This window comes from Heteronotia binoei, chromosome 19, assembly GCF_032191835.1.
Source record: "Heteronotia binoei isolate CCM8104 ecotype False Entrance Well chromosome 19, APGP_CSIRO_Hbin_v1, whole genome shotgun sequence".
Lineage (NCBI taxonomy): Eukaryota > Metazoa > Chordata > Lepidosauria > Squamata > Gekkonidae > Heteronotia > Heteronotia binoei.
The window spans coordinates 10,020,120-10,164,298 of record NC_083241.1 but is presented as its reverse complement, the minus strand read 5'-3'; positions in this window follow the sequence as shown (position 1 = coordinate 10,164,298).

Below are 144,179 nucleotides of genomic sequence, written 5' to 3'. Positions count from 1 at the left end.
TACCTGATCCCCTCGTCTGATGAAGCGTGCTTAGAGAGGACACGAAAGCTGACGTTCTGAATAAAGCTTGGTTGGTTTTAAAGGTGCCACTTGACTCCTGCTTTGTTCTACTGCTTCAGGCCAACGCGGCTGCCTACTTCGATCTATTTTCGTTGGGCTGGTCTTTGTCGGATATTAATATTGATTGACTAGCTTTACTTGAAATCCCCAAAATGTCCACAGGTGTGACATGTTTAGGGTGCCTTACCTGTTTGGCGCACTTAGAGAGACAAACATTTATGTTTGTATTAGGAGAAGAAAACAGCGGCTATTCAATCTCTTCGGGCTGCATGTGATTTTAGCTGTCTGGGTGTTGTGTGTTTTAACTAGGGTTGAGAAGAAGAAGAAGAAGAAGATATTGGATTTATATCCCGCCCTCCGAAGAGTCTCAGAGCGGCTCACAATCTCCTTTACCTTCCTCCCCCACAACAAACACCCTGTGAGGTGGGTGGGGCTGGAGAGGGCTCTCACAGCAGCTGCCCTTTCAAGGACAACTTCTGCCAGAGCTATGGCTGACCCAAGGCCATTCCAGCAGGTGCAAGTGGAGGAGTGGGGAATCAAACCCGGTTCTCCCAGATAAGAGTCCGCACACTTAACCACTACACCAAACTGGCTGGATTGAGCTTCAGCCACTTGCCTTGAAGCTGACACTGAAACGAGTCCACCTCTCAAACAGCCATTTTGTCCAAGGGCTCAATCCAAGAGAGCTGATCTCTGTAGTCTGGAAAGCACATGTGATTGTGGGAGATCTCCAGGCCCTGCCTGGAGGTTGGCAACTTCACACCAGACCCCTGCTGGTTTTTCCCGTGACACAGCTAGCCCTCTGTGCTTGGTTTCCTGGTGCCAATTTCCATTCTTTTCATTCCTTCCAACGGTTGCATCGCAACGCTATACTGATAGCTCAGATCCGTGCAAAGAAAATGGTGTCAGTTGCCACTGTCAGTCGGATTAAATGGCAGTGGGGGCAAGTGAGGTCAAGGACAGTGAGGGCAAAAGGGCAGAAAGGCAAATGTTGTCAGGGAGAAGCAGCGTTCAGGGAAACAAAAGGGCACAGAACGACTCCAGCAATGGAAACATTCGCTGTGCCAAACGCCTTATGTTTTGGAGCAAACTTGGAATGTCATGAATATTCCACAGCCCTCTTCTTGACTTCAGCGTCATCCACACCAAGAATCTGTTTCTTCATTATAAGGCATAATGTTTTGAATCCGTCAAGATCGCCAGGGGGTGGGGTCAATCCTCCCCCTCCCTCCCTCCCCCTCATGTATAGAGAATAGGGGTGGCAAAGCTGTGGCTTGGGAGCCACATGTGACTCTTTCACATATATCGTGTGGCTCTCGAAGCCCCCCCCCCCACTGCCCTGTCAGCTGGCTTGGAGAAGGCATGTGTCTCTCTAAATCACTTCTCCGAGGAGAATGCATTTAAAGTTAAAGTCGCTTTCTTTCTGCCTCTCCCTCCTTCCTCTAATTGATTTTCCTTCCTTCCTTCCTTCCCTGCTGCTTTCAAACATCTACTTTTTACGATTCTCCAATGATACTGACTATTCTATGCGGCGCTTACATAGTACACCCCCGGTGCAGAACAAATGTTTGCCCGAGGTCCTTGCTCTCTGGGAGAACGCAGAGAGTGGCAGTTAGAAGTTTAACATACTTTGTTAATTAGCAATTCTTACCAAACCGAGTGTCTCTTTCCTTCTCGGGGCTCAGCCTGGTCTCGTTTAGACATATTTACGGGAAAAGTCAATGGATGAGACATTAGAGGCCAGCCTCAATAGTCAGAATAAAGCAACCATAGACCTTAGAGGAGTACTTTATTAGCCAAGGCCTAGTTGGTTATCGATCTGGGTCTCTTTGCCTTTGGTCACAAACAGCACTTACCCTCATTTTTTTTTTTTCCTGAGTGTAAATATAAGTAAATTTGAATGGGTGTTGCTGAAAACAATCTGTAAATCTCCATTTTGTGGTTAATGTTGTAATTGCTGTTACGGGAAGGTTCAATATCTGGGGCAGGCGAAAGGAGACAGGGCTGTGGCGAAGCAACCTCAGCTCCGCAAATAGGTCCAGATGCAGTTTCTCGGAGGTCATTAAAGCGACTCGGAGACATTGCTCTGCTCAGAAGCAGCAAAACCGCACGGGCACTCTTCAGAGGAGGAACCAGGAAGGGGGCGGGGGTGGGGAAACAGCCCTGCGGAAAGGATCTTTCTGCATCGCTCCCCCCCCCACCACACACACACACAGACGCACACACTGAGGGGGGAGGATGATTTTTTAAAACTTTTCTGCAGACAAAACTTTATAAATTACCAGGGCTTAAATTTGAGAAGAGGCCAGTCACCCCACAGTCCAGGAGCGTTATTTCAAATCTCAATGGAAGGGCAAGATCTGGGCAGGAAGAGGAGATCCGTTTTCAGAGGCAGGCAATACTCCCTCTAAGCTAGGGGTGGCCAAACTGTGGCTCAGGAGCCACGTGTGGCTCTTTTGCACATATTGTGTGGCTCTCAAAGTTCCCACCGCCCCATCAGCCAACTTGGAGAAGGTGTTTCTTTCTTTAAATCACTTCTTCAAGCCTAGTCAGCCGGTGGCTTGGAAAATGTCTTTAAAGTTAAAGTTGCTTTCTTTCCACCTCTTCTTCCCTCCAACATCTCTTTGCTTTTCCTTCCTTCCTTCCTTCCTTCCTTCCTTCCTTCCTTCCTTCCTTCCTTCCTTCCTTCCTTCCTTCCTTCCTTCCTTCCTTCCTTCCTTCCTTCCTTGTGGCTCTCAAACATCTGACATTCATGCCTCGTGGCTCTCAAACATCTGACGTTTATTCTGTGTGGCCCTTATTTTAAACAAGTTTGCCCACCCCTGCTCTAAGCAATGGAGTCTTGTGAGAAAAATTCTACTTTGTGAGCTATTGGCATTAAAGTTGTGAGCTAGTGCATAAGTTAGTGTGCTCAGAGGCTATTTATCCTGACAAAAATGTGTGAGCTGGAGGCTAAAACACTGTGAGATAGCTCACTCTAACCCAGCTTAGAGGGAACACTGGAGCCGGAGTGGAATTCTAGCAGGAGCTCCTTTGCATATTAGGCCACACACCCCTGCTGTAGCCAATCCTCCAGGAGCTTACAAAAAATAGCCTTGTGAGCTCTTAGAGGATTGGCTACATCAAGGGTGTGTGGCCTAATATGCAAAGGAGCTCCTGCTAGAATTCCACCCCTGGCTAAAAGGACTGGGACAAATTTTGCAACTGCTAGAGAGTTCTCCCTCAGTGATAAGGATCCTGAACAAAGAGCCGGGGTTTCTGGAGTAGGGCAAAGTGACCCAGTAAGCTTTCATGATAATTTAATGACAATTCACAGCTGGGTCTCTCAGACCCTACTATACCATCCCCAAAAACATGCTCTGGCAGCAGAACAGGTTTAACAAAAATGACACCAGAAAGTCATTGTAATCTCTCTCTCTCCCTCTCTCTCCATACGTTTATCTGAAGGCTGCCAAATTAAAGCTCTCTTTCAGCTTCCCTAGTGACTACTCAGAGACTGCAGAATGGGAATCATTGCCATACCTGGATGGGGATAATAAAAACCAATCGTGTTCAAACACTGAAACAAAGCCAATCCCCAGAAGGGCAGTGAACTCCCGAACGATTCAAGTATCTCCGCTGAAGCTTTTGATTTTCACCTTGACGCTGAAATGAAAGAGAGAAAAAGGCAGACCAAATTTCACTGAGTGGAGCAACGTAGGAAATGGAAGCAAAGCATCAGGGTTTGGGGGCAGATAGCCCCTGAAAACCCAAATCTTCTGCCGCTCCTCAACTTTTTGAAAATCAATCACTTTGTGGAAACTAGATAGATTAAAACGAAACTTATTTTAACCCCACTTGGCGTTCCCTATCTTGATAACAATGTAAAATAAAAAAAAACAGTTTGATGTTTTGATAAAAGTCATTGGATCAAGGTGTCTGTGGTCAATCATAATTAGTGGATTAATTAGTCAACTGAAACTTACTCTGAGTAATCAGTGAAGCCAAAATCATTGATAAGGTCAATTGAAGTTGGAAAAGTGGAATGGTTAAGAGCATACTTCACATGGGTGGGAAGTGAGAAAGTGAAGCTATTTTGTTTGTGGTAGGTTACTGAGGAACAAGAAAATATTTAAAAAGAATTTTCTTTTCTAACAATGGGTGGTTGCTCAAAAATAATCGAGTCCCAATCCAATGTAGACATTAGAAGAACAGAAGAGAAGCCATGTTGGATCAGGCCAGTGGCCCATCCAGTCCAACACTCTGTGTCACATAAGAACATAAGAGAAGCCATGTTGGATCAGGCCAATGGCCCATCCAGTCCAACACTCTGTGTCACATAAGAACATAAGAGAAGCCACGTTGGATCAGGCCAATGGCCCATCCAGTCCAACACTCTGTGTCACAGAAGAACATAAGAGAAGCCATGCTGGATCAGGCCAATGGCCCATCCAGTCCAACACTCTGTGTCACATAAGAACATAAGAGAAGCCATGTTGGATCAGGCCAATGGCCCATCCAGTCCAACACTCTGTGTCACATAAGAACATAAGAGAAGCCATGTTGGATCAGGCCAGTGGCCCATCCAGTCCAACACTGTGTTACATCATGGCCAAAACCCAGGTGCCATCAGGAAGTCCACCAGAGGGGCCAGAAATTCAGAAGTCCCCCCACTGCTGCCCCTCAATCACCAAGAATACAGGGCATCACTGCCCCAGACAGAGTGTTTTATCGATACCTTGTGACTAATAGCCACGGATGTACTTCTGCTCCATATGTTTATCCAAGAAGAAAGTATTTTAGATGCTATATCTGCAAGAGCCAACTAGTCAAGCCAGTGTTCCCCCTAAACTGAGTTAGCGTGAACTAGTGCAGTTTTTTAGCCTCCGGCTCACACATTTTTGTCTCAGCTCAGGAAAAATAGCCCCAGAGCAAGCTCATTTATGCTGTAGCTCACAACTTTAATGCCAGTAACTCTCAAAGTAGAATTTTTGCTCACAAGACTCCACAGCTTAGAGGGAACATTGGTCAGGATTTCTTGATGAAGGCACAGACCAGAATAGTATCGCTGGCTTTTCCTTGTATATGGTTGGTAACCACAAATGTGCACAGTGATTAACTCATGACTATTCAAGCAGTAATTGAAATATGGTGTTGGAGAAGAGTTTTGTGGAGTACCAAAAAGAGAAATAAGTGGGATTGAGATCAAATTAAGCCCGAACTCTCCCCGGAGCTGGTAGGGAAGGCACAAACTGGCGAAAAATGGTGGTTCCTTTCATTTCATGATTTGTTTGATTTCTGACCCAGTTTGTGTTTCATTGGTTCATTTGGTTCAGGAGGTGTAAAACTCACTGCAAGTCTTCAGCAGCCTCTCCTCCACACACCCTCCAAGTTTGGTGAAGATTAGATTTGGAATGTTCGCGTTATAGCCTGCGATAGCATGTGCCTCCAGAAAAACTCAGCTTCAACTCTCACAACAACTCTTCATGCTGCAGAATGGGAGCTCTGTGATTGGCTCCTGGAGCTGCCAATCAAGCTGTTATGGGTGTTTCTGGGGCTCCCAGAAGTCCACCCCCAATGTGGCTTGGAATTGAATAAATCAGTGCCAGGCTGTATGGGAAAACGTACTGTACCAAGGTCCAGACCGGTTCGTAATGAACCACAAATCAACCCAATTCATTCACGAATCATGATTCGTGGTTTGGTTCATGCCCGTGTCTAAACCCTAGTTCTCTCCGAGCCTCATTTGGAGGCCATCAGCCCAACACTGGGGAAGACTTTAGCCTGTATGCCCCATTTGTTGAACCATCTAGGGTGACCGAATGGCTGCTGGGAGAAACAAGATGCTGGACAAGATGCAACCTGAAGTTCTCCCAGAATTAGAATTCATCTCCAGTTGATAGAGATCAATTCCCCTGGACAAAATGGCTGCTTTGGATGGTGCTATGGAATTATACCCCACTGAAGTCCCAGCCCTTCTCAAACCCCTTTGCTCCACCCCTCCAATCTCCACGGATGGCAACCATATGGATCATTGGTCTGATCCGTCTAGAGTTGCCAGCCTCCATCTTTGAGCATTTACCGCAAGCGATAGACTACAGTGGAGACGATGGGCCCCTATTAGTGTTGTTTAAGTATTTAATATTCATTATTTCTAATCTATGGAATATCCCCAGTTGAACAAGGATTGGAAACAGTTGGGGCAGAAGTCGACGACCTGTCCGGGGAAATCCAAGTTGGACGCTGATTTCACCGAAGGAAACATTTACAATGTGAAGACTTCCTGCATTTGGACTTTCTGAACACGTGAACTATTCTTCCTTTGGGACTTTATTAGGGACTTATGTCTCTTTATTGCTTGTTTTTGTTATAAATCATTAGTTATTTGTCACTATAACCTTTTGGTTGTGTTGTTGATAGCCTCCAGGTGGGGCCTGGAGATCTCCCACTTTGGCAACTGATCTCCAGCTGGCAGAGATCAGCTCCACTGGAGAAAAGGGCTGCTTTGGAGGGGGAACTACATGGCATTGTCCCAGGCTGAGGCCCCTCCCCTCCCCAAACCCCGCCCTTTCCCGGATCTACCCCCAAAGTCTCCAGGTATTTTCCAACACAGACCTGGTGGCAACCGTAATCAAGTCTCATCTAATGTTATCTTGTTTGAAACCTCAATAACATTACAGATTATTTATTTATTAAAAAACCTTCGCTTCTGGGGTTTTGTTTTTGCAGGCAACGGAATGTGAAAAGCCCAAGTCACTCCCTGCTAGGGTTGCCAATCCCCAGGTAGGGGCAGGGGATCCCCTGGTTTGGAGGTCCTCCCCCTACTTCAGGGTCATCAGAAAGCGGTGGGGGGGAGGGAAATGTCTGCTGGGCACTCTATTATTCCCTATGGAGACCGATCCCCATAGAGTATAATAGAGAATTGATCTGCGGGTATCTGGGGCTCTCGGGGGGCTGTTTTTTGTGGCAGAGAAACCAAATTTGAAGCATAATATCCAGTGCCTCTCTGCAAAACACCCTCCAAGTTTCAAAAAGATTGGACTAGGAGGTCCAATTCTATGAGCCCCCAAAGAAGGTGCCCCTATCCTTCATTAGTTCCAATGGAGGAAAGGCATTTAAAAGGTGTGTAAGTCCCTTTCAATGTGATGGCCAGAACACCCTTTGGAGTTCAATCCTGCTTGCCACACCCTTGCTCCAGGCTCCAGTCCCAAAGTCTCCAGGCTCCAGCCCCAAAGTCTCCAGGCTCCACCCCAAAGTCCCCAGATATTTCTTAAGCTGCACCTGGCAACCCTACTCCCTGCATTGTGACACTCAGGGCTTTGTAGCAGGAACTCCTTTGCATATTAGGCTGCACCCCCTTGATGTAACCAATCCTCCTGGAGCTTACAGTAGGCCCTTTACGAAGACCCCTTTAAGCTCTTGGATGATTGGCTACATCAGAGGTCTGTGGCCTAATATGCAAAGGAGTTCCTGCTAAAAAAAAAAAAAGCCCTGGTGATACTGAGTGTTCACATCCCAGTTCGTGAGTAACATCTAGCGCTCATACAAGAGGATGGAGTCAGAGTTTCTGCCCGGGGGGGTGTGGCTCGTGATGAAATGGAAATGAGCTGCACTTAAGCCAGCTGGTGGGAAGACTTGGACTCTGAGACATTTTGACTCCAGATCTATCTGCAATACTTTTAAGTGACACTTGCTGAAAGTCTAAAAAAACCCACCATATCCTGATTTTTGCATGTTTTCAGAGCATCAATACAAAGGGTGTTTTGCGAGCGTCAGAGAGCACTCGACAAACAGATCTCTGAGGAGGAAGTTGGACGGGAAGTCCATTTCCTCCTATAATTGGTGTGTGTTTTTAAAAAACAAATTGGTTTTGTGGCCAAGCAATTCTTTGAAAAAAAACCTCCCCCCTACCCCAAACTCCAGGTTGCATTTGCTTCTTTATTTTGTCTGTACCCTGCCTTTCTTCCCAGTGGAGACCCAAAGCGGCATAAATCGTTCTTTTCTTCGTTTTATTCTCACAACAACCCCATGAGGTTGGTTAGGGTGAGACTGTGTGACTGGCCAAGGACACCCAGCAGCTTCCATGGCACAAGAGGGGACTCGAACCTGACTCTCCCAGATTCTAGTCCAACGCTCTTAACTACTACACCACACTGGCTGTCTATACCACACTGGCTTTCATTTGGAGCGATGTTGCTTTTAGAATTTAAGACTGCCATCAGGAGGTCCATCAGTGTGGCCAGGACACTAGAAGCCCTCCCACTGCTGCCCCCCCCCCAAAGCACCAAGAATACAGAGCATTACTTCCCCAGACCAAGAGTTCCATCTATACCCCGTGACTAATAGCCACTGATGGACCTCTACTCCATACTTTTATCCAATCCCCTCTTGAAGCCGTCTATGCTTGTAGCTGCCACCACCTCCTATGGCAGTGGATTCCATGCACTAATCGCTGTTTGTGGTGGGTCTGGATGTCCTCTTAGCTCTTTTGTCATTTGGATTCACACTAACCATCTCTCTCAGCCTGCTCTGGTCTGGCTTAGTGGCCCCATGGTGCAGAGTGGTCAGCTGTAGCATTGCAGTCTGAGCTCTCTGCTTAGGACCTGAGTTCGATCCCGGTGGAAGCTGGGTTCAGGTAGCCAGCTCGAGGTTGACTCTGCCTTCCATCCTTCCGAGGTCAGTCAAATGAGTACCCAGATTGCTGGGGGGGAAGTGGCGATGTCTGGGGAAGGCCATGGCAAACCACCCCGTGAAAAGTTTGCTGTGAAAACTGTGTGATGTGATGTCACCCCAGAGTCAGAAACAACTGGTGTTAGCACTAGTGGAGTCCCCCTCCCCCAGAAATCCAGTTCTTTCAGATATAGCCATTGATCCCTCTTGCTCCTTTTTTCTCTTTCGAAAGAAGAATTTCTCTTTGATTTCTCTTTGTAGTTCACTGTTACACCTCTATGCACCCTTTTGTAATGTCAGTCCTTGCGGAGATCTTTTGTTATTATTATTTTACACACCGAAAGGTAGTGCTCTACCAGGAGGGTAGGAAGGTCTGGGGGAGACATTGCCTGCCTCTGACCAGGTGCAAAGTGAAATTCTGTAGAATCTCCCTTCTTGTTCCTGCTGTCTTTACAGTTCTGTTTTGATCGGAAGGGAGTTGATTTGAAGCAGACTCCAAATCCAAATATTGGGCTAGATAACCCCGGAGGTCCCTTCCAACTCGATGATTCTATGAAATCCAGAAACGAGGAAAAGAAACAGATTGTTGCATTTCAGGAAGAAATTGGATGAAGAGCAATTAAGAAAATCCCCCTTAACAACCATAGTCTGTCCATGGGAGGGGGGGGGGCTTTGGATCTCTTGGGGCTACTTCTGTCAGTGTATTCACCAGGGCTTTGGGGGGGGGGGCAGAAAAAGCCCAGCAGGAATTCATTTGCATATTAGGCCGTACCTCCTGATGTCACTGTGATGGAACCGGCTCGATTCTGCCTTCAGACCTGGTCCCGTCAACTCCCTATTGAGTCGCCAACTCCTGGAGGGAGCTATTTCTCCTCCGGCCACTTGGGCTCGCTGCCACCACCTGCTCAGTCTAGGGGTTCGGATTGAGAGGGACAGGACTCCCAATCCCCCTCTCCAGCTCTGAGGCCAGGCCTCAAGGTCCTCTGCCGCCCTGTACTTGGGTATCACAGAGACCACAGCACTTCTTCGGGGAACCCCTGGAGGTTTGGCACCTTATCCAACTGCATGCCTTCCCCCTTCCCCGGGGCCGCCTTCATAAAGCAGTGTGGTCTAAGCGGTCGGGATCTATGTGGTACAGAGTTTGACTGCCAGCATTCAAAACAGAAAAAATGTTTAATAAGAAGAGAAAGAAAATAAAAAAAACAAACAAAAACAAAAACAGTTACATGTAAAAGTTTAGCACAGCACCTGATCAGCAACAAGAAGGGCAAATAAAAGGTGGGTTTAAACGCATCCTCTTGTCCCTGGTGTAAACTTGGTCTACCTTGTGAATTACTTACTCGGTCTGACTGCCTGGGGTCCTCCTCCTCTTGAGTAGGCCTCTCCCACAGTCAGGAGCCCACAGACTCACAACCTCTTTCTTTGAGGGCCAGCTGCGAACTGGCCTTTTCCCGCCTAACTCAAATAACAGAACAAAAGAACTTCCTGCCCCTCTAGGAGGCTTTCCCCCTAGAGTTGCTGGTTTAACTCCAGAAGGGAGGAGGGAATGAGGGGAAGGCTAAAGAACTTCCTGCCCCTCTAGGAGGCTTTCCCCCTAGAGCTGATGGTTTAACTCTGGAAGGGAGGAGGGGATGGAGGGAGGCTAGGCCAAAGCCTACTTTAGTAGTTTAATGTTCCCTTCCAATGAAGCACCAACATTGACTAAGATGGCGTTTCTCCACAGTCACCATTGTTTTACATTGGGATTTTTTGTAGAAAAAGCCCAGCAGGAGCTCATTTGCATATTAGGCCACACCCCTGACACCAAGCCAGCTAGAACTGCGTTCTTGTGCGATCCTGCTAACCCCCCCTAGTGTTCACTTCTAAACTAACTCTCTCTCTCTCCCTCTCTCTCTCTCAGAGCTCTTTTCTCATGTGGAAGTCAGTTTGGTGTGGTGGTTAAGTGTGTGGACACTTATCTGGGAGAACCAGACTTGATTCCCCACTCCTTCACTTGCAGTTGTTGGAATGGCCTTGGGTCAGCCATGGCGCTTGTAGGAGTTGTCCTTGAAAGGGCAGCTTCTGGGAAAGTTCTCTCAGGCCCCTTACCTCAAAGGGTGTTTGTTGTGGGGAAGGAAGGTAAAAGAGATTGTGACAGCTCTGAGACTCTGAGACTGTGATCACACACACTAAATAATGCACATTCAATCCACTTTACAACTGGATTTTGCCAGTTCACACAGGAAAGTACATTTGGAAAGTGCATTGAAAGTAGATTGAAAGTGCATTATTTAATGTGTGTGATTGCGGCCTGAGATTCAGAGTAAAGGGCAGGATATAAATCCAATTTCTTCTTCTTCTTCTCTCTCTCTCTCTCTCACACAAACATATACACACATACATTACCCCCCTTCCCTTTTCTTGTTGGCTGGCCCACCATGCGGGTTACATGGTGATAAAAAGGAAGCTTGCAGCCACTGGAGGGGAAAAAAGAGAGAGAGAGAGAGGAGACGCAATATGTTAAGACACAATAGCCTGCGGGGCATCCAGAGCTGAATTTGCTGTCAAAATGAGTCTAAGCTTCCATAACTATCCGCGTTTTGTGTGGATCTGAAACATAAAATCAGATTCATCTTAATCTTCCCATATAGCAATCTCCCTCTGAAGGCAAGAGCATATGAAAATTGCAAAGAGAGAGAGAGCTGGAGAGTCAAGGCAGGAGAGCGAAAACAGAAATGAACAAAATGAGGCATTAGAAACCTGTACTTAAACGGAACCGGAGCTGAGACTTTGGCTGAGCCGCCGCTCAATGATGCTTATCAACGACACCGCTTCTTAATGGCCGAAGCTGGTTTTTCTGAGGTAGCGTCATCTCTAAAACCAGATATTATGTTATTTGAGGCGTTTCCAACGCCGCCCACCAACCGGCAGGTTCCCGAGATGGTAGACGACGACTAAGCAAGCTGCCGACAGAAGCAAATGCTCTAAACAGATAACACAAACGACGATACGGCATAATCCATTAAAAAGACACAACAGCGTGTTCAAGCCAGTCAGGGGAAGTAAAGTTAAAACTCCTCGCGTAAGAGGGAGAAGAGAAGGATGGAGGCGAAGTCTAGGCTGACCTCACACATGCTAAATAATGCACTTTCAATCCACTTTCAATCCACTTCCCAGCTGGGTTTTGACCATTCACTCAGTTAAATCCAATTGGAAAGTGCACTGAAAGTGGATTGAAAGTACATTATTTAGTGCAGGGGTGTCAAACATGAGGCCCGAGGGCTGAATCAGGCCCCTGGAGGGCACCTATCAGGCCCGCGAGCAACTGGCTGTCATCTGCTTCCTTCTCCCTCTTTTGCTTCCTTCTGCATCGCAACTTGCTTTGCCAGGCTTGCTCAATCGCACAAGAGCTACAGAGCAAAGCTCCTCCCTTGGGGAAGAAGTGGGGGAAGGAGAGCTAGCTTTGCCAGGCTCTCTCAATTGCACAGCAGAGCTATTGAGCCAAGCCTCTCTTCCTTCTGTTGGCTGAGGATCAACAAGCCAGTGAGGTGGATCAGGCTGAGTGTGTGTGTTTGTCTGTGTCCTTTATAAAGTTTATATCTCCCCTACCTGGCATTACATTTTATGACACCCATGGCCCAACCAAACAAGGTGAAGATCCGGCCCTCATAACAAATGACTTCAACACCCCTGATTTAGTGGGTGTGATCACAGCCCAGAATGTGACAAACAAACAGAATCAAAACTAGCAGGGAAATCAATCTGATTGAACCCAGGATGAAAAATACAGACAACAAGAAGATAAGTAGCCTGGCGGCAGGGCTTTTTTGTAGCAGGAACTCCTTTACATGTTAGGCCACACTCCCCTGAGGTAGCCAACCCTCCTGGTGCTTCTAGTAGGCCCTGTACTAGGAGCCCTGTAAGCTCTTGGAGGATTGGCTACATCAGGGGGGCATGTCCTAATATGCAAAGGAGTTCCTGCTACCAAAAAAGCCCTGCCTGCCAATACTTTGATGGAGACCCCTGAAAAGTGCCTGTAATTCCAGATGGGTCTCATTCTTCTTGAATGGCTGCTTGAATGCTCAGCGGCTTTGGATGAACACTCCCATTCATCTGATGAAGTGACCACTGACTCACAAGAACTTATGCAAGTCTCTTACCCCAAGGGCCTCAAATAAAGTTGCCAATTCCAGGTTGAGGGAATTTCGGGAGATTTGGAGTGAGGAGCCTTCGGAGGACAGGGTACGGGGAGGAGAAGGACCTCAGCAGGGTATAGCACCAGAGAGTCCATCTTCCAAAGCAGCCATTTTCTCCAGGGGAACTGATCTCTGTTGCCTGGAGGTCAGTTTTAATTCTGGGAGATCTCTAGAGTTGTCAAGTCCCCCGCAGCCTCCGACAATATATACCATAGAGTTTTCCTTCCCAAATTGCTAGAGTGTCTAGGAAAACCATAAAGTTTTCCTGGAAGCTCCTAGAGTGGCCGGTGCACAACATCGCCAGTGCGATGATGTCACTGTGATGACCTCAATGCAGGCTGGCGGTTTGGGAACCTCTGGGGTGGGGGAAACCCCGCCCAGCCTGGGAACTTGGCAGCCCTAGAGATCTCTAGGTTGAAACGTGTAGATGTAGCTTCAGTCATGTGCGGCGGGGTACTTGCATTACCAAGTTGACAGTGCGCACAATCAATTATGCCCAGCCGCACCCACCATGTCACTTTTTAAAAAAAAGCTAGGTGCAAGGCCAGTCCCACCTGACAAATCAGTCAGAGATTGATACCCACTCCACCAATGAAAATCATTCTCACAAGCCCTGCTCCCTGCGACCCCTCCTGTAGAGATGAGGAAGATGGTTTCAAGAAACGGTGCCTTTTTAGTGGTAGAACCTCATCTGAAAATGCCCTCCCCCTTGAGTATCGCCTGACACCTCCCTTACTTTCCTTTCAGCACCAGGCTTTTAACAAAGAGGCCTGGTCTTTTAAAATTCTTTTTCATAGTCTGTTTCTAGCCGGAGGGCCATTTTACAAGGTTGCCCAATCCTTCACACTGCTTTTATGCTATGATTTTTAAGGGTGGGATGGATGAGTCATGGTTTGTTAATTTTACTGGTTTTATGCTACCTTTACGATGTCTTTGTCATACTTCCTTAGGCAGGTGTTCAGGGAGGCAGTAGACACATTTTCTAAACAGGCAAAATCCCAAATCAATCTGGAACCCAAGGAGCATGTGATGGAGACCCCTGAAAAGTGCCTGTGATTCCAGATGGGTCTCCTCTGAGATGCTCTGTATTCTTGATACTTGGGAGGGACAACAGTGTGAGGGCTTCTCTTACATTCTTATGTTTTCTCTCCTCCTAGTATAGGGATGAGCACAGGGCTTTTTTCTGTTTCTTTCTTTTTTTTTTTTTTGTAGCAGGTTGGGTTCATAAATGAGTAGTTTGGTTTGTGATTTAGTTCATGGCTGAACCACGAACCAAACCTCAATTTCTGAGTTTGTGCCCATAAGCTCTTGGAGGATTGGCTGCATCAGGGGTGTGTGGCCTAAAACGCAGTGGGGTTCCTGCTACAAAAAACAAACAAACAAAAAAAAAGCCCTGGATACCATCTTTTTCTTAGCTGTGATGTTCTTCTCTGCCAGACCGGAGGAGTACATTCCAAAATACCATCCTGAGCCATTGCATTACAATTACAATCAGTATTCTGCGATTTCAAATATGAAATGCACTAAAATAAAGAGGATGTCTAGCCCTATATGGTGGGGATACAGATGTAAGGACAGAATGAGTTTAGTATTTGTAGTGAGATTAAAAAAACCCAGTATCACTGTTGAACCCTGGAGAGGTATTAATAATAATAATAATAATAATAATAATAATAATAATAATAATAATAATAATAATAATAATAATAATAATAATAATAATAATAATAATATTTAATTTGTATCCCTCCCTCCCTGCCAAAGCAGGCTCAGGGCAACTCACAGCACAGGCACTTCAACAATTAAAACAATACATATTATACGTACATCCATATTCTAAATCAAACATTTATAAAATTAATCATCATTGTAATTAAAAGCCGTCTAAGATTAGATTAATATTAAAATCTTGATGTTATACATCGTACAGGTGTCATAATAATTTGTAATTCAGCCATTTCCCTTTCCAGTCTGATCTTGAAGTTCCTTTGCAGTAAAACTTCACAGCCTGAATATAACTTTGTTGCTCTCAAAGGTGCTGCTGGACTCTAACTTTGTACCATGGCTTCAGACCAACACGGCTGCCCACCTGGAACTAAATTATACAGAGACTGCTCAGAGTTTTCTGATGCCCCCCTGCCTTCAGCGGTTCCCTTACTTATTTAGCTTGTTTTTATTTATATCCCACATTTCTTGGGAAGCCTCAAGGCAAATTGCACAGTAGTGCAAAATAAAATACAGTAGGAGTGAGATCATGCATACATTTAACAGTGGACTAGACTACAGTCCTGTTCCCTTTATAAAAGTATTTTCTTCAAACAGGGTTATATTATTATTAATATGAATTGTCACCATCAGACATTTGACTGGTAGACGGTGTTCTGCAGTTTGAGATCGAGCCAAGTTCTTGGAAATTGTCAATCTCTCTCTCTCCCCCCTCCCTCTCTTTTCCCCTCCCCGTATCCATCCATCCATCCATCCATCCATCTATCTATCTATCTATCTATCTATCTATCTATCTATCTATCTATCTATCTATCTATCTATCTATCTATCTATCTATCTATCTATCTATCTATCTATCATCTATCTATCTATCTATCTATCATCTGTCTGTCTCTGTCTGTCTGTCTATCTATCTGTCTGTCTATCATCGTCTGTCTGTCTGTCTGTCTGTCTGTCTGTCTGCCTCTCTATCTATCTATCTATCTATCTATCTATCTATCTATCTATCTATCTATCTATCTATCTATCTATCTATCTATCATCTATCTATCTATCATCTATCTATCATCTATCTATCTATCTATTTTATTGCATTTATATTCTGCGCTCCCCTAATAGGTTCAGGGCTGCTAACTATAGTTAAAATAACAGAGTGTTAAAATCAAAGAACAATAAAATAATTAAAAACATTTTAACAGTTCGCACAGTTTATAATACGTAGTGCAATTCCAGGTTCACTCGCCAGGATCCAGATGGCAGGTTTTAATTCTTATTGAGTGCTGCATGTAATGATAACAACAACAACAACAAATTTTATTTGTATCCCGCCCTCCCCGCCGGAGCAGGCTCAGGGCGGCTAACAACATGGTTCAGAGTTAAATTATACAAGTAAATAAAACTACATTAAACATTATCAGCATTTAATTAAAATCTGGTTAAGCTTTAAAATTATGAGATGTTATTTGGCACTCTGGATTTGTACTGGAATGGTTCAGGTGTCAATGCTGTGGGATGGTGGAATAGTGGTCGCCTAGTTTAAACAATTGTTTAAATGCTAGTTTAAACAATTCTGTCTTACAGACCCTGAGGAAATGTGATAAGTCCTACAGGGCTCTGATGTTTTTGCGGAGGGCATTCCACATAGGATCCTCCTCCTCTTCTATATTACTCTTAGCAGGCCGAATAACCCTTACTAGACCAATCTCATAAGAGATTGAAAAAGCCAGTTTGGTGTAGTGGACTCTTATCTGGGAGAACCAGGTTTGATCCTCCACTCCTCCACTTGCAGCTGCTGGGATGGCCTTGGGTCAGCCAGAGCTCTCTTATCTGGGAGAACCGGGTTTGATTCCCCACTCCTCCACTTGCAGCTGCTGGGATGGCCTTGGGTCAGCCAGAGCTCTCTTATCTGGGAGAACCAGGTTTGATTCCCCACTCCTCCACTTGCAGCTGCTGGAATGGCCTTGGGTCAGCCATAGCTCTCTTATCTGGGAGAACCGGGTTTGATTCCCCCTCCTCCACTTGCAGCTGCTGGAATGGCCTTGGGTCAGCCAGAGCTCTCTTATCTGGGAGAACCGGGTTTGATTCCCCCTCCTCCACTTGCAGCTGCTGGGATGGCCTTGGGTCAGCCATAGCTCTCTTATCTGGGAGAACCAGGTTTGATTCCCCCTCCTCCACTTGCAGCTGCTGGGATGGCCTTGGGTCAGCCATAGCTCTCTTATCTGGGAGAACCGGGTTTGATTCCCCCTCCTCCACTTGCAGCTGCTGGGATGGCCTTGGGTCAGCCAGAGCTCTCTTATCTGGGAGAACCGGGTTTGATTCCCCCTCCTCCACTTGCAGCTGCTGGAATGGCCTTGGGTCAGCCAAAGCTCTTTTATCTGGGAGAACCGGGTGTGATTCCCCACTCCTCCACTTGCAGCTGCTGGAATGGCCTTGGGTCAGCCAGAGCTCTCTTATCTGGGAGAACCGGGTGTGATTCCCCACTCCTCCACTTGCAGCTGCTGGAATGGCCTTGGGTCAGCCATAGCTCTGGCAGTGGTTGTCCTTGAAAGGTTGTCTCTCAGCCCCACCCACCTCACAGGGTGTCTGTTGTGGCGGGAGAAGATGTAGGAGATTGTAAGCTGCAATTCTTCTTCTTCTAAACAGGGTTGGGCCTGGTCAACAGAGCCAGCTTAGCAATTAGGCCAAGTAGGCACTCCCCGCTGGTTTCCCCTCCTTCTTGCAGCCCTCCCAGCCTGCATGCGCAGCCAGCAACTGAGCCACTCTTTGCCCGACTTGCCTGGTGCAGCTGCTGCTGGCGTCATCGCCAAGTTTGCCTCTCTCTGCCTCTTCCCCACAGCTTTGTCAAAGGGGCTTTCGAGAAGGTGCCTGCAGGCTGCAGCAGGGCTCCGACTCTGAGATAATTTGTGAAGGGGCCCCCGAGATGCTGACTGCCTAGGGCCCTCCACAGGGTTTAATCCGGCACTGCTGGTCAGTACTTGGGTGGGAGACCAAGTAAGCCCGGGGTTGTTATGCAAAGGTGTTGTTGTTCAATGGCACAGTTGAGCCCAACTCTTTGCGACCCCATGGACTCCTGTCTTCCACCATCCTCCGAAGTCTGCTCAAATTCATGTTTGTTACATCAGTAACCCTGTCCAGCCATCGCATCTTTTGCCGTCCCCTTCTTCTTTTGCCTTCGGTCTTTCCCAGCATCAGGATCTTCTCCAGGGAGTGCTCCCTTCTCATTGGGTGGCCAACGTATTTGAGCTTCAGCTTCAGCATCTGACCTTCCAGGGAACAGTCTGGGTTGATTTCCCTTAGGACTGACTGATTGGATTTTCTTGCAATCCAAGGAACTCTCAAGATTCTTCTCCAGCACCACAGCTCTAAAGCATCTGTTCTTCTGCTCTCGGCGTTCCTTATGGTCCAGCTCTTGCAGCCATACATTACTAGCCATACATTACAGCCATAAATTACTACGCAGAGGTAGGCAATGACAAAACCACCCAGGGGTGGAATTCTAGCAGGTGCCCCTTTGCATATTAGGCCACACACCCCTGATGTAGTCAATCCTCCAAGAACTTACAGGGCTCTTTTTTGTAAGCTCTTGGGAGATTGGCTACATCAGTGGGGTGTGGCCTAATATGCAAAGGAGCTCCTGCTAGAATTCCACCCCTGAAACTACCTCTCCTCATATCTTGCCTTGAAAACCCTACAGGGTCACCATGAGTCTGTTATGATTGAATGGCACACCATTATGGTTACTAATACTATCCTACAGTATTGCACAATCCTCTTTATTTAAAACAACCACAATTCTGGATACGGTTTGTGAAACGACAGAAGAGTTTAGAGACAAAATCAACAAACATATTAAATAAAGGCATAAGATAAGAACTGGAAATCAATCCATTTGCACTACAGATGAACCAAAATATTTCAAATTGGCTCCGGATTTCTATTTACACCACTTACGTTTCGAATTGAATATTCTGCATTCCATATCCAGACTGGCATTTCCACTGAGGCATTTTGAAACTTGGAGGGCGGCATCCCTGTCAACAGCTCCCTTTTTTTTTGGCAGGAACTCCGTGTGAAATCTCAGCAGCTGTCAGATACTAAATGCCATTGCATGCCTTCCACCTGATGACATCATGTGCTAAATACCATTGCATGCCAGCTCTAAAATGCAGCCATGTGCAAAATACGCCGGCATGCCAACCATCCAATACTTGCCACATGCTCAGGGCTTGTTTTGTAGAAAAAAGCCCAGCAGGAACTCCTTTGCATATTAGGCCACACCCTCCAATGTCACCATTGTTTTGCACAGGTGTTTTGCAACAGCTTTTATGTACAAAAGCCCAGCAAGGACTCATTTGCATATTAGATCACACTAGGGTTGCCAAATCCTCTTCAAGTACCTATTGTACCATAGAGTTTTACCTCCCAAATGGCTACAGCGTCCGGGAAACCCATAGAGTTTCCCCAGAAATGCCTAGAGCTGCCCATGTGCGTGCCGCCATTTTGATGACATCACTTCCTGGTGACGTTATCATGCCAGCTACACAGGGGGAGGTTCCCCCCTGCCAGCCCAATGTGGTCCAGCGGGTTGGGAACCTCCCAGGTGGGGTAATCCCGGACCGGACCGGGAACTTGGCAGCCTTAGACCACACCGGTGACATACCTGTGTGTTCCTGCTCAAAAAAAGCCCTGTGAATACCAAATATCCATCTCAAATGCCACGAAATATCAAATACAGTGGAAGAATCAGGGCTTCTTTGTGTGTACGTGTAGCAGGAACTCCTTTGCATATTAGGTCACACCCCTCTGATGTAGCCAATCCTCCTGGAGCTTACAGTAGGCCCCGTAAGAAAAGCTCTGTAAGCTTTTGGAGGGTTGAGTACATCAGGGGGGTGTAGCCTTATATGCAAAGGAGTTCCTGCTCAAAAAAAAAAAAAGCCTTGGGAAGAATAATCTGTGTTTTGCCACTCAGGATAGAGCTGGAGTTGGCTTGTGGGCAATATAAGCCGTTCCTATCAAGGTTATCTGGGCCGCTGTGAGATTTAGTCCTAGATAGAGAGAACTATTGTTAGCACAAAAGTTCACGACCTTCAAGGATTTATCGTAACAGCTGATTTATGGCTGTTCCTCCACTCACCTAGCCAGGGATAAGGAGCACCAGCCAAAGAGTATCAGAGTTCAACGCAATAAATCTTCCATTTCTTTGGCTAGCCTGGAGTTCCTTGCCCCAGTTTTTTTTTCCCTTTGCACCGAAGGGCTCTGCAGACAAACCTGTTTCAATATGATGTTTTCTCTCCAACTTCGCTTCTTCAGACTTCCTATACGCCTTTGCTCCAAATGGGCTTTTATTCAGTGGGGTTCGTTCATCCATCTTCCTTTCTCTTTGCTTGCAGCACTAGATGTGAGAGCGGAGCATTTTTGGTCTAGGACACTCCCCTCCCCCTGGTTTGCCAATCCCAAGGTGGGGGCAGTTTGGAGGCCCTTGCCTCGCTTCAGGGTTATCAAAAAACGGGGGGGGGGAGATGTCTGCTGGGCACTCCATTATTCCCTATGGAGACCGCTTCCTATAGGGTATAATGGAGAATTGATCAGCAGGTATGTGGGGCTCTGGGGGGGGGCTGTTTTTTGAGATAGAAGCACCACATTTGCCGCATAGCATCCAGTGCCTCTCCTCAAAATACTCCCCAAGTTTCAAAAAAATTGAAACAGGGAGCCAATTTGGTGTAGTGGTTAAGTGTGCGGACTCTTATCTGGAAGAACCGGGTTTGATTCCCCACTCCACTTGCACCTGCTGGAATGGCCTTAGGTCAGCCATAGCTCTGGCAGAGTTGTCCTTGAAAGGGCAGCTTCTGTGAGAGTTCTCTCAGCCCCACCTACCCCACAGAGCATCTGTTGTGGGGGGAGGGGGAAGGTAAAGGAGATTGTGACCACTTTGAGACTCTGAGATTCAGAGTATAGGGTGGGATATAAATCCATTATCATCGTCGTCGTCTTCTTCTTCTTCTAGCCCGCAAAAAAGGTGCCTCTATCTTCCATTACTTCCTATGGAAGAAAGGCATTTAAAAGAAGCACGGACCTTCTAAATGTGATTGCCAGAACTCCTTTTGGAGCTCACTCATGCTTGTCGAACTCTTGCTCCTGGCCGCACCCTCAATGTCTCCTGAGTCCACCCCCCAAAGTCCCCAGATATTTCTTGAATTGGACCTGGCAAACCTAGTGAGGTTTGTCCATCTTCCTTTCTCTTTGCTTGTAGCGTGGGGTGTGAGAGGGGAATATTTTTGGTCTGGGACATTCTATTCCCCCAGAGAATCATTGAAAGGAGAACACAATACACAAATAGCTGGGGAAGGTGAAGGCTGTTTGGGGTCTGCCCTGCTGTGACATGTTTTCATGGGAAAGCAGGATAGAAATATTACAAGCAGCAACCAATTCTGTAATTTTGTACAGCCTTTGCATGGTTTTGTACATGCTGTTTTCCAAACCATGTTCTGGAGAATCCTGAAGTTCCTCAGAAACCTACTTAGGGTTCCTTAGTGAGACTATCAACTGAAAATGAAGGTTGCCTACGAAGAAAGGCAGTATAGTACAGCCCAATCTTGTTAGATCTTGGAAGCTAAGCAGGCTTAGTGCTTGGATGGGAGACCACCAAGGAAAATTCTGCAGAAGAAGGCAATGGAAAGACGCCTCTTCTCACTTGCCTTGAAAGTCCCTTGCTGGGATGGCCAATTGGCCATGATGGCTGTGATTTGTTGGTTGGTTGTAACCAAAGCTTTTTTAATAGCTGGAACTAAATTAGGACACATATCCCTGATGTAGCCAATCCTCCTGGAGCTTACAGTAAGCCCTGTCCTAAGAGCTCTGTAAGCTCTTGGAGGATTGGCTACATTGTGTGTGTGGGGGGGGTGGCCTAATAAGCAAAGGAGTTCCTGACACAAAAAAGCCCTGGTTGTAACTTGACAGATGTATGTAAGAACATAAGAACATAAGAGAAGCCATGTTGGATCAGGCCAAAGGCGCATGCAGTCCAACACTCTGTGTCACATAAGAACATAAGAGAAGCCATGTTGGATCAGGCCAGTGGCCCATCCAGTCCAACACTCTGTGTCACATAAGAACATAAGAGAAGCCATGTTGGATCAGGCCAGTGGCCCATCCAGTGCAACACTCTGTGTCACATAAGAACATAAGAGAAGCCATGTTGGATCAGGCCAGTGGCCCATCCAGTCCAACACTCTGTGTCACATAAGAACATAAGAGAAGCCATGTTGGATCAGGCCAGTGGCCCATCCAGTCCAACACTCTGTGTCACATAAGAACATAAGAGAAGCCATGTTGGATCAGGCCAGTGGCCCATCCAGTCCAACACTCTGAGTCACATTTGAACATAAGAGAAGCCATGTTGGATCAGGCCAGTGGCCCATCCAGTCCAACACTCTGTGTCACATAAGAACATAAGAGAAGCCACGTTGGATCAGGCCAGTGGCCCATCCAGTCCAACACTCTGTGTCACATAAGAACATAAGAGAAGCCATGTTGGATCAGGCCAAAGGCCCATCCAGTCCAACACTCTGTGTCACAGAAGAACATAAGAGAAGCCATGTTGGATCAGGCCAGTGGCCCATCCAGTCCAACACTCTGTGTCACATAAGAACATAAGAGAAGCCACGTTGGATCAGGCCAGTGGCCCATCCAGTCCAACACTCTGTGTCACATAAGAACATAAGAGAAGCCACGTTGGATCAGGCCAGTGGCCCATCCAGTCCAACACTCTGTGTCACATAAGAACATAAGAGAAGCCATGTTGGATCAGGCCAGTGGCCCATCCAGTCCAACACTCTGTGTCACATAAGAACATAAGAGAAGCCATGTTGGATCAGGCCAAAGGCGCATGCAGTCCAACACTCTGTGTCACAGAAGAACATAAGAGAAGCCATGTTGGATCAGGCCAAAGGCCCATCCAGTCCAACACTCTGTGTCACAGAAGAACATAAGAGAAGCCATGTTGGATCAGGCCAAAGGCCCATCCAGTCCAACACTCTGTGTCACAGAAGAACATAAGAGAAGCCACGTTGGATCAGGCCAGTGGCCCATCCAGTCCAACACTCTGTGTCACATAAGAACATAAGAGAAGCCACGTTGGATCAGGCCAGTGGCCCATCCAGTCCAACACTCTGTGTCACATAAGAACATAAGAGAAGCCATGTTGGATCAGGCCAGTGGCCCATCCAGTCCAACACTCTGTGTCACATAAGAACATAAGAGAAGCCATGTTGGATCAGGCCAAAGGCGCATGCAGTCCAACACTCTGTGTCACACAGTGGCCAAAAAAACCCAGGTGTCATCAGGAGGTCCATCAGTGGGGCCAGGACACTAGAAGCCCTCCCACTGTTGCCCCCCCAAGCACCAAGAATACAGAGCATCACTGCCCAAGACAGAGAGTTCTAACAATATGCTGTGGCTAATAGCCACTGATGGACCTCTGCTTCATATGCTTATCCAATCCCCTCTTGAAGCTGTCTATGCTTGTAGCTGCCGCCACCTCTTGTGGTAGTGAATTCCATGTGTTAATCACCCTTCGGGTGAAGAAGTACTTCCTTTTATCCATTCTAACCCGACTGCTCAACAATTTCATCGAATGTCCATGAGTTCTAATATTGTGAGAAAGGGAGAAAAGTCCTTCTTTCTCTACCTTCTCTATCCCACGCATAATCTTGTAAACCTCTATCATGTCACCCCGCAGTCGACGTTTCTCCAAGCTAAAGAGTCCCAAGTGTTTTAACCTTTCTTCATAGGGAAATTGTTCCAACCCTTTAATCATTCCAGTTGCCCTTTTCTGGACTTCTTCTAATGCTATAATATCTTTTTTGAGGTGTAGTGACCAGAATTGTACACGGTACTCCAAATGAAGTTTGCCCGGTAGCTCAAACTAGCCCGATCTCATTGGAGCCCAATGGTTGGTTTGGTATTTGGATGGGATACCATCAATGAAGACCCAACTCTGCTATGCAGAGGAAGGCAATATCAAACAACCTCTGCTCATCTCTTGCCTTGAAAACCCCATGAGGTGAAACTTTGTGGAGCTTCTGGGAGTCTTTTGGTTCTTTAGCTTGGAGAAATGTTGACTGAGAGGTGACATGATAGAGGTTTACAGGATTATGGTGATTTCTGGGAGGGGGGGGGGTCCATTGAGCATGCGCCCAACTGCTTGGAGCTGGGAAATCAAACATTGCTTCAGCGGCAGGGGGAGAAGGGGGAAAGTCTCCGGAATTAACGTTGCTGATCCAAACCAAGGCACTGGCAGGAATTATTTTCCTAGAAATTGGCAGTGACAATGATATCTTGAAATCCTCACATTGAAAAGAAAGGTTTTTTTTCCTGTTCTGAAAAGTGGGATAACGTTCCCCCCCCCCTCCGATCCTGTGTTGATTGGAGAAGCAGAAGCGTCATCTCAGATTCCCGGATGATCTGGCAATGCGCATGTCTGCTGGGTGGGAGGCAGTATTGCGTGTGAGCTGTCCAAACAACAAAAAGCCGATCTTGTGTCGCTGTTTTGAAAAAGGGACGGACTTTATGTACTGTCAAATTAATGCGCCATTCATGCGGAGCAAGTCGGGATGATAACGACTCCACATTGTTTGACAGATGTGAATGTCTGGACGTCCACTTTAACTCCGCATGGGGGGCGTGGGTGAGTCGCAGTTAATGTTCCGTCTGACCACACCCTCAGTGAAATTGCTAAGCAGTCGGGTTAGAATGGATAAAAAGTACTTCTTGGCCCAAAGGGTGATTAACACGTGGAATTCACTGCCACAGGAAGATCAAGCCCGGCTCCACGTTTCTATCTGTCCTTAGCTTCTCTTGACGGGCAAGAGAACAGATCTCTAAGAACAGATAGAAATGATCCTTGGAGATATGCAGAGCAGTGTCAAAATTGGAATTGTATCCCTTGCTGAGCTGCCTGAAGAAGGTTTATCTGAAAGTGGATGGAACACAGCAGTCCAGTTGCAGCCACACCAGTTTGGGAACTACAATCACACCTGCATTTGACTTCAGGAAGTCCTACAAATGAAAAAAAAAAAGAAATTGCATATTGGAAAATGGACAGTAAAACGATTCTAAATTAATGTGAAACATATTGTGGTTGAAATTGTTGTTTTCAATATATGTATTAGTTAAAGCTCTCGCGGAGTGTTCTAAGTTATAAACCTTACTCATGCCCATGAGCTTTCTGGTTTTCCAACTGGGGGTTGGCAACCCTAGCTTTAAGGCAACAATAGGGAAATATCCCATAGTGTGTGGATGCCCCCTTCCTAAGTTTTCCTGGCCATTAGTCAGCCCGCATTGGGAAAGAGTGAGGCCTAAGAGTCACAGCCAGCATTCCTAAGGCACCAAGCAGACACCTACAAATAGAACCTACTCTTAGAAAGGAAACTGACAAAACTATTGTATGCTTGCACGTTCCTTCAAGAATAACCTCGGCAAGACGCAGAGTTCCTTCAGCAGGCAAATTGTCACGGGAAGGAAGTTTTCTTTTTAAAAGAATTGTGTTCGAGATACAAAAGTCTTTTGATTTCAGGAAGTGATGGCATTAACCTTCGCCAAGTCCCATTCCTAACGTAGCCTCGAGGTGCTACCCTGCCGTTACGCAGTAGCCCGCAAAGCTCGGCTAGGCTCCTGCAAGGTGCTTTCTACCTGCCAATCCCGTCTTGACGTTCCGGAGGAACGGTGTCCTATGCATTTTAAATAGACCTGGATCACATTACCTCTCAATCAGCAGTACAGGTGAGCCAGCCTGCTCTTGGCACGAAATCTAGGCGAATACACAGGAGACGTGGGGTTGAATCTGGGTTACGCCTAAGAAGGAAGGGAAAAACTCCCCTAGAATGAGCAAGTTCTTCCTGGTTTGAATGGCTTTAGAAAGGCTTTTACAATGGCAGATCCTATTAAAGGCAGGAGAAAGCTGGTTTACAGACATTTCGTGATTTGGCGTTTTTTTTTTTGTTTGTTTGTTTGTTTTGATGGCACTAGGGTTGCCAAGTCCAATTCAAGAAATATCTGGGGACTTTGGGGATGGAGCCAGGAGACATTAGGGGTGGAGCCAAGATCAAGGCTGTGACAAGCATAATTGAACTCCATAGGGAGTTCTGGCCATCACATTTAAAGGGACGGCACACTTTTTCATTTCCTTCCTTCCATAGGAAATCATGAAGGATAGGGGCACCTTCTTTTGGGGCTCATAGAATTGGACCTCCTAGTCCAAACTTTTTGAAACTTGGGGGGTATCTTGGGGAGAGGCACTAGATGCTATACTGAAAATTTGGTGCCTCTATCCCAAAAAACACCCCCCCCAGAGTCTCCATGATTTTCTATGGGAATAAATCTCTATAGGGAATAACAGAGTTCCCAGCAGACATTTCCCCCCCTCCCCCCACTTTCTGACAACCCTGAAGCGGGGGGAGGGCCTCCAAACCGGGGGATCCCCTGCCCCCACCTGGGGATTGGCAACCCTAGATGGCACTCCACCTTTTCCCCAAATGGCGACTCAAAAGCAGCTGACGTCATTCTCCTTGCTTCCGTTTTAGCCTCAGAACAGCAGCCCTGTGAGGTAGGTTAGGGGACTGGTCTGAGGGCACCCCACAAGCTTCCGTGGTGGAGCGAGGACTTCGGAGGGCCTGAAGGCAACCCCAAATCCTTCCTCATGTTGCCATCCATAGCACTTCGGAAAGATGGAATCGAAGGTAGCTAAATAACCGGGAAGTCCTCCCCTCTCCAACTTTGTTGTAACACTTTTCAAACCTTTCTAACTGGGAACTCTTGTTTGAGAACCAAAGGGAAGAAGGAAGGGAGGGAGAGAGAGAGGAAAATAGATGGGGGAGGGAGGGGGAGGTCAAAAGAAAGCAACTTTAACTTTAAATGCATTCTCCAAACCACCAGCTGGCTTGGAGAAGTGGTTTAAAGAGACAAATGCCTTCTCCAAGCCAGTGACAGGGGCTTTGAGGGCCACACAATATGTGTGAAAGAGCCACATGTGACTCCCGAGCCTCAGTTTGTCCACCCCTGGTCTACAAACATGGAGTCTCAGGTCTCCTTACATTGTTGCTTCCTTGGAACTGGTATGCCTAGTGTCTTGGAAAACTGATGTTCCATTTAGTCACCCCCCCCCCCCCATGAAGTTGTCTCCTTTTATAAACATTCATGCCAATGTCCATTAATACCTCCTGCAAGTTTCCCGGGATAATTATGCACCATGTCACAAATAGATTTGCCAGCTCTCTTGCTTTAGCTATACCAGGGAACCAATACTCCCTCTAAGCTTTGGAGTCTTGTGAGCAAAAATTTTGCTTTGTGAGCTCATGGCATTAAAGTTGTGAGCTACTGCATAAATTAGGTTGCGCTGGGGCCATTTTTCCTGAGCGAAGACAAAAATGTGCGAACCTGAGGCTAAAGAACTGTGAGTTGCTCACACTAGCTCAGCTTAGGGGGAGCACTGCAGGAAACTTCCTGACATTGGCCCTCTTCCCCCAGCTGCTGCTCAGTACACCGGTGGGAGTGGGAATGCAGAAAAAAAAATCCCATCATTTTGATGGTGTGACCTCATTTCCAGGGTAAACCTGGAAGTGATGTTTACACCACTCCAGGATTCAGTGAAAACTCTATGGTACAACACATCCTCCCGTTTCCACGGAGTTTCTCCTGAATCCTAGACAATCCTAGGTGTGACAATCACTTCGGGGTTCAACCTGGAAATCATGTCATGCCATAGATGCAATGGTGCCCGCCCCCTATGTCTCTCCAGTTTGGTGTAGTGGTTAAGCGTGCGGACTCTTATCTGGGAGAACCGGGTTTGATTCCCCACGCCTCCACCTGCAGCTGTGGAATGGTCTTGGGTCAGCCAGAGCTCTCTTATCTGGGAGAACCGGGTTTGATTCCCCACTCCTCCACTTGCAGCTCCTGGAATGGCCTTGGGTCAGCCATGGCTCTCTTATCTGGGAGAACCGGGTTTGATTCCCCACTCCTCCACTTGCAGCTCCTGGAAAGGCCTTGGGTCAGCCATGGCTCTCTTATCTGGGAGAACCGGGTTTGATTCCCCACTCCTCCACTTGCACCTGCTGGAACGGCCTTGGGTCAGCCATGGCTCTCTTATCTGGGAGAACGGGGTTTGATTCCCCACTCCTCCACTTGCAGCTGCTGGCATGGCCTTGGGTCAGCCATGGCTCTCTTATCTGGGAGAACGGGGTTTGATTCCCCACTCCTCCACTTGCACCTGCTGGAACGGCCTTGGGTCAGCCATAGCTATTGCAGGAGTTGTCCTTGAAAGGGCAGCTGCTGTGAGAGCCCTCTCAGCCCCACCTACCTCACAGGGTGTCTGTTGCTGGGGGAGAAGTTACAGGAGATTGTGAGCCGCTCTGAGTCTGATTCAAAGAGAAGGGCGGGGTATATATCTGCAGTCTTCTTCTTCTCTTTGGCCACTAGTTAACAGTCCTAGTGAAGAAGCACTCTCTTTGGTTTGTGCTGGAGCTAATAACTGCTTCAGTCATTCCTCTAGTTTGACTAGTATTTAGGGAGAGGAAGAAAAAAGTTATCTCTTCTTTCTTTGCACCGTGCATGATTTCATCAACTTCTATCATGTGCTCCCTTAGGAATTCCCTAGTACACAATTGAGCTGGCCACAGTGGAATAATTCTTGGTAGCAACAACTATTCTAACAACCAGAACAGTATAACGTTTATAATTCCCTATACCGTAACTGAGTTGCACACAGACCGGTTTTCAGAACAGATTGACTGTACTCCGTCAGCCCGAAAGGTAGTCTCCTCATTAGGGAAGCGCCTTTGATTAGGAATGTGTTTGATGCAGTGAGAAAACGTGATCTATTAAGTAGGATCAATTGGAGGGTCTGGACTCTTTGAATGAACTTCTCTGTGCTGAAAAAAAAGCCGAAGGCTGCCGAAGCCATAACAATTTAATGCTTCAGAAATACCAGGATGATATTTCAAAAAGACCAGACGGCATTTTAATATCAGTCAGCGTCTCTAACTGCATCCATGCCCGCGCATACACACACACCTACATCACCCCACACAGTTCTCACTAGTCCCTTCATTTCTTGCTTTCTGTAAAGCAAATGGGCCTTCTAAGCAGCCGGACTCTTTATGGCCTTCTAGAGCTTTAGAAATGAAACCCTGGAAAAGAAGCTCATGATCGCTAGAAAGGTGAACATTTACTTACTGATCAATGCCATACTTATCACCAGGGGTCATTTTGTCGAGAAATAGGTGGCTGAGTTCATTAGCATAACTAATTAGCATATGCCACCACCACCCCCAGCCAAAAGCAACCCGATGCAAGCAAGGAGAGCCCCGGGCAAATGAGGCCTGCTTGGGCTGGCTAGAGATCCAGCAGCCCAAGCAGGTCTCGCTCACCTGGGACTCTCCTTGGCCACTCCCCCCAGTCAAAAGGCCAGCAAGCCACCCGCTGCCCAGAATCACATAAGAAGTGGGAAAATGGTGGTGTGGGCTTCTCCAGGGGTTAATGAGGGCTGCTGGGGGTGTGGCAAAGCCCCTGGTGGCTGGCTGGCTGCCCGCTGTCCTAATCTAGGGATTGTTATGCAGTTGCACCTACTATTCAATGGACAAGGTAGGTGAGGAGGAAGAGGGGGAACCCTCAGAAAGGTTCAGGAGCTGTGCTCCTGTGAGCTCCTGCTGAATCTGAGGCCTGCTTATTACTTCTAAATGTCTGCCTTGGTACCATAGAGTTTTCACTGAATCCTAGAGCGGTGTAAGCATCACTTCCAGGTTCACCCTGGAAATGAGGTCACACCATCAAAACGATGTGTTTTTTTTTTTCCTGCATTCCCACTGCCACTGGTGTACTGAGCATTATATTACTTCTAAATGTTTGCTTTTCTCGCTGAGACCTGAGGTGGATTCCGACAAAACAGCAACAACAAAAACACCGTAAGAATGGAACAATGCATAGCCACCAACAAAACTGGAGAATGTCTTTCTCTCTCTCTCTCTCTCTCTCTCTCACACACACACACACCGGGGGGGGGGGGGGGGGGGCAAAAAAACCAAACCACAGTATGACATTGACAGGAAAGCATAAATTACAAACACTGAAGAATAATGCACCAAAACATGATATTATATACAATTTATTTATTTTATTTATTCACTTTTATTTACTTTAAACTTCTATCCTGCCCTCTCCGCAAATGGACTGACGGCGACTAACAACAAGAATTACATATTAAATCAATAAAACAATATAACGCTAAAAATATAAAATTATAAATATTACATAAGTGTGCTATTTACACCTTCTTATGGCAGTTCATGATTTCTTCAGTGGGCCAATTCAGTTTCTGTTAATTTCTTCGATGGCCTGTCCATCAACAGAATAATAAAGCTGGAATACAAAGTTAGAGAAGCTGTTCTCATTCTGGGCAAGAGCTCACAGGAGCGGCGCTCCAGAACCTCTAAATTTTATTGTGCTCTTTCTTTCTTATCTCCCCCCCCCCAAAAAAAAATGCTTCTGGGCTCCATTGTTCAAACAACCTTTCTAATATTTTTTCCCCCACAAATAAAATAGGGGAATATCCAAAACATATAAAGCAAACAGATGGAAATTTTCTTCATGTTGCTGTAGCCACGTAGGAGAAAGTAATTTAAAAGTCTGACGGGAGTTTTTATGATGACAATTCTAATTCCAGAAGCATTTGAAGGTAGATGCTGAGCTGATAGAATTGAGTACCCCTTCTGGTGCTGTCAGGGGTGTGCGGCAGATGCAAATGAGTTGTGCTCATGAGCCCCGGCACCTCTTTTTTCTACAAAATGACCCCTGAGGAGACCAATGGTTGGGTGTGTGTGTGTGGAAACCAGCCTCATATTCACAAGGAGGAATCATAAATGCCACAGGATTGTAAATGCTTTACTGTACTACCGCACTATTCTACTCTACAATTCTGCTGTACCGTCCTGCTGCACCATTTTGTTATACCGTCTTGCTGGACCATCCTGTTGTACTTTTGCTAAATATTGTACTTTTGCTAAATATTTTGCTAAATATTGTATCCTAAGGATGAGAGGAGGGGAGACAGGGAGGGGGAGACGAACCATCGCTTTAGCGTGGGGGCCCCCCTACAACGAAGCCATCATGTGAGGCGAATTGTAACTGGTTTTTATTGTAACTGCTTTTTATTGTGATGTTACTGTGATTTTATTGTGGTCTTATTACTTCTTATGATATGCTCCCCTCTGACCCCCATGGGCGGAATAACAACAACAACAACATTGTAATCTGGTTGACCTCCCCTATCGGCGCCGTCACCTGTGCTGTAAAATGGATTCTCCTCTGCCATCTCTATGAGATATCATGACGGGAGACGGCCAGGCTGGGTAACTTCTCGGAGTGCTGTTGAGCTGTCTGTTTTTTTTTTTAAAAATGTTTTATTGTATTTTATTGTTTTATCATATGTTGTACTCCGCCCTGAGCCCGAACGGGGAATGGGCGGAAGAGAAATTTACTAAAATAAATAAATAAATAAAATAACAACAACAATAATAAATCGATTACGGAAACAGTAGACAGGAAACGTGCTAAAATGGACCCCTCAGCCAATGTTTCCTTCCCACTTACCGTCCACAACAATTAACTATAGGAATATATATCGCTGCCAAATATATACATTTGCCAGTATTTATACACCTATCTGCCAAACGGTCTTGATGACTCCATATTCCGCGTCCGCGGCCCAATGACCCGCAAATCTCCTTTGATAATTCCAAGCATCAGAGAAAGCCAAGCTGAACGGATGAGAGGAGGGGAGACAGGGAGAGGGAGACGAACCATCGCTTTAGCGTGGGAGCCCCCACAATGAAGCCATCATGTGAGGCGAATCCTAAGAACCTGCTGTGAAAAAGACAGAGCAGAAGGAGGAGGAGGAGGGTGGCGGCGGGGGAGGGAGACGGAGAGAGGGCATTGTGGTGGCAGAAGCTGATAGAGACGTCAGAGCCGCTTCAGTAATCTTACGAAGCCCGGGCCCAGGGTGGGGGCAAGCCAGGCCTGTCTCCCGGCTGCCTTGACGGGGAGGACCACCCCGAGAAACCGGTGAGGGGGCAGGCGGCCGGACAAATCAAAGCAGAAGAAAGTAATTTTCGATAAATTAAAGAAATCTCCATGGAAATTAGCATGAAACATTTTCTAATCTCCGGCTTTTCATTGCTGACAAGGGTCACCGGTTTAACTTCTCTCTCTTATTTTATTATTCCCAAGCTGCATTCCTCTGCCTCTTTTTTTTTTTTTTTTAAGAAAGGAGAAAAATATCCTTCAATTTTTTTTATCATCTATTCCCTCTCCTCTTCCTCCTCCTCTTCTTCTTCCAGTCCATTCTTTAAAGCGGTGCTTGCAACCCCTTGTTAACTATTTTAGCGCTTCTTTCTAGCAATTCTTCCAGATACTGAGCTGCTACAGTGCATTTTATAAGACCTGTTCTGGAATCAGCTTCTATACAGCAGCCCTTCCCTTGAACGGGCCACTGTTTCATCTATTTACTTGTTTATTTATTAGATTTATATCTCACCCTCCCCGCCGAAGCAGGCTCAGGGCGGCTCACAGGCCAACAGCAATTTAAAACACAGGGACATTATAAAAACAGTAAAACATAGTGAGTGCTATATAATACCTATACCACAGAATTAGTAAGAACATAAAAGAAGCCATGTTGGATCAGACCAGTGACCCACCCAGTCCAACATTCTGTGTCACACAGTGGCAAAAAACAAAACAGAAACAAAATAGGTGCCATTGGGTGGTCCATCAGTGGGGCCAGGGCACTAGAAGCCCTCCCACTGTTGCCCTCCCCAGCACCAAGAATACAGAGCATCACTGCCCCAGAGAGAGTTCCAACAATACGTTGTGGCTAATAGCCACTGATGGACCTCTGCTCCATATGTTGATCCAATCCCCTCTTGAAGCTGTCTATGCTTGCATCTGCCACCACCTCCTGTGTTAGTGTATTATATTAGTATATTAGAGTAACGAGGCAACTTTTCTTGGTCTTCTGCATCATCACAAGTTATATCCAAGTGGTCCGGATGTAGGGTTGCCAATCCCCAGGTGGGGGCAGGGGATCCCCCGGTTTGGAGGCCCTCCCCCCGCTTCAGGGTAGTCAGAAAGCAGGAGGAGGGGAGGGAAATGTCTGCTGGGAACTCTATTATTCCCTATGGAGATTTATTCCCATAGAAAATAATGGAGAATTGATCTGTGGGTATCTGGGGCTCTGGGGGAGCTGTTTTTTTTTTTTTTTTGAGGTAGAGGCACCAAATTTTCAGTACAGCATCTAGTGCCTCTCCCCAAAATATCCCCCAAGTTTCAAAACGATTGGATCAGGGGGTTCAATTCTATGAGCCCCAAAAGAAGGTGCCCCTATCCATTATTTCCTATGAAAGAAAGGCATTGAAAAGGTGTGCCATCCCTTTAAATGTGATGGCCAGAACTCCCTTTGGAGTTCAATTATGCTTGTTACAGCCTTGATCTTGGCTCCACTCCTAATGCTCCTGGCTCCACCCCCCAAAGTCCCCAGATATTTCTTAAATTGGACTTGGCAACCCTATCCGGATGGCATTAAAGCGCAGGTGCAGGCCTCAGGTGGTCAGCTCCTTGGCATTCATGCAGGCTTCTCCAATCTCAACAGTCCAATGCTTGGTTGAAGGAGCTTGGTCTTAGAGGCCCTGCAGAACTGAGAAAGATTCCATAGGACCCTGATGTCCTCCAGGAGCTCATTCCACCAATGTGGTGCTGCAACTGAGAAGGCCTTGGCCCTAGTTATATTCAGCCTAGCTTTCTTCGGCCTGGGGATCGATAGAAGGTTCTGAGTTCCTGAACGGAGTACTCTGCGGGGAACATACGATCTAAGTACATAAGAGAAGCCAGGTTGGATCAGGCCAATGGCCCATCCAGTCCAACACTCTGTGTCACATAAGAACATAAGAGAAGCCCTGTTGGATCAGGCCAGTGGCCCATCCAGTCCAACACTCTGTGTCACATAAGAACATAAGAGAAGCCCTGTTGGATCAGGCTAATGGCCCATCCAGTCCAACACTCTGTGTCACATAAGAACATAAGAGAAGCCATGTTGGATCAGGCCAGTGGCCCATCCAGTCCAACACTCTGTGTCACACAGTGGCCAAAAAAATTATATATATACATACCTACATATATATATACACGCTGTGGCTAATAGCCACTGATGGACCTCTGCACCATATTTTTATCTAACCCTCTCTTGAAGCTGGCTATGCTTGTAGTCGCCACCACCTCCTGTGGCAGTGAATTCCATGTGTTAATCACCCTTTAGGTGAAGAAGTACCTTCTTTTATCCGTTCTAATGTTTATCTAAGCTGAGGGTTATAAATCTCCTCGCAGTGCCTGGAGATCTCCCAGAATTACAGTTAATCTCCAGATGACAGAAAGCAGTTGGAGAAAATGCCTGCTTTGGATCTGATGGCTTTATACCCCACTGAGGTACACAGAGTCAGTTTGGTGTAGTGTTTAAGAGCGGCAGACTCTAATCTGGGAGAACTGGGTTTGATCCCCCACGCCTCCTCCACATGCAGCCTGCTGGGAGACCTTGGCTCGCTCACAGTTCTCACAGAGCAGTTGTCTCAAGAGCTTTCTCGGCCCCACCTGCCTCACTGTTGTGGGAAGGAGATTGTGAACTGCTCTGAGACTCCAAGTGAAGGGTGGGGTATAAACCAAACCTTTCTTCATATCTATATTTGGAAAGTAGACTCGAGGTTTTATTCACCACCAAAGTATATATATTTGCAGACCTCATTATGGGCAGGAGCTCACAGGAGCAGAGCTCCGGAACATCTAAATTGTATTGTGCTCTTTCTTTCTTAGCCCCTCTCAAAAACAAAACAAAAAACCTTGCTTCTGGGCTCCAACCCCCCCTGTGAGAATGTTGTTGAACTCTTAAGATTTGACAAACTTTCTAATATTTTTCCCCACAAAAAAAAGGGGAAATAACCAAAGCATATAAAGCGGACAGATGGAAATCATCATGCCACTGGGGCCACATATGAGAAAGTAATTTAAAAAGCAGGATGGGAGTAAGGTTTTCTCATGACAATTATAATAGAAGAAGATGATGACGACATTGGATTTATATTTCACCCTCCACTTTGAATCTCAGAGTCTCAGAGCTGCTCACAATCTCCTTTATCTTTTTCCCCGACAACAAACATCCTGGGAGGTGGGTGAGGCTGAGAGAACTCTCCCAGCAGCTGCCCTTTCAAGGACAACTCCTACAAGAGCTGTGGCTGGTCCAAGGCATTCCAGCAGCTGCAAGTGGAGGAGCAGGGAATAAAACCCAGTTCTCACAGATAAGAGTCCGCACACTTAACCACTACATCAAACTGACTCTCCCTCCTTCTTTCTATGCTAAAGTAGATGCTGAGCTGATCTAATTTAGTACACCTTCCGGTGATGTCAGAGGATTGTGGCATAGGCAAATGAGTTGTGCTAATGAGCTCTGGCACCTCTTTTTCTACGAAATGACCCCTATAAGGCAGGGGTGGCCAACGGTAGCTCTCCAGATGTTTTTTTTGCCTACAACTCCCATCAGCCCCAGCCAGCATGGCCAATGGCTGGGGCTGATGGTAGTTGTAGGCAAAAAACATCTGGAGAGCTACCGTTGGCCACCCCTGCTGTAAGGCATCTCACAAACTCTGAAAGGGAAGCTTCTTCAGTGACCTGAGGCGAGGTGCATAAATCACAGCCTGATCTACCTCACAGAGCTGATGTGAAGGCAAAATGGAAGAAAGGGGTACTTGGGTACCTGTTGTGGGGAAAGGCCAGGTATAAATGAAGCAGGTAAATCAATCACAGTGCTTCACTCCTTTGTCAGGAGGTAACCTGGTCTCTCATCATCCATGACCAGGCCTTTTTTTTTTTTGAAGCAAGAACTTCTTTGCATATTAGGCCACACCCCCTGAGGTAGCCGATCCTCCTGGAGCTTACAGTAGGCCCTGTAAGAAGAGCCCTGTAAGCTCTTGGAGGATTGGCTACATCAGGGGGTGTGGCCTAATATACAAAGGCGTTCCTGCTACAAAAAAAAAAAAAACACCTTTTCCATGACTGTGGACTTTCTCACTTTGATACCGGCACGTCCTGCAAAGTCATGAGACGGCCCGAAAGTCCTTACACTAGCTAAGAAATGGTCCCAATCTGCCATCTGCTATTGCCAAAGGGGAGAACAACATCAACAAAAAAGCAATACCAATTTAGAGAAATCACAGGGATAGTTCTTCATGCTCAAGCAGTGGGCGTTCACATCTCTCTTTCTCCGGAGGAAGACATATGCCCCTGGTGTGAGAAAATACAGATGTTGCGGGATACAGCAGACAACTGTGGTTTATCAAAAATCCACTACTGGCACTGACTGATGTCAGACTTAATCATTCAGGGTTAGAAGGGGAGCGAGGGAATTATTGGGCCCGAGTCATGTGTGGTTTATGTTTTAAAAAGTAATACGTCACCTCCTTTCTTCGTTAGAGGGATCGGGGACCGTAGAGCGGCAGACAGCGATGCCAGAGGCGATTGGTAAAAAATCTGAGCAGAACCTAGCAAGTGAAGGTACGTGATGGGGGAGGTACAGACAGAGACAAGTTATCGTGGACGTTGGGAAGAAATGTCAACAGGGGAAGAAAAGAAAAAGGAATTGCTCTCTGACAAAAATTGTACGGAGAGTGAGGATGGAAAATGTTTGGAGAAAGGGAGACTTCTGTGTGCACTTGGGATGTTCCCCGTCTTGTTTTCGTTCTCTCGGACAATGTAACTGCGATGCATTTGTTGACAGCAAGAATGTATTCTTTGCACTCATTTAGCACAACTGAGAAATGCTTCCTTCTGCTAGGATTTGTGTGGGATATGTGGATTAGATCTCCAGTCCACCACGTTGAATAATATTACGACACTGCTCCGGCCACTACCGAAATTTTGACTCTCCAGTGCATTTTGGGACTTCCTTCTTAGCTGGCACATCTAGGGGAAGTCCAGAATCATCTGGAGAAAACGAGTAACATTTCTCAAGGCTGCTGTCTGCTCAGCTTGCACTACCTACTATGGTAGGAAAGGAAAACTGCTGCTTGCCCAAAAGATTTATCAAGAATATAGGTTGTCCCCCAAATCTCACTTTAGAACTTTTAACTTCAACTGTAAATATTAATAATACCTTGGAGTTATACAATGGGTTGGAGTGTTTCCGAAGCATTTTCTTTACAATGCTTACAAGAAAACAGAGTACGTTTGGCACTCTGAACACGCACACAAAAAATGCCACAACAATGCTAAACAACAAGGGCCAGGGCCTTTTTGGTCCAGGCCCCTACTTGGTGGAATGAGCTCCTCTTGGGCCAGTTTGGTGTAGTGGCTAAGTGTGCAGACTCTTATCTGGGGGAACCGAGTTTGATTCCCCACTCCTCCACCTGCAGCTGCAGGATTGGCCCTGGGTTCGCCATAGCTATTTCAGGAGTTGTCCTTGAAAGGGCAGCTGCTGTGAGAGCCTTCTCAGCCCCACCCACCTCACAGGGTGTGTGTTGTGGGGGGAGAAGATATAGGAGATGGTAAGCTGCTCTGAGTCTCTGATTCAGAGAGAAGGGCGGGCTATAAATCTGCAGTCTTCTTCTTCTTGAAGATTCGAGCCCTGCAAGACTTGTCAAAGTTCCACAGGGCTTGCAAGACAGAGCTCTTCCACCAGGCATTTAATTGATCTGGCGAGCGCCCCTTTGAACGTCATCACTTCCCCACACCATTTTACACTCATGGTGCTTATACGGAGCTGACAGTCATTGGTAGGGTTGCCAAGTCCAATTTAAGAAATATCTGGGGACTTTGGGGGTGGAGCCAGGAGTCTTTGGGGGTGGAGCCAGGAGACATTGGGGGTGGAGCCAAGAGCAAGGGTGTGACAAGCATAATTGAACTTCAAGGGAGTTCTGGACATCAAATTTAAAGGGACTGCACAAATTTTTAAATGCCTTCCTTCCATAGGAAATAATGAAAGATAGGGGCTCATAGAATTGGACCTCCTTGGCCAATATTTTTGAAACTTGGGAGGTATTTTGGGGAGAGGCACTAGATGCTATACTGAAAATTTGGTGCCTCTATCTCAAAAAACAGCCCCCCCAGAGCCCCCGATACCTGCGGATCAATTCCCCATCATTCCCTATGGGAATCGTTCATGGAGGTGCATGATGGTTGTGGGGGCGGGGCTTCCCTCGCTGGCCAGCTGCCTGGGGGAGGGGGGAAGCCTGTAAAACTGGGGGATCCCCCGTTGGGACCTGGGGATTGGGAAGCCTAGTCATTGGCCATACGTGCTGTTATATGTTTGCCACTTATGCCTGAAATAATGTCTGTCTTTTCTGAATATGCTGTTTTGACTATTGAAACTGTTTTATGCTGTTTTAATTCTAATGTTTGCTTTTACTGCTGTAAGCTGCCCTGAGCCTGTTTGCGGGATAGGGCGAGGTATAAAAATAAAATAAAATAAAAATAAATTAAAATTAAATTAAAAGTTAGACTGGGACTTCTTGATTCACAGGTTGGTCTCTTCACCTGCGCATTCTCTCAGCCAGAGCTGTGCTCAGACGTTTCGTGTTCGATCGAGTGAGCATGAACAGAGGGTTGTAGGATTGTGCCAAATAGCTTCAGCCGCCAATGCATCCAGCGGATGATCGGAGAAGAGCTCTCTGCATGTACAAGTGCAAGCACATAGACGTTGAACATGCAAAGTACAGTGTCTGGTTTGTGCATATAGACAGCATGTGTATGCATGAGAGTAGGCCTCTGCTCAGATTTTAACCATAGAATTTCTGATGATTCCTAGAGCTACCCAGGAGTAACAAGGTGATGGCAGAAATACGACACACAGCCCATCCCTGCCCATGAATCCTCCAGCTGGTTGCCAGGCTGGGTCTGAAAGCCCCATCGCCTTTTCCTGCTTCCTTCTCCCCTTCCCATCCGACAGCCAACTCACATTTATCCACACCCCCTTTCTCCTGCTCTCCCTCCCACCTTCAGCTCTGTGTATTTACTTCATTCATATCCTATGATTTACTTCTTTTATAGCCCATGATTCTCCACAGTGAGGACCAAAGCTGCTTACATTGTCCTCTTCTACTCCTTTTTATCCTCACATCAACCCTGGGAGGTAGCCTAGGCCGAAAGCATGTGACAGACACACCATCACCTAGTGACCTTCCATGGCAAATCGGTGAATTAAAGCCAGTTATCCCAGATCCTACACTGAATCTCTAGCCACTACACCGCACCGGCTTTTGTAGGGTGGCTGTGGTTGAACAACAGCAAACAACCAAGCCTAGGTGTGTCATGCAGTTGGATGGTGTTATCCAGTGGTTGCCACCAGGTCTGGCCCTGGGAACTTTTCCTTCAAAGGCCAAAAAAAAACCTTGGAAAGGGCCCTGCCTAAGGCTCCCAAGATCCCACCAGGCAGGGAGGAGGCCGCCGGGGGGGGGGGGATCCCCACCCTCCAAAGAGCCCATCGCCATGCAGCATGATGACATCACCCAATAGTGACATATCGTGCCAGGCACATCGTGCGGGACACTCCAGAAATTTGCTTGAAACTCTATGTTTTTGCGCAGGGATGCTCTAGGGAAAACACGATGAGTTCCCCCCCAAATTGCTAGAGCATCCCCAAGCAAAATCATAGAGTTGCAAGTTAATTCCGAGAGTGTCCTGCGTGACATGCCCAGTGTGATCTGTCACTTCTGGGTGACTTCATCTCACTGCACACGTGTGAGAAAAACTTCCCCACCAGGAGCCAAAGGGGATATGGCAACCCTAACCCTGCCCATTCCTCTGCTCATTTTACTGACAAAAACCAGGCCTAGAATCCTGTGGTTGCTTAGCAACTGCCACTGAGGGCTTCCATTTTTTTTTTTAAAGCTACAGGTGTTCCTTTTATCATTTGGGGCTTTTTAAAAACCCCAAATGTATTCCCCCCCCCCCCGACTTTTCTAAAATCTGGGGCATTTTTCAGGTCTGTAGAAAGATCTTTCTTGCCTGTTCACAGCACCAGTAACCAGATAAGTATCGGCAAATTTCGCCTACTCGACTATTAGAATATAGATGTACTAGCATATAGATATCTTAGAATATAGAACCACTAGACGTACTCATAAAATACGTCGCAGTTTCACCTTGAAGATAGAGGCTGATAAACCTCTTTGCGTCCTCTCTGCTAGGATCTAAATTGGCACCCTTAGATCGCTAAAGCATTTTTCCTCTCTCTTTTGGTACTACTGGACCCACTTATGCAAATATCTGTCTTAATTAGCCCATACTTAGAGAAACCTGTCACAGTACTAGTCACTGACTCTTTAGGATTTTTTTTTTTTTAAGAGACAGGGTAATTTCACCACTGGAAGAGGAGAGATGAGAATAATGATTGGCTAGATTAATATATATATTAATATATATATATATATATAAAGGTTTTCCTCCTCCCCAAGAGACTCGTTATGCAATGATTGAAAATGGGGAGTCTCGCCACCGGATGGGCTTTGGAGGCCTGCAGGTGACTTCTTTCTCCTGGGGCAGAAATTTGTATTAGAGGCAGAATAAAGATGTCTTCGGTGGTATGAAAGAGATCTCTGCTCACATCTTCAGAGATAGCAGCTGTCCCTGCAGCCATACACGTCGGCCGGGCTTTGTCATTGATCTGGCGTGCAAAACACGGCCACGCTTCCCCTCTCTCTCTCTCTCTCTTCTTGCCACTAGCAGCACCAAAGCGTCACGCTTCCAAGAGCAGGGTTGCAGCGGAAGAGGCCAAGTTGCCCGCCTGTCAGGTGGAACGCAACCCGTGGTCTCTCGAAGAAAATCTCTCCCAGGTGCCCGTCTGGTTTGGGATTAGCGGTGTTGTGCCTTTCAGAGCAGATTGGTGCACGGACACGGAAAAGTGATTTTCAAAAGATCTCCTTGCAGCTGATGTCTGTACTTTTTAATAAAAAGCCAAGAGACCAGTCCAAGGTCATCTGGCAAACGGAGATGGTTTGGGTCTTTATTTCCCTCTTCCTTCTTAACACCTGGTTTCAAACACTTATTTATATCCTTCTTTTCGCCCTGATTAGGACTCAAAGAGGCTTTTCCACGTTGTTCTTCCCCTGGCCTTCTATATCCTTGGGATGTCTGCAAATCTCCTTTATTTTCCTCCCTCACAACAGACACCCTGTGAAGTGAGTGGGGCTGAGAGGGCTCTCACAGCGGCTGCCCTTTCAAGGACAACTCTGTGAGAACTATGGCTGACCCAAGGCCATTCCAGCAGCTGCAAGTGGAGGAGTGGAGAATCAAACCCGGTTCTCCCAGATAAGAGTCCGTGCACTTAACCACTCCACCAAACTGGGATTCAAACCTGGTCGGCCCAGATTCAAGCCCAATGCTCCCACCACCACATCACATAGGGTTGCCAACTTTGTATTGGGAAAAAACTGAAGATTTTGGGAGGTGAATTCTGTGGAAGGCAGGATTTGGGGAGGAGAGGAACCTCAGCAGGACACAATGCCAGAAATTCCGCTTTCCAAAGCAGCCATGTTCTCCAGGGACGCAGGCAGAGGTCCTTTCCATCACCTCCTACCTGGTCCTCTCAACTGGAAATGCCAGGGTTGGAACCTGGGACCTTCTGCATTCCAAGTTGATGCTCTGCGACTGAACCACAGACCCTTCCTCCATGGGCCAGTCACTCTTTCTCAGGGCTTTTTTTGTAGCAGGAACGCCTTTGCATATTAGGCCACACACCCCTGATGTAGCCAGTCCTCCTGGAGCTTACAGGGCTGTTAGTACAGGGCCTATTGTAAGCTCCAGGAGGACTGGCTACATCAGGGGTGTGTGGCCTAATATGCAAAGGCGTTCCTGCTACAAAAAAAGCCCTGCTCTTTCTTCATCTAACCTACCTCACAGGTAGGTTGTTGTAAATGATAGTAAGGGGAGAAAGATGCTGTTAGCTGCTTTGGGACCAATGTTCCCTCTAAGCTAGGGTTGCCAAGTCCAATTCAAGAAATCTCTGGGGACTTTGGGGGTGGAGCCAGGAGACACTGGGGTGGAGCTAGGAGCAAGGGTGTGACAAGCATCACTGAACCCCAACGGGAGTTTTGGCCATCTCATTTCAAGGGACGGCACACCTTTTTAAATGTCTTCCTTCCCTCCACCCTCCCCTTCTCTGATTTCACCTCAGAGGCGAAACGGAGCGGGCGATGCTGCTGTGCAGCTGCCGCCTCTTCTCCGCTTCACCGTAACTGCTCCTCTGAGATGGGCTCAAGCTGAGCCCATCTCGGAGGAGCAGCTATAGTGAAGCGGAGAAGAGGCGGCAGCGCAGCGGCGGCGCCCGCTCCGCTCTGCCTCTGAGGTGAAATCAGAGAAGGGGAGGATGGAGGCAGGCCAGAAGCGTGGCAAGCCGTGAGTCCGGGTCTCAGAAGGACCCAGATTCGCGGCTCGCCACGCTCCTGGCCTGCCTCCACCCTCCCCTTCTCTGATTTTACCTCAGAGGCGGAGCGGAACGGGCGATGCCGCTGTGCTGCTGCCGCCTCTTCTCTGGTTCACCTTAGCTGCTCCTCTGAGATGGGGCGGCTCGCCGCGCTCCTTGGAGCCGTTTCTCCCCCTCCACCCCGCTTCCATTTTTTTGGAGAGCGAGGGAAGAGGCTGTAAATCCTGGGGTCCCCCGCCAGGGCGGGAGGATTGGGAAGCCTACTCTAAGCTACAGTCTTGTGAGCCAAAATTCTACTTCATGAGCTACTGACACTAAAGTTGTGAGCAACTGCATTAATTGGTTTGCTCTGGGGTCATCCTCCCTGAACAAAGACAAAAATGTGTGATCTGGAGGCTAAAAAACTGTTCTAGTTCACACTCACTCAGCTTAGAGCAGGGGTGTCAAACCCGTTTGTTATGAGGGCTGAATCTGACATAAATGAGACCTTGCTGGGCCGAGCCATGTCAGGCTGGGCTGTGTGTGTACCTATTTAACATTATATCTCTGCTACCTACACATTATAAAGCACACAGACACACTTTAAAGATTTTTAAAAAAACAAACAAACCTGAAAACATGCTTAAAACATTAGCACTCATTGGTCTTAAAGGTGCTTTCTTTGTATCTCTCCCATGGGATCCAGGGAACTGGGCAAAGGAAGCTCTGGCTCTTTCCTTCCTTCCTTCCTTCCTCAGGGGGCCTGGAGGGGGAGGAGCCTCAGCCAATTGAAGGAAGAGAGGCTTGGCTCAGTAGCTCTTCTGTACAATTGAGAGAGCCTGGCAAAGCAAGCTATTCCTCCCCAAAGGAGGAGCCTCAGCCAGTGAAGAAAATAGACCTTGCTCTGTAGCTTCTGTGCTATTGAGCAAGCCTGGGAAAGCAATCTGTTATGCAGAAGGAAGCAAGATAGAGGGAGAAGGAAGCAGATGACAGCCAGTTACTTGGGGGCCTGATAGGAACCCTCTGAGGGCTTGATTCCCCCCCCCCCCAGGCCACATGTTTGACACCCTTGGCTTAGAGGGAACATTGTTTGGGCCTCCGTTGGGAAGGAAAGAGAGATAAATATCTAAAAATAAAGTTCTGCCAGATCGCAGGATGAGAGGGAGGTGTGACAAAACCTAGGCAATGGAAAGTCCAACTCTGATGGGCCAGGCAAGAACCAGTTTTCCCGCTATGCTTCCCTGGGGCCAGGACCATGTGCAAATTACTTGGCCCCCTACATAAGGCCAATTGCATGGATTTTTCTTCTCTTCCTTGTGATTGCATCACGCACATAACCCACCCGAGATGATCCATAGGATCTAGGGTTGCCAAGTCCAATTCAAGAAATATCTGGGGACTTTGGGGGTGGAGCCAGGACACTTTGCGGGTGGAGCCAAGATCAAGGCTGTGACAAGCATAATTGAATTCCAAAAGGAGTTCTGGCCATCACATTTAAAGGGACGGCACACCTTTTCAATTCCTTCCTTTCATAGGAAATAATGAAGGATAGCGGCACCTTCATAGAATTGGACCCCCTGGTCCAATCTTTTTGAAACGTGGGGGGTATTTTGGGGAGAGGCACTAGATGCTATACTGAAAATTTGGTGCCCCCATCCCAAAGAACAGCCCCCCCAAAGCCCCAGATACCCACGGATCAGTTCTCCATGATTTTCTATGGGAATAAATCTCCATAGGGAATAACAAAGTTCCCAGCAGACATTTCCCTCCCCTCCTCCCACTTTCTGATGACCCTGAAGCGGGGGGAGGGCCTCCAAACTGGGGGGGTCCCCTGCCCCCACCTGGGGATTGGCAACCCTAATAGGATCTAGCCCTATAGATCCTGGGAAGGTGTCGGCAGAGGTGGAATTCTAGCAGGAGCTCCTTTGCATATTAGGCCACACACCCCTGATGTAGCCAATCTTCCAAGAGCTTACAAAAAAGAGCCCTGCCTGTAAGCTCTTGGAGGATTGGCTGCATCAGGGGTGTGTGGCCTAATATGCAAAGGAGCTCCTGCTAGAATTCCACCCCTGCAGACTGTGGACTCCAGCATCTCACTGAGCCAGGCATTCCCCCCGTACAGACTCCCCCCACCCCCCCAAAAAAGCAATTAACCAAAGAGAGGATTCAGAAAAGAAGATTCACCCTTAGCAAATGAGTGGTAAATGCCTTGGATGTGTGCTTTGCGTGCAAAAATACAGACAGCAGCAGAGATTCTCCCCAGAAACTGCCGATTTCCCCTCCCCTCAAACGACCCCCCCCCCAAACTTAGAAATCGATCTTCAGTCTTGTTTTCCTAAACTCAAGTGCCATAATGAAACTGCGATTCTCCGTGCATTTAAATCAGCGTAAACAGCTTCCAGTGGGGGAAAGAAAAACTGCAATACTATTGGGAAATAAGAACAAGGCCTCAAGTCTATGCTTAGCACAAGACTGCGTGTGTTTATGAGAGGAATTAATTGAAATTATAATTATATTACTTAGCATAGTAGCAAAGCATTTATTACTACAGTGAAAGGTTAGTAGTCTTTTTTTCTCTCTCTCCCTTTCCTGGCTTGATTATTACAAAGTATCACACAGCAATTTAGCATTCAACTCCGAAGTTGTTGTAGAGGCCCTTTAAAAACCTTGGGCTTCGTTGATCCAGGCCAACAGACTCCAAAGGCAGTATAGGGAGACTGTGGTATTTCAGGCTACAGGCAGAGGGGTGTCATTTTCAAATACCTCTCCAAGGGGGGAAACACCTCGAAAACAAGAAAGTTGATGTGGGGAGAAAAGTATCTAGTTCCCTCCAGGGCTTTTCCTCCATAAAAAAAGCCCAGCAGGAACTCATTTGCATATTGGGCCACACCCTAGATGTCACCATCGTTCCATACAGGGCTTTTTTGTAGAAAAAGCCCAGCAGGAACTCATTTGCATATTAGGCCACACACTCTGATGTCACCATTGTTTCACATAGGATTTTTTTGTAGGAATAGCCCAGGATGGGCTCTTTTGCATATTAGGCCACACCCCGATGCCACAATTGTTTCACAAGTCCTTTTTTGTCGGAAAAACCCAGCAGGAACTCATTTGCATATTAGGCCACACCCTCTACCCCCCCTCCCCCCCAGCCAACTGCGTTCCTGTGTGTTCCTGCTCAAGAAAGGCCCTGGTTCCCTCTGGTGTACTAATGTTCCCTCAGGCATGCTAATTTCCTGCGCGCAAGGATCATATTAACGATAGGGGAGCGTTCTAAAAAAAATGGGCTCCCCCATTCTACCAGTACAGGCCTCCACCACCTCATCCCTATTTAAGTCTGCCCCATATAGGATTTAGTTGTTGTTTTTTAAAATCAAACAAAGGGGAACCAGTTTTCTATTAATATATTGTTTTTTGGAGGAGGGAGAGATTTGTTCCAGGAGGGATATATCCAGGGGTGGAATTCTAGCAGGAGCTCCTTAGCATTTTAGGCCACACCCCTCTTATGTAGTCAATCATCCAAGAGCTTGCCGGGCTCTTTTTTTGTAAACTCTTGGAGGATTAGCTACATCAGGGGTGTGTGGCCTAATATGCCAAGGAGCTCCTGCTAGAATTCCACCCCTGGATATATCAATTGCATGGTTGGATGAGACCAGTATTTAGTATTCTGTGGCCACTCAGATTCATCTGAGAAGCGTAAAGGCAAAAGTGCCACATGAGTCTGTGGCAGGTTTTTTTTGTTTTGTTTTTTTGTAGTAGGGGCTTCTTTGCATATTAGGCCACACCCCTCTTATGTAGCCAATCCTCCAAGAGCTTACAGGACTCTTACTACAGGGACTACTGTCAGCTCCAGGAGGGTTGGCTACATTAGGGGTGTGTGGCCTAATATGCAAAGGAGTTCCTGCCACCAAAAAAAAGCCCTGCCCCCAAGCACCTGCTGTTTGGAGATAGCCTGCTACTAAACATTAGATTAGATTAGATTAGATTTAGTTTGCTTTACTGTTAGTTACTATTTGTAGCAGTTCTTCCTGAAATATGCTTTTGGGGACCTGACATTGCCAAGGGGGCAGTCTCCTGAAGCTCAGCGAAGCTCTGAACAGTCTTCAAGGGCTGTCCCACGTAGACCTCATTGCAGCCTCCTATCCTTTTTTTGTTCTCTACCAGAGTGGCCCCCAACCTTTTTTTGCACAAAGGACCAGTTCTGTGGAAGACAATTTTTCCACGAACCAGTGGGGGTGGGAATGCTGGGGTTCTGCTTCTCAAGCTAGCCCCATGTCCACACCCCATCCCTGCCCCCCACAGGGGTCTTTAAATGAGGAGTAGGTGAAGGTCTCTGTCTCACTCCACAACCCGGTTGCTAACAGGCCAAGGAGCGGTACTGGTCCGCGGGCCAGGGGTTGGGGACCCCTGCTCTACCAGATTCTTCCACGAAAGACTGCCAGCCCGGCCATCTTTTGCTGTTCCCCTTTCAGATGTCTTGTGTCTTCCTCTCGCATTTGTCGATGCCCATGATAATATCCCTGTGAGGTCGACTGAACGATAATGACAGACCACAGGCCTGGACCTAGGGCTGCCATTGGTGAATTCAGCTCCCCTCTTTGCCCGGCGAGGACATCGCCCCTGGTGTCCCATCAGACCTCAAAGTCATACTCAAGACTGAATGCCCTTGAGCTTCCCTAACGGTGGAACTTTGCAACTGCTGGAGGCAGCAAGGCAGATAGGGAAAGCCAGCGGCACATGGAGAATTTGTGTGCTGCCGGAGAACCAGAGGGGTGCCTGCTGCCACCTGAAACTCCAAGCCACGGGGCAAGATGCTGGGAAGACATTGCGGAAAGAAGTTCATGCAGTCTGATTTGGGCTGGAGGGAGCGTCTTTTTTTCAAGGCAAAGCAGCCAGAGATCCTTGTATGTATATAGTGACGTGTAGGAACGGGAAAGTAGAAGGGAAATGATCAGCCCGCTGTTGGAAGGGTTCCCTGGCAGATCAAATAAACTCAAATTAGATTATCTTCTGTCAGGTAGGAACCCTCAGACAACAAGACAGGTGGCTCGGTTCTGTTCCCAGGTTTATAACGAACGCAAAAAAACAAGACAAATAGGCCAAACTGTAAATCTTTTAACAAAAGTGACTTTTTAAAAGGTTTAAAGGGTTAACCTCCTCCACTTGCACCTGCTGGAATGGCCTTGGGTCAGCCATAGCTCTGGCAGGGGTTGTCCTTGAAAGGGCAGCTGCTGTGAGATCCCTCTCAGCCCCACCCACCTCACAGGGTGGGGGAGGAAGGTAAAGGAGATTGTGAGCCGCTCTGAGACTCTTCGGAGTGGAGGGAGGGATATAAGAAGAAGAAGATGAAGATATTGCATTTATATCTCGCCCTCCACTCCAAAGAGTCTCAGAGCAGCTCTCAATCTCCTTTACCTTCCTCCCCCACAACAGACACCCTGTGAGGTAGATGAAGATATTGGATTTATATCCCACCCTCCACTCCAAAGAGTCTCAGAGTGGCCTACAATCTCCTTTACCTTCCTCCCCCACAACAGACACCCTGTGTGGTGGGTGGGGCTGGAGAGGGCTCTCACAGCAGCTGCCCTTTCAAGGACAACCTCTGCCAGAGCTATGACTGACCCAAGGCCATGCTAGCAGGTGCAAGTGGAGGAGTGGGGAATCAAACCTGGTTCTCCCAGATAAGAGTCTGCACACTTAACCACTACACCAAACTGGCTCTCCTGTAAATATAAATCCAATATCTTCTTCTTCTAAATAATAATCTTTTATATTCTTTTTTCCTGTTATAACTCTCGAGTCATCAAATCTTAATATGTAGACTCTTTGTGGGACTTTTAATAGGGTACTTTTTAAAAAGGCAAAGGTAGTCCCCTGTGCAAGCACCAGTCGTTTCCGACTCTGGGGTGACATTTCTTTCACGTTTTCACAGCAGACTTTTTACGGGGTCGTTTGCCATTGCCTTCCCCAGTCATCTACACTTTCCCCCCAGCAAGCTGGGGACTCATTTTACCGATCTCGGAAGGATGGAAGGCTGAGTCAACCTGGAGCCAGCTACCTGAACCCAGCTTCCATTGGTATTGAACTCAGGTCATGAGCAGAGCTTAGGACTGCAGTACTGCAGCTTTAACACTCTGCGCCACGGGGCTCCTTAAGGTACTTTTAAGGTTGTTCTAAATGACTTTCATGTTCTGGCCAATGACTGTAATAACAAACTGACTGACTGTAGGAAAGAGGGGAAACAGACCTCTAGTTTATTTCAAATTCTTGATTCTCCATTTAAAAACAAATATTCTGGGTCCTGCACACAAGCCTCAATCAGCCAGGTGCATCCTTTTTGGGTAGTGTCGAGAATGCAGAGGTAATGCAGCCAGGTTGACAAGCTCCGTTTTGAATTCCAAGATCCCCTTCCCCATTGACCCCCAAGAGCTCTTTTCGTCAGCATTTCACAGAGGGATACGGTGAAAACAAGGACGTCTTAGCAGTGCCTCTGCTTGTGTTTGAGGATGCCACCTGATTCCCATTCACCTTTGCACATCGCCAAGGGCTATACCAGGTCTTTTGCACCTCACTCGCCTGTCCTGTGCTGGTTTGGTTTTTTTTTTAAACTAAAGGCGGTGTTTCTTCTTTGCAAGAGATGGGAGAGAAGCTAAACCTGTAACTGTCCTCCTGCAGTCTATTGTTATCGACCGTCCAGAGCAAGCGTGTGAAGCTGTGCCTTCATCCTCACCGTCTGCCTTCATGCCAAGTGGCTTTGTAGATAGGATTGCTAGCTCTGGTTGGGGGAATTCTTGGGATGAAGGGGGGGTGGGTGGGAAATGGGCTGCACCCTGCAATGTGCCAACAGAACATAAAAGGGGGGGGGGAATGCCAAGTGATCGTTGACTGATGTATTTAAAAAGGCGAAAGATTTATGTAATCTGAAGAGAAACCAGAGTATATTTTGCTGTGCGTGCCAGATACTTATGCTTCCTCGAATCTCATAACACCAGAAGGGCATTCACACTAGCTAGAAGTCTGTCCTTACCGTCAGCGGTGTTCAGGGGTCATTTTGTAGAAAAAAAAATAAGTGGTGGAGCTCATCTAGGGATTGCTATGCAGCTGTACCAACTATTCAATGGACAAGGCAGGAAGGAGGAGGGGGAACCCTCAGAAAGGTTCAGGAGCTGGCCTGGCTGTGTTAGATGGGAAATATAAAGCAATTCCTTACTCTGGGAGACTCTGTTCACGCCCATTACAAGGAATTGACACATTAGAATGTATCTTTTTCCAATTGTCCATATTATAGGAGAATAGGAGCAGAGATCATTAATCCCCCGATAGAAAGATTTCCAGGTAGATCAAACAAAACTATGTTGGAATACTTGCTTTCAGATAACAACAGGGGTCGTTCGGTAGAAAAATGGGCGGTGGAGCTCATTAGCATAACTCATTAGCATATGCCACCCCCTCACCAGCCAAAAGCAACCTGACACAAGAAAGGAGAGCCCTAGACAAGTGAGGCCTGCTTGGGCTGACTAGAGATCCAGCCAGCCCAAGCAGGCCTCGCTCACCTGAGACTCTCCTTGGCTGACCCCTCCCACAGTCAAAAGGCCAGCAAGATTCTCGCTGCCCAGAATCACATAAGAAGTGGTGAAAGGGCTTCTCCAGAGGTTAAGGAGAGCTGCTGGGGGTGTGGCAAAGCCCCTGGTGTCCGGCTGGCTGCCTGCTCTCCTAATCCAGGGATTGTTACGCAGCTGCGCCTACTATTCAATGGACAAGGTAGATGGGGAGGAAGAGGGGGAACCCTCAGAATGGTTCAGGAGCTGCACTCCTGTTGGCTCCTGCTGAATTCAAGGCCTGGATCATGCCACCTCTCCGTCGATGTTTCTCCAAGCTAAAGAGGCCCAAGCGCTTCAACCTTTCTTCATAGGGAAAGTGCTTCAACCCTTTCATCGTCCCAATTGCCCTTGTCTGGTCTTTTCCCAATACTATAATTTATTATTGTGCAACGTCCCTACGCATTGTGCCATGCAGGCTTCATCAGGGAGAATCGGAGCATTAACCTAGTGCTGGAACGGTCCACAGTAAAAGAAATTAATTGCCCCTTCTCCTGGGGGGAAATTCCTGGAAATTTGGGAGTAAGGGCAGGGGAAAGGGGGAGTTTGGAGGGGGAGGAGCTGAGCCAGGGTGTGATGCTCTAGAGCGAGGTTCCCAATATCGAGTTGGGGGCAGGAGATCCCCCAGTTTAGAGGTCTTCCCCCCACTTCAAGATTATCAGAAAGCAGGGGAGAGGGTTTGAATGCCCACTGGGCACTCCATTATACCCTATGGAGACCAAAAAACCCCCACCAAAATATCCCAAGTTTCAAAAAGAGTTCTATGAGCCTCCAAAGATGTCTTCCATTATTGCCAATGAAGGGAAGGCGTTTAAAAGGAGTGTGGTCCCTTTAAATGTAATGGCCAGAACTCCCTTTGGAGTTCATTCGTGCTTCTCATGACTTGCTCCTGGCTCCACCCCCAAAGTCCCCAGGCTGAGTTGGACCTGGCAACGCTATCTAGAGCCTGCTGTCTGAGATGGCCATTTTCTCCAGGAGAACTGAATTCTGCTTTCTGGAAGACATTTATAATTCCAGGAGAACGCCAAGCCCCACTTGGAGGCTGGGAAGCCCTCGTGTAGTGCCACAGAGTCCAACCTCCAAGCAGCCATTTTGCTCTGAGAGGACTGTTCTCTTGAGTCTGAGGATCACTTGTCATCCTGGGGGGGTAACTAGGCTTAGGGTTGCCAATCCCCAGGTGGGGGCAGGGGATCCCCCGGTTTGAAGGCCCTCCCCCTGCTTCAGGGTCATCAGTAAGCGGGGGGGGCGGGAAATGTCTCCTGGCTACTCCATTATTCCCTATGGAGACCGATTCTCATAGGGTATAATGGAGAATTGAACTGCGGGAATCTGAGGCTCTGCAGGGGCTATATTTTTAGGCAGGGGCGCCAAATTTGCAGCATTGCATCTCATGCCTCTCCTCAAAACACCCTCCAAGTTTTAAAACGTTTGGTCCAATGCTATGAGCCCCTAAAGAAGGTGCCCCTATCCTTCATTGTTTCCAATGGAGGGAAGGCTTTTAAAACGTGTGCAGTCCCTTTAAATGTGATGGTCAGAACTCCCTTTGGAGTTTGATTATGCTTGCTCCTGGCTCCACCCCCAGAGTTCCCAGATATTTATTCAATTGGACTTGGCAACCCTACTCAGAGAGCGAGAGAGAGAGAGAGACAGGCAGACACACAGACAGACAAAATAGCTTTAGATTGTGGTCATCCTTTTGCCTGGTATTGGATTCCTGCAGAAACACGGTATAAATGCAATAGACAAAGAAAAAAACAGGATTTCTTACAAGCAGGGTTTTCTTTTTAAAGGAAGAATTGATTTCTGTTAATTTATATTCTGCTCCTCCCATGAATGGTTAGTTGGGAGGCTGCTCTCTTTCTCTCTCTCTCATGAATCTCTCCTACACACACACACACACACACAATACCTCAGCATGGGCATCCTTGTAAGTTAAAGGATACTGGCCGGCTAATAAAGCCACTCCAGAGACCTTAAGAAAGCCAGATTAGAAAGATACAGGAGCTTCAAGGGTCATTTGATGATTTCAAAAGCTTGCCAGTGACTTTTCTGCCTTTCATTTTCCCTACATCTTCATGACTTCTGACATATTTTTTTTTTTAAAAAAAAATCCGGACCGTGACAAAATTACAGGCCTGACATATGCAGCTAAGAACCCCACAGGTCAGGATTTATCTTTGCAGATCGGCAGTATCTGGCTGACACTTCTAGGCCTCCGTTCTGCCAACCGTCAGGGACGAGGGGAGGGCTGCCCCGGAGGAACAGCTACTAAATCTCCTTCCCGCTCTTACCCTGGCTGCGAAGAACCAACCCAACTAGCAGGTGTCTGTCTTTTGTTCTGCCTTGCTTTTACCCTGCGGAGATGCTTCTCCCGTGTAATAGAAGGCCTGCAGGTTCATGAACTGAAGTCAATTTGCAGTAAGAGGCAAAAAAAGAAATAATAATACTAGAATTTGATACTGCAAGATATGATGACGACCAGCATCCTGGAGAGCTCTTGTCCCCAGGCAAATTAATGCATTTTGTCCCCAGGCAAATTAATGGCTCCTCCATGTGCAAAGGCAGGATACCTATGGCGTACCCTCAGATTGCGCAACAGTTTCTAGACCGTGTCCCTGTTAAATTGCTGCTCCCATTTTATACATATCTGGGGAATTTGGAGAACACTTTATGAGAATGTCATTAGTGGAGGGGGCTGCTGGAGTCACCCCAATTTGCTTTCCTCCATGGTCTTTAGCTGTTCACTCTCAGAGTGGAGGAGCAGATGTTTCTTGTTGCATATGTGTTTGGAATTGTATCTATGGTATGGAGTTCTTGACCGGCTCATTGGAGCCATAAGGACTGAGCTTGGGGACTCGGGAACAAAAGGAAGCAGGATCCAAATTCCTGCTGTCCTGCTCCAATCACGGCCCCCCTGCTGGTTTGAATGGTCCAATAGCATGCTAGTGCAGGAACCTTGAGTGTATATATAGTTGCATGTACATTAAGGCATCTCAAGATGTACTGGCTGCCAATCAGAACAGACTAGAGAATACCTCTTTTTTTTTCTGGTGTTTGTTTGTTGCCCAACAATCAAAACTGAGATGTTCAAAGAGTTTGAGACAACATGGGTGTGTGTGTGTGTGTGTGTGTGTGTGGAGTTGAGCAATAATTCTTAGGTTGACAATAAGAGGGTTATATATTTTCATCTGAGAGCTTTTGAAGGAGACCCTTGCAGTCAGGGGTCATTTTGTAGAAAAAAGAGGCGCCGGAGCTCATAAGCACAACTCATTTACGTAACTCATTTGCATATGCCACACACACCCCGACATCAATGGAAGGTGGACTCAATTATATCAGCTCAGCAGCTACCTTAAAATGCTTCTTGAATTATAATTCTAATAAAACTTTACTCCCATCATGCTTTTTACATTACTTTCTCCTATGTGGCCACAGTGGCATGATGAAGAGTTCCATCCGTCTGCTTTCTAGGTTTGGGTTATTTCCCCATTTCTTGTGGGGAAAAATACTAGAAAGTTTGTCAAATCTTATTTATTTATTTTATTTATTATGTTTGTATCTCGTCCTCCCCTGACGGGCTCAGAGCAGCTAACAACAGTTAAAGCAACATAGTGCTAAAATGAAATTGCAACAAAATCATTAAAAACAATCCGTACAAAGTTCAGCAAAATTCTCACAGGGGGTTTGAAGCCCAGAAGCAAGTATTCAGAAGGGAGGGAGTAAGAAAGAAAGTACAATAAAATTTAGAGGTTCCGGAGCCATGTTCCTAAGAACATGAGAGAAGCCATGTTGGATCAGGCCAATGGCTCATCCAGTTCAACACTCTGTGTCACAGAAGAACATAAGAGAAACCATGTTGGATCAGGCCAATGCCCATCCAGTCCAACACTCTGTCACACAAAGGCCAAAAACCAGGGGCCATCAGGAGGTCCACCAGTGGGGCCAGAACTCCAGAAGCCCTTCCACTGTTCCCCTCCAAACACCAAGAATACTGAGCATCACTGCCCCAGACATAAGAACATAAGAGAAGCCATGTTGGATCAGGCCAATGGCTCATCCAGTTCAACACTCTGTGTCACACAAGGGCCAAAAAAATCCCCCCAAGTGCCATCAAGAGGTCCACCAGTGGGGCCAGAAGTCCTTCCTGTGAGCTCCTGCCCAAAATGAGGCCTGCTTTCAGTCCAAGGGGCTATGCCCTGACAGCCAGAGATGGCTACCACATCCATATTCTTCTTGTACACTTCTAGTTCGCCCCCATGATTAATTCTCTCTTCCCCAGCTCAGACCACTCGACCTCTCACTATGCTGTTTGGTCTTCTATGGCAGCCCTTTGTTACTGCTACCCCATGCACCACCAGCAGGATTTTAAAAAAGTGATATCACTGATATCGTATGTCTGTTTCAGGGAAAACCACAATTCCTAGAGCTACCCTAATCATAGGGTTCCAGATGATTCCTAGAGCTACCCTAACCATAGCGTTCTGGGGAAATCCTAGAGCTCCCTACATCGCTTCCAGGTTTTCCTCAGAAGTGATGTAGTAATATCAGCGATGATGAAGCCCCCCCGTAGTGTCCCTGCCCCCAATTCTCCTACTCCCCCCATTTTCCATATAACCCTCTTTCAGTAATACCATCTTGCAGGGCTTTTGAGGTAGAAAAAGCCCAGCTGGAACTCATTTGCATATTAGGCTACACCCCCTGACATCACCATTGTTTCACGCTGGGCTTTTTGGTAGAAATAACCCATCAGGAACTCATTTGTATATTAGACCACACCCCAAGATGCAAAGAAGAAGAAGATATTGGATTTGTATCCCGCCCTCCCCTCCGAATCTCAGAGTCTCAGAGTGGCTCACAATCTCCTTTATCTTCCTCCCCCACAACAGACACCCTGTGAGGTGGGTGGGGCTGAGAAGACTCTCACAGCAGCTGCCCTTTCAAGGACAACCTCTGCCAGAGCTATGGCTGACCCAAGGCCATTCCACCAGGTGCAAGTGGAGGAGCGGGGAATCAAACCTGGTTCTTCCAGATAAGAGTCTGCACACTTAACCACTGCACCAAACTGTGTTCCTGTGCGCTCTTGCTCAAAAAAGCCCTGCCATCTTTGTCCAAAGAAATCTACAGTTTCCCCTTTCTTTAGCAATTGGTACAAATGGAGGGTGGGTGGGGGGAGAGATCTTCATTCTACTGAATTAAGAAGTTTTAAAAGACTTGTGTGGATGAGTGGATTTTTCCCCTCCTGTTCCTAGTAACTGACAGTATACTTAACTCCTTAAAAGAGACTGAAATAGCTCTGAGAGAGCGAGAAAGGTGACTTTCATCTTGACAAGCCAGATCTCCATAAGCAGACTGTCAAAAAACTAATAGGAAGAGAGAGGGAGGGGAGGGGGGGGAGTGAAAGAAGCAGGGTAGGATTTATCTTTGATTTTTTTTTTTGCCACCTTCACTCGAAGGAAATATTCTCTACCTTAAAATTGTCACATTTTGTCATCCTGATAGATCCTAGAGGGACAGAAATCATTACAAAAAAAAATGTATTGGAGTCCCATGAATATTGCTTTTCAGTAATCTGTTCTTCATGGGAGCTGGTAAAACCAGGTACTCGTCCTGAGAGATGCTAAAAGGGTTCTGTTGTCATGGTCATGAGGTTCTGTTGACCCATGGTTGCTCCAGAGGGACAAGAAAAAGAAATATTTTTTTCTTGTAAAAAAAAATCATATGTCCCAATGCCACCACGTACCAAGTTAGCCTGTTCCTCGACTCCTCATGGTTGATTTTTGTATTCACACATCTGTCAATGTTTTTAAGAACTTAAGAAGAGCCCTACTGGATCAGACCAGTGGCTCATCTAGTCCAGCATCCTGTCTCACATAGTGGCCAGCTACTTCCTTCAGAGGGCCAACAATAGGATAGAGAGACTGAAGCCTTCATGAGAACATCTGAAGAGTCCTGCTGGATCAGACCAATGTGTCTGAACTTGAAGAACTTCAAACGAAACCCATTACTTTGTTGCAAAAGTATAGGACGTTTATTGAGAACTGTGTTCAGAGAAGGCACAAGTTGATACTGATAACAGACTCAGCGATTGATACATTCTTTATGCAGTTGTTACAGCAACAATAAAACCATTTCTCACACTCTGGGAGACAGTTGTCCGTTCTCAGGGTTTCTTATCAGTCAAAGGGAGGAAGGAGTCCTGCTGTGAGATTCTAGCAGGCCAGCTTCAAAGGACACCTGCAGATGTTTTCCAGAGGCTATCTGTCACCCTTCAGTGGTTACAGTTTGTTTGAAATGCAAAGCATTTAGTTAGTGGCTCTAGCTACAAGGACACAGGGTTAGTATACAATTACAATATGGAGTCGGTTAGGCTAACATTACCAAGCTTGGCAAGCATCATAGTTACAAGTTCTGACACAATGGCCCATCTAGTCCAGCATCCTGCCTCACACAGTAGCCAGCCAGTTCCTCTGGATGGCCAACAAGAGGACAGAAAGGCTGAGGCCTTCATGAGAACATCTGAAGAGCCCTGCTGGATCAGACCACTGATCCATCTAGCCCAGCATCCTGTCTCAAAAAACAGCCAACTGGTTCTTCTGGAGATCCACAAAAGGACATTGAGACTGAGGCCTTTCCATGATGTTGCTTCCTGGCAGCGGGATTCAGAGGTGACTGTCTCTGAACATGGGGGTTCCCTTTAGTCACCTTAGCTAGTAGTCACGGATAGACCTCTCCTCCATGAATCTGTTGAATCCCCTTTTAAAGCCATGTATGCCTGTGGGCATCACGATATACTGTGGCAGTGAATTCTATATTTTAGGGGGTTTATGGTCACTTTCTGTAAGGACATGGGCAGGGATTTTTTTTGTAGCTGAAACTCCTATGCATATTAGACTATACCCCCCTGACGTAGCCAATCCTTGAAGAGCATACAGAACACTTCTTACAGGGCCTACTGTAAGGTCTTGGAAGATTGGCTGCATCAGGGGGTTGTAGCCTAATATGCAAAGGAGTTTCTGCTACAAAAAAAAGCCCTGGACATGGATATCATGAGTAAGAGTGATGGAAGAAAAAGTCAATTGGGGTCTGGCAGAGAGCTCCTCTTTTTCTGTCTTCCAACTGACACTGATGGAGCTAGGGTCACCAAGTCCAATTCAAGAAATATCTGGGGACTTTGGAGATGGAGCCAGGAGACTTTGGGGGTGGAGTCAGGAGAAAGGTTGTGAAAAGCATACTTGAACTCCAAAGGGAGTGCTGGTCATCACATTGAAAGGGATCGCACACCTTTTAAATGCTTTCCCTCCATTGGGAATAATGAAGAATAAGGGCACATAAGAACATAAGAGAAGCCATGTTAGATCAGGCCAATGGCCCATCCAGTCCAACACTCCGTGTCACATAAGAACATAAGAGAAGCCATGTTGGATCAGGCCAATGGCCCATCTAGTCCAACACTCTGTGTCACATAAGAACATAAGAGAAGCCATGCTGGATCAGGCCAATGGCCCATCCAGTCCAACACTCTGTGTCACATAAGAACATAAGAGAAGCCATGTTGGATCAGGCCAGTGGCCCATCCAGTCCAACACTCTGTGTCACATAAGAACATAAGAGAAGCCATGTTGGATCAGGCCAGTGGCCCATCCAGTCCAACACTCTGTGTCACATAAGAACATAAGAGAAGCCATGTTGGATCAGGCAAATGGCCCATCCAGTCCAACACTCTGTGTCACATAAGAACATAAGAGAAGCCATGTTAGATCAGGCCAATGGCCCATCCAGTCCAACATTCTGTGTCACACAGCGGCACCTTCTTTTGGGGCTCACAGAATTGGACCCCCTGGTCCAATCCTTTTGAAACCTGGAGAGTATTTTGGAGAGTGACATTGGATGCTATGCTGCAAATTTGGTGCCTCTACCGCAAAATACAGCCCCCCGCCCACAAAGAGCCCCAGATACCCGTGGATCAATTCTCCATTATTCCCTATGAGAATCGGTCTCCATAGGGAATAATGGAGTGCCCTGCAGACATTTCCCTCTCCTTCCTCCATGGGGGATGACCCTGATGACCCTGAGGCAGGAGGAGGGCCTCCAAACCGGGGGATCTCCTGCCCCCACCTGGGGATTGGCAACCGTAGATGGAGCCACCAGCAGCAGGTGGAGGAAAGAGCAGATTTCCTGCCGGAGGTGAACAATTCTCATCCCCATGTGATGGTGACATTCTGGTGCAACTCAAAAGAACCAGCATCATGCCAAGCCAATGCTTTGGCATGTGATCTTGAACTCTGTGAAAACCATAGAGTATTGGAGGCAAATGCTAGAGTGTTCCAGGTTCTGCTCAAAGTGACATCATCATGTCAGAGGGGAAAGCCCTGCCTCTTGTTTCCAACCAGCGGAACATCAAAGAGCATTGGCTAGGGTTGCCAAGTCCAATTTAAGAAATATCTGGGGACTTTGGGGGTGGAGTCAGGAGACTTTGGAGGTGGAGCCAGGAGACATTAGGGGTGGGGCCAAGATCAAGGCTGTGACGAGCATAATTGAACTCCAAAGGGAGTTCTGGCCATCACATTTAAAGGGACCGCACACGTTTCAAATGCCTTCCCTAGAAATAATGAAGGATAGGGACATCTTTTTGGGGAGCTCATAGAATTGGACCCCCTGGTCCAATCCTTTTGAAACTTGGAGGGTATTTTGGGGAGAGGCACTAGATGCTATGCTAAACATTTGGTGTCTCTACCTCAAAACACAGCCCCCCCAAAGCCCCAGATATCTGCAGATCAATTTTCCATTACACCCTATGGGAATCGGTCTCTATAGGGAATAATGGAGTGCCCAGCAGACATTTCCCTCCCCCCTTGCTTTCTGATGACCCTGAAGTGGGGGGAGGGCCTCCAAACCGGGGTATCCCCTGCCCCCACCTGAAAATTGGCAACCCTAGCATTGGCTAAGTTTCCAGGTGTTGTCCACCACAAGTAGGCCCCTGGGAAGTCTACTCCCAACAAGGAATTGACTGGTAGCATTTTTGACTTTGGATTCCTACAAACTACTTCGGGAGACCATTTCGGGCTGAAAAGAATGAGAAAAACCACAATAAAAATATGATGTTTCTTGCGAGCCATAACAATGACAGCATCAATAATAATATTTTCAGCTCAGCGTTTTGGTTTCCGTTTGAGAATGTCATGCACTTTTATCCTGTTTATGTCTAACTCTCTCATTGACGTGGATAAGATTTTGGGACTGCGAACTAAATTCTCCTATGCAGAATTCTTCGCAAACATAACCATCATTAGAGGCAAGGACCTGCCTACCTGAGGGACCGTCTCTCCCCGTACGAGCCCCAGAGAGCACTGAGGTCAGCAGGGAAGAACAAGCTGACTATCCCTGGGCCAAAGGAGGCGAAACTGCAGAACACCCGCGCACGGGCCTTCTCCGTTGCAGCTCCGTGCCTGTGGAACCAGCTCCCGGAAGAGGTGCGGGCCCTGCGGAGTCTTGACCAATTTCGCAGGGCCTGCAAGACCATCCTTTTTAGGCTGGCCTTCGCAGACGGCTGACTAAGGATGGCCGAATTGATGGACCCGCCAAAGTGACCCTGCTCAGTGATCTTCGCCATTATGCAAACAGACAGAATAGCGCCAGGAACACCCCTGTTACTGTTAAATTATGTAAATTGGAATGGTTTTTAAGATAATGCTGATTTTAAAATTATTGTAGAACTTTTAATGCTGATTTAGAATTACTGTATAACTTTTATTTGAATATGTTGTTAGCCGCCCTGAGCCTGCCTAGGCGGGGAGGGCGGGATAGAAATAAAATTTATTATTATTATTATTATTATTATTATTATTATTATTATTATTATTATTATTATTATTATTATTATTATTATTATTATTATTATTATTATTTTGGAGCAGGAACGCACAGGAATGCAGTTCTGGCTGGCTTGGTGTCAGGGGGTGTGGCTTGACACGGAAATTAGTTCTTGCTGGGCTTTTTCTACAAAAAAAAGGCCTTTGCAAAACAGTGGTGATGTCAGGGGGTGTGGCCTAATATGCAAATAGGTTCCTGCTGGGATTTTCTACAAAAAAAGCCCTGATTAGAGGTGGAATTACCTAATCTCCTTGAATCACTTCTTACAATGCTATGCCATTTTAGTCATTTATAATTGCTATTCTGAGAGAGAGAAACGGAGACAGAGACAGAGACAGAAACAGACAGACAGACAGAGACAGACAGAAAGACAGGGACAGAAAGAAATCTCCAGGCCCTCACTGAATGCTGCCCACCCAACTGTTGTTGCTTTTGTCCATACTGCTTGTGAAATGAATTGCGAAGGCCACACGATCATTGTCACTTCTGTTTTATTGCATTTTCTGCTTCAGGGGCAAGTGTAAAGGCACTTTTACATACGTTGACTATTGTACTCTCAATCCACTTTCAATCCACTTCAGCGAACATTTGCAAGTGGATTTTGCTATTCTTCACAGTCCAATCCATTTGGGAAGTACCTTGAAAGCGAATTGAAAGTGCATTATTAGAGTGCACCATAAAGTCTCAGGGTTGCCACCTCTGAATCAGGAAATTCCTGGAGATTTGAGAGCAGAGTTTATGGGGGAGTGGGGTTTGCTGAGGAGAGGGATATCTGTGGGATATTACACCCTAGAGTCCACCCTCCAAAGCAGCCATTTTCTCCAGGGGAATTAATTTCTCTCATCTGTTATAATGCTGGGAGAAATCTTGAGTCCACCTGGAGGTTGATAACACTACTCAGGGTGGATTTTTTTTTTATTAAATAGAGCACATTCTCCTTCTTCCTTCCCAGAGCAGCAGCAGAAAAGGAGGAGGAGACTGGATTTATACCTCATCCTTCACTTGGCGTATCAGAGTGGCTTACAATCTCCTTCCCTTCCTCTTCCCACAAGAGACACCCTGTGTGGTAGGTGGGGCTGAGAGAGCTCTGAGAGAACTGTGACTGACCCAAGGTCACCCAGCTGGCAGCAGCAGCAGAAGACTGCAGATTTATACCCCGCCCTTCTCTCTGAATCAGAGACTCAGAGTGGCTTACAATCTCCTATATCTTCTCTCCCCACAAGAGACACCCTGTGAGGTGGGTGGGGCTGAGAGGCCTCTCATGGCAGCTGCCCTCTCGAGGACAACTCCTGCGAGAGCTATGGCTGACCCAAGGCCATCCCAGCAGCTGCAAGTAGAGGACTGGGGAATCAAACCCGGTTCTTCAGATGAGAGTCTGCTGCTCTTAGCCACGACACTGAACTGACTTTAGGGGAGCCCGGATACAAGATTGGCCCTTGCATTTTTGGAGGGAAGTAGTAACCAGTCTCTGGGGCTGAGATCTGAGAGAAACAAATAGACCTTTCCCTGTCTAGGATCTTGTGTGCACTTTCCTGGGACTGGGAAGCAGGATGGTTGGCACCTGTTGCAAAGATATGCCCCCATGCCCAAGAAATGTGGGCAGGCCAGCTTCTTTTAGGTAAGAATCAGGAAATTCAGATGTGTCAGGGACTTTGAATAGCATATTCACAGCCCAGAACCCGTTACACCTGTTATCTTCTTGTACAGTTTACAATAGCCTGTTAAGGCAGGCCGATGTTTTTACCCCTGGAGTTGGTGGTAGTGGGGCGATAGAGAGAGTAGACAACGATCTTTAACCAAACTAGTGAGTTCTTTGCAGAGGCAAGATTTGAACTAGGGGCCCTGATTACTTTCCCTTTGCCATAATGCCACCCCACACCCAGGTCTCATTTGATGCCTTATACATTTCACCCATTGTGTGGAGACCTTCTTCTGTGAACAAATATCCATCTCTGGCATGAGAGAGAAACAGACAAAAGTTATCTACAGCCACCGGTTCAGAATCCAAATCCAAAAAAAAAACAAAAACCCACACTCCACCTCAGACCAATCGTAATTATACAAAAAAAAGCTTGCAAGCTTTCAAGTGCCCTAGCTCGTGTTCAGAATGGTTGTTACATAATAAAAAAGAAGGTACAGGGGAGAAAATATGTTTCAGGCCATGACTTTAAAATATCTAATAATCCGCATCCCTTAGTAGGTCCCAAGCTGAGGTGCTCTGATCCGCCTCTTCCCCTTCTGTGGAGATAGTTCACTCATTTTATTAAAATCCTTCTGTTTTCTCTCACAGTTTTGCTCCCAAATTTGCCAGGAAATTTTGTTTTTAAGTGCCCGCTGGTGGCAGCCCTGCCTTCCTAGCAAATGCTCTTTCGAAACCTCGTCTTTCGTCAGTCCCTCCTGTTCTACATAATACGATGGAGGTCATATCTTTTCCCTTGGTCAGACCCGACTGCCTGGATTTCCCTGAGGCAGAGAGATGAGGGGAGCAAAAAAAAAAAATGAATCGAACGCTGGTTCGGCAGAGAAGCCCCGAGTGAAAACTGCTTCTCTGTTAGCTATGTACAGATTCCACATGTCTGATGCAAAAACACAAAAATAAAGGGAGAGGGGGGGCTTTTAAAGTCCTAGACAGCCACAGAGGTGATTTGTACTGAAGAGAGTCACTGTTTCTTTTAAGTGAGTCCGAGCAGGAGGCCTTCAGGTACCATATTTCAAATCACATGAAATTACAACTTAGCAAGCGCCTTCTCCCCATGGGGTTCGGCTATGATTTCTTAAAGGCTTAAAATAGGACAGAGGCTTCAGGGGAATTTTCAACTCTCTGAAACGGAATTTCTTTGTTCAGCGATGATGACATATTTGATCTCTTCTCTCCCCCCCCCCCCTCAAAACATTCCTGGAAAATTTTTATAATTGAGGCAGCAACTATTAAATCTACAGCTCTTTTCTTCTGCCTTCTCTCCCCCCTCCCTGCCGTGTCCTTTCCCGATACTCTATTCAGCGTTTTGAGATTTCTCCAGCCTTCAGTCTCGACAGCTTCTAGAAAACGGAGAAAATGTATTGATTCTGAATAACTTACTCTTTTCTAACACAGGCACACACAAATATATAACTCATGTAGAGATTCTTTCTCCTTGGGACGCCCATCTAAATGGTATCCAGTGGATTTGGAATATAATTAAAACAAACCTCGCTTTTCGGTTCTAAACAAGGGTTTTAAACAAGGCTTTGGAATTTCAGCTTCACCTCCCTTTCTTTTTTAAAGCCTGACGCAGAGAATAAAATTTAAAAGCCAATTAACCAACACGTAAATGTATAAAAATAGAATTTCCTCCTTCCCCTTTTCCCCTGAAGAAATTCCACTATTTTTCCTGAAATTCATTTGGTTTCTATCAACATCCCTAAAATATATTGCCTGGGGGGAACTCTCTGAATTCATCTCATCTTATATATATATATATATACTGCTTTTTCAGGAAACCTGATATTGGAACACAGAACCTTTCTGGGCAGTGTTGCTATCTATTCTTTTAAGACTCTGAGAGGCTTTTCTCAAAATCCCATACATTTCCCCACCTTAGGATGAACACCTCTTGTTCATTTCAAATTTTGGATTAGGTTAAATGTTGGTAACTACTTTATCAAAAAGAAGGGGAGGGAACAAACTCAAGGAAATAATTTTACAACCTTTAAAAGGCTTGTGAGAATAACATTTAATATGGCGCTAAACACTTGACGGGGTTGGCTTCCTTTTTGAGCTCCTAGGGAAGATTTTTATGGCACTTGTGGTGCCACTACCAAAAAGACAGCGCACAGAGAATTCTTATTCACTTAATCACTTGGCATCGTTCCTTCTCTCATAAACCACGTGGCTGTTGCCATACTTCTAAGGGGGGGGGGGGGGAGAAAGCTACCGTAACTCTATCTTGTTGATTTGTTCCAGATACTGCAGCATTCAACGGCAATACCAGAAATTAATGAAGCCAATACAATATCTAAAAGTGATTGGGAGGTGAGTAAGATGTCCAGAATTGAAGAGATCCTTAACTACTGAAGAAAAAAAAAAGAACAATAGTTGGTGCGTCTGTCACTCAGAAGCGTTGACCATTCTTATTATCACAGGCTCTTCTAAATAGGATGATGTGGCATCATTAAGAAGTGCTACAAGAACTAGTTGCATGAATTAAAGTGCCAAATGTGTTGGCTACAAGTTTTTTTTAAAATGGAAATAAGTCCCAATGATGAGAAACTTTTGCAATTGTTCAGAGTTAGAAGCTTCAAAGACTCAGGAACATCCTAAAAGTCAGGTCATGTGGGCATGCACATCAGGGTTTCTCCACAGCTCTTCATGATGCAGCGAAATGTGCAAACCAACCCCATTTGAAAGTGAGTGTACAAAATGATATGCAGTGAAATGTCCTCTCTGTGGCGTTAGCTCATTCTCACATGCAAACCTGAGAGTCGGGAAGTATTTTAATAAATAAATGCATACATAAACAGGCTATTACAGCCTTCAGTTATGTTCTTTTAGCAGTGATTCCTAAAAAGAGCCTCCCTGTATAGAGGTAGTTTACCTCTAATTTCCAAGTTCCAGGGACGGAGAAAAAGAGACTGAGCACAGAATAGACTCCATGACATTTCTGTTTTCTTTGTGACTTGCCTTAAACTTCTGACCGTCTGGTCTTGGGGACAGAATGCTAATTTAAATTGACTTTAGTCCAGTCCGATGGGACGTTCAGATGGTAGGTGGGCCTCCCAGGGCAACAAATTATTGTTTGTTGGGCTCTGGATAATTTTTTTTTCCTCATCAGAAATGAATCCGGCTCCCGATAACTGGCTCAACATAAAGACGCAACATGTCAAATCTAGAAAGTTTTGAAATGACATCAGCTGTCCATTCACTGTTTAGGACATGCCAAGTTTGAAGACATCTCACATTCCCGTCACTGGAGAGGAAAAGACACACTGGGGGTGTTTAGAGACCCTTCCCTTTTAAAAACCACTTAACATATCCTTGGCCTGGAACCTGGTACTAAAAGTATTCCAAGGTCTCAATTGGAAAGGGAGCTCAAATTAAGATTTACAACGAATCTTCAAGCACTTGCGAAATATGGCAATTTCTCTCCCCCCCCCTCACCCAAGGTTTGGTGATTTTTCTTTTTTCCTTGGACATCAAGAAAGGGATACATTTGAGTCATTGGGACATGGGAGACAAACAGTTAAGGCTTCTGAAATAAATGTCTAAGCTGGGGGGATAGCGGTAGGCTTTAAAAAAGAGAGAGAAAGAAATAAGCTTATTCTTTTATACGGCCGACTTTTCATGATCGAAACCTTAGGCTGTTGTGGTGGATTCTTTATGATAGATATTTCCTCCCTGGCATAATTTCTAAACAGCTCCTTGTAAAATCTCGCTGTGCAGCAGAGGGCAGTTTGAAGAAATTCATCCCATTTCATGCCGTCAAAGGAGATATTTTGGTGGCTGCTGAAACTCCGGCGAGAAGGGGGGAGGGGAGAAGAAGGCTGCTCACAGAGCCCGGGGGAGGGTCACAAGGCCAAAGTTTGTGGAGAGGGTGTTGAGGGCACACTGCGGGGGACTTTTGCAGGGCTGGAGTGCGCAAGGTGAGGGCCAGGGCCTCTCTTGCTATTCACGGCCCCTAGCGATTCACCCTTGTGACAGAGTCATCGCTGAGGAGGCGGGCTCTGAAACTCCAAGGCGACGGTGGTGACCAGAGAGCTGGTCTGTGGTACAAAGGGAGGGTTAGCCGGCCCCACCTTGCTCTTGGCATCCCAGCTTCTCATGCATGTAGGCCAGGGCACAGAGGAGAAGATTTAACCCTGAGCATCCAGCAAAGCTCCATTATTGAATACAAGGATGGTGTTGAGTTTAGGAGAAGGTGGCCGGGTGGATTTATTAGCTCAGGCTAGGGGAAGGGTGTGTGTGTGTGCACCAGCCAGAGTAGGGATAACTTGAGGTTGTGTTATAAATATGACTGTGTGTGTGTGTGTGTGTGTGTTTTTAAAGCAAAAAGTGCTGGAATTTCTGATTTTTCTCTGTGTGAATTCTTCAAGGCTGAATAGCATAGATTTCCTGTGATGCGGTTCTAGTACGGGGAGATTTTTTTCCCCCCTTCACACCAAGGCAATGGCTTTTTAAAAGCCACAAGCTGATTTTAAAAGACAGGATCACAAAAGATATCATACTTCAAAAACTCTTACCTTTTTTGTTTTAAAAGTATTATTATTATTTTTTTTTTTAAAAAAAGGGCTCACACTTATATTTAATTCGGTCTTACATGGGAGAAAGCAGCAGAACCTATTGTTGGACATAACTGCATTTTCTGTTTGCCTTTTCTTTCTTTTTTTTAGGGTAAAACTTAACTGAGCTAGCATCTGAAAATCCTAATTCTGGAACGATCTTGCGAAGTGCTCTTTACCTCCAGATAACGAAAATCCTAATTCTGGAAAGATCTCTTTACCTCCAGATAATGACTCCTTTTATGATAAAGAACACTATTAAACATTCATTCCATCTTAATTCTATATAATATATCCAAAGCAAACAATCTACCTACCACATATGCGGAAAGAAGGGGGGGGGACACATATATTTGCAAAGATATTTAAATGTTTATTCCGAGAAAGCAAAATCCTGTCATTTTTGAACAAGTTGCCGTCTTTTGTTCTGTGTAATGTTGCTTTAATTTGGAACTGGTAAGAGTGAAAGTTATTAACTTCAAAGACTCCGAGCTGCCAATGTGCTTTGATCTCCAATCCCATCACATTTCAGCTTGGGAAAAGGTGCTGTCCAACTTCATTACATTTTCCCAAAGAATCACAAATGCTTTCTCCAGGTTTTCATAATTTGGTATCAAGACAGGTTCCCTCATCAACAGCATCTGAATGGAGGAAACCGATTTAAGGAGAAACAGTGATGTGATTTATTTAGTTTTAGAAGTGTCTCTCTCTCTCCCCCCCCCCCCTTAACATAGGTATGTGTTATATGAGAGAACCAAGATTCCCACACACACATTGTTAGCACACTGATCACAGCAATGGCCAATTCATTATCCTTAACACACACACACACATCTCCCTTCAGTTCTCTCTTAAGAATGAAGCGAAAGGAAAGAAATACAATCTGAGAGTGATAGACTAATGCTTCTCATTTTAAGAGACAAAGCGTCTTCACATTTCTTGTCATGAATGCTATCATTGGGTGGGAGGTCCCATTGTTCACTGTGTCAATGCAGAGAAGAAATTAAACTGCAGTATATTTGGGGGGGGGTGCTTTTGTCTCTTAACTTGGAAGGGGGAGGGGATGTGTGCGTATTTGATCTTGACTCCAGAGTAGCGCCTGCAGATTTGCCTACGCAAGATAGATGGCGCTGTAACCCAGCTAGTTTCTCCGGCTGCATTCTCTCCCTCCGGGTCTAACTCCTATTATCCACTTGTAAATTAACCTGTCAATTTATCAATCAACACCATCTTGATTCTCTCCCTGTTCCACTGCCCGGCATTGCAAGTGAATTTGCCTCGTAAATAACTGGGAGCTGCATGTTTGTTAGGTCTTGTGAATGAGTTTATTATCACATTGATGACTGCTATGAATCACAAATGCTGCCCAGTGCCTGATAAGCAGGGAAGGAGGGAGAGGAACACATATTAGTTGAAACTATTTGGAAGATAAAAGATAGAGAGACTGTGATAGCAAAGCATTGCAACTTAGGAGGGGGCGGGGGGGGGGAAGAAAGAAAGAAATCCTCTGAAAAAATTAAAAAAAATGTGAGTTGAAACAATAATATCATATTCTGACCACAACCCTTATTTCATGGTAGAAGCCTCTAGAAAATCCGAAAAGAATATTCGATTTTTGCTTATTTTTTTTTTAAAAAAATCGTCTGTTCCCAAACATCAGAAAGCCACTTTTTTCCCCTACAGATGCAACAAGTATTTCTTTTTCTTACTCATTCATTAAAAAAAGAATAACAAAATATATAACTTCTAAATCACTTGCAAAAGTAACATTGCCCAAACCACTCAAAGATGGAATAAAAAGTAAATGACTCCCAAGCCAACTGGTCATCAACATTACCCTTTACCTAAAAAAAGGTTAAGAATATTAATGTCCGTGCTTGTTGTCAGATCATTATTTTATCTCTTGAAATTCTGTTGAGTTGAAAAGATCTTTAGATGGTCTTAATTTCAAACCTGGAAACCATGCCTCTAATTTCTCAGATATCGGCACCCCCACACACAAAAATTGATTAGTTATATTAGAAAAAGCAAGACTTCCCCCACCCCTCATGAATCAAAGCCTGCAAATTCTTCCCAAGATAAAACTCATAATGTGATTTTAATTGTGTTTATTACAAATGTGAAACATGTGGCTTGAATTATGGGCACTTCAGACTGAATTCTACATTATTTATGACCCAAGTTTTCCCATTTTCAGCGTTTCCACTATTGGTGCTTTTGATTTGTAATATAATATATACAGTCAAAGGAATATCTGATTTGTATCATGTGCAAAAATCCCATTCTGCTACAGAAATCTCTGTGAGATAGCGAACGCACGTTGCAAAAATGAATATAGTTTCAGATGCATTTTTCTTGTTAGACTATGGGGAAAAGTTGTGCATTTAATTTAAAATATCTTTCTCCAGTTGCTGGAAACAAAGCAGTAAAGGCAGAGAGGTTAACAGAAAAAGCCTGCTCTAAGATTTGTAATTCTTGAGTCATAAACTGATTTCCAAACCACTGGATTCTTCCCTTCTGTTTCTTTTATTATATACCATCACCCTTTCTCCATACTATTACATTTCTCCTTAGGTAGTTTTGACTGAAGAATTCTCCAAAATGCATCATTAACAGATTTTTTTCTTTTTAAAAAAAAAAAAGTTCTAAAGACTTTTGAAAACTACCCCCTTCCCTATCCCAGTCAACAGTTTTTAACAGCAGGTTTTTGTTGAACGTTCCGCTTGTATGCAAAAAATGTTTATGCTTATTATAGTTGCTTCTTTGTGGATTTGATATTTTAAAATGTTTTGATGAATAGACTTTCCCAGTCAATTTAGAGTTGAAATCCAGTTAGTGTTATTTCAAGAAGATCCAGAGAAGGGTCTTGAAATTCTACATGTAAAGCTAGATCCCCCTCCTTAAATTGTTTTGTTTTAGTTTTGAATCGCTATACTGCTTAAGACCACAATATATTCCACTCAGTCTATATGTTCATGCAACGGCCACACAGCAGGTATAGACTGTGTCTCATTGGAAAATCTTGAGCGCAATTAAGGCAACAGAACAGGATTATACTGGACATTGTTAGTTCCATATATCATTGGTGGGAAAGTAATAGAAAATGAAATTATTTGTTAGAATGCAATTTACGAAACCTGATAGGTTGTCCATTTTATTCAATTTATAATTAAGATAGTGTTTAAATTTGAAATGAATTCTATATATGCACATTCAATAGGCGGCAGCCCAACAATAAGAGTGGATTCACATCTCATTTTATCATAAATTGTGTAATAAGTGATAAGGTAAAAACCAGGGCGACAATCCTCCCAGTAAAAATGAAAGAGGACGACCTCAATTGCCCTAATTCATTCTGCTTTTTTTTCTTTCTGTGTTTTTTTTAAAGGTCTCTTCATTTTCCCTCTGTTCGCATTATTAACTTACACATGAGTGCGTTATTAGGAAGTAACAAAGCCAAAACGGTCCGACTTGGAAGGAGTTGGGAGATAGGCTTCCCCACTACAGCTGAAAGGTGTTCTTGTTTCGTTTGTTGGCAGTTGCAAAAAAAAAAAAATAGTTTTATTGCTAATAAGGGATGATGACCTTTCTCTTTCAACGAGCTTGGTGGTTGGTCTTTTGAGGGGAAAGGGGAAAAAAATACTGGGCGAGGGGGGGGGGATACAACATCTGGTAATTTGTGTTAGCGAGCTTAGCTAGGGTCTTAACGATGTAAGGAGATTATTCCGAAAAAGAACAAAACAAAAATTCCGGAAGACTCAACAAACTATTTAAAGTTATTAGTCAGAGAATTTGGGAGTTTCAGAACTCTTTTGGGGGATTAGTTTCCTTTGGAAATAACATGCTTTGGAGAATGGATTGTTGCCCCCCTCCCCAAAAGGGGGTTCAAGCATCTTTTGATTCTGTTGGCCCAGCCGTATTTCTTTACTGGGGTCCCTTCCCCCCCACACACACACTTTTATCTTCCTGGTTTTAGAACGTGCACACTTTCCATAGCAAAGAAACCAACATGTCTTTTTTTTGTCATGGATTTACTAGGAGAAAACATCATCATTCTAATGCACCAGTGGTGAACCTGAGCTTCTGCAGTGCATGAAGTGCACAGATTGCACACCACCTGACACATTCATGTTCATGCACGCTCGCTGATATGAATTTGTGTGTGCTGGGTTCTGCAGAGATTTAACTTCTTTAGGTCTGGAGGAGAGGGACAAAAACAGGAAAAACTGCAAGGTTAGCAACTGACCAAGCAAAATTTGACAAAAGCATCTCTAAAGGAAAAAAAAAATAGTGGGAAGACCTAGAAAATCAGGAGGGTTTCTGATAAACAGGGTTCAGTAGAGTATACAGGGTTTTTACCTTTGCAGAACCTTTGGAGATTAGTTCTTCTCTTTCTCAGTCCTGCATATGAGAGAGAGAGAGAGAGCTTACTCTAAACTGAAGAACTCCAAGGAAAACCATGTTGGTTTTAAACCTCTTTCAAAGCCATTTATGTTACTGGCCTTCCTATGGTGATAGGGACATAGGGTTACCAAGCCCAACTCAGGAAATATCTGGGGACTTTGGGGGTGGAGCCAGGAGCAAGGGTGTGACAAGCACAACTGAACATCAAAGGGCGTTCTAGCCATTACATTCAAAGGGACCGCATTTCTTTTAAATACCTTTCCTCCAGTGGAAGCAATAGAGGATAGGGGTACCTTATTTGGAGCTCTTAGAATTGAACCCACTGGTCCAGTCTTTTTGAAACAGCCCCCCTCCGAGCCCCAGATACCCAGGTTTTTTCCCCTCATGTGAAAAACTGTTTGCAGAAGTTTTCCATGCATTCAGCAATCCCGACCCCTTTCTTCCTGCCTTTGTGAGCTCCCAATAAAACAGAAATGCAGTGCCTGAAATTACCACTAGGCTTTCTTGTTTCTAACAGTTAGAAAATACAGGCTTGAAGAAGCAATACAGATAAGGGATGTTAATGGTAAAACAACGAAGCTGAACTTTTAATTTTGGTTGAGGAGGAGCAAAGAATCTTGGTATAAGGCTAACATCTTTAACCTGAAGGAAAGAGAGATGAATGCCAGGAGAAAGTGAGGAGGGGAGATAATGTTCATCTTTTTCGTACATCACAAGCCTCCAGGATGTGGCAACTTGACAATGGATGGTTTCCTTTGCGGCATAAGATTTTGCAAACCTAACTAAGGATGGGTTGAATGTTTCTTGTTTTGTAGCTGTTCACATTCACTTGCTTCCACCTCCACTTTGGTTCTCTGATTTTTTTTTCATTTTTTGTACACTGGTTTGTGTTCTGAAACCTTTTTATATAGAATGTATGTATGCGTGTTTAATACAGAGTGATGTAAAATACTGATTTCCTGAAGAGGAACTCAGATTGAGAAAGAAGTGCATTTTATGGGGAAAGCTAGATGCGAGGAAACAAAAAAAATGACTTTAAAAATTTAAAAAGTTTCAAGTGACCCAAGGGAGAAGTTAAAATCAAAACTGGACTTTTTTAGTTCAAAACCACAGGTGAGAAATTTAAAATACATTCTAGCCAGAGCCAAGTTCACAAGTAAACTTATGGTACAATATATATATATGGTACAATATATATATGTACCATATATATATGGTACAATATATATATATATATATATTTTCTCTCAAGGGTAGCAAGAAATTTCTTTTTGACATAGTTGTATTGAAGGACATCTTAACGAATATTTTTGGCGCCATAAATTTTACCAACTTCGCTGTATTGTGTGAGATTTCATGATGTTTCCTCCTGCCTCATATCCACAAAAGGAAATATGTGAATGAGACAAGCGTCAAAGAAGAAGAACGAGAACAAAAACCTAAACAAAAAGAACCCATAGGAAAAAAAAATCCTCTTTTCAATTGCTATTGGGTAATGGAGTGCACCATTGCAGCAATATTAGTACCAAAACTCACATATAGTAACATTTCAAGCTTTCCTCTCAGATGAAACATCTGAAGACTTTTGAGGGAAGCAAAGTAGGTTCTATTCGAGCAGTGAAATTTCTCAGGGAGGTATTGGCATATTCCTGGACTGTCGTGGAATGTTGCCTGCAGGAAGATCAGAAGAGAACTTTGAGGAAAGCCGAAAGAATTTCAATTCATTTGGCAACGTTTTTGAGAGAAGAGGCTATATGGTGTTTTTAGGAAGAAACATGTTATACCAAGATCAATTTGGAGGAAGAAAACTAGGAACTCTATAGAGTATAATTTTTTTTTAATGATTGTTCTTTTTTTAAAGAAAAGGATTTATTATCAATGTTTATTGCAAGGGGAAAGCGCTTCTTCCCATTAAGGAATATTTTGGGGCTTTTTAAGTTTTAAAATAAATAATCTCCCTATTAAGGAATGTTTGCACAAAAATCAGGATTTGATAGGATTTTAAAAGGACAAGTGGCATGAACAAGAGCTTTCATTAAGGAAGTTCCTGATTTAATTTCCTTTTCTGTGAGGCAAGTGGTTTTGGTTCTCTGCTTCTCATGACTGCCGAACCATTTCCTGTGGGTCGCATCAGTCTAACTCGGCACTCAGGCCACCTTTACAGCCTTCATACACAAATGTATATTTACATATACAATAGGTGTCATTTATCCTACTGACCCACTGACCCACAAAAATGTTGAAAACTTGCGTTTCCTTACAGGAAAGGCTCGGTGTGAGCAAACAAAACACAGGTGAACATTTTTAAAAAAAGAAAGTAAAACTCAAACTAGGAAACCTGCGTGGCATGAATTTGTGCTCCCACCTATTCAGCTCCTTTATGTAAGAAATGCTGTCCTTCAAGAAATCCTCTCATGAAATCCACATTACAGTTTTCCAGTTATTTTAACCATTGAATGAAATTGGTCACCAAGCTGGGTCAGGGACTCTTTCCCTCTAGGATAACACAGTGCAAATGCATTTGTGAAAAATGGTTGCTTTCACCTGGACCTTCTCTGTCCGCCTTCTCAGTCTAACAGCGGGTACACCAGAAGGTTATTTCCGGCATTCAGAAGCTGTGTGTGCGAAAGAGACCTTGGGGTAATAGTGGACTGTAAACTAAATATGAACGGTCAGTGTGATGCCACGGCAAAAAAGGCAAATTCAATCCTGGGTTGTATCAAAAGGGCTATAGCATCCAAATCACAGGTCATAGCTCCGCTGTATACTGCCTTGGTCAGGCCACACCTGGAATGCTGTGTGCAGTTCTGGAGGCCACACTTCAAAAAAGGTGTGGACAAAATTGAGCGGGTGCAGAAGAGAGCAACGAGGATGATCCAGGGCCTGGAGGAAGAACCCTCGGAGAAAAGGTTGAAGGCCTTGGGGATGTTCAGTCAGGAGAAGAGGAGACTGAGGGGAGACATGATTGTTCTCTTTAAATATTTGAAAGGCTGTCGTTTAGAGGAGGGCAAGGAGCTGTTCCATTGGGCAGCCAAGAATAGGACCCAAAGTAATGGGCTCAAATGACAAGCAGAAAGGTGCTGGCTGGATATTCAGAATTTTTTTTTTCTAAACTAGTTCAGAGGCAGAACCAGCTGCCTCAGAAGGTGGTGAGCTCCCCTTCATTGGCAGTCTTCAAAACGCGGCTGGATGGTTATTTGTCAGAGATGCTTTCGGCTGATTCTGCAAGGAGCGGGGGATTGGACTAGGTGGTCTGCATGGTCCCTTCCAATTCTAGGATTCTATGATTTAGAAAGTTGTGAGCATGCCATGACATCATATTAACTCGGCCAATAGAAGCTAGAGAGCTTTGTTGTCATTGCTGCTGCAAATTCGGAGAGGCCGACGATCAGTGGTAAAGCATCTTCTTTGAATGTGGAATGTCCCAGATTGATCTTTGGTGTATCCAAGAGTTTAGATAGCAGGTAGGTATCAGGCACTGTTTGCTGATGATGCTGCACTCGTCTCCCACTCGGTATCAGCTCTGCAGCATATGACGTCCTGCTTTGCAGAGGCTGCCAAGCTATTCGGCCTAGAAGTTAGTCTGAAGAAGACAGAAGTTCTCCACCAGCCTGCACCCCAGGAAGATTATCACCCTCCCTGCATCACTGTGGGTGAATCAGTTCTGAAGACAGTCCAGCAGTTCAGCTACCTGGGGTGCATCATCTCCTCAGATGCTAAGATCGACAAGGAGATTGACAACAGGCTGGCAAAGGCAAACCGTGCCTTTGGCCGACTGCACAAAAGAGTGTGGAGCAACAAGCATCTGAAAAAAGGCACAAAGATCAATGTTTACAAAGCGGTTGTGATGACAACCCTCATCTACGGCTCCGAATCGTGGGTTTTATACCGTCATCACCTGTGACTCCTTGAGCGCTTTCATCAGCGCTGCCTTCGCACCATCCTCAACATCCACTGGAGTGACTTTGTGACCAACACTGAAGTTCTCAAGCGGGCGGAGGTTACCAGCATCGAGGCACTGCTGTTGAAGACGCAGCTGTGCTGGGCAGGGCATATTTCTAGGATGGAAAACCACCGCCTTCCCAAGATTGCCCTGTATGGCGAACTCTCCACCAGCCATCGAAATAGAGGGGCACCAAAGAAGAGGTACAAGGACTCTTTGAAGAAATCCCTTGGCACCTGTCGCATCAACCATCACCAGTGGTCTGACCTAGCCTCAGATCGCAAAGCATGGAGGCACACCATCCACCAGGCTGTCTCTTCTTTTGAGAACGCACGCATAGCTGGTCTTGAGGACAAAAGGAGATTGAGGAAGAATCACACTGCTACAGCACCAACCCTAAATCAGACTTTTCCCTGCAGCCACTGTGGCCGGACCTGCCTGTCCCGCATTGGTCTTGTCAGCCACCAGCGAGCCTGCAGCAGACGTGGACTATTGCACCCTTCTTAAATCTTCGTTCGCGAAGCCAAGCCGAGAGAGAGAGAGAGGTATCAGGCAAAAGGCTTCATGAAATCCCAGAAAGTCCATGCCAGACAGAGTCAACAATTCTGACCACAGGAAAATGATCTGACTCTGTATAAGGTTTCTTTGGTGTATAACTGTATAAACCAGTTTGGTGCAGTGGTTAAAAGCAAAGGGCTCTAATCTGGTGAATTGGGCTTGATTCCCCACTCCTCTACTTGCTGACAGGTGGGCAACCTTGAGTCAGTCACAATTCTCTCAGAACTGTTTTCTCAAAAGCAGTTTCTGTCAGAGCTCTCTCAGCCCCACCTACCTCACAGGGTGTCTGTTGTGAGGAGAGGAAGGGAAGGAGATTGTAAGTTGCTCTGAGACTCTAAGGGAAGGGCTGGGTATAAATCCGATCTCTTCCTCCTCCTCCATTGCTTTATAGCGCAGTGCTCATGGGAGGAATTGTAGCTCAGTGATAGAGCATTTGGCTCCAGATTCAGTCCCCATCACCTCCATTTAAGGGAAGTAGCAGGTGACATGGAAAGACCTCTATTTGATACCCAGGAGAGAAGCTGAGTAGACAATATTGGTAGAGCAAGTGTCTGACTCAGTAGAAGGCAGATCCATGTAGGCATTTACATGTTTTTGCACATTTCAGGCTAGATGGGAGTGTTATCTTCTGTTCTGCCATTCCACTTAACCTTGTCTAAAACCTTATTTCAGGGAAGAAGCGTGTGTTTAGCACACGAAAGCTTACATTCTGAATAAAACATTGTTCGTCTTAAAGGTGCCATTTGACTTCTGTTTTGTTTACAGGAACCAGTTCTTCCACTTCAGGAAGAGTTTCATAGGTTTGAGAAAATGGTAGGATCCAGGCTACGGGGTTGGATCCAAACTAATTTGGCACTGATTCCCCCCTTCCCAAGTCATTCTCCAAGGTCACCCTTTCCTCAGGAGTACCATTCCATGGAAGAAGATGAAGAAGATATTGGATTCATATCCCACCCTCCACTTTGGATCTCAGAGTGTCTCACCATCTCCTTTATCTTCCTCCCCCACAGCAAACACCCTGTGAAGTGGGTGGGGCTGAGAGAGCTCTCCCAGAAGCTGCCCTTTAAGGACAACTCTGCCAGAGCTATGGCTGACCCAAGGCCATTCCAACAGCTGCAAGTGGAGAAATGGGGAATCAAACCCGGTTCTCCCAGATAAGACTCTGCGCACTTAATCACTACACCAAACTGGAGAGCAGTGGAAGAGGAGAGGCAGTTCCACTGGGAAATTTTGCCTAGATCCAACTGACGAAAAGTTACCTAGGAGGATCTATGTATACAAAAAAAGAAAAGAAACCCCTTTGGTAATGTTTAAATGAAGGGAAGCAGGTATGGCCAAGTTACTGCTATCGCAATATCACTCAATTTCTGACATCTACCTTGAAGTTTGTGGTGGAGAACCACCCACTGCTGTGTACGGAAACCAAGGTGCGAAATGAGTTACGCCCTAACGGTTTTTGCGATCGAGTGCTCTTGACAGTTGGTGAAGAGGAAAAAAAAAAGTTTGCTAATTTCCATGACCCGGTGCAAACGAGAAAGGGCATTGCGGGTGGGTGGACTGGGGAAACATTGAGCTTCTATTCTTAGCTAACCTGTGGGGATGATGGATCGTTCTGAGGTACATCTGTGTTCACGCTAGTTTGTGTCTTCTTAGGTAGTTGAGAAGTGGTGGGAGGTGGAAGAAAACGAGCCAGAAGTTGTTGCATCCCACAGAAAAATCACCTGACAGACTAAGAAACTGGCCTAAAATTCTGTGGCCTAGCAATACTTCTCAGGAGCAGGGCGGACTTCAGATGGATTGGTGCAACAATATATTGGATAGACTTTAACAAAGGTACATAAGCAGGGGATGTTTTGTAGAAAAATAGGTGGTAGAGCTCATTAGTATAACTCATTAGCATATGCTGCCCCTCCCCTAACCAAAAGCAACCCAATGCAACAAAGGAGAGCCCCGGGAGAGCAAGCCCTGCTTGGGCTGGCTAGAGATCCAGCAGCCCAAGCAGGTCTCGCTCACCTGGGACTCTCCTTGGCCACTCCCCCCAGTCAAAAGGCCAGCAAGCCGCCCACTGCCCAGAATCACATAAGAAGTGGGAAAAGGGTGGTGTGGGCTTCTCCAGGGGCTAATGAGGGCTGCTGGGGGTGTGGCAGAGCCCCTAGTGACTGGCTGGCTGCCCGCTCTCCTAATCCAGGGATGGTTATGCAGCTGCACCTACTATTCAATGGACAAGGTAGGTGGGGAGGAAGGGGGGGAACCCTCAGAAAGGTTCAGGGGCTGCGTTCCTGTGAGTTCCTGCTGAATCTGAGGCCTGTATGTAAGTATTCACAACAATTTGCTCCAGTTTGGACTGTGGATATGACCTTGCATTTAGACTGAGAGATTTTATACCTCAGAACATTCCATCTAAGTTTTATCAGGCAGCTGTCAAATATGAACTCCCATAACATTGCTTTCCATCTGGGACCCTCATAAGGTCTCTGATTTAGGATGACAACAGATACTGAATAACATTATGCATTACTTGTCATTCACTGTCAAACAATAGACTTACGATCAATGCAGTTTCGGGTGGCTAACTACATTGGTCTGCAGTAGAGGGCAGGCTTGCCAATTCCCAGCTCCAAGAGGGAGCTATCCCAGCTGGCCAGTGGAGAGAAGCCCCGCCCCAACAACCACCCTGTGCCTTCTAACCTCAGCAGGTTTAGAAAAGACTAACAACTGTTTGTGTTTCTGAATGCGTATGTGCCTTTAAATCTTAGCAGAAAAGCTACAGGTGGGTGGAGTGAGCAGAAAGAGCCACATTGCTCTCAGTCTCTCTGCTTGTTTGGAGAAAAATTCTACCCCTTGAAATGTTCTTTCATTTTCCTTCTAGTCTGAAGAAGTTGGTTAGAATACAGCAGATGGTTACATTCAGCAATGTGAGCAAATTGCCCCAGAGGAGAAGAAGAAGAAGAAGAAGAAGAAGAAGAAGAAGAAGAAGAAGAAGAAGAAGAAGAAGAAGAAGAAGAAGAAGAAGAAGAAGAAGAAGAAGAAGAAGAAGATGAAGATGATGATGATGATGATGATGATGATGATGATGATGATGATGATGATGATGATGATGATGATGATGATGATATTGGATTTATACTCTGCCGCCCTGAGCCAGCCTAGGCAGGGAGGGCGGGATACAAATAAAATTTTACTTTACTTACTTTACTTACTTCCCTCACAAAGTCTCAGAGCAGCTTACAATCTCCTTTACCTTCCTTCCTCACAACAGAAAGCCTATGATGTTGGTGGGACTGAGAGAGCCCTCACAGAAGCTGCCCTTTCAAGGACAGCTCTATGAGAGCTATAGCTGACCCAAGGCCACTCCATCAGCTGCAAGTGGAGGAATGGGGAATTAAATCTGACTCTCCCAGATAAGAGTCCACACACTTAACCACTACACCAAAAGTGTGTGCTTGCTAACTGCATTTTGGCTGCTTTGTGCAAGTGTGTGTGTTCACTTTCATTTAATGGAAGTTTTAGGGTTCCCAAGTCTGTGTTGGAAAATACCTGGAGACTTTGGGGGGGGGGGTGGATCCAGGAGAGGGCAAGTTTGGGGAGGGGAGGGGCCTCAGCATGATACAATGCCATACAGTCCACCCTTCCAAGCAGCCATTTTTCTCCAGGGGAGCTGATCTCTGCCAGCTGGAGATCAATGTTAAAGCAGGAGATCCCCAGGCCCCACCTGGAGGCTGCTGCTGGGGGATGAGGAAATGAAGACTATATTCAGGGGAACTGCGCTATTTATTTTAGAGAATTGGAGTCTCCCAGCTCCACCCCCAAAGTCCCCAGGAAACTTCTAAGTTGTACCTGGCAACCCTAGCAGAGGAACAGGATTCGAATCCAGTAGCAGTTAAATTCCAACAAGTTTTCCAGGGTACATGATTTTAAGAGTCAAATGTCCCCTTCATTTGAATAAAACGGGTGCAGAGAGAAGCATGAAGGATTACGTGACACACATACACCCATAATATTTCTGGTAGAGGGAACCATGTCCCAAAGGGTCGCTTCAGTGCCTAACATGAACGCTGGGCGATTTCCCGCACAGCTTACCGAGGAGCGAGTCCCTCCTCACCGCGCAGCGTCTGCTCGGATTTCCCACCAACCGCTCCGCGGAATCAGGAAGTGCCGGACCTTTTGAGTCGCTAACGTAAATTAGGGTTTTAGAGGTTTCCATTTGAGACGCAAAAGGTCCGGCACTTCCTGATTCTGCGGAGCACTTGGTGGGAAATCCGAGCAGACGCTGCGCGGTGAGGAGGGACTTTGCTCCTCGGTAAGCTGTGTGGGAAATCGTCCACTGATGTTTAAGCAAGATTAGTCCAGGGCTTTTTTGAGCCAGTTTGGTGTAGTGGTTAAGTGTGCGGACTCTTATCTGGGAGAACTGGGTTTGATTCCCCACTCCTCCACTGGCACCTGCTAGCATGGCCTTGGGTCAGCCATAGCTCTGGCAGAGGTTGTCCTCGAAAGGGCAGCTGCTGTGAGAGCCCTCTCCAGTCCCACCCACCTCACAGGGTGTCTGTTGTGGGGGAGGAAGGTAAAGGAGATTGTGAGCTGCTCTGAGACTCTTCGGAGTGGAGGGCGGGATATAAATCCAGTATCTTCATCTACCTCACAGGGTGTCTGTTGTGGGGGAGGAAGGGAAAGGAGATTGTGAGCCGCTCTGAGATTCTTTGGAGTGGAGGGCGGGATATAAATCCAATATCTTCATCTACCTCACAGGGTGTCTGTTGTGGGGGAGGAAGGTAAAGGAGATTGTGAGCCGCTCTGAGACTCTTCGGAGTGGAGGGCGGGATATAAATCCAATATCTTCATCTACCTCACAGGGTGACTGTTGTGGGGGAGGAAGGTAAAGGAGATTGTGAGCCGCTCTGAGACTCTTCGGAGTAGAGGGCGGTATATAAATCCAATATCATCATCATCCTAGAAAAGGCCCAGCAGGGACTCATTTGCATATTAGGCCACACCCCTGATGTCACCATGGTTTCACACAGGGCTTTTTGGATAGAAAAAGCCCCACAGGAACTCACTTGCATGTTAGTGTCAGCGAAGGTTCATTAAAGTTCCCAAATAAGCAGACTTGTTATTTGAAACAAAGTTGCCTTTATTGTATACTCCAAAGTTACTCCAGCATGATAGGTATTGGAACTGATGGCAAGCAGTTCGAATCATTGGCATTTAACATTCTACATCAAAGCAATTGCATCTACCCCCAATTCCCAAGGGAAAGGCTGCTTTTACATGTGAGAGTTTTCACACGACTCCCCCCCCCCTTATCTTTTCAGTTAGTGGTTACATTTCCCGGCAGCAATGTCCTTGCTGCCTCTAGGGGGGAGGTGAGAATCTGGCGGGCGCTCTCCACTTCAAAGACTGCCTAACAATCTTTGATATTCCTGGGAAGCTATTCTTTGGCTATGCCCTACTTGACCCCCCCCCTTCTATTATTCTATAATCATAGGTTAGTGAACACATATGTGCATTACTCAATATGGTTGGTAGTCAGCATTTGGCAATGGTATCAATGAACAGAGTCTGACAGTTTGGCCACACACCCCTGACATCACCATTGCTTCACACAGGGCTTTTTTGATAGAAAAAGTCCAGTAAGTACTCATTTTCATATTAGGCCACACCCCCTGATGTCACCATTGCTTCACATGGCTTTTTTATTTAAAAAAAGCCTAGCAGGAACTCATTTGCATGTTAGGCCACACCCCCTGACATTACCATTGTTTTGCACAGGGCTTTGTGTTCCTGGGCATTCTGGCTCAAAAAACCCCCCCCCAGACTAGATTTAATCTGTATCTGGAAGAAGGATACTGTGAGGATTCCAGGGCCTCTATGAATGAAGAGAGGTAAAACGTCACATCAGGATATCTAATAGTCAATGTAGCCCCAACTACAGATCTGCAGGTCAGGGCCACAGTAAAAGAAGGGACATTGTTCTGCAAACTCAGAAGGACCCCCCGCCCACGGTTTGCCGAAAAATCTGACACCTTCAAAGGGAGTATTGCAACCCCCTCCCCAAAGTAGAATAAGTTGCCTAGGACAAGTGTCTCCTGGAATCCTCTTCCCACCCTGCCCTCTACTGAGATGCCCTTGCAAACCCTACGCCAAAGGATAAATGGACACAAATCTGACATCAGGAATTGGGAGGGATGGTGGCTCAGTGGTACAGCATCTGCTGGGTAAGCAGGTCCCAGGTTCAATCCCCGGCATCTCCAACTAAAAAGGGTCCAGGCAAATAGGTGTGAAAAACCTCAGCTTGAGACCCTGGAGAGCCGCTGCCAGTCTGAGTAGACAATACTGACTTTGATGGACCAAGGGTCTGATTCAGTAGAAGGCAGCTTCAGATGTTCATATGTTCAGTTACAAAACTGAGAAACCTGTGGGAGAACAATTTAACCTTCCAGAGCACTCAATGGGTGACCTCAAAGTTGCTGTTTTATTGCAAAGGAACTTTAAGAACAGAATGGAGAGGGATATTGCTGAATTACAAATTATTATGAAACACCTCCCCAGGACTGAGCAGGGATATTGCTTTTTGTTTTGTTTTTTAATCTCATTTCCTACGTTAAACCCACTGTCACCGACGATGGCTATCTATCCACAGTATTCCAATGTATTTTTCTGTTTTGAACAGTGTATCAGAATAACGTTTTTTGTATTGACATACTCAAACAGGGGATATTGGCTGTTTACCTTATTACATATACTAAGCCCATCTTTCAATATGTTGTAGTGTGTTTTTCTAATGGCAAACTAGAACGATGTTTATACGTGTGTTTCGTGTTAAGAGGTAAATTAGTTGGATGGGGAAAACCTCTGAGAAAGAAATGTCCTCATTTTTGCCCAGAGTTGCTAGCAATATAGTAATTAACGGACATTCTCACATTCTGACATGTTACTTTGTACCGCTTTGCATTCCATACCACTGCCCACCAGCTATATGTAACTCTGCTTGTTGTACATCATTCCTTGTCTGAAGACATAGGCATGCATGGGAAAGCTTACATTCTGACTAAAACTTTGTTGGTCTTAAAGGTGCTACTCGACTGCTACTTTGTTCTATTGCTTCAGACCAACACAGCTGCCCACCTGGCTCTATCCACAGGAAACAATGTAAGAGACAGCTTGGTGTAGCGGTTAAAGCGTTGCACTACAATCTGGAAGACCTAGGTTCGAATCCTTGGAGCCAGTTTGGTGTAGTGGTGAAGTGTGCGGACTCTTATCTGGGAGAACCGGGTTTGATTCCCCACTCCTCCACTTGCACCTGCTAGCATGGCCTTGGGTCAGCCATAGCCCTGGCAGAGGTTGTCCTTGAAAGGGCGGCTGCTGGGAGAGCCCTCTCCAGCCCCGCCCACCTCACAGGGTGTCTGTCGTGGGGGAGGAAGGTAAAGGAGATTGTGAGCCGCTCTGAGACTCTATCCTTAAAAGGGCAGCTGCTGTGAGAGCCCTCTCCAGCCCTACCCACCTCACAGGGTGTCTGTTGTGAGGGAGGAAGGGAAAGGAGATTGTGAGCCGCTCTGAGACTCTATCCTTGAAAGGGCAGCTGCTGTGAGAGCCCTCTCCAGCCCTACCCACCTCACAGGGTGTCTGTTGTGGGGGAGGAAGGTAAAGGAGATTGTGAGCCACTCTGAGACTCTTCGGAGTGGAGGGCGGGATATAAATCCAATATCTTCTTCTTCATCTTCTACTTACTGTGTCATGGCAGCTAGCTGTGAGCCATTGGGCCAGTCAAACACATACAGGCTAACGAGAGCCAACTCTCCCACTAGGCAAACTAGGCATCTGCCTAGGATGCAGGGAGGCCCAAATTGGGCTCCTCCCCTCCCAGTACCCCAGACAAATGCCTAATCCCCCCGCCCCCTCCACAGCACAGCGCCACCCCTCCCCTCTGCCCCTTCCTTCCCCATTCCTTCCTCTTTTCCCCCGTCCCCCCTCCCGGCACGCTCAGAAGAGTGACGCCAGCCTCCCCTTGCCCTCTTCGAGGTGGGAATCTCAGTAGAGCGTTCTCTAAAGAGAGGGAGGAGGAAGCGAAGCCTCGTCATCGTATGTTCTCTTAAGAGAACGCTTTACTGAGATAAGGGGAGGCGCCAGGGGGGTAGTGGCAGGCAGGCCACCTCCCCCCCCCCGCATGCTCAAAATAGCAACGCCAGCTTTCCATTTACCTGCTTCGAGGTGGGAATTTCAGTAAAGCGTTCTCTTAAGAGAGTGCACAACGATGAGGCTTCACTTCCTCCTCCCTCTCTTAAGAGAACGCTCTACTGAGATTCCTGCCTCAAAGTGGATAAGGGGAGGCTGGCGTCGCTCCTCTGAGAATGCTGGGAGAGGGGTGGGGGGAAAAGAAGGGAGGGGGCGGGAGGGGGAAGAGGTGAGGGGAAGTGCTGCACTAGGGAGGGGGTGCAGCGTGGCAAAGTCACTCCTCAGAGAATGCTGGGAGGGGGGTGGGGGGAAAAGAAGGGAGGGGGCGGGAGGGGGAAGAGGTGAGGGGCAGTGCTGCACTACGGAGGGGGTGCAGCGTGGCAAAGTCTGCCTGGGGCTCTACACACCCTTGGGGCGGTCCTGAGGCTAACCTATTTCATAGGATTGCTGTGAGGATAAAACGGGGGTTGGGAAATTAGTGCACACCTCCCTGCATTCTTTGAAAGAAGGACAGGATTAAAAAAAAAATGTAGGCACTAAATAGTAGCAAAGAAACGTTGACCGTTTTTGCACACAGCTCACCTCGCAGTCACAATCCTGTTCCCTCCGCAGAGTAGGGTTGCCAAGTCCAATTCAAGAAATATCTGGGGACTTTGGGGGTGGAGCCAGGAGCAAGGTTGAGACAAACATAATTGAACTCCAAAGGGAACACTGAAAAGGACCGCACAGCATTGAAATGCTTTCCCTCCATAGGAAATCATAAAGGATAGGGGTACCTTCTTTGGGAGCTCATAGAATTGGACCCCCTGGTCCATTTTTTTTAAACTTGGAGGGTACTTTGGGGAGAGGCACTAGATGCTATACCGAAAATCTGGTGCCTCTACCTCAAAAAACAGCTTTCCCAGAGCCCCAGATACTCGCAGATCAATTCTCCATGATTCTCTATGGGAATAAATCTCCATAGGGAATAGTGGGGTTCCCAGCAGACATTTCCCTTCCCTCCCCCCACTTTCTGATGACCCTGAAGCGGGAGGAGGGCCTCCAAACCGGGGTATCCCCTGCCCCCACCTGGGGGTTGGCAACCCTGCCGCAGAGTCTGTCGGATTTCCCACCATCTGCGCCGGAGTTACAGGAAGTGCCGCGGCTTCTGCGTAGCAAACGTAAACTGGGTTTTAGCGGTTTACGTTTGCGACGCAAAAGCTGCGGCACTTCCTGTAACTTCGGGGCAGACGGTGGGAAATCCGACCGGACGCTGCGGAGGGAACAGGATTGTGACTGCGAGGTGAGCTGTGTGCGAAAACGGTAGTTATGTAAATTCTTTCCGTTCAGACTGGAGTTCAGTGACGTCGGGGGCCTTGGCCCAGATGTCCCTGGCTGGCTTGATGGCATCAGATCTCAGACGCTAAGCAGGGTCTGCCTTGGTTACCACCTGGATGGAAAGCCACCCATGAATTTCAGGGTTGCTATGCAGAGGCAGGAAGAGAAGAAGAATTGCAGATTTATACCCCGTCCTTCTCCCTGAATCAGAGACTCAGAGCGGCATACAATCTCCCATGTCTTCTCCCCCCCACAACAGACACCCTGTGAGGTGGGTGGAGCTGAGAGAGCTTTCCCAGAAGCCACCCTTTCAAGGACAACCTCTGCCAGAGCTATGGCTGACCCAAGGCCATTCCAGCAGGTGCAAGTGGAAGAGGGGGGAATCAAACCCAGTTCTCCCAGATAAGAGAGCTCTGGCTGACCCAGGGCCATTCCAGCAGGTGCAAGCGGGGGAGTGGGGAATCAAACCCGGTTCTCCCAGATAAGAGAGCTCTGGCTGACCCAAGGCCATTCCAGCAGGTGCAAGTGGAAGAGGGGGGAATCAAACCCAGTTCTCCCAGATAAGAGAGCTCTGGCTGACCCAGGGCCATTCCAGCAGGTGCAAGCGGGGGAGTGGGGAATCAAACCCGGTTCTCCCAGATAAGAGAGCTCTGGCTGACCCAAGGCCATTCCAGCAGCTGCAAGCGGAGGAGTGGGGAATCACACCCGGTTCTCCCAGATAAGAGAGCTCTGGCTGACCCAAGGCCATTCCAGCAGGTGCAAGCGGAGGAGTGGGGAATCACACCCGGTTCTCCCAGATAAGAGAGCTATGGCTGACCCAAGGCCATTCCAGCAGATGCAAGCGGAGGAGTGGAGAATCACACCCGGTTCTCCCAGATAAGAGAGCTATGGCTGACCCAAGGCCATTCCAGCAGGTGCAAGTGGAAGAGTGGGGAATCAAACCCAGTTCTCCCAGATAAGAGTCTGCACACTTAACCACTACACCAAACAGGCAATGGCGAGCCACCTCAGTTTGCCTCAAACTTGACTTGGGTGGCCCAGGGTAGCCCAGTCTCATCAGATCTCAGAAGCTAAGCAGGGTCAGCCCAAGTTAGTCCTTGGATAGGAGGCCACTAAGGAAGTCCAGGGTTGCTATGCAGAGGCAGGCAATGGCCAATCACCTCTGTTCTTTCTTTGCCAATAAACTAGCCCAAATCTCGTTAGATTACTCAAGCTGTGCAGGGTGAATATTTGGACAAGAGACCACCAAAGGAGTCCAAGATTACTCCACAGAGTCCAGCAAAGGCAAACCACCTCTGTCTGACTCTTGCCTGGAAAACCTGACAGGGTTGTCCGAATTCAGCTTCAACTTGGTGGCACTTCTCCCCAACAGTTTTGCATAAAATCGCCCTGCCCATCTCTTGGAACGTCTCTCCATCCTCTCCTCTCGGTTCCATGTGGACACACGAGAGAAGCTCTGCTCTTCTGCAGTTTTCCTGGTTTCTTACTGGGTATATTCTCAATTTGCCAAGCCATGACAGGTGTCTTTTCACAGGCCACATGTCATGGGGAGAAACCCCTAAACTGGCGAATGGAGATAATAGAAGAGTTCAGGTCTTTTTTATAATAATAATAATAAACTTTTATTTATACCCCGCCCTCCCCGCCTAGGCAGGCTCAGGGCGGCTAACAAGACATGGTAAAACCATGATACAGATAAACAATAGATAATGTAATTAATAATTTAAACAATAAAACAATATGACATTAAAATACAGTCGAATGGCGTATAAGATGGCTCGGTATTACTGATCTTATCAGGGGTTCTGTCTTAAAAAGCTAGCTGGAAGAGGGCAGTTTTGCAGGCCCTACGGAAATGGTTAAGATGCCGTAGGGCCCGCACCTCTTCCGGCAATTGATTCCACCATTGGGGAGCCTTGGTAGAGAACGCCTGTTCTCTGGTAGCTTTTAATTTAGTTTCTTTTGGCCCAGGGATTTCAAGAAGATTTTTTGAACTTGATCGCAGTGCTCTCTGGGGAACATATGGAGAGAGGCGGTCCCTAAGGTAGGCAGGTCCTCGACCATATAGGGCTTTAAAGGTAATTACCAGCACCTTGTAACGAACTCGGTAAACAATTGGCAGCCAGTGCAATTCCCGCAGCCCAGACTGCACATGTTCCCACCGAGGCAGTCCCAGTAGCAGCCTGGCTGCTGCATTTTGCACTAGCTGCAGTTTCCGGGTTCGATACAGGGGCAGCCCCATATAGAGGGCATTACAGTAGTCCAACCTTGAGGTGACCGTTGCGTGGATCACTGTTGCCAGGTCGCCGCGCTCCAGGAAGGGGGCCAGCTGCCTCGCCCGTCTAAGATGAAAAAAGGCGGACTTGGCAGTAGCTGCTATCTGGAATTTAGAGCTGGAATTCACAGGAACACAGTTCCGGCTGGGTTGGTATCAGGGGGTGTCACCTAATATGCAAATGAGTTCCTGCGGGGCTTTTTTCTGCAAACAAAGCCCTGCATGAAACAATGGTAATGTCAGGGGTGTGGCCTAATATGCAAATGAGTTCCTGCTGGGCTTCTACCCCAAAAAAGCCCTGGAAGAGTTTAATAGCCTATCCTCAGGTCTCATTTTGGGCAGGGGCTCACAGAACCAGAGCTTTGGAACCTCTACATTTTATTGTACTCTTTCTTTCTTTCTTGTTGTTGTTGTTGTAAAGCAGACAAATGGAAATCTTTATCATACCACTGTGGCAACACAGGTGAAAGAAATTTTAAAAGTATGATGGGAGCAAGGTTTTATTGTGACAATTATAATTCAAGAAGCTTTTTAAGGTAGATGCTGAACGGATGTAATTGAGTACAACTTCCGGTGATATCAGGGGTGGGTGGCATACGCAAATGAGTTAAGCGAATGAGTTCTGCTCATGAGTTCCGGCACCTCTTTTTCTATTAAATGACCACTGAATGTAATATATAATCTACCCCTCCCCCCTCCAGATAGCTGTCCATTGTGGCAGCTGTTTTCAGTAGCCTCCAAATAAATTCAAGTGCATGACTGGCAGGCAGCTTACGGCGTATGCCAGGCTGTCTCTCACCCCTTGGAAAAAAAAATATTACAATTCATTTCTATTCTGCAAATCCAGAAACTAAATCCTGGACAGCAGAGAGAGAATTATAAGCACTCCTTTCAAACCGACTGCCATTCGGAGAACTTCTTTCTCCCCTGCGTGCACTTATCGGAGTTGATAAATGTGACAGTTACAAGCCTCTGGGCCGTACCCGCTCCTTGCTTTCAAACCACGGCAAACTCCATTTTCTAAAGTTGCAAGCGAAAGAATCTGCTTGCGTTGATAAGGATTGAATTCGCTTGAAGTTTGAGATTGGCACACCGAGGTGTTAACAAAGAGCCCTTCTCTGTGCGTGCACCTTAAGTACACAGGGAAGTTAGAGATACTTTGGGTTGCTTTGTTTTTTCAGCTTTTAGGGCACAGGATCCAACAGAAAATCCAGTGTTACTGCTTTCAAGGTTTGGAGAGAAAGTTTGGCTTGGAGTTGTGTTGATACAGGGGACGTCTTTTATGTTTGGTTCATGTAGGGTTGCCAAGTCCCCAGCTTCCCGCAGCGGGGGACCTTCTCTCATGCGTGGAACACGCGCACGATGCAACGATCTCACCTGGAAGTGATGTCATCAGAATGGCGACGCCCATGCGGGGGCCACTCTAGGTGTTTTCAGGAAAATTCGATGGTTTTCCCGGATGATCTAGCCATTTGGGCGGTTAAAAACTCTATGGTACCTATGCACCATAGAGTTTTTACCTCCCAAATAGCTAGAGCGTCCAGGAAAACCATAGAGTTTTCCCGGAAATGCCTAGAGCAGACCCTCATGGGCGCTGCCATTTTTATGACATCACTTCCAGGTGACGTTATTGCACCAGCGACATTGGGAGAGGTTTCCCGCCTGGACCTGGGGCTTGGCAGCCTAGGCACATGCATTCTGGTATGACCTTGCATTTCTACACACCCTTCTGCAGGAATAATTGTAGGAAACCCAGGGCTCTCTTCTTTCTACTGGTGAGCATTTCCCATGGAGCATGGCTACAGAGGTATAAGGCAGGGGTGTCAAACGTGTGTCCCGAGGGCTGGATCAGGCCCCCAGAGGGCTCCTATCAGGCCCATGAGCACGACTGTCATCTGCTTCCTTCTCTCTTGCTTCCTTCTGCATCACAGCTTGCTTTGCCAGGCTTGCTCAATCACACAGGAGCTACAGAGCAAGGCCTTTATTTTCTCCATTGGCTGACCAGCACATGAAGCAACTTATGTACATAAGCTTACAGTGCCCAGCCATTTCATGTTTTCCTCTGGGTCTTAGGCTCAAAGCATTGACCATGAGATTTCTGTAATGAAGGTCATTAAATCAAAAGTAGGTTTGCAATCATCAACCATCAACCATCACCAGTGGTCTGACCTAGCCTCAGATCGCAAAGCATGGAGGCACACCATCCACCAGGCTGTCTCTTCCTTTGAGAACGCACGCATAGCTGGTCTTGAGGACAAAAGGAGATTGAGGAAGAATCGCACTGCTACAGCACCAACCCCAAATCAGACTTTTCCCTGCAGCCACTGTGGCCGGCAGAGGCGTCACTAGGGTGGGTTGCACCCTGGGGTGTAACTGATTCAAGTCACCCCCCCCCCATTGGGCATCACCCCTTTTGGAGGGCTCCTCCCCTTGTCAGTCCAAGCCACCGATCTGCCTCTTTTCCCATGCCCCGGTCTCTCCGCGGCTTCTGCCCCGCCCACTCCCCCTTCCCCTCTTTCAGTACTTTTCCTTCTGTCTCCTCGAGCCCCGCGCCTTCTGAGCGACCTGCAGTAGAGGACGGACGAGAAGGCTGGGCGAGAATCAGCCCTGTGATGCTTCTGGAGGTATTTCTCCCTGGCTTTTCCCTCGCGTGGTGGGATCCAGAGCGGCTTACAGCAGCCACTTTCTCCTTCTCCCTGAGACTGAGAACGAGAGAGCGGCTTTAGCTCTCCACCACCTCGAGATGTAGGGAGTCTCAAACGTTGAGCTTCCCGGAGGGAGGGCTGGGTGGGACTCCACCTGGGGCAGTTTCCAGCTTCGCTCCTGAGCTTGCTGCAACCCAGGTGGGAACGGACTTCTGCCTAGGACTAAGCATGCCCAGGGGAGGTCCTTCCCCCTCCGATCTCGGACTTGGACCGCCTTGATGATTCACTGCTAACAGGGGTGGCGTTCAGCAGAGATCTCTAGGAACCACCGCCAGAGTTTTCTGCGCACCAAGTTCTCTTAGCCATCCTTCTCTCGCTGCAACTGACAATTTCCGAGAACGCCCCTGATCGACCGAAATCCCACTCGGGGGAGAGCAGCTCTCTGGCTTCCCTGCTGTGGAATAGTTGCAAAGGGTTCCTCACCGGAGCGTCCCCCCACCCCCACACCTTCCAAGTCCGTCCAAGCCAAAGGGGTTAAGAAAGACCTAACCCTGTTTAGGATTTGCGCTGTTGTCAACGGGCCAGCCCCTTCCTGTTGGGGGGGGCCATGGGTCAGTGCCTGGGGCCAATGAGAATGCTCTGGGGGAGGGCCGATGACCCCCTTGGCCCCGCCCTAGTGACGCCGCTGGTGGCCGGACCTGCCTGTCCCGCATTGGTCTTGTCAGCCACCAGCGAGCCTGCAGCAGACGTGGACTACTGCACCTTTCTTAAATCTTTGTTCGCGAAGTCAAGCCAAGAAGAAGAAGAAGGTTTGAAATTTATAAGCACACACCCAGGGGTGGAATTCTAGCAGGAGCTCCCTTGTATATTAGGCCACACCCCTTGATGTACCCAATCCTCCAAGAGCTTACAAGAAAGAGCCTTGTAAGCTCTCGGAGGATTGGCTATATGAGGGAAGTGTGGCCTAATATGCAAAGAAACTCCTGCTAGGCTTCCATCCCTGCACACGCCTGAACAACACCTGAACAACCTACTCAAAATTTCTAGAGCACAGACATTGTCTCCAGATTTTGATGCAATAATTCAAGTGAGAGGTGTCAGTTATCAGAAACTTAAATAAATGAAATATCGCAAGAGGTGCTAATCTTTTAAGCAAATTTTATTTTAAGGGTTTTGCTTTTCAAAAAAAAAATAAAAATCTTTAATCGTGTTTGTCTGTGTCCTTTATAAAGTTTTTAATTTCCACTACCTGGCATTACATTTTATGATACACATGGCCCGGCCCAACAAAATTTATGTCAGATCTGGCCCTCATAACAAGTAAGTTTGACACCCCTGTCATAAGAATATAAGCAGAATCTGTCATAAGAATATAAGCAGAGACCAGTAATCAGAGACCAATTTCGATGAAATTACTGAGCAGACAGGTTAAAACGGATAAAAGGAAGTACTTCTTCACCCAAAGGGTGATTAACTGCCACAGGAGGTGGTGGCGGCCACAAGCATGGCCACCTTCAAGAGGGGTTTAGATAAAAATATGGAGCAGAGGTCCATCAGTGGCTATTAGCCACAGTGTGTGTGTGTGTGTATATATATATATAAATTTTTGGCCACTGTGTGACACAGAGTGTTGGACTGGATGGGCCATTGGCCTGATCCAACATGGCTTCTCTTATGTTCTTATCAGGGCTTTTTTTTGTAGCAGGAATTCCTCTGCACATTAGGATACATCCCCCTGATGTAGCCAATCCTCCAAGAGTTTACAGGGCTCTTAGTACAGGGCCTATTGTAAACTCCAGGAAGGAAAGGAAAGGTCCCCTGTGCAAGCACCAGTCATTTCCCACTCTGGGCTGATGTTGCTTTCACAACGTTTACACGGCAGACTTTTTTACGGGGTGGTTTGCCATTGCCTTCCCCCGTCATCCACATTTCTCCCCCAGCAAGCTGGGTACTCATTTGACCGACCTCAGAAGAATGAAGGGCTGAGTCAACCTCGAGCCAGCTATCTGAAAACCCAGCTTCCACCGGGGATCGAACTCAGGTCGTGAGCAGAGCTTAGGATTGCAGTACTGCAGCTTTAACACTCTGCACCACGGGGCTCCAGAAGGATTGGCTGAATCCGTGGTTGTGGCTTAATATGCAAAGGAGTTCCTGCTACAAAAAAAAACCCTGCCAGTGATCCATGTGGTCGAGCACCCTGTTTCACTCAGCGGCTAACCAGTTGCCCTAGAGGATGAAACAAATGAGGCACAGAGGCCAAAATATGGCTTCCAGATCTCCCCAGAGAGGGTGGGGTCTCCTGCTGCCAATCCCCACCTCTCCATTGGGGGAATTGGGGCAGCTTCTGGCAGAGCTCTCTCAGCCCCACCCACCTCACGGGGGGGGGGGGAGGAAGGTAAAGGAGATTCTGAGCCACTCTGAGATTCGGAGTGGAGGGCGGGATATAAATCCAATGTTGTCTTTGTCTTCCATTGTAATATATTGGGGGAATTCCTCCCAAAGGGAGGAACATCAGAAATTAAAGCAGGGCTTTTTTTTCTGGAAAAAGAGGTGCCAGAACTCTCGAGAAGGAAATGAAGGAGAAACACCCAGAGTTCTTTGAAACAATATTATCTTCATGCGCTATGGATTTACCTCGACTTTAAAGCACTTTCCAAACCGTTGACATGTCGTCTCCAACTTCCTCAGTTTTTTCTAGGGTTGCCAAGTCCGACTCAGAAAATATCTGGGGACTTTGGGGGTGGAGACAGGAGACCTTGGGGTGGAGTCAGCAGCAAGGGTGTGATAAGCATCATTGAACTCCAAAAGGAGTTCTGGCTATCACATTTAAAGAGACTGCTCCTTTTAAATGTCTTCCTTCCATAAGTAATAATGGAGGATAGGAACACCTTCTTTCGGGGCTCATAGGATTGGACCCCCTGGTGGCCAGAACCGGTGGTGGAGGCCGGAGAGGCCGGCGCTGGTCCCTGGAGGCCTCCAGAGGCCAGCGGAGGACGCGGAGAGGCCGGCGCTGGTCCCTGGAGGCCCTCCAGAGGCCCGCGGAGGCTGCGGAGAGGCCGGCGTTGGTCCCTGGAGGCCTCCAGAGGCCAGCGCCGGAAGCGGAGAGGCCGGCGCGGGTCCCTGGAGGCCCTCCAGAGGCCCGCGGAGGCTGCGGAGAGGCCGGCGCTGGTCCCTGGAGGCCTCCAGAGGCCAGCGCCGGCAGTGGAGAGGCCCCCGCGGGTCCCTGGAGGCCCTCCAGAGGCCTGCGGAGGCCGCGGAGAGGCCGGCGCTGGTCCCTGGAGGCCTCCAGAGGCCAGCGCCGGCAGTGGAGAGGCCTCCGCGGGTCCCTGGAGGGCCTCCAGAGGCCCACGGAAGCCGCGGAGAGGCCCCTGCGGGTCCCTGGAGGCCCGCGGAGGCCGCGGAGAGGCCGGCGCTGGTCCCTGGAGGCCTCCAGAGGCCAGCGCCGGAAGCGGAGAGGCCGCTGCTGGTCCCTGGAGGGCCTCCAGAGGCCAGCGGAGGCTGCGGAGAGGCCAGTGCTGGTCCCTGGAGGCCCTCCAGACACCAGCGCCGGCCTCTCTGCCGCCTTCCCGGCCTCCGCAGCCGCCGCCAGCCCTGCCAGCAGCCCGGAGGAGAGGCCGCCACCGCCCTGGATCAAGGTAAGCCGGGGGGTGGCTGGCCTTCCTTCTTTCCTTCTCTCCCTCCTTCCCTCCTTCCTCCCTCCCTCCTTCCTTCCTTTCTTCCTTCCTTCCCTCCCTCCCTCCTCCCTCCCTTCCTTCCTTTCTTCCTTCCCTCCTTCCCTCCCTCCTCCCTCCCTTCCTTCCTTCCCTCCCTCCTTCCTTCCTTCCTTCCTTCCCTCCCTCCCTTCCCTCCATCCTCCCTTCCTTCCCTCCCTCCTCCCTTCCTTCCTTTCTTCCTTCCCTCCCTCCCTCCCTTCCCTCCCTCTCCCTTCCCTCCCTCCTCCCTTCCTTCTTTTCTTCCTTCCCTTCCTCCCTTCCCTCCCTCCTCCCTTCCTTCCTTCCTTCCTTCCTTCCTTCCCTCCCTTCCTTCCCTCCCTCCCTCCCTCCCTCCCTCCCTCCCTCCTCCCTTCCTGACTGAATGGGCCACTGGCCTGATCCAACAGGGCTTCTCTTATGTTGTTATGTGACACAGTGTGTTGGACTGGATGGGCCACTGGCCTGATCCAACAGGGCTTCTCTTATGTTCTTATGTGACGCAGAGTGTTGGACTGGATGGGCCACTGGCCTGATCCAACAGGGCTTCTCTTATGTTCTTATGTGACAATACTGACTTTGGTGGACCCAAGCACTGATTCAGTGTAAGGGAGCTTTGTGTTTGTGACTGGAGTGGACAATACTGACTTTGGTGGACCCAAGCACTGATTCAGTGTAAGGGAGCTTTGTGTTTGTGACTGGAGTAGACAATACTGACTTTGGTGAACCCAAGCACTGATTCAGTGTAAGGGAGCTTTGTGTTTGTGTCTTCTGGTGCAATTTTGTTCTCAGATCCTGTATTTACTTCATCAGTATATGGGATAAGGCACTTTCGCAACTGTGCTGCATAATGCAGCCTATTTATTTTGTCCTGTTGGCTCTGTTGGCTCTATCTGCGCCACCTTCATCACTTTCGGGGTGTGGATCCCCCAGTGGGGTGGTCTCCCGACTCCCTCCGCCGGCTGTTTCTGATAGCCCTGCGCCCCCTCTTTCATTTGATATGTGTCCCGTGCGGATGCCACCCTCCCGCCGGGAGATGCCGCAAAATGAGCCCCCTTGAGGCTTATGGCGGCAGGGCTCGGGGGAAGCGAGCTAGACTGCTGTTCTTTTGAGGGGTCATAGAGTGTTTCGAGCCCATCCCTATGGCATTGGTCCCATCATTGTGGGGCCCAGGGGGCCGGCGCAGCGGCACGCTGAAGCAGCCTGTCGGTCACTTCCGGGTTCCTGTCCTGCATCTCGACCTGTGTTATTAGTGACAGGCTGCTTCGGCGTCACCCCTACCTCCCCCCCCCAAAGGTGTCCCTGGCTGGCCTTCAGACATTATGGTCACCCTAGGTGCTATGCTGAAACTGTAGTGCCTCTACTTAAAAAGAAAAACAGCTTTTCTGGAGCTTCAGATACCCACGGATCAATTTTCCATAATACCCTATAGGAATCGATCTCCACAGGGAATATCCTTGAAAGGGCAGCTTCTGGCAGAGCTCTCTCAGCCCCACCCACCTCACGGGGGGTGGGGGGAGGAAGGTAAAGGAGATTGTGAGCCACTCTGAGATTCAGAGTGGAGGGCGGGATATAAATCCAATGTTCTCTTTGTCTTCCATTGTAATATATAATGAAATAATTATACAACTCATGGCCTGTTTGCCAACAGGCCATGGACCGGGGTCCACGGACTGGGGTTGGGGATTCCTGCTCCAGGGGGAAAGCCCTGAATTAAAGCCATGTGCCTACATGACCTGGACGTGATGTAGGTACATCAGGGACACTGGGGTGACACTCTGGTTTTGGGGCAAAAAACTCTATGATAGAAGTTAATCCTACCATAGAATTTTGCCCCAAAACCAGAGCATCACCCCCCCATTAGCCTAAACCACTTTGGAGTCATGTAGGCATGTCATTGAAATGCCAAGCATTTGTCCCTGCTCTTGACAATACTACACACACCCCACACCCCCTACTGACTGCTTGGAGGGATCTGGTAACCCTGGCCCAAAACCTTCCCCTGATCTGCCTCCCAGTTTAGTGTAGTGCTTAAGTGGAGGGACTCTAATCTGGGAGAATTGAGTTTGATCCCCCACTCCTCTACATGCAGCCAGCTGGGTGACCTTCGGCCAGTCACAGTTCTCCAGAGCTCCCTCAGCCCCACCTACCTCACATGGGGGGTTGTTGTGTGGAGAGGAAGGGAAAGGAGATTGCAAGCCGCTCTGAGGCTCCTTTGTGTAGTGAAAGGTAGGGTATAAATCTAATCTCCTTCCTCCTCCTCCTCTTCTTCTTCTTTAATATGCATGTGGATGATAGCTTGCGTGGGACACCCCAATTTTCCCCTCATCCCTGTCTTCTGATTCAAGCTCTCAAGAACTTAGCCAAGCCAATTTGAACTCTTTAAATGACTCCTAACCACTCTCAATATTATGTCCCTCCTGGAGACAAGCATAGACAGCTTCAAGAGGGGACTGGATAAACGTATGGAGCAGAGGTCCATCAGTGGCTATTAGCCACAGCGTATTGCTGAAACTCTCTGTCTGCGACAGTGATGCTCTGTGTTCTTGGTGCTTGGGGAGCAACAGTGGAAGGGCTTCTAGTGTCTTGGCCCCACCGATGGACCTTCTGATGGCACCTGAGTTTTTTGGCTACTGTGTGACACAGAGTGTTGGACTGGATGGGCTATTGGCCTGACCCAACATGGCTTCTCTTATGTTCTTATGAGACTGTTCAGTCCTGAATTGTCAGGCTGCCAACCTCCAGATGCGACCTGGAGTTCTGAAAGTACAACTGATCTCCGGACTATAGAGATCAGTTCCCCTGGAGGAAATGGCTGCTTTGGAGGATGGACTCTAGGGCATTGTGCCCCACTGAAGTCCCCCTTTTCACCTAACCCCAGCCTCCCCAGTATCTACCCCCAGTTCTCCAGGAATTTCTCAACCCAGGAGTTGGCAGCCCTATCAGGATGGTGAGGAGGTTAGAGAGCCGGATGAGGATTTAGAAGACCCAGGTTTGAAGTCCCCCCTAACCCGGAAGCTCCCTGGCTGATTGTGGGTCAGACTCTCTCTCTTCACCTACTCAGCTTAACCTACCTGAAAAGGGGGTTGGGAGGATAAAAGAGAGGAGAGGTGAAGAACATGGCCAAGTTTGGGTCCCCATTGAGGAGGAAAGTGGGGTATATGTGAAGTAAATAAATTATTTCAGGGGAGGTTTTTGGGTAGAAAAAGCCCAGCAGAAGGTCATTTGCATATTAGGCCACACCCCCTTATGTCAAGCCAGCCGGAACTGCGCTCCTGTGCAGTCCTGCTAAAAAAAAGGGCCCTGAATTCTTTGTGGATTTTTGTTCTTTTGCTTAATTTGCAAAGTCATATATATTTTTTCATGCATACCTGGGGAGTCTGAACCCCCTGAGCATGTGGAAACTGTTTCCTTATATCTGGGTGGCCGGCTTTTGCGGAGTTTCTGCAGTGGCACCAGCCGCGTTCTTTACTTAAATACCCATGTGGTGGGTTTTCTGTTATGCATGCAGACTAATTCCATTTCCTTGCAAATTTTACCGGTTGGGCTTTATTTTATTTATTTATTTATGATTTATATCCCGCCCTTCCCGCAAAGATGGCTCAGGGGCGGCTCACAGCAGATAATAAAACAAAATTTAAATTGACGTTGACATATATAAGCAGTTAAAATAGTCAAAACATTTAAAACCTTAAAACATCAACTCTTATAACAGTATAAATAGCAGGAATCTAAGAAGCTACATTTGTTCCCCTTCTCTCTGGTGCCAAGTTACAAACTGACTTAAATAACTCAAAAAAAAAATGGTGCACCTTTATAGAGCCGTTTCATAGGTTATCTCCCTTGCCATATTTGTTTGAAGTTTGTTAGTGAACTTCAATGAAACACTGTCCTGACTTTTCAGTAGTCCCGTTCCTACGTCTTCCCTTCAGAATAATCGTCTTCCTTTGGATGCAACTTTACCCAAACTGGCAAATATATATATATATATATATATATATATATATATATATATTCACCAAAAGGGTCTGCTGCACTGCAGGTTCCTATGGCAAGCGGAGTACACCAAGAGCCCCTTCCAGATCTCCACTAACTTTGCACGACCAATTCAGAGGGAGGGCTGTTCTTAATTGAGAAGACAGTGAATGTCCTGTTCTTTCACAGTTTCCACGGAATGGTACAGTATTACATTTCCACATTGTTCAGTGGACATAATGGGAAGGTTACTGGCACCTTGGAGTCCTGTGTATGGAAATATCTTCTCTCCCTCTCTCTCTCTCACACACACACACACGCTTGCCCTTTGTATACATGTTGCATGCGCTTGTGAGAAAACACAAGAGAAATTGCATCTTTTCTTTCTTCCCCCACCCCCAGAAAATAAATAAAATAAAAGCTGGTCAGAGATAATAGCACCGCTAATAACAAGCAAGCCAATGATCTGTATTTTCTAGTCTCCTGGCTTTTTTGTTTTGTCCCCCCCTCCACTTCTTCTTTTCTAATGTTGGCCTTGGGAGAAGGACTCTTTCTTTTCCCACATACTTTTTTTCTTGTCATTCACCATAGAGCTGGCTAACATAATGGACATTTTCTTTTCTTTTTTTTCTTTCCCCCCCCTAACAACGAGCTCTGGAGCAATTGGCAATTAAACGGTTTGAAGGGGTCCTTCTGGCCGGGGAGAGAGGCTTCAGGTGTGAAATGCTCCTTTTCGAGAGCACTAAGCAAAATGTATAGCTGTTTTCAGGGCCTCCCTTGTCCTTCTGAGGGAAAGGTGGGGGGGGAGATAGAGAGAGCAAGGATACTCAAGAGCAATTTGCTATTCAGCATCTGAATACTGTGTGCCTTTTCCTCCCCCCTTTCTTTCCTCAGCCCCCCTTCTTTTCGCCGCTGCTCCTTCTCCCTCCACACATCCCCCTGTGGTTGGTAAGGAGGGCAGGCCCGGGGAGTCGCAAATAGCTTTTTTGGGCACAATGGTGGATCAAGAGAGACGCCAGGCGAGATGAGGGAAGAGAGAATGAGGGCCTGAATGAACTAAGAGCCGCTCAATTGTTAATTGTGGGCAAATGTGTTGGGAAAGTGAAAAGGGGCTTATGGGATACTTTAAAATTACACCCCAAGCAAGGGGGGATGGAGAGGGGAAGGGGGGGGACAGATCTGAGGGGCAGAGGGCGGTGAGGGTGAGATACGTCGGTGCTTTTTTTAAGGGCCATAACAGCTCATCTCTGCCCTCTTCAGAACGGAAATTAAGGACTGTTAAGAATATCAGACGATCCATTCCGTGGAGTAGGTTTACATGTCCTGCCCAGGAAGGAACCTCCCTTGGTTGAGGAGATGACAACTCCATACGTCCTTCTCTTCCTCCTCCTCCTCCTCCTCAGAGGCATTTCTCGAAAATGTGGCTTTATCAAAGAAAGTCAGGCAAAAAAGGAACCAAGGGTTTCTATTCCAGAACAAAATATATTCTGTTCTCCGGCTCACACAAGGCTGAAGGAAACTTCAAACAAGATGAGGGGAACAATATCCTTCGCGAAGGACTGCTTTATGTCAACTTTCCTTACTCTGACCTTTTCTCTTCTAACATTATTGATTTCTTTTCTTGCCTAACAGAGGCACAGCCTTGCTTAGCAGGAATATATACATATATATATATATATTTTCCAGCTGCTTACATATCACTATTGTGCGTGCCTCCTCAAAGGTGAAAGATTGGCTTTCAGAAGACGACTCTTGGGCTGACAATATGATTAGGATGGTTTGCAGACCTTTCATTTTTTTTTTTTTAATGGAGCCTGACAAAGATCGCAGGAGGTGATGGGAAAGGGTAGATTTGGATTGTGTTACCTTGAAGAAGAGGATTGCTGATCAGCTCATCGCATTTGTCCATTTGGTTTCTGCCAAAGAAAACAGACCAACTACTATTCCACCTGGTCACTGAAAGTGGCAGAGAGGCAGATGACACAGGGTGCTCTGGGAACCAATGGAATTGGGAAATGTTTATGGCAAGCCATGACAACCACTCACGGGGTTTTCAAGGTAATAGACCAGGGGTGGCCAAACTTGCTTAGTTGTTGTTCAGTCACACATTTGTTGTTGGTGTTCAGGTGCACAGTTGAGTCCGACTCTTTGGAACCCCATGGACAAAGTCACGTCGGGCCCTCCTGTCTTCCACCATCCTCCGAAGTCTGCTCAAATTTGTGTTTGTTACATCAGTAATGCTGTCCATCCATCTCATCTTTCGCCGTCCCCTTCTTCTTTTGCCTTCTCTCTTTCCCAGCATCAGGTTCTTCTCCATTGGGTGCTCCCTTCTCATTTGGTGGTATTTGAGCTTCAACTTCAGCATCCGACCTTGCAGGGAACAGTCAAAACTAAGATCATGGCATCCAGCCCCATCGCACCTTGGCAAATAGAAGGGGAAGACATGGAAGTAGTGACAGACTTCACATTTCTGGGATCCAAGATCACTGCAGATGGTGACTCTAGCCATGGAATTAAAAGACGTTTGCTCCTTGGGAGGACAGCTATGGCGAATCTAGGCAGTATAATAGTAGAGACATCACCCTGCTTAATGTAAGAGCCACATAGAATAAACATCAAATATGTGAGAGTTGCAAAACATGAACAAATATCACACACGTGCCTTTATTAAAACTTAATACTTTCTTTGCACTGAAAAATACACATGTATGCACTTTACAGTACAACCATGCTAGAAGACTTTAAAAAAAAAACTGGGGATAACAGTCCCCATAAGACCAGCAAAGGGAAAGGATAGGGAATTGTTGGCACCAGTGGGAGAAGGAAACACACATCTACCATATAAATCACTGACCACTGTTTGCATGATTATGCATCTCTCTTTGCCTTGACAACAAGGTTAGTAAATACAGCTCCTACAAGAGCTATGAAACTAAGGGGGAACCCTGTGCCTTCCTCTTTAATTCTGTCCCTCCTTCCAGTGTCTCCCTCAGCTCTTGTACTTTCTTCCCTTGCTCTGGGTCTCCAGATGACCTCTGTGATGGACAAAAAGAGCTTGCAAGCCTACCTATTCCCTGTTTAACATATGGGGGGAATAGTTGCCTACCTATGGGTCAGCACTCAGAGGCTGACTGAGATCCCAATCCTGACCATGGTTACTTGAGAGTAAGTCTGATTAAGTTTCTCCTTGACCTCCAGGAGCTGCACAATATGCATGAATGCGCCATATGTGGCTTCCAAACCACAGTTTGGTCGCCCCTGTAATAGACAAATAGAGAAGGGTTTGCCTTTGCCTGCCTCTTCACAGCAACCATGGTTATCTTTGGTGGTTCCCATTTCAAGTACTAGGACCCACCCTCTGTAGCTTCTGAGATCTGACAAGCCTGGGCCAGACAAGTCATGGAAATGATATCGTGGCATATTTAGATGAGTACGCCACCTTTCTTCCATCTCAAGTCTTTCTAGAAGAAGATATTGGATTTATACCCCACCCTCCACTCTCTGAATCTCAAGAGTCTCAGAGAGGCTTACAATCTCCTTTACCTTCAGACACCCTGCGAGGTAGGTGGGACTGAGAGAGCTCTTCCAGAAGCTACCCTTTCAAGGACAATTCTGCGAAAGCTATGGCTAACCCAAGGCCATTCCAGCAGCTGCAAGTGGAGGAGTGGGGAATCAAACCTGGTTCCCCCAGATAAGAGTCTGCACATCACTACACCAAGCTGTCTCTCTACGTGGAACCTTACAGAAAGTATTGTATCAAAGGCACTGACCCGATCTAGATCTACCTAACCAGCAAAGTAACCATGTCAAATATTTTCCCCTTTTCTGTTTATGCTCAAAACATTCTAGGCTGACAGAGAGCATTTGGCCCAAGATCACCTCTGCAGAGTGAGGGTCTGAACTTCATCCAGCACCTTGACCACTGTATCTCATGGCCGGACATTCACTGCATTCAGATGTCACCAAACCATTTCAACTGATGGGTAGCGACACAGCTTGTTTGCTGTGCTTACACATATTCTCATCTCCTCTTTCTCTTATGAAGTGAGTACAATTGAAAACTTATTGGCAGGGCTTTTTTTGTAGCAGGAACTCCTTTGTCTATTAGGCCACACACCCCTGATGTAGCCAATCCTCCAAGAGCTTCCAGTGCTCTTCTTACAGGGCCTACTGTAAGCTCCAGGAGGATTGGCTACACCAGGGGTGTGTGGCCTCATAGGCAAAGGAGGTCCTGCTATGAAAAAGCCCAACTTATTGGTGTGGGACATCTTCACCCAAGCGTCTTTTCCAGCGAGTCCTGTCTTCTTGTAATGTCGCCAAAGTATGATAGCATATGTTTAGTTGTTTTAGGTTCTAGGAAGAATTCAGGCTTGGTTTTGATCTAGAACCCATCAATATGGAGAAGAGAACAATATAAGCCCCTTTTGGTCCCCATTGGCGAGAAAGGCAGGGTATAAATGAACTCAATCAATCAATCACTGGATATTCAGCAAATTATGATTTGTAGATCTGGAAACCAAACAAACCCCATTTAGTACACACTGTAATTAATTGACCATCTACAGACCAGAATCTGAAGTGTAGTTTGGTGCCAACCAGCGAATACCAGCTTGTTCGACCATCCTGGTTCAAACATCACAAAACCAGATCAAACCCCGGATTGTAAAGTATTCTTGTTCCTAATATCTGAGTAGAATACATCAGTAATAAATTGGAGGTGGGGAGATATGAAAACGGGATGTCAATTGGGCAGCAAGGATGGAATTTTGAAAATAGCCCAACTGCCAACTGTGCTTAAAGGTAAGTCAAATGACTACAGAGGGGATGAAAGCCAAACTCCAAACAGGAAATGCTATTCTTAACACACACATATACCCAACAAAGATTAATCTTATTAGGATCGTATATCATGAAGGTGTCAGGTGTGAAAGCAAACGAATGGCCCTTGTTTATCTGAACTAAACTGTGAGGCTCACAGAAAGACTCCGTCCAAAGGAGTCTCTCTTTTTTTCACCCTTAATAAATTGGCCAAGTCGGTGTGTGGTGTTGATAATACAACGTGTGAGAGTGAGGTCTTAGCTTTCTTCCTGGTGTTTAGATGCATCCTCTCTCTCTCACTCGCTCTCTTCCCCCCCCCCCTTTATCACCGCTGATTCCAAAAACCCCTTTAGAAAGATGAAGTAGGTAGAAATCAAAATAAATGGGTTCTATTAAAACTAGCAATGCATCAACCGCTTGATAAAGTGATTAATAAGCAGCTTCGGAGAGTGATTGATTAAGCTCTTTAATCAAAGTGCTAAACTGACTTAATATGGATAGTTTCAACATGTTCAAAGCATACATTTTCCCTGCCTGGGCTCGCGGTTGTTTAAGTAACTTTTGTTTCCTGAAAAGTGCATCTTAGGGGATGAGTTTCAGATAGCATACACTGTAAGGTGAAGATTATAAAGGGCTTAATAGCTTGCAGTCAGTAACAAAAAAAGAAAAGAAGAAGTTTTCTTAATTATTATTATGGGTGTTTGGACAGGGTCTCCATCCAGCCAATAATCTGTTTTGCATTGCCTGATTCATATGTAGATAGACACCACCTAGTTTCCCATTGTCCATAACCTCATGACTTGAGCGCAGGTGGATGAAACTGGTCCCTTGGAAAGCATCACCTTTATGGTAAAACAGATTTTAAATATGTGGGAGCTGAAGGCGCTGTCTGAAACAAAAGAAGGAAGGCTATGCCCTAAAGACATAGTTTGCCGCAGTGAAGAAGAAGAAGAAGAAGAAGAAGAAGAAGAAGAAGAAGAAGAAGAAGAAGAAGAAGAAGAAGAAGAAGAAGAAGAAGAAGAAATTGGATTTATATCCCACCCTCCACTCTGAATTTCAGAGTCTCAGAGCGGCTCACAATCTCCTTTATCTTCCTCCCCCACAACAGACACCCTGTGAGGTGGGTGGGGCTGAGAGAGCTCTCACAGCAGCTGCCCTTTCAAGGACAACCTCTGCCCATCTATGGTAGGTTTAGACAGATACCTCTCCAAAATAGATTATGGCCATGTGAATTAGGAGTCCTTGATTCTATATCCCATATTATTTCAGAATGTCCTCTCCTGGCCTCGCAACGTAGACAATTTTTAGCTGAATATCTCCAACACAATGTATTTACTAAAAGGAGAATTCTATCCTACCTTTTAGAAGATGTTAATCCCCACGTTAGTACGTGTGTTGCAAATTTCTTAGTAGAAGCCTATAAATTTAAATCTAGGCAGACTACTGTATTTTAATTGCTGTGCGTCTACTCTTGATTAGCATTATTGGCTGCTATTTTAATGGGTTGTTTATGTATTGTTCTTACTATGTTTCAGGCCTTTGTACCTACTTTTGATTGTGAATCATTATTGCTCTTACGCCAATAAAGGTCTGGACTTGGCAACCTCTGCCAGAGCTATGGCTGACCCAAGTGGAGGAGCAAGGAATCAAACCCGGTTCTCCCAGGTAAGAGTCCGCGCACTTAATCACTACACCAAACCGGCTCTCTGTGATTTCCGTTGTGGTGCCCATGGATTTCATCCTGCCTCAGTGTGTTTCCTGGTGCTCATCTAATTCTTCCTAGGGTTGCCAGGTCAGATTCGGGAAATATTTGGGGACTTTGGGGGTGGAGCCAGGAGCAAGGCTGTGACAAGCACGATTGAATTCCAAAGGGAGTTCTGGCCATCACATTTAAAGGGACTGCACATTCCTTTTGAATGCCTTCCCTCCACTGGAAATAATGAAGGAGGGGGACACCTTCTTTGGGGGCAGATAGAACTGGACCCACTGGTTCAATCTTTTTGAAACCTGGGTGTCAGACTTTGGAACTTCAAATGAAAACGAACCATTTTGTTTCAAAATTAATCCATTTATTTGAGAACTAGTGGTCTGGGATAGAAGCAGATTGAGTTCGATACATTCCAAGGCTGTGCCTGGTATTTTGTAGAGTACATGAAAGCAAAACAATAAAACCATTCTCACACCTCGGGAGACAGTTGCCCGTTCCCATACTCCCTTATCTCTTTCCCAAGGAAGGAACCCCACTGGTTACCTTGGGGCATACCAGCTTCAAAAACTCAAGGCATTTGTTGGCGCCAAGTGAAGAATTCCTCCCCTTGCGGTTAGCAACTGTCCCTTTCTGTTTGAAGTGCAGATCTTTATTCTCAGGGTTAGTAATAGCGTACAAGATGGCGTTAGTTAGGACAAGGGAACACATCTACTCATGGCATATTTAGGTATGAGTTACAATGTCTGACACCGGGGCTTTTTTTGTTGGGAGAGGCAGCAGATGCTATGTTGAAAATTTGGTTCCTTTGCCTCAAATAACAGCCCTCCCCTCAGAGCCCCAGATACCCATGGTTCACTTCTCCATTTTCCCCTCTGGTGACCAGTCTCATGAGATATAATGGAGTACCCAGTGGACATTCAAACCCTGACCCCTGCTTTCTGATAACCCTGAAGTGAGGGGAGGGCCTCCAAACCAGGGGATCTCCTGTCTCCAACTGAGGATTGACAACCCTAATTTTTCACTAAAGAAAGCATCCTGTTCAGGATTTTGCGACGGGGCCTGGAGAGTGGCAGCCCCTTTAAGAGGCCAGGAGCTGGCAGGTTAGGGAGGACAGCTGTGGGAGCGGCCAGGTGAGGGAAAGAAGAGGATAAAAAGACATGGGGTGGTGGTCATGGGAGGTTGGTTGTATGGAAAAAGGGAAGGAAAATAAATGGTACAGCAGCAACGAGAGGTCTCAGTCTGCTCCTTTCCATGACAGATTTCTTCAACTTTACTGGAATAGGAAGTTCTTTTGGAGAAAAAAGCCACCGCTGCCATCATCATCATCATCATCATCATCATGATGTCATGTTCTACGTCTTTCCCCATATGAGGTCTGCTTCACAACATCTTCGAATACTTGTATAGAGTTGACAGCCCTTGGCCGTACGTGCCGTTACAGGTTTGCTGCTTATGTCTGAAATAGCGGCTGTCTCTTCTGAATATGTCGCTGTGATTTACTGAAACTGTTTTATGATATTTTAATTCTGATGTTAGTTTTTTTACTGCTGTAAGCCACCCTGAGCCTGCTTGCCGGAAAGGGCAGGGTATGAATCGGGGGGGTTATGTACTTTTATGTGCTAAGTTTTCTACCGGCTGGGTCTTGAATGGTTTGCTAATTTTAATAAATGTTATGCTTTTATTTTGTTCTGTTTGCTGAGTCATTCGGAGCAGGTCTCTGAAGAGGTGGCTTGCACTTCTAAAGAAATCAGTAACGTAACGTGCAATTACCCAATACAAATTACAATTACCCAATACGAATTAATCTACAAAACCAGCCATGAATGGAAACCAAAGGAATTCCTTGTCACAAATCTGATATAAAGGAAACAAAACAGGGAAACCTCTGTCACCCTTAGCCTTCCCCTACATTGGCACAACAATAATGCACATGTGCAAAAAAAAAGGGTTATAAACTGATTTTTTAAAAGGTAAGTGTAGCCCCCTATGGAAGCGCCAGTCATTTCTGACTCTGGGGTGACGTCACGTCACAACGTTTTCACGGCAGACTTTTTTTAATGGGGTGGTTTGCCATTGCCTTCCCCAGTCATCTACACCTCAGAAGGATATAAGGCTGAGTCAATCTTGAACTGGCTACCTGAACCCAGCTTCCGCCAGGATTGAACTCAGGTTGTGAGCAGAGAGCTTGGACTGCAGTACTGAAGCTTTACCACTCTGCGCCACGGGGCTGCTTCTATAAAATGATACAGAACTGTAAAAAAAAGCTCGCTCGTTCTTTTTACTGTGGGCAGATGCCCCTTTTCAATCAGTAACCCAATTATGATTTGAGTTATAGTGAGTCCATCCACCTATAGAGACGTAGGGTACAGATCACTAACGTCTTTCCTCAATAGATAAATAGTTAGTTACTGCATGTTGCTGAAGGAAGCTGTAGATTTTTCTCCTCTACACATTTGTAGAAGAGGACTGGATAAGTTTCTTTCTGGAACAGCTTTATATCTCCCACTGACGAGGCCTTGCTTGAATGAATGCTAACTTCTTGAACTCCACACCATTCAGTTCTATAATTTCATAACCACCTTTGGTCAGAACGTTCCCCGATCGGTGCAGCTGTATTCTCATGATTGTGAAAGGAACGTTTCTCACGCGGTGGCAAAGTAATCCCATCTCAAGCCTACCATTAGCTTTGTCCCTATTAAGGAGAAGAAGAAAAAAAGAACAGATTTTTCTCTTTTTTTACAAGCCCATCGCAAGCCCTTTGGAGAGACCAGCAAGAGGGAACAATTTCCTTTCTCCAAACACGAAACCTCTCACAGCTCTTCCACATGCAAAGAAAAAAAACAGAAAAGAAAACTCTGTCCTCTTTGATTCTCTTTCAAGAATGACTAATTATTCCAGCCCAACCAAACTGTGAATTCGCTTCTATTAATAGATTGCAAAGGCGCATGCGCTTCGAGGAACATCTCTCTCTCTCTCCCCATTAAGAGTCAAAACAATGCTTCCACGTGTATCTATGTTCGGGGGCTAACAAGCAACGCCATCTGTAAGGCCTGTATATATTTTCACACTCCTTTCCCCCATTCTCCAAAACAATAAAAACGAGCCCAGCTGATTTCCCTCATTGTTGAATGCAAATTGCTTCGGTGGAGACCTCGGAGTGTGAGAAGACACTTATCAGACAGATACTACCCAGGCGTTGCCACTAAATACGCTATACAATTTCTAAATGTGCCAAGGACAAAAAAAAAAAAAAGCCTATTGGGAAACAGACCTTCTTTTGTGCAGCCAGGGGGGTAATTTTGATCTAAACCCTTCAGGCTGTTCAGCTAGTTTTCTCGCAAGACACCGATCTACCTTTTTGCATTCGATCCCACATGTAACCATCTCCCACTAAGCTGAGTTAGAGGGCCTTAAATAAAAGATCTAAGAGGGGAATATCAACGAAGCGTGCTCCTTTTCATTGCTTTACATGCAGGGGGAGAAAAAGCTAACTCCTCGGTGTGATTAAGATAGCATCGCGCCGCAGCGAGCGACCGTGTCTCACTGCTCTTCCCGGCAGATATGATAGAACGTCGTTGGAACTTTGTTCACTCCCCCCGTCGATGAAAGGAATCAGCTTAACCCCCATATCTAATTCACTGTTGGCAAAAGACAGCTGGAGCTCTCCGGAACATGCTGATTTGAAAGCGAGAGGCTGTTTGGATTACGCCGAGCCAAATAATTTTACCTTTAACTTCAAGCAGAGACAGATGTGAACCGAACCAGGTGCGCTTTGGCGAGGGACAATATCGGTTTTCGCACATCGTAGGCTCAGCGAGGCGGGCTGCTGTCCTGGCAATTTGGGCCAAGTTGCGAGGAGTCCACTGGAGAGAAGCTGTCTCCCCGTCAATGTGAAATTGCTTGACTCCCATGGTGCAAGAATTGCCAACTGATCCACAAATTCCAGCCTAGCTCATGACTCTGTCTTTGGCAACTGGACAGGGAGAACGTTTCACAAGAGAGAGTCAAAACATTATCACCTGCTGCTGAAGACACAGCAACATTGACCAGTTGAAAAATTCAGGACTTTTTTTGTAGTAGGAACTCCTTTGCATATTAGGCCACACACCCCTGATGTAGCCAATCCTTCAAGAGCTTACAAAGCTCTTTGTACAGGGCCTACTGTAAGCTCCAGGAGGACTGGCTACATCAGGGGTGTGTGGCCTAATATGCAAAGGAGTTCCTGCTAAAAAAAAAAAAAAACCCTGAACAAATTGTCCATCTGTCATGGTGATGCTCAGACGTCTTTTGGAATTGATGTTGGGTTTTTGGTAGATGAGCAGTTGAGGAACTGAAGTTTGAGTTCTGGTGGACTAGGACTCCTAAGACCACAGGAAAAGCCCTGCTGGATCAGATAAGTGGTTCATCTTGTCCAGCATTCTCTCTCTAACAGTAACCAAACAGTTCCTCTGGAAGGCCAACAACAAAGCATAGATGCCAAGGCCTTTCCTTGATGTTGCCCCCTGGCACTGGGATTCAAGGCTGACTGCTTCTGAATATGAAAGCTCCCTTTAGCCATCATAAGAACACAAGAGAAGCCGTCACCATCAGGAAAGAACAGCCTGCCTATATTGAAGTGTACAGCACCATGGAATGTTTGAATTGTAATTGTATTTTATTGGCTTTAAATTGTAAATATAAATGTCTGAACTGACTGTTAGACACCCTGAGTCCACTTGCGGAGAGGGCAGGATAGAAATTTAAGGTAATCAATTAAATAATAATAATAATAATAATAATAATAATAATAATAATAATAATAATAATAATAATAATGATGATGATGGATCAAGCCAATGGCCCATCCAATCCAACACTCTATGTCACACAGTGGCCAAAAAACCCCAAGTCCCATCATGGGGGTCCACCAGTGGGGCCAGGACACTAGAAGCCTTCATAGGTGGCAACCACAGATAGACCTATCCTCCTTGAATATATCTAACCCCCTTTTAAAGCTGTCAATGCCTGTGGCCATCACTACATTGTCTGTCAGTGAAGTCTACATTTTAGTCACTGTCTGCATAAGAACATAAGAGAAGCCATGTTGGATCAGGCCAATGGCCCATCCAGTCCAACACTCTGTGTCACATAAGAACATAAGAGAAGCCATGTTGAATCAGGCCAATGGCCCATCCAGTCCAACATTCTGTGTCACAATCACCAAAAAACCCAGGTGCCCTCAGGAGGTTCATCAGGGGGGTAGAACACTAGAAGTTCTCACACTGTTGTCCTTTGCAAGCACCAAGAATACAGAGCATCACTTGCCCCATCTCTTGCGTAAATAAGTGCCTGAGCATAGAGTCGCTGAGCACAGGAGAATCACTTCAGTGACAGAGCTAAGGACAATTTGGTTGTGAGTTGAGAAGTCCATCCAAAACATTCAAAGCATGAGTGTTGAAACTATAAACAAGGTTACATCAGGTAGACTGGGCAACAGCACATGTGGACAGAATCAGAAATTTCAGACTGCAATCCACAGGTTTTTTAAAAAAAAATGTGTTCAAAGTAATGTTAATGCAATAAATCCTTGAGACTTGGAGTCTGAGACATTTTAAATAATATCAGTTCAAATGAGGGATCCTGCGGAGTTTGCACCACTGTGTTTGACCACTGAATTTATCACATCAGTCTGATGTAAGGTGATTGTCCAATCTAATCCGTTTGACTCCATATGGCCTGAGGCTTACCAAACAGGTTTGCATCAGATTTGTGCAAAAGAACACGTGTGGAAACACTACTGGTCCAAACAGCTTGGCAACCATTAACATGGCTAAGGACTACTTAGACCAGGGGTGTCAAACTCATTTGTTATGAGGGCCAGATCTGACATAAATGAGGCCTCATCAGGCTGAGACTTGTGTGTCATAAAATGTAATGCCAAGTAGCAGAGATATAAACTTTATAAAGGACACTGAGGTCGTCAACAGACAGCTGGTTTGGGGCAGCTTCACCCCCCCCCCGAAAAGAGCTGGCCCAAAACAGAGTGCCCTGGAGCTTCCGGAAGGTGCTTGGGAAAGAAACGGGCCTAGGCTTCCCAACCCCCCCGGCCCTGGTGGGGGACGTCCGATTTTGCGGCCTCCTCCCCCGCTCTCCAAAAATCCAGAAGCGGGGGGGGGGCATGCATGTAGGCATCATGTAGTTGTAGAGCTCCTGATCCATTTGTAAAATGTGTGCCTTTAAGGCTGTGCAGGAAACAGGAAGGGCTTCACTGGAAAGGGTCAGTAATAGTTTCCATGGAGAACGGCCCCTCCCTTTCTTTTGCTTTCGTTTTCATGGCAAGTAGAGTTCTGCAGGAAGATCTAGTAAGTATTTATGTGTGTGAAAGAGGAAGGGGGCAGACGATTCCCTGGTTTGGAGGCCCTCCCCCCCCTTTAGAAAGCGTGGGGGGGAGGGAAATGTCTACTGGGCACAGTGTAAGACTGTGAGCAACTGAGCTTTCTTTAGTCAGTGTGTGGATCCATTCTCTCTTAAGGATTGCCTCCTTCCCAGGTGTGAGGATGGAGGTATTCTGTTTGGCTTCATCACCTGAGGCAGCCATTTTCAATGTTGCTCTGCTTCTTGTGGTAGCCATTTTGTGGTCATACCCACCCCTTTCTCCGAGACTCAAAAAGGTCAGAGACCCTTGATTTTGATCATTTCCTGTCATGTGGAACAGTGGTGCAGCAGTGGGGTTGGGAAGTTAAACTCTGTTGGGATGCGGTAGAAGATTCGTGCACAAAAAACCGATTGTATTGTATTCCAAAGAAGAAACAACTGAAGCGACCTGCCACGAAAATGAAAGCAGAAGGAAACATTACTTCCTGCTCATGGCTGACAAACAGGATGTGAGCTGGACCAGTGAGTATTTGAGCTTCCTTGGTGGAGATCCAAAATATGCAACTAACTCTCTACATGTGAGAGAGCTTTGCACGTGTTCCTCAAAACAACCCTTCCCTTTGTGGTGCTGCAAGCCATTTTTGACATGGAACAACTTTTCAAAAGCAGCTTTTATTTCATTTATTCATTTAGACTATTTCTAATAGATGGCTTACACTTGAAGGAACTGCAATATTAAAATGCGAGTCATTGGACATAAACAGCATAAAAACCAGGCCTCATTTTGGGCAGAAGTTCACAGGAGTGGAGTTCTGGAATCTCTAAATTTTATTGTGCTCTTTCTTTCTTACCCCCCCCCCTCCAAATAAATAAATAAATACTTACTTCTGGGCTCCATTGTTCAAACCCCTGTGAGAATTTTGCTGAACTCTTAAGAGTTGACAAACTTTTTAATATTTTTCTCCACAAAAAAATGGGAAAAATAACCAAAATGTATAAAGCAGATGGAAATCTTCCTCATGCCACTGTGGCCACAGAGGAAAAAGTAATTTAAAAAGCATGATGGGAGTAAGGATTTATGATGACAATTATAATTCAAGAAGCATTTTAAGGTAGCTGCTGAGCTGATATAATTTAATACACCTTCTGGTGATGTCAGAGGTGTGTGGCATATGCAAATGAGTTATGCAAATGAGTTGTGCTAAATGAGTTATGCAAATGAGTTGTGCTAATGCACTCTGGCATCTATTTTTCTACAAAATGATCCCTGATTAAAAGCTGTCCCTTAAACAGAAGCCAACAGTTAAAAACTGGTTGTGTGTGCGCTAAGTGCTGTCAGGTTTCTTCTGACTCATGGACTGATAACACATGGGCATTTTGGAGCAGCTGGAGGTGTCCCAAATTGGAACGGCTCAAAAGGAGCCTTCCTGAAGCCTCCACCCACTCCCCTCAAGCCATCCCCATACCATCCATGGGGCCACATGGGCATGTTCAGATGGTTGTTGTGCACCATTCTTGTCCCCAGACATTTTCAGTAGTCACGCGCATGTGACTTGGGGCGCCTTGGCAATTTCACACCGCCAAGACACCTCGCACCCTTCCGCTTCCTGATGCCAAGGAGGCGACTGGCGTGCAGCTTAAAAAAATTGCTATCACTTTGGAAGTGGTCACTTTTTCAGTCGCACTGCGGAGGCTGGAGGACGGGGTGAGGACGGGACGAGGAGGGGCAGCAGATGCCTGCATGTGGAGGGATTTTTTTTGGTTGATTTCAGAGGCATCTCCGAGTTGGCCTAAAGTGCCCGTCTGTTAGCAGCCATTGCGACCCTATGAATTAAGGGTCTTCAAAATGTTCTCTAATTAAAAGCCTTGCTCGTCTTGCAACCTGTGGGCCATGGCTTCCTAGATGAAGTCAATCCATCTCAAGTCGGGCCTTCCTCTTTTCCTGTTACCTTCAACTTTTCCTAGCATCAGGGCTTTTTTTGGTTTGTTTTTTTTTGAGCAGGAATGCAGTTCCAGTTGGCTTGGTATCCGGGGTGTGGTCTAATATGCAAATGATTTCCCACTGGGCTTTTCCTACCAAAAAGCCCTATGTCAAACAATAGTGATAGGGTGTATGGCCTAATATGCAAATTAGTTCCTGCTGGACTTTTTCTACAAAAAAGTCCTGCTTAGCATTCAGAAGAAGATATTGGATTTATATCCCACCCTCCACTCTGAAGAGTCTCAGAGCGACTCACAATCTCCTTTCCCTTCCTCCCCCACAACAGACACCCTGTGAGGTGGGTGGGGCTGGAGAGGGCTCTCACAGCAACTGCCCTTTCAAGGACAACTCCTACAAGAGCTATGGCTGACCCAAGGCCATGCTAGCAGGTGCAAGTGGAGGAGTGGGGAATCAAACCCGGTTCTCCCAGAATCACTACACCAAACTGGCTCTTTTCTATTGCCTTTTGTAGTGACTCTTGTCTTCTTCTAATGTGACCAAAGTACAATAGCCTCAGTTTAGTCATTTCAACTTCTAGGGAGAGTCCAGGCTTTGAGAACTCACTAATTTGTCTTTTTGGCTGTCCAGTTAGTATCCATAAAACTCTCTTCTGACACCACATTTCAAAGGAATCGAACTTCTCCTTGTCAACTTTCTTCGTTGCCCATCTGGTTACTCCATTAATTAGAAGCCTGGATGAGTAGAAATGCTTTGACCTAGTGCATAAAAGGAAGTAAAGTGAGAGCCAAGTGAGGTAGAAGGGGGAGGGCATTCTACAGACAAGGTGCCACCATGAAGAATGCCCTGTCTCTACTCATTACCTGCCTCAGTTCTGAAGATGAGGTACAGAGAGCAGAGTTTAAGGGACAGACCTTAACAGGTGGGGTGGATAGTACGTAAGGGATGGTCCTTCTGTTACCCTGGCCTTGAGCCATTTAGGGTAACATACTTATAATATAGTGGGCTCAATGCATGGAAGAGACGAGGCTGCAGTGATCATAGCTCTTTATGGAGTTACAGCATGGTAACCAGTAACTAAAAAAGACTGCTTAACTGGGCCAACTATATACAGTTCAAGGTTCCCTCACAAGGACGCCATTGGATCATTCAAACCAGCAGGGGGCCCATGATTGGAGCAGGGCAGCGGGAATTTGGATCCTACTGCTCATTGTTCCTGAGTCTCCAAGCTCAGCCCAAAAGGTTCCAGGCAGGAATGCTAGTAATCTAAGATCTCATACACAACAATACTTGAAGCAGCTTTCTGGATCCTGAACATCAACCAATATCTTAGGGTTGCCAGGGGTTGCCAGTCCTCTTCCGGTTGGCCTATAACTGACCGGTCCCAAGCCACCAAACTACCAAAATACCGAAGGAAGTGTATAGACTGTATGTTGTTGGATTGATGCACTGTTTTTAATGTTTTAATGTTTTAATTTCTTAACTACGTAAAATTTGAATTCTATGTTAGAATCTCTGTATTGTAAGCCGCCCTGAGCCCGCTTCGGTGGGGTAGGGCGGGATATAAATCAAATAAATAAAATAAAATAAATAAAAAAATTTGTGCGCACTACGCATGTGCGGTGTGATGACATCACTTGTAAGTTACGTCATCACGCCAGTGATGTCACACACTGACCGCTCTAGGAGCTTCTGGGAAAACTCTAGCAATTTGGAAGTTTTCCTCCTGGAATTACAACTGTTTTCAAGACAACAGGGCTCAGTTCCCCTGGAGAAAATAGCTGCTTTGGAATTCCATGGCATTATATCTTGCCGAGGTTCCACTCTTCTCAAAATCTCCATGAATCTCCCTACACAGAGTTGGTAACCCTGCAGGAAAGCTTGCTTGGTGACCCTTGGCCAGCCATCATATTTCACCTGGCCCTACCTCACAGTGTTGTGAGGATAAAATGATGAGGCGTTGTAAACCCCTCTGGGGAGAAATGTGGGATAGAAACATGGATTCCTTTGGATTCCATTATAGAATCATAGAGTCATAGAGTTGGAAGGAACCTTCAGGGTCATCTAGTCCAACCCCCTGCACAATGCAGGAAATCCACAAATGCCTACCCCAAATTCACAGGATCTTCATCGCTGTCAGATGGCCATCGAGCCTCTGTTTAAAAACCTCCAAGGAAGGAGAGCCCACCACCTCCCGTGGAAGCCTGTTCCACTGAGGAATTGCTCTAACGGTCAGGAAGTTCTTCCTAATGTTGAGCCGGAAACTCTTTTGATTTAATTTCAACCTATTGGTTCTGGTCCTACCTTCTGGGGCCACAGAAAACAAGTCCGCACCATCCTTTCTATGACAGCCCTTCAAGTACTTGAAGATGGTGATCATATCACCTCTCAACCACCTCCTCTCCATGTTAAAAATCCCCAGCTCTTTCAATCTTTCCTCATAGGACTTGGTCTCCAAGCCCCTTATGGAAGTCAATAAGCATCAAACAAACACAAACTAACTTTAACGAACTGTTTACTTAATGTTTTAAGTTAATCATATTTATCTTCAGTGGATTTTGGCATGGTGGGTTGTGTTCTTTTTTGTTTGTTTTTGCTTTAATGGCTTTGTTTTGAAGATCCATTTATATATATTTTTTTAAAAAAAATCACGGTCACAGCTGTCTTTCCCCAACCTCGCCCTGAAATGTAACTTCCTTGTTCTTACAGAAAAGCAATTAAGGTCAATCCTTTTTAATGCATCATAAACAATCTCCTCTCTCAGTGTTAAGCTAATGAATATAATCAGGAGGATCCAAGGCATTCAAAATGGAGCCTATTTTGCAAACATGCAAAGTATTTCACCTCACTGACTCTCAAATCAAAATGAAATGACTTTTTTTTAAAAAGTACAACTTTGTTTTTGAATTCTTTTTTGAATTTCCTCATTATAACAAATCTCATTTTTGTTTTCTGATTACAGCAAATTATAAAAGTGTCCTCTCTTTATATAAAGTCCAGATCCTGATTTTCTACCACACACAGGTACACACACAGGCATCCACACTTTGGTGTAGTGATTAAGTTCGCGTACTCTTATCTGGGAGAACCGGGTTTGATTCCCCACTCCTCCACTTGCAGCTGCTGGAATGGCCTTGGGTCAGCCATAGCTCTCACAGGAGTTGTCCTTGAAAGGGCAGCTGCTGCAAGAGCTCTCTCAGCCCCACCCACCTCACAGGGTGTCTGTTGTGTGGGGGGAAGGTAAAGAAGATGGTGACTGCTCTGAGACTCTGTGATTCAGAGTATAGGGCGGGATGTAAATCCAATATCATCATCATTGTCCTCTTCCTTATGGATTTCAAACCTCTGACATTTATTCTATGTGGCTCTTATGTTAAGCAAGTTTGGCCACCTCAGTTCACTGGGTGACTGATAGTAAGTTGTTACAGGTGGGGGTGCATGTTGCACCTTTGACACTGCATCAGAATTCCAGAGGAGCTCACAGGCTCTGAAGGGTTGAGGACCCCCGTGTTAGAACATCAGACTAACATTTAAGAGATACAAGTTCAAATCTCTGCTTTACCATGGAAGCTTGCTGGTAGACCTTGGGGCAGGCACACATTCTCAGCATAACCTGCTTCATAGAGTTGTGGCGAGGATAAAAGGAAGCAGAGGAGAGTGATGTAAGCCACCCTGGGTCCCTACCGAGGAAAAAAGAAGGATGTTGATGAAGCAAAATAATGAAAAATAAACAATGGTTTTATGTTCTAAATCTAAGGTTGCCTGATCCAATTCAGGAAATACCTGGGGACTTTGGGATGGAGCCAGGAGACTTTAGGGATGGAGCCAGGAGAGTTTCCCATTCCCTAAAATAAATAAATAAAAATAGAGCAGTGCCATTCCCCTGAATGCAGTCTTCATTTCCAGGTCCCCCAGCAGCTGGCTGCACTTCCACTAAATGAAAGTGAACACTCTCACACACACTCACAGAGCAGCCAAAATAAACACAGTTTGCAAGTCCACGCTTCTGTTATCTTCCAGGGGCAATTAACTCAAAAGAGCTGCTGAATGTAACCATCTGCTGCATTTCCACCAACTTCTTCAGACTAACACAGGAAACGAAAGGTTCTAGTTTACTCTTTGCTATGCAAACGACTTCTGAAAGGAATGTAAAACAAACAGAGGGACTGGGCTGGCTTCTGTTCTTTCTCACAGCTTCACAGACTCACCAGGAACAGCCATGTGGCTCTGCTGGCTCGACCCCTCCCCCTTTAGCCTTGCTCCTACTGAGATTTAAAGGCACACACACCTTCCAAGTTTCCAAGATTCTTCTAAGCTTCCAAGCATTTTCTAAGCCTTCAGAGGTGGAAAGGCACAATGTGGCTGTTGGGGCAGCTGGCTGCTGGTGGGGAGGAGCCTAAAAAACTAGAGATTCCCCACTGAGAACTGGCAAGCCTATCTAGATCAATCGTTTTTTTTAAAGAGAACTAATTATTTTTATGCACTGGTATCTTTACAGTCGAAGAGGTGTTGGGGACAATAGCACAATAAGAGAGCCAATTTGGTGTAATGGGTTAAGTGCATGGACTCTTATCTGGGAGAACCAGGTTTGATTCCCCACTCCTCCACTTGTAACTGCTGGAATGGCCTTGGGTTAGCCAGAGCTCTCACAAGAGTTGTCCTTGAAAGGGCAGCTTCTGTGAAAGCTCTCTCAGTCCCACCCACCTCACAGGGTGTTTGTTGTGGGGAGATTGTAAGCCATTCTGAGTCTCTGATACAGAGAGAAGGGCGGGGTATAAATCTGTAATTCTTCTTCAATATCCAGTCCTGTGTGAATTGTAGTCCAAGAGACAGAAGCAAAAATTGGCTCTGCAGATATTGTTCATTGAGATTTTAAATAAATCCTATGGCATTCAACAACATGGAGAGAGCTGATGGTGGAAACCTGCTCAAGGCCGTGAAGCCATTTCATGGATGATGAATGCATCAATAGACCCTCCTGGTTTAGTGGTAGCCTACCTTGATTACCAGTTGCTGAAGGCAACAAAGAAGAAGCCTTGTCCCTTGTGTACTTATATGTGGGCCTCCTATTGAACCTGTGTGGTTGACCATTGTGGGAAACAGTCAATGGACCATTGCTATGTTAGTAAGGTTGTTCTTGTTCCCAAGGTAGACATAGGTTTAGCACCCAACTCAATGTTGTCCCAGAATGCATCACTTCATCATCTTGTTATATAAAGGAACGGCTGTCATTCACACCTATACAGAAAGGCCACTCTGTACTCATAGCATCTTCTTGATGACTCTGTGTTGTTCCTAGGCTGTGAGGAACCTCTTACCAAAATTCCGTGGGAGCGATGTGCTTATCACCACAGCTTAAAATGAAGAAACATCCACATAGTGGAAGAACAAGGAACAAAGAGATGAATTGCCACTGAATGCCCACCACTCCGAAGCAAAAACTGAGGCAAATTTGGAGGTTTCATGATCAAGAGAAACAGCCAGGACATTCTGAGGAAAGCCAAAAGAACTAGACGATGGCATTCCTGAAGATCTTTCCACAAATCCCTTAATTTTCTTCTCAAATTTCCGATACTTCTAAGAAGTCTGGATATATCTATATAAAAAAAGGATGGTTTGAAATGCATGGAAGATAGAAAACCACTGACTAGCAGGATCACAGCTATCTGGATTATTTAGAGGAAAGCCTGGACATTCTGAGGGAAGCCAAAAGAAGTAGACTATGGCTTTCCTGAAGATCTTTCCACAAATCCCTCCATTTTCCTCTCAATTTTTCAATACTTCTAAGAAGTCTGGATACAGCTATATAAAAAAAAGGATGGTTTGAAATGCATGGAGGATAGAAAGCCACTGACTGGCAGGATCATAGATATCTGGATTATTTAGAGGGGGGAAAAACTACATTCCAAAGGGACCTTTCTTGACTGAAAATGAAGATCAGACCAGACAAAAAAGGGCTTGGAGTGGTTTGCCTTGCCAGTCAGAGCATGAGTGTAATGACATGTCAATTTGATTCCTTGAAGTCATGAATCCAAAGCCTTCCTCTGGCCCAAATTCTTCTGTACTTCAGTTTTTCTTTTGTTCGGATGACACTTCTTTCAGCGGGCCCTGACAATGAGCGATGCTCTGCAGCCCCGCTCTTTCACACCCTCTCAGTGACCTATAACTTTCCATGCGTGACCTCTGACTCGGGTCCTGACAGTTTGATTTATTGTCCAGTGTTATGATTTATGAGTATCTTCTCAGAATAATTAACAGACAACAGGTGGCGGCATAATAATTTTGATTAGCCAGCGGTTCATGAAACCCCCAACAAAGGTGACTTCATTTACTGAATGAGATAAAAAAAAAAAAAGAAGAAATGACATTCAGAAATTACACAAAGCACTCCCTTTTATGTCACAATCCCTCACACATATCTGCCCTTTGTATGGCGCACAGAAGACTTTATTTAAGCTTACTGTTTCCCAGATGAAACCTAGGGTATTTCATTCACTGGGACTGGCAAACAATTGGTATTCATTTTTTTTTTCTTTTTTAAGATCTAAATTGAGAAAAGGAGGATCCCGAATTGCTTCAGGCCTACCAGGAAACCCACAAAACCATTCAGCTTGTTGGGAAAGGTCTTGCCAGCCGTGACCCTTCTTCTTAGCATGAAACTTGGAGGAATTTCTGAGTTCTCCTCATAAACGTGAGTTCACATTTTCTGTGCGAGACACTAATTGAAAGGCTCTCTGATGTTATTTTTACGAATGCAGTAGGCTCAGAAACACACACCAAGGCAACAGTGCGAATGCTAAGAATTGGGTTGTAATGGCCAACAGAATTGTGTGGTTTGAGAGCGGTCCATGTTTTAGTGCTCCCCCTCTGAAAAGGAGACCATGTGGGATACATTTCTGAAATACATGGCCAGTCAGTGGCTTTCTATCCTCCATGCATTTCAAACCATCCTTTTTTATATATAGCTGTATCCAGACTTCTTAGAAGTATTGAAAAATTGAGAGGAAAATGGAGGGATTTGTGGAAAGATCTTCAGGAAAGCCATAGTCTACTTCTTTTGGCTTCCCTCAGAATGTCCAGGCTTTCCTCTAAATAATCTGGTGGTGGTGGTGGAAAGTGCCAGGGCTTTTTTTGAGCAGGAACGCACAGGAACACAGTTCCAGCTGGCTTGGTGTCAGAGGGTGTGGCCTAATATGCAAATTAGTTCCTGCCAGACCCCTTTTTTCACAAAATAGCCCTGTGTGAAACAATAGTGGTGTCAGGGGGTGTGGCCTAATATGCAAAGGAGTTCCTGCTCCAAAAAAAAGCCGTGGATCTTCCTCTTTTCCCGAGGCCCTCAACTTTTCTTAGCGATATTATATTTTCCGATGACTCCTGGCCCAACCTAGCCATGCTTCCCCTCCGGATATAATGTGTGTGATCACATGCAAACATCTGCCCCCCCCCCCCCCGGAGTCCTGCTTGTACTTATCTTGCCTGAGGAGGCGCTGGGATCAGATTAAGTAGCTACCAGGAACTTCCCAGTAGCAAACCTCTAAAATGTATTCAGGAGCATTTCCAGGCTGTCTGAATACCTGTGTGTGCTGCACCGCAGTCTGAATTGCACATATGCAACCCATGCCTCTCCTGGTAGCAGGGTGGGGACTGTGAGTGCCATGGTATGGATCAAAGACAACCAAACTTTTTCAGAGCTGGGATCCTGCCACTCCAAAACTCTTACGTGATCTCCTTGAAAGGGCAGCTGCTGTGAGAGCCCTCTCAGCCCCCCCCCCCCACCTCACAGGGTGTCTGTTGTGGGAGGAGAAGATAGAGGAGATTGTAAACCGCTCTGAGACTCTGATTCAGAGAAAAGAGCGGGGTATAAATCTGCAATCTGCAATCTCATCCAATGTGACCAAAGCATGATAGCCTCAGTTTAACCATTTTAGCTTCTAGGGAGAGTTCAGGCTTGATTAAAGGTAGAAGAAAGGTTAAAACGCTTGGGGCTCTTTAGCTTGGAGAAATGTCGACTGGGGGGTGACATGATAGAAATTTACAAGATCATGCATGGGATGGAGAAAGTAGAGAAAGAAGTACTTTTCTCCCTTTCTCACAATACAAGAACTTGTAGGCATTCAATGAAATTGCTGAGCGGTCGGGTTAGAACGGATAAAAGGAAGTACTTTTTCACCCAAAGGGTGATTAACATGTGGAATTCACTGCCACAGGAGGTGGAGGTGGCTACAAGCATAAACAGCTTCAAAAGGGGATTGGATAAACATATGAAGCAGAGGTGTATCAGTGGCTATTAGCCACAGCGTATTGTTGAAATTCTCTGTCTGGGGCAGTGATGCTCTGTATTCTTGCATGGGGGGGGGCAGTGGGAGGGCTTCTAGCCCCACTGGCGGACCTCCTTATGACACTTGTTTTTTTTGACCACTGTGTGACACAGAGTGTTGGACTGAATGGGCCATTGGCCTGATCCAACATGGCTTCTTTTATGTTTTTAAGGTCAAGGTAGTCCCCTGTGCAGGCGTGGAGTCATTACCGACCCATGGGGTGACGTCGCATCACAACGTTTTCATGGCAGACTTTTTACGGGGTGGTTTGCCGTTGCCTTCCTTAATAATCTACACTTTACTGCCAGCAAGCTGGGTACTCATTTTACCGACCTCAGAAGGATGGAAGGCTGAGTCAAGCTTGAGCCGGCTACCTGAACCCAGCTTCAGCCGGGATCGAACTCAGGTCGTGAGCAGAGCTTGGACTGCAGTACTGCAGCTGACCATTCTGTGCCACGGGGCTTCCTTCAGGTTTGATAGTTTGGTGCAATCGACTGATTAATTTGATGATAGAATTTTTATTCTGCCTTCACCCTTACCTCCAACTGTCTTATAATAGATACGTAAAACATCTAATAACAACTCCAGTCACCCCCTAACCTAATAGAATGTATGCAGCCAATAGTCAAGTTAGTGCTGATGAATAAATCAGCCTTAGAGCAACTCCTGGAGACTTGCAAGCAGGGCCGGCTTATCCAATAGGCAGGCCCAAGTGGCTACCTCGGGTGCAGGCCAGAGGAGAGCACTGGATTTGGCCCTCCCCTGCCTCCAGAGCAATTCATATCACCCTGGAGAAGAGGCCCCTGGGAGCCCGTAAGAGGCCGCATGATGCCTGGCCTCTTCCGTGGCACCTGCCCCACCCCAATGCCTAATGCCTTCCGTCGGCCCCACACTGGCAAAGGCAGAGGGCAGAGAGGTGTGCATGCCACTGGGTCACTCCAGCATCCACTTCCGGAAGCTGGAATGATGGCACCACAGCATGCGCCCTCCCCGCCCTCTGCCTTTGCCTGCATGGGGCTGGCGGTGATGGTGGCAAGGGCAGCAAGCAGGAAGGGGGAGGGAGAGAAGGATGCCTCGGGTCACTCCTGCTTGCAAGGGAATGCTTCCCTCACTTATTCTATGGTAAAACCACAGAGTTGCCAGCAATTCCTAGGGAGAACTGACATCACTTCTGGGTTCTGTTAAGGGGGAGCAATCTCCCAAAACCTCAGGTTGGCCACAGACCAAAGCCATTGTTTACAGGACAATTTCAGTTAGAAATCACAGCCAACAGTTATCACAAGACCTAATGTTTTAAATGTTGGTTTTATAAGGTATAACTATTGAATTGTATGATTTTATTGTATAATGGAACTATGTTGTGAGCCGCGCTGAGCCTGCTTCGGCGGGAAGGGCGGGATATAAATAAAATGTATTATTATTATTATTATTATTGTCTTCCATGAATTCATAGAGTTCTCTTAAAGAACTTTCAGCACTGGCGACCATCAGTACATCTTGCCAGTCTGGTATAGTAGTTAAGTGCGTGGACTCTTATCTGGGAGAACTGGGTTCGATTCTCCACTCCTCCACCTGCAGCTGCTGGAATGGCCTTGGGTCAGCCATAGGTCTTGCAGAGTTGTCCTTGAAAGGGCGGCTTCTGGGATAGCTCTCTCAGCCCCACCCACCTCACAGGGTGTCTGTTGTGAGGAAGGAGGCCAAGGAGATTGTAAGCCACTCTGAGACTCTGATTCAGAGAGAAAGGTGGGGTATAAATCTATGATCTTCTTCTTCTTCTTCTTGATATGGTCTCCTTAATTGTGTGAACCTACAGATGATCAGCTTCATTGGATCATTCCAACTTTTATGTTAGGGGAGAAGGGAAAATGTTTTTCTTCTCTCTCTCTCTAAGAATATAAGAACATAAGAGAAGTCATGTTGGATCAGGCCAGTGGCCCATCCAGTCCAACACTCTGTGTCACATAAGAACATAAGAGAAGCCACGTTGGATCAGGCCAATGGCCCATCTAGTCCAACACTCTGTGTCACATAAGTACATAAGAGAAGCCATGTTGGATCAGGCCAGTGGCCCATCCAGTCCAACACTCTGTGTCACATAAGAACATAAGAGAGGCCATGCTGGATCAGGCCAGTGGCCCCTCCAGTCCAACACTCTGTGTCACATAAGAACATTAAGAGAAGCCATGTTGGATCAGACCAATGGCCCATACAGTCCAACACTCTGTGTCACATAAGAACATAAGAGAAGCCATGTTGGATCAGGCCAGTGGCCCATCCAGTCCAACACTCTGTGTCACAGAAGAACATAAGAGAAGCCATGTTGGATCAGGCCAATGGCCTATCCAGTCCAACACTCTGTGTCACAGAAGAACATAAGAAAAGCCATGTTGGATCAGGCCAATGGCCCATGCAGTCCAACACTCTGTGTCACAGAAGAACATAAGAGAAGCCATGTTGGATCAGGCCAATGGCCCATCCAGTCCAACACTCTGTGTCACAGAAGAACATAAGAGAAGCCATGTTGGATCAGGCCAGTGGCCCATCCAGTCCAACACTCTGTGTCACATAAGAACATAAGAGCAGCCATGTTGTATCAGGCCAATGGCCCATGCAGTCCAACACTCTGTGTCACAGAAGAACATAAGAGAAGCCATGTTGGATCAGGCCAATGGCCCATGCAGTCCAACACTCTGTGTCACAGAAGAACATAAGAGAAGCCATGTTGGATCAGGCCAATGGCCCATCCAGTCCAACACTCTGTGTCACAGAAGAACATAAGAGAAGCCATGTTGGATCAGGCCAGTGGCCCCTCCAGTCCAACACTCTGTGTCACATAAGAACATAAGAGCAGCCATGTTGAATCAGGCCAATGGCCCATCCAGTCCAACACTCTGTGTCACACAGTGGCCAAAAACCCCAGGTGCCATCAGGAGGTCCATCAGTGGGGCCAGGAGTAGCCTCTTCTAGGGATCAAAGGTAGATTGGGAGGTTAAAGCATTCCAGCAGCATACCAAGTCAAGCTGAGATAGAGGATTGTTGCACCTGCAGAGCTGTTGATGTCCAGGAGCAATCTGAGTTGACCTGTGACCAATTCCTCACTAGCAGTTTATTCGTCTATTCTTGATCCGGCTGGCCTGCCCTACCAGCACTGTCGCCTGCGCTATAAAACAGAATAATGTCTGCCATCTCTATAGGATATGATTATAGATCTTCGTTCAGACCTTTCTTGGCATAAGAGCAATAATGATTCACAATCAAAAGTTGGTACAAAGACCTGAAATATATCAAGAACAATACATAAACTATCAATTAAAATAGCAGCCAATAATAGTAATCAAAAGTAGACACCCAGCAATTAAAATACAGTAGTATGCCTAAATTTAATTTTATAGGCTTCTACTAAGAAGCTCGCAACACATGTAGTAATATGGGGATTAACATCTTCTAAAAGGTAGGATAGAATTTTCCTTTTAGAAAATACATTATGTTGGAGATATTCAGCCAAAAATTGTCTACGTTGTGAGGCCAAGGGAGGACATTCTAAAATAATATAGGATATAGAATCAAGGAATCCTAAGTCACATGGGCATAATCTATTTTGGAGAGGTACCTGTCTAAACCTACCATAGAGAACTGTTGATGGGAAGGCATTTAAACGCGCCAAAGTAAAAGTCCGACGATGGAATGGGGAGTCTAAAGTAAAAAATTGGGGTATCTTCCCATGTCTTTGGGGTATACCTAGATTGGCTGCAGAGCAAACAGGGGTGTGTGATAGGATATCATGATGTAAAATTGCAGGTTGGGCAATATGTGTTTATGGTAAATTTTCTGAGTGCTGTTGAGTTATTTGTCTATAAAATGTTTTTATTGTATTTTATTGTTTTATCATACGCTGTACTCCGCCCTGAGTCCTACGGGGAATGGGAGGAATAGAAATATACTTAAATAATAAATAAATTAAAATAAATAAATAACTAGCTGTCGCTCCGCTCCCGGGCTTCTGTTTCCCCCCTGCTCAAGTGATTTAATTCCCCACCAGTTGCTACAGGGGCGCATTTTGATCCACAGCTCCCTCCAGTTTCCCTCACGGCTTCCTGATCTCTAAAAAAGACATTGTGAAGTGATGTGAGGTTGCTCAGCTGAGACCTAGACAGCAAGGGAGGACGCAACAGGTGAGTCTTTGCTCATTGTTCTAACTACTTTATGAGCTGAGTGGTCCTTTCAGCACTGCCAGTATATTGTTCTCCTCCATTTTAACCTCAGGGCTTTTTTTGAGCAGGAATGACCAGGAAGGCAGTTCTGACTTGCTTGGTGTTAGGAGGTGTGGCCTGATATGCAAATGAGTTCTTGGTGGGCCCTGTGAGAAACAATGGTGGTATCAGGGGGTGTGGCCTGCTATGCAAATGAGTTCTTGCTGGGCTTTAATACAGAAAAGCCCTGTGAGGAACAATGGTGATGTCAAGGGTGTGGCCTAATATGCAAATGAGTTCCTGCTAGGCTTTTTCTACAACAAAAAGCCCTGTTTAACCTCATGACAGCCCGTGAAGTATTTTTATTTATTTATTTTATGTACCTTCAATTTATATGCCGCCCACTCCACTAGCATACTCAGGGCGGCTAGGTGTCATATGAAAACCGCAATTTTAGTTACAATTTTAAAACAATACCACTTAATAATGACAATTTTATAGGTATTTGGTGCGATACAAGAATTTCACCAAAGGTGGATCAAATTATTTGTGATGTCACAGTTCTTCTGATTGTCTGTTAGTGGTCCTTTGGATGGTATAGCTCAGCAGCATAGAAGAGGCAGCCTTCTCCCACGTTAGTTTTTATTGGCCTGTCGACAGAGTTCAGTTTTACAGGATATAAATGGAGGGAGGGATATAAATCCAAGATCTTCCTCCACCTCTTTCTCCTCCTTCAGCTGATGGGAAGCGCCATCTAGATGAAGCCAGCTTATGTAGGCCCTGAGGGGGTTTCAAGGCAAGAGAGGGACAGAGATGGTTTGCCATTGCCTGCCTCCATGTAGCAGTGGTGGACTTCCTTGATGGTTTCCCATCAAGGACTTGCTGGGTTCAACGCTACATAATCTCCAAGATCTAATTAATTCCAGATAGCCCAAGTCATCCAGGGGAGAGCTTCAGGCCCTACGACCCTCATAACTATTTCTTAAAGAAGTATTTTGTGTGAGTGCTTGCATGCCTGGAAGTAATGGTGACTTCTGACAACCCCTAGCGGGGCTGGGATGCTTTTCACAGAGATGGCTTGTTTCACCTGCCTCTGTGCCACAACTCTGGTATTCCTTGGAGGTCTCCCATCCAAGTCCTTGCCAGGGTTGTCCCTGCATAGTGTCCAAGATCTGATGAGATCAGGCTTGCCTGGGCTATCCAGGTCAGTGTACCCTAGGACCCACCTATCTGAAGGGCCACCTTTCCCTAAACATCTGCTGACTCCAACTTGGTGTAGTGGTTAAGTGCGTGGACTCTTATCTGGGAGAACCGGGTTTGATTCCCCACTCCTCCACTTGCACCTGCTGGAATGGCCTTGGGTCAGCCATAGCTCTGGCAGAGGTTGTCCTTGAAAGGGCAGCTGCTGTGAGAGCCCTCTCAGCCCCACCCACCTCACAGGGTGTCTGTTGTGGGGGAGGAAGATATAGGACATTGTGAGCCACTCCGAGTCTCTGAATCAGAGAGAAGGGCGGGGTATAAATCTACAATTCTTCTTCTTCTTTTTCCATCTGTAGTTGAAACCTTCCAGTCCTTCCCAAGCTGCTGGCGACCCACTTGGCTTCTACTAAAGCCCAGTCCTTTTCTAGAGCTGTTCCCACCGTGTGGATGTGAAAGGGCACCATTTGTAGACTTTTTTTTTTTTAAAGGAGGTGTCATTAGGGCATTTTATATGTGTGGGTATTTAACAAGATTTTAACTTGTTAAAATGTGGGGAGGTGGAGGCTAATGGATTTTATTGTGTTTTGTACAATTTTAATACTGGGATTATAAACCGTCTTAAACCACAAGGTAAAGTGTGATATTGCTATTCTGATAAATAAAACACATTAGATTATTTGGGATAGCTTTACTCAGGGGTGGAATTCTAGCAGGAGCTCCTTTGCATATGAGGCCACACACCCCTGATGTAGCCAATCTTCCAAGAGCCCTGTAAGCTCTTGGAGGATTGGCTACATCAGAAGCGTGTGGCCTAATATGCGAAGGAGCTTCTGCTAGAATTGCACACCTGGCTTTACTTTCCAAGGAAATCATGCCCCAAATAAATGGTCCCAGGGATTTCTGCTTCCACTGGCCGGTATCCCCCCACCAAGCATCTTTCTGTTGACATTTTAAAAAGTCAACAGACAGCATCATGGTATTCAACTTTTCCGTGGCCTGGATCCAATTCACTGAGTGCCATCAGCATATAGGATTCCGAACATTACCTTGGCAAAAGCTGGGAGATGGGGGAGGATGTGCTGACATTTCTCAGTGACCTCCCATAGTCTCTATGGTCTTCACCACAGGGATTAGGGAAAATTCCTAGAGTGCTATAATGCAAAGTAAATTTTTCTTCTTTCACTCCTCAGTTCTTTGGGGGTGAGAAACGGTTGCTGTAAACTGGTAGTTCTCTGCCCTGGATGGGTAAGTGGGAGAACTACTTGCATGGTGGGGAGATACCAGATGCAATTCGATTATGTCACACATTTCTTTACCTAAACACTACAGGTGAAATGCCTGGGAAGAATCTACTTAGGAATTTACTTTATGCCAAACTGATTTGCATTGGGGAGGCAGGAAGATCTGGTTCCCGTCCCTGTACTTCTGCAAATAAAGTGGATTTCCATTCCAGCCTAAAAATAAATCAGAATTTTATTAATAAACTAGGGAGCTACAGCTGTTTCTGCACACACTTCCTCTCCGTCTCTGCGCCCATGATAACGAAACCGTCCCACGCACGTGGGAGGAATTTTTAATGGCGCTCGACAATGGCGATATTGCAGGCTTATCGCTTTTTAATTGACTTTTTGACTTCTGAGAAAAAAAAAAATTATGCCTACACTCCTTGCTTTCCATCACGGTTTAATAACAGCTTAACACACGGCGGCGGAATATTCGTCCCCCGTTACAATTCAAATTTTGAAATATCTGATGGAGAGCCCCCCCCCCCGTTAATAGATAAAACGGAATCCCTGGAATATTAAAAGCTCTCAGGCTGCAGCCACGTTCCTCTGTAGGAAGTAAAAAAGAGATGGCATCCCTTGATGATCACAGGTATTTTCTAGAACCCCTCTCGCACTAGAACTCATAAAAGACTCCCCTCCGTTAAAAAAAAAAAAATACAATGAAGACAATTTTGTCCAAAGGGAGTCTTATCATGCTTCCCCCCCCCCTCTTTTTAATACAGCCACATTGGTTGTTTAATATGCAGTCACAATGGCAAAGACACGGGTGCTCACAGCGCATTCGTGATAAAGATGAAGCAGGACTTTGTACCGGACTGTTTATCAGATTCGCTTAGTTTGCCTTCCTTTTCGGCTTGAGAGACAGCGCCGCTTTGGACAAGGGCTGGGGGAATGTTTTTATCGGCGCGTAAGAAAATAAATAAATAAACCCCAAGCTTTGGGTGGCAAACTTACTCGCTGCTGAACAATTAGTCAATCAAAGGCAAGTTGCTGCATGTTATCGTCCTCGGTCGAGCCAGTCACATGATACCTTTCCTACATACCAATTAGGCAGAGCTGTTTTTTAAAAAATATATATATATATTTGTTTGCATATTGATATGCATGTACCCATGGTCCCTAACACCTGGTGCTTGGGCATTTGCTTCCCCGTGAACATTTTCCGCTGCCAGTCTGAGTAGGCAATACTGACTTTAATGGACCAAGGGTCTGATTCAGTAGAAGGCAGCTTCATATGTACGTATGTTCATATTCAGGCTGTTATTATAGCATAGATATAGGTACAAACACATATGCACACACTATATATTTGGGAGGCTAGAATACCAGGGGTGGAATTCTAGCAGGAGCTCCTTATCACCCCTAGGGAACACAATGATTTCTAATATGTTCCAGTTTGGTGTAGTGGTTAAGCGTGTAGACTCTTATCTGGGAGAACCAGGTTCGATTCCCCACTCTTCCACTTGCAGCTGCTGGAATGGCCTTGGGTCAGCCATAGCTCTGGCAGAGGTTGTCCTTGAAAGGGCAGCTGCTGAGAGAGCCCTCTCCAGCCCCACCCACCTCACAGGGTTTCTGTTGTTGGGGAGGAAGGGAAAGGAGATTGTGAGCCGCTCTGAGACTCTTCGGAGTGGAGGGCGGGGTATAAATCCAATATCTTCATCTACCTCACAGGGTGTCTGTTATGGGGAGGAAGGTAAAGGAGATTATGAGCCGTTCTGAGACTCTTCGGAGTGGAGGGCGGGATATAAATCCAATATCTTCATCTACCTCACAGGGTGTCTGTTGTGGGGGAGGAAGGTAAAGAGATTGTGAGCCGCTCTGAGACTCTTCGGAGTGGAGGGCGGGATATAAATCCAATATCTTCATCTACCTCACAGGGTGTCTGTTGTGGGGGAGGAAGGTAAAGGAGATTGTGAGCCACTCTGAGACTCTTCGGAGTGGAGGGCGGGATATAAATCCAATATCTTCATCTACCTCACAGGGTATTTGCTGTGGGGGGAGTACAGGAGATTGTAAGCTGCTCTAAGTCTCTGATTCAGAGAGATGGGCGGGGTATAAATCTGGAGTCATTGTCTTCTTCTTCTTCCTCCCAAATAGTTCTGACCCACCTCCGCTTCTTGTTTCCTGGAAGGCATGTTCATGTGATTCTCTTTGAAATTGGGGGGGGGGGGGATATATGGCTCAGGGGTAGATCATTTGCTTTGCTTTGCATGCAGAAGGTCCCATGTTCAACCCCCAGCATCTCACATTAAAAAGGGATCAGGCACTAAAAACCTCTGCCTGGACAGCCCCTGACTTTGATCAACTGACCATCCGACTCAGTCGGGGCCAGCCCTAGATTGTCTGGTGCCCTAGGCCGGGCTAACTTCTGGCACCCAACCACCCTGCACTGAGAACCTCACCGAGTCGCATGGGGAGCATGGCACCCCCGGAGGGCCGAAGTCCTAGGCAATTGCCTAGTTTTCCTAGTGGCGGGGGTGGCCCGAGACTCAGTAGAAGGCAGCTTCGGTTAGGACGGAGATGAGACTCATTGAAAGCAACATCTGCTCTTCAAGCAGAAGGTCCCGTGTTTGACCGCTGGCATTTCTAGATAAAGGATAAGGCAATTTGAAAGACCTCCACCTGAGACCCTGGAGAACTGCTGCTAGTGCGAGTAGATAATACTGACTGCCAGGGCTTTTTTTGTAGGGAAAATCCAGCAGGAACTCATTTGCATATTAGGCCACATCCCCAATGCCAAGCCAGCCGGAACTGCATTCCTGTGGATTCCTGCTTAAAAAAAAAAAAGCCCCTGCTAACCATCATAGATCATTAATATGACTCAGATCTAGATCCTTTTTTTATTAGCAAGAATGCCCAGGAACACAGTTCAGGCTGGCTTGGCATCAGGGGTGTGTGGCCTAATATGCAAATGAGCTCCTGCTGGGCTTTCTCTTAAAAAAACCCTGTGCAAAACTGGTGACATCCAGGGGTGTGGCCTAATATGTAAATGAGTTCCTGTTGGGCTTTTTCTACAAAAAAACCCCTGTGTGAAACAATGGTGGCATCAGGGGACATGGCCTTCCTTCCTTCCTTCCTTCCTTCCTTCCTTCCTTCCTTCCTTCCTTCCTTCCTTCCTTCCTTCCTTCCTTCCTTCCTTCCTTCCTTCCTTCCTTCTTTCCTTCCTTCTTTCCTTCCTTCCTTCCTTCCTTCCTTCCTTCCTTCCTTCCTTCCTTCCTTCCTTCCTTCCTTCCTTCCTTCCTTCCTTCCTTCCTTCCTTCATCTCAAATATCAGATGATTATTATCTGTTAAGCAGGTTTGGCCACCCTTGCCTTATAATGAACCAGACCATTGGCCCTCAAGGTCAGTCTTGTCTGTGCAGACTGACAGCGCCTCTCCAGTTACTTAGGTGGACAACTCTCACACTACCTACTGGATCCTTTCAACTAGAGATCCTTTCAACTAGAGAAACAGAAACCTTCTGCAGGCCAAGGGGTTGCTTTCTAATTGAATCACAGCCCTTTCCCGCTATGTGGACTGACTTATGGTAAGCCAAGAGGGTTTTTGAAGTAAAGTGATGTTGGGAGGAGGTTTTGCCATTATCATCCCCTGCATAACAGCTTTAGACTTCCTTAGTGGTCTCTTGTCTGAGTACTTAACAGGCCTGCTCTGCTTCCAAGATCAGACAAGTACTTGAAAGGCTGTCATAGAGAGGATGGTGCAGAATTGTCTTCTGTTGCCCCAGAAGGTTGGACCGGAACCAAGAGATCGAGATGAAATCAAAAGAGTTTCCAGCTCAACATTAAGAAGAACCTCCTGACACAGTGGATCCTCAATGGAACAGGCTTCCTCAGGAGGTGGTGGGCTCTCCTTCCTCAGAGGTTTTAAAACAGACTAGATGGCTGTCTGACAGCAACGCTGATCAGATGGGAAGATCATGGGAAGGAGGGTGGGAAGGGTTGCTTCAGTGCTTAGTTCTTGTCAGGGGTGGAATTCTAGCAGGAGCGCCTTTGCATATTAGGCCACACCCCCTGATGTAGCCAATCCTCCAAGAGCTTACAAGGCTCTTTTTTGTATTGGAGGATTGGCTACATCAGGGGGGTGTGGCCTAATACACAAAGGAGCTCCTGCTAGAATTCCACCCCTGGTTCTTGTGGCGCTTTCTTTCATGCCCAAAGAAATGCTGATTGACAGTTTGGGGTCAGTCAGCAATTTTTCTCCAGTCCAGATTGGCAAGGCATCCTGGAGGTTTTTGCCATCCTCTGGGCATGGAGCAGGGATCACTGGAGATGTATGTGTGTGTGTGTGTGTGTGGGGGGGTGTATTTGTGAGTTTCCTGCATTGTGCAGGTGGTTGGACTAGATGACCCTGGAGGTCCCTTCCAACTCTATGATCCTAAGATCAGCCTAACCTGGGCCATGGAATGACACCCTTCCATCGAAGTCAGTGGAAAGGCTGTAACTGCTTAGGAAGGCAGTGTTAAGCTTGTAGAATCAATGGTACTGAAAACCGCTCCGTTTTGGCCAGATCATGCCCTTTGTCCCCCCCCCCCTTTGTCAACCCCTCCCCATTTTAAGTAAGTCATCTTGTTGAAGAGAGTGCATTCGCCTTTCTCGCAGGCCTCCCCTTACAGCAAGCGGGAGAAGTGATTTCCAGTGTTTAGTTTCCCATCAATTTTTAAAATGCATTATCTCAGAGCAAGCGGCGGTTAATTTTGGACGGCGGGCTTTGTGATTAGTCGCCATGACCCCTGTTTTGCCTGCTCGGCATCCTCCATACAGCAGCAGTGACACGCAACGTGACCCTTGATAGTCGATTGGACACAAAGTGACTCCTCAACTGAGCCCTCTGGTTTGACAATCTCTTTGTTCCATGGGGATACCTCCCTCCCCCTCCGTTACACTCTCGTGGTCCCTTCCACCCGAGCTCTTTTCCTTGTCCTGGTTCTTCTCCCTTGCTCCCGTCTCACCAGTCCGAGACTTTGTAGCAAAGGCATACGCACAAGCGTGTGCATGTGTGTGTGTGTGTGTGTTCCCGTTTTCTAAACTCACACGTTTGGGCCTCTCCTTCTGTTTTGACTAAACTTTCCGCCATACCAGCCTCCCATATGCCGGCGCAGTGCGCAAGGAAGATTTCTTTAGAAAGCGCTGATGCTAATTATAAATTTAATTTGCATTTTAATTAGAACGGTAGCAAATTAAAAGCGGGGCAGCTGGAGAATTTGGAACGCTTTACAGAGATTTGGTGTCAGTATCTCTCTCTGCTTCTGACTTCAACCTTTTCATTCACCCCCCCCCCCCTCCACTATCTTTCATTCACACAAACATATTGGCATTCCCTCTCCCCTCTTGTCTTTCTTTCTTTCGATGTATTTTTGCATGCTTTTCTCCTGCAGTTTTTTTTTTTTTAAATGTCTTCGTTTCCCCTTCTCTTCCCCCTATGGATCAAGTTATAAATTATTTCTTCTTTTTTGTGTGCGCTGATAAATGGGATACTCTTGTCTTGTGCCAGAGACACTGTGTATGCCAGTGATAGCAAACCTTTAAAGTGAGTTTTCACATGCTCCCCCCCCCCCTTCATTTTTGCAAGGAGTTGCTATTTATATCAGCCGTATACAGTTACAGGTATTAATCTCCGGGATGGATGTACGATTTATCCATTTTTCATTTCAGTTTTGCAAATTCATTGGCTTTACTTTTGGTCCGTACATTTGGGCTTTTTTAAAAAATAATAATAAAAATAAAAATCTGTAACAGTCTTATTCGACTAGGCCGCCATCAAAGTTGCATGTTAGGCTGCAGTTACATGTCTTGGCCACCAGGGGTGCTGCAGCCCTACCTCATTCTCTCTCCCGTGACAATTAGGGCTGGATCTGCTCAGCTGTTTTGCTCACTCTTCAGGCGTGTTCACACATACTAAATATTGTGCTTTGCAACTGCTTTTCCCCCCCCCTGTGCAAGAATAGCAAAACCTACTTGCAAACAGTTGCCACGTGAAAGCACCCTCTACATGGGGCTGCCCCTGTGCCGAACTCGGAAGTTGCAGCTAGTGCAGAATGCGGCGGCCAGGCTGCTACTGGGACTACCACGGTGGGAACACGTGCGGCCTGGGCTGAAGGAACTGCACTGGCTTCCAATTATATTCCGAGTTCGCTACAAGGTGCTGGTTATCACCTTTAAAGCCCTATATGGCCGAGGACCTGCCTACCTTAGGGACCGCCTCTCTCCACATGTTCCCCAGAGAGCACTAAGATCTAGCTCCCAAAGTCTTCTAAGGATCCCTGGACCAAAGGAGGCCAAACTGAAAGCAACGAGGGAGCAGGCCTTCTCTATAATGGCCCCCCACTGGTGGAATCAGCTACCAGAGGAAGTGCGAGCCCTGCGGGACTTTAATCAGTTCCGCAGGGCTTGCAAAACCACCCTCTTTCTGCAAGCTTATAAGGAACCCTGAAAGCGACATCCAGCCATCGGAATATACCTTACTGAATGTAGCACCTTAACTTATTGTGGTTTTAAAATTTTATGTAACTGTTTTTAAGTGTATTTATTAACTGTATTTTACAATTGCTTTGTATAATAATCATGGTATATGCCATGTCCTGTTAGCCGCCCTGAGCCTGCTTCAGCGAGGAGGGCGGGATATAAATAAAATTATTATTATTATTATTATTATTATTATTATTATTATTATTATTATTATTATTATTATTATTATTATTATTATTATTATTATTATTATTATTATATTTAGTTCCACTCCTTATTATAGGGTTGCCAAGTCCCTCTGCCGCTTCGGCGAGGGACTCCTCTCATGTGTGTGAAGTGTGCTCGGTGTGATGATGTCACCTAGTAGTGGCATCATCACACAGGGCACTTTGCATCAGGGACGCTCTAGGATTTGTGATAAAACTCTATGGTATCATAGAGTTTTTACCATGAATCCGAGAGTGTCCCTGGCACTTCCGGGTCATGTCATCACTCGGGGCACATCACATGACAATGGGGCTCTTTGCCGGCGGGTTGCCCCCCCAAGCAGGGGACACTCCACCCCTTGCAGGAGCTTGGTAGCCCTAGCTTATTACCATCTTCCACCCACTTGGCATTTGGTCATGCCGGTCCCCTAATCCCCAGCATGATCCCAAGCCTTTGGGGCAATCTTTGATTTCTTTTTTAACCAGAAGAAAAGATGGTTGGATCCAGCTTCTAGCATTAAAAAAAGTGACGCAACTGCTTTGTGAATCCACTAAGGTTGCCAACACTAGGTTGGGGAATTTGTGGAGATTTTGGGGATGCAGCCTGGGTGGGGTGGGGTTTGGGGAGGGGAGGGGCCTCAGCAGGGTACAATGCCATAGACTCCACCCTCAAAAGCAGCCATTTTCTCTGGGGGAACTGATCTCTGTAGTCTGGGAATCTACTGTAACTTCAGGCAATCTCTAGGCCCCATCTGGAAGCTGGTAGCCCTGGAATCCACCAACCCATCCCTTCACTTCATTGGCTGTCCTTTGTAAGGGCGGGGGAAGACCGCAGTGACACTCTCACATTTGCATTGGAAGATCGCCAATTACAGGTTGAGAAATACCTGGGAGGTGGATCTCGGGAAGAGTGGTCAGAGAGCTGAGAGACCTTAGTGGAGGAAAGTGCCGTAGAGTTCATTGGGGGTGTAATTCTAGCAGTAGCTCCTTTGCATATTAGTTCACACACCCTGATGTAGCCAATCCTCCAAGAGTTTACAGGGTTCTTTTTTGTAAGTTCTTGGAGGACTGGCTACATCAAGGGTGTGTGGCCTAATATGCAAAGGAGCTCCTGCTAGAATTCTACCCTTGGAGTTCATTGTCCCAAACAGCCCTTTGCTCCAGGGGAACTGATCTCTGTTGTCTGGAGATCAGCTGTACATATGAACATATGAAGCTGCCTTATACTGAATCAGACCCTGGGTCCATCAAAGTCAGTATTGTCTACTCAGACTGGCAGCGGCTCTCCAGGGTCTCAAGCTGAGGTTTTTCACACCTACTTGCCTACACCCTTTTTTTGGAGATGCCGGGGATTGAACCTGGGACCTTCTGCTTCCCAAGCAGATGCTCTACCACTGAGCCGCCATCCCTCCCCTAATCCTGCAATTCTGGGAAATCTCTAGTCCTGACCTGAAAGTTGGCCAACATGTTGTATTGCGAGGGGTCAAGGAGGAGGAGCCACCGTGACACATGACACTGTTCCCATATCTCCCCCGGGGCCTGTCAAACCAGAAATTCAGTGTTCCACACTGAAACTTAATTCTCATGCATATGAGGACCATCGGAACTGGCCAATGGCACAAGTGAGCCCTGTTACATTGAACACTTGCACATTCTGCCTGCATGTGTGTTCACCTGTTTGTGAAAAACAGCCAACGAGTGTTCCCATTACGAATGAAACCAGGGATGGATACATAGATAAATGTGGGATTTTGCATCACGCTTCCTGCTGCTCATGAGTTGACTCAACAGACATATAAAGAAAAATCGAGTAAACTCTATCCAGGGCACAAACAAAGAAAAGCTAAGAGTATGCGGTACAAAGATTGCACATTTTTTTGCAGGGGGAGGGGAGGGGTGGCTCGGTGGTAGAGCATCTGCTTGGTAAGCAGAAGGTCCCAGGTTCAATCCCTGGCATCTCCAACTAAAAAGGGTCCAGGCAAATAGGTGTGAAAAACCTCAGCTTGAGACCCTGGAGAGCCGCTGCCAGTCTGAGTAGACAATGCAGGCTTTGATGGACCAAGGGTCTGATTCAGTAGAAAGCAGCTTCATACATTCATGCGTTTGGTGTAAATTGTGAACAAAGCTGTGCAGAAAAGGGGACTTAAGTTTCCCTGAATGTGGCATAATTCTGTTCTGTTGCTGCCCCCCCCCAGGAGCTGCAGTTCCCTCACTTGGGAAACCGGTTGCCAATCTCCAGGTGGGGCCTGGAGCACTCCTGGAATTCTAACTGATCTCCAGATGACAGAAACCAGGCTGCTTTGGAGGGTGGACTCTATGGCAGTAGACCTAACTGGAGCCCCTCCCCTCCCCCAAATCCTGCTCTCCCCAGGAGGCAGGGATGGGCACAAACCACCTGACGAACCAAACTTCATCACAAATTTTGTCTGGTTTGTGGTTCGCAAAGCAATTTTTGAGAACTGAAGAACCACCACAAACTTTTATGAACTTCAATGCAGTTTATAGTGGTTTGTGAAGAGCAGAAAGCAATGGGGAGCAGAAAGCAGGGGTTAAAACAGGGGTGTCAAACATGCGACCCGGGGGCCAAACCAGGTCCTCGGAGGGCTCCTATCAGACCTTTGGGCAACTGGCTGTTATCTGCTTCCTTCTCCCTCTCTCTTGCTTCCTTCTGCATAACAGTTTGCTTTGCAAGACTCGCTTAATCGGACAGGAGTTACAGAGCAAAGCCTCTATTTTCTGCATTTGGCTGAGGCTCCTCCCTTGGGGAGGAGGGAGAGCTTGCTTTGCCAGGCTCTCTCTCAGTTGCACAGCAGAGCTGCTGAGCCAGGCCCTCGGAGAGCTCCTATCAGACCCCTGAGCAACTGGCTGTTATCTGCTTCCTTCTCCCTCTCTCTTGCTTCCTTCTGCATAACAGCTTGCTTTGCAAGACTTGCTCAATCACACAAGAGTTATAGAGGAAAACCTCTATTTTCTGCATTGGCTGAGGCTTCTCCCTTGGGGGGGGGGGAGAGAGCTTGCTTTGCCAGGCTCACTCAGTTGCACAGCAGAGCTGCTGAGCCAAGCCTCTTCTCCTTCTATCGGCTGAGGCTCCTCCCCTTCCTGACCCCCTGGGGAAGGAAGGAAAGAGCTAAAGCTTCCTTTGCCCAATTCCCTGGATCCCATGGGAGAGATACAAAGAAAGCACCTTATTAAAAAAAATACAAAGAAAGCACCTTTAAGACCAATGAGTGTTAATGTTTTAAGCATGTTTTAAGGATTTTTAAAAAAATCTTTAAGTTTGTCTGTGTCCTTTATAAAATTTATATCTCTGCTAAAAGGTAAAAAGGTAGTCCCCTGTGCAAGCACCAGTCATTTCCGACTCTGGGGTGACGTTGCTTTCACAATGTTTTCACGGCAGACTTTTTACGGGGTGGTTTGCCATTGCCTTCCCCAGTCATCTACAATTTCCCCCCAGCAAGCTGGGGTCTCATTTGACCGACCTCGGAAGGATGGAAGGCTGAGTCAACCTGGAGCCGGCTACCTGAAACCAACTTCTGCCGGGATTGAATTCAGGTCATGAGCAGGGAGATCAGACTGCAGAACTGCAGTTTTATCTCTCTGCGCCACGGGGCTACCTAATCTTAAATAGGTACACATATGGCCCAGCCCGATATGACTTGGCCCAACAAGTCTCATTTATGTCACATCTGGTCCTCATAACAAATGAGTCCGGTATCCCTGGCTTAAAACTTTAATGGCTTACAAACCGATATGAACCATGTTTGCTCATGGACCAGCATCCTGGCTCATATGGGCTCATGGTTCAGCCGTGAACTACAAACCAAACTGCAAAAAAAGCAGTTTGTGCCCATCCCCCCAGTAGACTTCTGAACTCGGGGCGTCTACCTTGTTTGGGTGACAAGAAGTCGTCTGCCATCCAAAGTGTGGTCTGCCCTTTTTCCCATCCTCCTCACCAGTGGAACGGTACAGGAAGTAGAGAAAATACCAGCACCATTTCACGGCTGTGAGTTCTCCAGATTGTAGCACCGAGCGCAGACTACCCAGAGGCAAGAGAGAGAGGATCATGGCAGGATCCTCACGACTTAGACCCAGAGCTGCCTACTTTCTCCACTCCCCTCTCTGTACTTGTGGAAGGGCTCACTGCACACCACCTTTTAAGGCTGGACCTATGGAGGGGAGGTTCTCTACCTTGCCTCCTAGGTTGTGTACAAGAGAGACTATGAGGGGAAATTCCTAGAGTGTCACCCTCACGGTGGCCATTTCCTCACCATTTCCTCTTTTCCCTCACCTGCTTTTTGAGCTCTCCAAATCAGGAGGTCGGGGCTTTTAGTGGGTAATGACCCGTCTAGGGTGAGCAAATAGTAACTCTACAGCTGACAACAGACAGACGGCTCAGGGCGGCATCAAGCCACCCCAAAGAGAGCCGGCCAGAAAAGGAGTGGCCAGGAACCTCCAGACAGCACATACCGCCCACCCCTGGAATCAAGGGTAGAATTCTAGCAGGAGCTCCTTTGCATATTAGGCCGCACACCCCTGAGGTAGCCAATCCTCCGAGAGCTCAAAAAAGAGCCCTGTAAGCTACAGGAGGATTGGCTACCTCAGGGGTGTGTGGCCTAATATGCAAAGGAGCTCCTACTAGAATACTACCCTTGCCTGGAATAGGGACAGCCTGTGTGTGCCCAGGAGGAGCTTCCAGAATGTTCATGCTCTTCTCAGCCACTTCCTGGGCGCATCCTGGCTGTCTAGGCGGTCAGGGAAGTGTCTCAAAGCTGCCTTGGAATTTAGGCACCATTTTGTAAGTGGTGCATTTCTGAGGCGGCTTTGATCTGACCCCGGGCAGGCTGTGTTCGGGAAGGGGATGTCAGGCAGATGTGAATGTGCGTATGCACGTTTTGATACACCTGCCTCCCGACCCCGAGGCGGCTTAAACCGCCTGTTATCAGCGTATGTGTAGTCCATTAATTTTCGGGTTCATCACCACAATGACAGTGAGAAATATTTCATGCCAGGGTTGCATTTGTTGCAGGAACTCCTTTGCATACTAGGCCACACACCCCTGATGTAGCCAATCCTCCAAGAGCTTACAGTAGGCCCTGTACGAAGACCCCTGTAAGCTCTTGGAGAATTGGCTACATCAGAGGGGTGTGGCTTAATATGTGAAGAAGTTCCTGCTACAAAAAAAAGCGCCTCCATATCTGTCCTCTGCCCGAACAGAAGCCTGTCTCCTGTATCCCTCATGGCTGACTTCCATCTCGGTTTCCACGTGAGAGCCAGTTTGGTGTAGTGGTTAAGTGCGCGGACTCTTATCTGGGAGAACTGGCTTTGATTCCCCACTCCTCCACTTGCAGCTGCTGGAATGGCCTTGGGTTAGCCATAGCTATTGCAGGAGTTGTCCTTGAAAGGGCAGTTTTTGGGAGAGCCCTCTCAGCCCCACTTACCTCACAGGGTGTCTGTTGTGGGGGGAGAAGATATAGGAGATTGTAAGCCGCTCTGAGACTCTGATTCAGAGAGAAGGGCAGGGTATATATCTGCAGTCTTCTTCTTCTCCCTTTTCTTTCCCTTTCCTGCAGTCCAAGGGCCCTCATCATCATACCAGATCTGCCGCTCTCCCGATGGCATCTCGCCGTGGTCATTTTCATTCCTTCTGTTCGCTTTCTCCATTCTCTTCCCCCACACATACCGTGTCCTTGTTCAATAATTTTCATTAATTGATTGACAGATCTGATGGACCCAACTAACCTTTCGCTCACTCTCATGTAGGTTTTCAAATAAGTACTTGTATGCCCAATGACCTTGTCGCCTCATCAGGTATCAGAAAATGAGCATGCAGATATGGGAGAAAGCTGATTAGTGGAAGGAAGGAAGCTCTCGTTCCCAGCAGAAGCCCATAACAAGGCCTGACAGCTAAGTTGGCAATCAGAGTTCGAAACGGCGGGCACTGGGGGTTCCACGGAAAGGCTGAAGACGGCGCTATACAGAATTCCCTTTCTAAAAAATGTCACACAAATTGGGTAGAACAGTGATTTTTTTTTTTTTTGAGAGCCAGCGCAGACTCTAAGCTGGGAGAACCTCGTTTGATTCCACATGCACCTACTGGTGGGACCTTGGGTCAGTCACAAATTCTTTCAGAGCTGTTCTCTCCAGAGCTGTTCTTCAGAGCTCTCTCAGCTCCTCCTACCTCCCAGGGTGTCTGTTGTGGGGAGGGGAAGGGAAAGGAGACTGTGAACTGCTCTGAGACTCTTAGTGGAGGGTGGGGTATAAATGAATCTCCTACTCCTCCTCCTCCCTCTCTTCCTTCTCCTCTTCCTCCTCCTTCGCCTCCTCTTTCTCCCTCTTTCCCTCCTCCTTCTCCTCCTCTCGCCCCCCAGTAACTGTTACTAGGTATATTGTGCCTCTGAATATGGAGGCTCTATTTATCCCACATGACTAGTAGTAATGGATGGATCCAGGCCTTTTTTTGTAGCAGGAACTCCTTAGCATATTAGGCCACACCTCTCTTATGTAGCCAATCCTCCAAGACCTTACAGGGCTCTTCTTACAGGGCTTACTGTAAACTCTTAGAGGAGTGGCTACATCAAGGGGGTGTAGCCTAATATGCAAAGGGGTTCCTGCTACCCAAAAAGCCTTGAATGGATCTATCTTGAATGAATTTGTTGAATCCCATTTTGAAGGCCGCTCACGTTGCTGGCAACACTTCACGGCATGGAAGTGAGTCCCTTCAGTTAACCGACAACCAGAGAGTTCGCAAGGTGTCTTGGCTTGGAGTGTCTGACCGGAATCTCAGAAACGGAGGGTCGTATTCCTGCTCTTTAGTGGGAACTTGCTGGGTGACCTTGGGCTAACCACGCACTCGCAGTCTGACCTACCTCACAGAGTCGTTGTGAGGATAAAAACGAAGGCAGAAAGTAAAATCTGTTAGCTACTTCAAATGACTATTGGGAAGAAAGGCAGGGAATAAATGAAGCAACTAACTAACTAAACATATCATTAATCAGGGCTTTTTTTTTTTTTTTTTTGAGCAGGAACGCAGTTCTGGTTGGCTTGGCGTCAGGAGGTGTGGCCTAATATGCAAATGAGTTCCTGCTGGGTTTTCCCCTACAGAAAAGCCCTGTGTGGAACAACGGTGATGCCAGGGGGTGTGGCCTAGTATGCAAATGAGTTCCTGCTGGCTTTTTCCCTACAGAAAAGCCCTGTGTGGAACAATGGTGATGCCAGGGTGTGTGGTCTAGTGTGAAAATGAGGTCCTGCTGAGTTTTATCTACAAAAATCCCTGTGTGAAACAATGGTGATGCCAGGGTGTGTGGCCTAGTATGCAAATGAGTTCCTGCTGGGTTTTTCCCTACAGAAAAGCCCTGTGTGGAACAACGGTGATGCCAGGGGGTGTGGTCTAGTGTGAAAATGAGGTCCTGCTGGTTTTTTTCTACAAAAATCCCTGTGTGAAACAATGGTGATGCCAGGGGGTGTGGCCTAGTATGCAAATGAGTTCCTGCTGGGGTTTTCCCTACAGAAAAGCCCTGTGTGGAACAACGGTGATGCCAGGGGGTGTGGTCTAGTGTGAAAATGAGGTCCTGATGGTTTTTTTCTACAAAAATCCCTGTGTGAAACAATGGTGATGCCAGGGGGTGTGGCCTAGTATGCTAAGGAGGTCCTGCTGGTTTTTTTTCTGCAAAAAAAGTCCTGTCAACAATAAATTGTGTGAAAAGTACATCCCTTTGTCTGTCTTCAATCCAATTCTAGTATCTCCAACGACACATAATGTGACTTTTTGATGTCCGGCATTGCAAAAATTCCCCTGATCTTTTTCAGCCTTTGAGAAAGAGAAAGTGAACATATGTTGACAGGCCCTGACCAACTACAGGAGAGCTCCCACTGGCCAGAATCACTTGGAGTTCCCCCTTAGATTATAAATATGGCCTCTGTCTTGCTCACCCGTGTTAGGAGTTTTCTCAGCTTGTACAAAATACTTTCATTAACCCATGCATGGATTATTTCGGAGCACTAATTAATGGGTACTTTGGAACGCCAGTTGACATGCTCCTGGGGAAACCCTGATGTAAGCAGCAGTGTTAATCATGCTGCATTTTTTTTTTAAAAAAAAGAAATTCTGGCCTGGCTATCGGTGCGATCTGAAAAGAGGAGAACTTTGCTGGAGATCTCCCAGGCCTCTCGTGGGCAGCTAATTAATATGACTAGGATATGACAGTTGTACTTGTACCGTCTCCACGCCGCCTGACAATAACTCAATAAAATTACATTTCAGCCAAAGAATGGAAACAGTGTTAAATACCATTATTTGCCTCCCTTTGAAGTCTGAGAGTCATTATGGAGGCAATTACAGCAGTTTCTCTGTCTGTATGTCTACAGGGTATTTATCTGGAGTTGTCGGGAGTCCTTTGCCAGGTGGAAAATATATGGCATTTTAAAGACAAGGGAATTCTGCTTCAATTATCAGACTGTGAACAAGGGTGAGGGCTGGGGGGGTGTGGGGGGAAGAGAAACAACAACACAAAAGGCCTGGAGTTTTGTAGCTGTCAAGAAAACCGTGAGTTGGTCTTAAGGATGGGGGGTGCGGGGAGGAAGACCCATGCAAAGGTTTTTGTGGTATCTTTTTTCCTCCTTGCCCCATTTGATGTCCTACTTCTTTATGAGACCTTAAAACCAGTGGAATGCTGTACGTCTTCAACTCAAAAGTCTACTGACTAGGTTGCACGCTCGAGATTGGGAAATTCCTGGGTGGGGCCTAGAGAGGGTGGAGTTTGGGGTGGGACCTCAGAGGGGTACAAATGCCATAAAGTTAGGGTTGCCAATCCCCAGGTGGGGGCAGGGGATCCCCCAGTTTGGAGGCCCTCCCCCCACTTCAGGCTCATCAGAAAGCGGAGTAAGGGGAGGGAAATGTCTGCTGGGCACTCCATTATTCCCTATGGAAACTGATGTTTTTTGCCTACAACTCCCATCAGCCCCAGCTATTGGCCATGCTGGCTGGGGCTGATGGGAGTTGTAGGCAAAAAACATCTGGAGAGCTTCCGTTGGCCACCCCTGCCATAAGGTATCATGGAGAATTGATCCACAGGTATCTGGAATTCTGGATAGGGTTGCCAATCCCCAGGTGGGGGCAGGGGATCCCCTGGTTTGGAGGCCCTCCCCCCACTTCAGGGTCGTCAGAAAGCGGGGGGAGGGGAGGGGAATGTCTGCTGGGAACTCTGTTATTCCCTGTGGAGATATATTCCCATAGAAAATAATGGAGAATTGATCCACGGGTATCTGGGGCTCTGGGGGGGGGGGCTGTTTTTTGAGGCAGAGGCACCAAATGTTCAATACAGCCTCTAGTGCTTCTCCCCAAAATATCCCCCAAGTTTCAAAAAGATTGGACCAGGGGGTCCAATTCTATGAGCCCCAAAAGAAGGTGCCCCTATCCTTCATTACTTCCTATGGGAGGAAGGAATTGAAAAGGTGTCCCTTTAAATGTGATGGCCAGAACTCCCTTTGGAGTTCAATGATGCTTGTCACAGCCTTGATCTTGGCTCCGCCCCTAATGCCTCCTGGCCCCACCCCCAAAGTCCCCAGATATTCCTTAAATTGGACTTGGCAACCCTAGTTCTGGAGGGGCTGTTTTTTGAGGCAGAGGCACCAAGGTTGAATAGAACAGCATCCAGTGCCTCTCCCTAAAATACCCTCCAAGTTTCAAAAGGATTGGACCAGGAGGTGCAGTTCTATGAGCCCCCAAAGAAAGTGCCCCTATCCTTCATTATTTCCAATGGAGGGAAGGCATGGAAAAGGTGTGCGGTCCCTTTAGATGTGATGGCCAGAACTCCCTTTGGAGTTCAATTATGCTTGCCACAACCTTGCTCCTGGCTCCACCCCCAAAGTCTCCTGGCTCCACCCCCAAAGTCCCCAGATATTTCTTGAATTGGATTTGGCAACCCTACAGAAAGTCCATCTTTTTTCCCCTGAGGGAATTGAACTCTTTTGTCTATAAACCAGGTGTAATTCTGGGAGTGGGAGGAGGAGGGGGGGATTGGATTTATGCCTCCCTCTTCACTCAGAAGGGCCCCGTGGCACAGAGTGGTAAAACAGCACTCCTGCAGTACTGTGGTCTGAACTCTGCTCACAACCTGAGTTCGATTCCAGCGGAAGCTGGATTCAAGTAGCCGGCCCATGGTTGACTCAGCCTTCCATCCTTCCGAGGTTGGTAAAATGAATACCCAGCTTGCTGGGGGTGAAGTGTAGATGACTAGGGAAGGCAATGGCAAACCACCCCGTAAAAAGTCTGCCGTGAAAACGTGAAAGCAACGTCACCCCGGAGTTGGAAACGACTGGTGCTTGCACAGGGAACCTTTCCTTTCCTTTACTCAGAGTCTCAGCATGGCTTACAATCTCCTTTCCCTTCCTCTCCTCACAACAGACCCCCTGAGAGGTAGGTGGGTCTGAGAGAGCTCTGAGAGAACTGTTCTTGAGAGAACTGTGGCTGGCCCGAAGTCACCCAATCAGCTGGATGTGGAGGAGTGGGGAATCAAACCTGGTTCTCCAGATTACAGTCTACCGCTCCTAACCACTACACCAAACTGATAGCCAGTTGCTGCTTGGAGGCTGAAAATTCTTTGGGCTGCTTACTGGCTCCCTACTTTTTGGACATGGTAATATATGTACCTGTTTACCAAGAAATAGATCATTCGTCTATCAGTGTCATTATTTCCTACTCTGGCTGGCAGCAGCTCTCCCAGGACTCAGGTGGTGCCATTTAATCCTTTTAGATGGAAATATCAAAGGCCGAACTCGGGCCTCTCTCCGTCCCAAGCGGACAATGTACCACTGAACCATGCTGTGGTCCAGGTAAGCAAAAATCTCAGCTACTGCCAATAGGGAAAGGTCTAAAATAGGGAAAGGCTGCCAGTGGTGTACCGAGTCCG